Source organism: Danio aesculapii, chromosome 21, assembly GCF_903798145.1.
Source record: "Danio aesculapii chromosome 21, fDanAes4.1, whole genome shotgun sequence".
Classification (NCBI taxonomy): domain Eukaryota; kingdom Metazoa; phylum Chordata; class Actinopteri; order Cypriniformes; family Danionidae; genus Danio; species Danio aesculapii.
Window position 1 is genome coordinate 38,204,957 of NC_079455.1, and position 133,542 is coordinate 38,338,498.

At 36.2% G+C, this 133,542-nt stretch overlaps 6 protein-coding genes, 2 long non-coding RNA genes and 2 other non-coding genes across 12 annotated transcripts in view; 2 read left to right on the top strand and 8 right to left on the bottom strand.

Moving 5' to 3' along the window:
• The window catches only part of agpat2 (1-acylglycerol-3-phosphate O-acyltransferase 2 (lysophosphatidic acid acyltransferase, beta)), a 35,833-nt gene extending 26,904 nt beyond the window's left edge, over positions 1-8,929 (bottom strand). Inside the window, exon 1 of the mRNA XM_056446240.1 lies at positions 8,486-8,929. Within this exon, the coding sequence (XP_056302215.1) occupies positions 8,486-8,664 (179 nt within the window). The 5' untranslated portion in view covers positions 8,665-8,929. The remainder of the gene's footprint in view (positions 1-8,485) is intronic.
• Positions 8,930-19,847: 10,918 nt separating this feature from the next.
• On the top strand, positions 19,848-38,428 carry dipk1b (divergent protein kinase domain 1B). Its single transcript, XM_056446390.1, has 5 exons — positions 19,848-20,335; positions 28,338-28,472; positions 32,691-32,798; positions 34,808-34,984; positions 37,358-38,428. The coding sequence occupies exons 1-5, from the start codon at positions 20,270-20,272 to the stop codon at positions 38,168-38,170; spliced, it is 1,299 nt and encodes a 432-aa protein (XP_056302365.1). The 5' UTR covers positions 19,848-20,269; the 3' UTR covers positions 38,171-38,428.
• Positions 26,556-32,722, bottom strand: LOC130214163 (uncharacterized). Its single transcript, XR_008835604.1, has 3 exons — positions 32,650-32,722; positions 28,368-28,558; positions 26,556-26,632 (listed from the first exon to the last, which is right to left on the bottom strand). It is a non-coding gene; the product is annotated as an uncharacterized LOC130214163 (long non-coding RNA).
• A 7,272-nt stretch (positions 38,429-45,700) lies between the features above and the next one.
• LOC130215134 (uncharacterized) lies at positions 45,701-54,545 on the bottom strand. Its single transcript, XR_008835666.1, has 4 exons — positions 54,514-54,545; positions 53,895-53,953; positions 47,885-48,033; positions 45,701-46,074 (listed from the first exon to the last, which is right to left on the bottom strand). It is a non-coding gene; the product is annotated as an uncharacterized LOC130215134 (long non-coding RNA).
• On the bottom strand, positions 47,696-47,833 carry LOC130215311 (small nucleolar RNA SNORA17). The gene has a single exon (XR_008835696.1). It is a non-coding gene; the product is annotated as a small nucleolar RNA SNORA17 (small nucleolar RNA).
• On the bottom strand, positions 50,313-50,442 carry LOC130215312 (small nucleolar RNA SNORA17). Its single transcript, XR_008835697.1, has one exon. It is a non-coding gene; the product is annotated as a small nucleolar RNA SNORA17 (small nucleolar RNA).
• Positions 54,546-57,980: 3,435 nt separating the features above from the next.
• Positions 57,981-64,144, bottom strand: zgc:113019 (uncharacterized protein LOC550590 homolog). The gene is made up of 2 exons (XM_056447088.1): positions 63,825-64,144; positions 57,981-59,340 (listed from the first exon to the last, which is right to left on the bottom strand). Exons 1-2 carry the CDS (start codon positions 64,048-64,050, stop codon positions 58,061-58,063), a joined length of 1,506 nt encoding a protein of 501 aa, XP_056303063.1. The 5' UTR covers positions 64,051-64,144; the 3' UTR covers positions 57,981-58,060.
• A 1,381-nt stretch (positions 64,145-65,525) lies between these two features.
• Positions 65,526-73,565, bottom strand: mrps2 (mitochondrial ribosomal protein S2). Of its 2 annotated transcripts, XM_056446167.1 has the most exons (5): positions 73,508-73,565; positions 72,749-72,865; positions 70,356-70,485; positions 66,480-67,009; positions 65,526-65,991 (listed from the first exon to the last, which is right to left on the bottom strand). In XM_056446167.1, the coding sequence occupies exons 1-4, from the start codon at positions 73,530-73,532 to the stop codon at positions 66,487-66,489; spliced, it is 795 nt and encodes a 264-aa protein (XP_056302142.1). In that variant the 5' UTR covers positions 73,533-73,565; the 3' UTR covers positions 65,526-65,991; positions 66,480-66,486. The 2 variants fall into 2 exon arrangements, with proteins under 2 accessions (XP_056302142.1, XP_056302141.1); XM_056446166.1 differs by lacking the exon at positions 65,526-65,991 and having other exon boundaries at positions 66,025-67,009.
• Positions 73,566-73,728: 163 nt separating this feature from the next.
• ppp1r26 (protein phosphatase 1, regulatory subunit 26) lies at positions 73,729-90,852 on the bottom strand. 2 transcript variants are annotated; one of them, XM_056446035.1, is made up of 5 exons: positions 90,723-90,852; positions 83,386-86,802; positions 75,795-75,912; positions 75,567-75,616; positions 73,729-73,861 (listed from the first exon to the last, which is right to left on the bottom strand). In XM_056446035.1, the coding sequence occupies exons 2-5, from the start codon at positions 86,733-86,735 to the stop codon at positions 73,858-73,860; spliced, it is 3,522 nt and encodes a 1,173-aa protein (XP_056302010.1). In that variant the 5' UTR covers positions 86,736-86,802; positions 90,723-90,852; the 3' UTR covers positions 73,729-73,857. The 2 variants fall into 2 exon arrangements, with proteins under 2 accessions (XP_056302010.1, XP_056302011.1); XM_056446036.1 differs by lacking the exons at positions 73,729-73,861; positions 75,567-75,616; positions 75,795-75,912 and having other exon boundaries at positions 78,522-86,802.
• A 34,210-nt stretch (positions 90,853-125,062) lies between these two features.
• LOC130214271 (uncharacterized) lies at positions 125,063-132,324 on the top strand. The gene is made up of 6 exons (XM_056445868.1): positions 125,063-125,201; positions 128,839-129,174; positions 129,816-129,848; positions 130,038-130,106; positions 130,336-130,452; positions 132,032-132,324. Exons 1-6 carry the CDS (start codon positions 125,165-125,167, stop codon positions 132,322-132,324), a joined length of 885 nt encoding a protein of 294 aa, XP_056301843.1. The 5' UTR covers positions 125,063-125,164.
• The last annotated feature ends 1,218 nt before the right edge of the window (positions 132,325-133,542 follow it).

The following is a 133,542-nucleotide window of genomic DNA, read 5'->3' on the forward strand; positions in this document are numbered from 1 at the left end:
ATCTCTCGCACGCCCACATACTGAATGTAACCCCAAACCATGATTTTTCCTTCACCAAACTTGACTGATTTCTATGAAAATCTTGGGTCTATGTGGGTTACAATAGATCTTCTGTCGTATTTGTGATGATTGAGATGCAATTAAACAGATGATTCATCAGAAAAATCGACCTTCTGCCACTTTTCCAAATGATCAACTAGAAGACAAGTTATTATTTGTTGCTCTTACAACTGGGATCGATGACAAGACTTTTGTCAGGCAGTGTACTTGTTCTGCTGCTTGCGTTACTGTGCTGTCATGGAAACGCTGCTAAAAATGACTACTATCAACTCATTTACTGTCAATAAAATTTTACTTTCTTTTTATCAGTCTAATTTAAGTTATTGGAGTATTAAGTCTTACAAAATTATTTTATAATATTTAGTAAACTAATATATAAACTACTACAAAGCATTGTCTGTTTCAGTTTTCAGCCAAGTGCATCCACAATTAGTAGTTTTGGCAAAGAACTTTCATTTCAGTGCATCTCTAACAAATTAATTAACTAATTGTCTGTCATATTTAGAACAATAATCAATTCATAACATTAAAATAATAAATGACAAGCATAGCAAAAAATAACAGGGCTCGACAATAAGGACTGCACAATGGACAGTAGACCGCATCATCGCTGGCCTGATCTGCCTTGCCACTAAAGTATAATTTGGTTGCGACTGTTTGTCAATTGTGTGCAAGTAAGTCTTAGGGTGCTTTCACACCTAGACATTTGTTTCAGAAGCTGTCTCGTTTGTCCAGTTAGCGTGGTTCGTTTGGCATATGTTAATCTCGCAATCACGCTTAGATCCGCGCCAAATTAATTGGTCCAAGATAGCCTGAATGAGGTGGTCTCGGCTCGATTGTAACGAACTCTGGAGCCAATCAATTGTATTGAGAAAGCAAAATGATCCAATGAACTGATGAACCAGGATAGCCTAGATATATGTAGAGAGAATTATGAATAGGGCGGGATGTCATTCTTACTGGTAAATGTACATTTCATGTCAAATACGAAAGTAAAAGCATGTTGAAATATCACCAAGAGCTGTTTATCAGTTAGGAAAATTGACTGATATTACCGTCTGATCATTTTTCCATATTTTAATCTTTTGGTTTGTATATTTCTGCACTGAAACCTCGAAAGAAAGATCAACATCGATCTGCTTCATGATCTGACTGCACTCTTGGATCCTCTGTTATTTCACTCTATAATTTAAGCCTATAATGCACAATTCGGGTCAATGTTCTTTTAATAGATAGATTAATTCAATAGATAGATTTTTACTAAACTTGACAACTGAAATGAACCTATAAATGAGAAAAGTCTTACCTCTCTGATTTTTATTTGGTGTCAATGTCTGTGGGTGTCAAAATTAAAGTGCACCAATTCACTTTTTTGTCACATTTTGAAATTGTCAGTTGTATTTAAAGAAAGGTTATGCTGAATAATAAGTGTATTTATACAATTATGTTCAGCTTTTGACACATCATTTTAAATGAATGTTGATGAAAGTGAATGTTTGTACTAACCATGCTGCACATTTTCATTAACTTAACAATAACTCCCTATTTCCGCTGGGCAGTTTGAAAGATGTTTTTTCAGCTCGAAACTAGATAAAATATTGAACAAGAAGCTGGCTAGGCATGTCCACAACTGAAGAAAGGAAGCGTCAAGCTAGGGCTGCACGATTAATCGAAAAATGATCACGATCTTGATTTGACCCTACACACCATCCTAATTCAGCCTTTTCTACGATTCAGCCAATTATATTTTCAAGGTCAGGAGAGAAGAAAAGGCGAGTCTTCACGGTAACATTGACACCTTCAAATGGCGTTCAAAGTGTCATGTACTGTATTCACAAGGCATAATTCACCCAAAATGTCAATTCTGTCATAATGTAATGATGCATTAACTGTCGCGAAGTCGCACGTGAGCTGACGCACTGTTTGTTTACTGCCGAGAACGCGCGCACGTGCACGCAAATGACGCCTACTTTAATGAACACAACCTGCATATGCTGTGAATAACAGGTAATAAAGTTGTAAATAACGTTCAGTTTGTTGCACAGAGTGATCGTTTGAGGGCCGTGCGGGAGGTTTGATTTGCATTGATTTTTTCTCACACAGACAGTAGCCATGAGCCGCACTCGGAAGTGAAAGTGAAACCTGTGCGCACATCATTTAAATGATCATATGGCATTTTAGGGTTATGATTACGACAAGCATCTGATATGTTTTTTCTTCCATAGCGAACACAAAGTGTTGTGCATGAAAATAAATGTTTACTCTGTCAGTATAACAACCCTAGCCTATATATAATGTTGAATATAATGGTCTAATAATGTTGTCAATGATAGATGACAAGCACATGTCTTAAAGGGCACATAGTTTACCTCTTTTTTTATGATTTAATATTAATATTATGGTTCTTCTGAGTGTGCCAGTTTAGGTTCAGTTTAAAACACAATTCAGATTTTTTTATTATAATGTGTTAAAAAGTGTCATGTTGGGGGCGTGTCCACACTGATTTATGGGTGTGTTGCTTCACATGTAAATTAGTTTCGGCTTCCCGCCAACGTAACAAGGGGCCGGGGCCATGAGCTCACCCGCTCTGCGTTTGCAACAGAGTCTGACAGGCAGACTGCGAGAACGAGCTGGAGTGAGAGGTTTAGCATTCAGTCGTACATGTACGACTCTGACACAGACCAAGCAGAGAGTACAAAATCATACGTGTCTTTGTATAGTTTTACAGCCAACTATGTGCTAGTTTCAAGTGCCGAGCTTGTACACAGAAACTAATAACCACGCACACTGAATTAACTTTGACTGAGGCACCGGATGCGCCGCTCGAAGCCGCGACACGGCACACCAGACACTCTCTGTAGCGCGGCAGAAACATATAGTGTCCCGAATCGTCGCGCCACGCATTTTTGAATTCTAAACATAGATTTCTGCAGCGGTCTGCGCCGCCCAGCCGTCGACTTGAGTGTACCCTGATAGAAACCTATGTTTAGAATTCTAAAACGCATGCTAGTTAAGATCACAGGGAGCTTCTGTGATCGCGAGAAATGCAAACGGCTGAAGTATAAGGTAGACTCAATGAGAAGTACACATGTTTGCAAACCTAAAGATACAACCAATAATTCCGATTAGAGCGATAATGTGGAGAATATTGATCTTGTGTTGAGCCCATTGAGCCTTGCATCTAAAAATAGAGCTAGGGTGTTCCTTTAGTGATATCGCTTCGACTCACGCTGAAAATGGCGGACGTGAATCAACAAACTGAGGATATGATGCGCCTGTCAATCAATATTGGTGGGCGGGGGGACCACTCTCCTATGTAAAGTTGCGGTCGGTTTGAAAACTGCTCCAATTGGTCCACTGTTTTTTATGTTGTTAAATTGAAAAAAAAAACACTGGGTGTGCTTATATCACCCCAATATGACAGTCTATACACCATACATGGACATATGCCTGTCCAAACAGCTTGAAAAGTAGATTTTTTTTTACCATAGGTGCCCTTTAAAGATAATAAATCAACTTCTGAATTATGAATAGTTGTATTCTGATGTCATCATTTTACTGTGAATTAACAAACAGGACATATTGAAAGTCTGTTCAAGTCCACCATAATACAAAATTGAGCATTTTAAGCAACAGTAGACCTACAAATAGGCCTAATAATATTATTGTTGTTTTACCATATGTTTGAGAATTAACAATAATAATAGGCTACTCATAATTAACCTTTATTTTACTTTTGGACAATCATGAGAAAGAATCGTGATCTTGATTTTAAACAAAAAAAAATTGTGATTCATTTTTGCCAGAATCGTGCAGCCCTACGACCAGCCCTGGCAATATATCAAAACAATCCAAATTTTTTTTGCAATTGTGCTTATTGCATTATTTTTATCACAACAGTCTGCAATAAATTAGTGATTTAATGCAAAAGTTTCTTTGTGAGCCTCTGAAAAAGATCAGCACATCATGCTGTGTAGTTACATGTCAATGTCATCTCCGAAAAAAAACAAAGTAGGCATTAGTCATGCTACTATTTTTTATTACATATTATATATTGCATTATCTGGCATTTATATTGTATATTATATATTGTTTTAACATCACACAGCCTGGAAAAATATTTAAAAAATTCAACTTGGGAGGGATGAATGTCTTATTAGATGCAACAAATGGGTGTTTATTATTCCGTGGTGTTGTCCAGTGTGTTCATTGTACCCTTGTATGAATAAATCAAGTTATGAAGAGTAGAAATTGTCTATTTTTTTTGGTGAGCATAACAAAGCCTCTTTCAAAGTTGTCTGAAAGCAGATGAACACTGGGACAGGCTCTGACGGGCACTTTTGTGCATGTGCATTTAGACATCAGCTCTTCAATTTTCATACCATATGCACACTATTAGTGAAGACCACAACACTGCTGCTTTTCATAACAGGTGGCGCACAACACAATGTACACACACTAATATGTAGGGCTGTGCAATTAGGGGAAAATATCTAATTGGGATTTTTTTAAAGATATTGCGATTTCGATTTGATTTGCGGTTTAATTTTGTAGTCAAGCTTCAGCTCAATATTCTGTATCGTAGCTTCTTACTGCTTAAAATGCAGTGAGGTTAGTTAAACGAGGAACTGAAAAGATATTAACCCCAGCTTTTATTCAAATTTTTTAATAAATATTCAGAAATTAACACTCATTTTTCTCAAGAGCAAACAGTAAAGCTGCACAATTCTGGCTAAAATGAGAATCCAGATTGTTTTGCTTAAAATAAAGATCACGATTTTCTCACGATTCTGTAGATGTAAAATAAAGCTTAATATGAGTCGGCAATTATTATTGTTTTTTTCCTCAAACATATGGTAAAACAACAACAATAATGTTATGTGTAGGTCTACTGGTTTCTATAAACAATTCTATTCTACTTATAATAATTCGGATGTTGAATTATGTTTGAGATATATGCTTATCTTTGCAATCTGTCATTGACAACATCATTAGACCATTTAATTCACTGGTAAAATCAACATTATATAGGCTAGAGTAGTTATACTGACACTGTAAACATTTATTTTCATGCACAACTGTGTGTTCGCTATGAAAGTAAAACATATCAAACGCTTGTCGCAATCATAACTCTAAAATGCGATAGGATGATTTAAATGATGTACAGGCTTTCGGTTTCATTTTCACTGCTAAGTGCTGTTCATACTTCGCTCGTGGCTCTCAAACAACCACTCTGTGCCACAAACTGAATATTATTTACAACTATATTACCTGTTACTCACAGCCTATGCAGGTTCTGTTCACTAAAGTAGACGTGCGCGCGTCTATCATTAAGTAGGGCGCGAATACAGCATTATAAGACAAAAATTACATTTTTAGGTGAATTATACCTTATAAATACAGTATGTGACTCTTTTAACGTCATTTGGAGGTGTTCATGTCGCTGAGCAATGTATGTGAAACATTGAAAATATGATTGGCAGAATCGTAGAAATGCTGGATTAAGATCGTCTAGGGGGTCGAATCGAGATCGTGATCTTTTTTCCGATTAATTGTGCAGCTCTAGCAAACAGTAGTGAGTTATGGCGTTAGTTATCTCCTAGTGCCTTTGTGATGTTTTTTCATATGGTGTAACAGCTGCAAACAACTCTGAAATTGTATTGTCCTGTTGCTAGCTACTATATTGAGTGTCACTGGCAATACTTTTAGTTTATTTTTTAGCAAGACGCTCCTCATAGAGCCACCTGTGGTGCTTTTTTAGGTGCTGGTTGTTGTACTTCCTCGTGCTGAGGCAACAATTCTGCGACAGCTCTTACAAATGATCTGTTTTTGTTCAGTGTCTATGACTTTAAAACCAAAATACTCCCATATTACAGACATGCTGTTTTTCTTTGATATGAATGTCTATAAATGCTTCTGAAGCGGCAGACGCCATCATCCCACTTGTCCGTGGTTTCCTGCATGTTTGTTTTTATTGTGGGCTTTCCGCATAGTTGCACAAATATGATAGGGCAGAACAAAAGTGTGCTCACTCAATTGGCTAGTAAGACTGTCACACACAGACAGCAGTCACACATTTGCTCTGGGTGGGGGAAATTATATAATCTATATATATTTCATAATTGCAGCCTCTTGCGATTAACTAACTGCAACTGTTTCAAATCGAGATTGCGATTCATTTTCGATTAAAAAAAAAAATCACACTGCCCTACTAATATGTGTACATTACAAACTTGACCAGACCTTAAGTTTGTCAAAAACTCTTAGCATTAGATTAGTGTCATCAACTTAGCATTTAGCTATTTTACACAAGCAGATTGCATTACCCTTAACTAAAAAAATTAATAAATCACACTCGTGCAAGTTGATTTAAACTTTTTGTGACAGCCAAACTGCTACAAAATCCTTACAAACACAGCAAAGTCAGTCAGAAAAACCCACTTGTGAAATATTTCATAAAAAGGCTAAATGTGCTTTGTAAAGGATTGTTTTAGATTCATTTTAAAATGTTCTCCCAAAATTGAAAATTCTGTCATCGTGTAACTGTTTGGGTTTCTTTTTTTGCCCCACAGGGAACCCTTTTTAGAACCAGTTGGAACCCAACGTCAGGTCAATGTCCAACGTGGGACAGATGTTACATTTTGGTTACTTTCCAACACAACCTAAAAACAACAAAATATCAAAGTCTAATGATGTTACACTTTGACGTTGTGCAGACATTACCAATATGAAATCTATCAGATGTCGGATTTTGGTTGCCATACCTGATGAAAAATTGTCATTATTTGACGTCAATATGATGTTAGTTTAAAATGCTGGCTCGACATTAAGATTTTGTGCACTTTCTAAAACAACCTAATATCAACAAAATATCAATGCCATTATTGCACGTCAAAATAACATTGTCCTTAGATGCTGGCGACCTAAATCTAACCTAATATTAATGTCTTATGACGTTGTCTGCTGGGATCAGTGACATGCAGCCTAAACAGTCTCTCTGTCATTGTGTGTATAGTTTTTGGACGTCTTCTTGGACATTTTTAATGCTTTCAAACGGTTTGCAGCAATTATAAACTGCCCATGTCTTGGAAATGTTCAGTATTATGCGATTTACTATCTATGTGATTTGATAGGACAGGAATCCCAGGACTGATTATTCCCCTGAGCCATTCTCCACAGACAAGAAAAAAATAAAGTAGTGACTGCAGGTTGAAGGAAAATGGTAGAGTAAAAGTACTGATACGGTACAAAATATTTACTCAAGGGAAAGTAGAAGTACACTTTTTTAAAACTACTTACAATTCCTGAGAAAAACGACTCAATTACAGTAATATGGGTATTTGTAAATTTACTTTACACCACTGGATTAACTATTTAGAATTTAAAAAGAATACTTTTCTGAAATGACATTATTAAGAAGAAATTACGAATGTGTGAATATAAAACGAACTTTACCTTAATAACAGACTTCCACTTTTCTCAAAACACCACAAACTAACGTTACTTCATCACAGTGAATTACTCTAATGTACTGACAGCCCTGTTAACTGGCGGTTATTGGAGTCCTCAATTTTAAGTTGGAAGACCTTAAAGTTCTAGAACGTCTGTTACCACGTCAACGACATTCTAAACATTTACAGTACGTTTCGAACTGATTTTCAGCGCGAACACGGATTCTAAACCGATGACCTGGAATCCGAAATTCAATCGATCATCTGTCCAATATGTGAAACGTGTGTGACTGTTGGTTTTAATCAAGCACCATCGACCAGGATGAACCCTGCACCAGCTGAGCCATGAAACCAATCCATCACGGCCTCATTAATAAAACTATCTGACAAACCAGAGCATGTGTAACTCGCAGCACACATCCCTTTCACACCTCCAGTACATTACCCGAAAAACAAACACACGCTTTGGTCGCCATATCTAGCTAGCAGCTAGCACTGTGCTTATGCACACAACTGTTAAATGCGCGCGTGCTAGCTCAGCTGCCTTGTTAATGTGATTAAAATAATAATTATTATTATGATTTAGTTATGAATCACTCTGAGTCCATGTCAAATACATGAACCAGGGGCCTACTGTAAATGTGTTCACGCGTACTTAGCGAGCTGGCTAAAGACTCATAGCCATGATCCGAACATCTGTCCAGGGAAAACAGATGCGATGCATTCCGTTACAAATGCATAAGGTTAATTATGTAAGCCATGTCCATACACAGTTTGCTCCATGCATTCGTATATGTTGTTATGCATGTTGTACATCACGTGCAACATGTTTCACTGTAAAAATACACATAATAAATGCATGTTATGATATTTATGCCTGTGTTTTTTATGTAACGTTAGCACCAAAAAATAATAGCATAAAATCACATCACATAGTGACAAATAAATCAATGCACGCGTTGTTGACAACTCACCTCATATTCTCAATGTCTCTACCGCCGCTTTTCAGAATGCAAATCGGTATGGCGATGACGGCCAGCAGCATCATGTATGCCACATAAAAGCACTTTTTGAAATAGAAAACAAAAGTGCTGCTGGTCCATAATAGGAGCGGGAGCACCAGCAGCGCAGGCAGCATCCACACGGCATCCATACCCGCGACCAGCGCCTCTTTCCCGGCTGTGGAGAAATGCTAGAAGGCCAGCGGTGTGTGGAGCGGAGAGAAGGGGGGACCGTAGGCTCTGAGCCGAGTCTACATCCGACACCACGGCCAGGTCGCTCTCTCGAGAAAGTCCAGAGCTTGTCGTTTGCGTTATATCACGCGAATGAGGCGGAGAACAGCGGGAAACGGAGGTTTATCCAGGCACGGGTGAGAGGAGCGCTGCGTGTGTAACCTTTGGCCGTCTGCCGCGGCTCGATTCGCGAGCCGATTCTTTGAGATGATTCATTCGAAGCTTATGTGAATGACTCCTTTGTAACTGCGAGTTGTTCTTTTAATATAGTTATTGGTGCTTCAATAAAAGTGTTATATTCATTCATTTTCATTTCTTTACATACATTATTGTCAATGTTTGTGTGTTTATCCTGGCATTATTTTGAGATGGCAATATTGTATATAAAACAATAAATTACAAGATATTAACAGATAAAAAAGGTACACATAGTCATATTTTGAATCAAATAAAATGTGGGCTGCAAAACTTGTAAAATATTGTTTATGACACTGAAATAAATGTGTATTTCGAACTTTTTAAAAAGCATGTTAGCTCATGATTGTGTATTAACATTTTGGGAGTGTATTGCTAACAAAACAATAAGTAGCAAAATACATACAAATATAGGAATATATACTGTATATACAAATAATAACACAACATTTGCATTAATAAATGTTGCAATAAATATTTACAAAGAAAGTATATACCTTTAAAGCACATTTTATGACACTGATGTAAAAAGTGTATATTGCAACTGTTATGTTTTTAACATTACTATTTTTGTGTGTCTTCTTTCTTTAAAAATGCTTTATTAACATATATTTAAAAATACATGAAAATACAATCCTAATAATAATAATAATAATAATAATAATAATAACGTTATAATGAAATAATAATAAAAATAAATAAATATTTATTTTTTAAATATTTATTTTTAATAAATACATAAATAAATATTTATTTTTGCATGAATAAATATTGCAAAACGTATTTAAATGTATGCAATTGTATTTTTAAATTGTATAAATAATAATTGTATAATGCTTGTAAAACATCTTGTATATGATATTGTAATATGCAAAAAAAATGACAAAAGATATTGATAACTAAATGGCAAAAAACAAACAAATAAACAAACAAACAAACTAACAGTAACGAAACATTTGATTGAACTAATCGAAACAGTGAACCGTTTTCTTTGAATCAGTTCACTAAAACGCATCGACTCGCACAGATGATTCGAACTCCTTCACGCTCTAAAAAAAGAGCTTGCTGTAAGTTTGAATCTTTCTCCGTGCGTGTATGTGTGTGTGTTTCCGGGTACTGTTTGCTTGTGTTTCCCTGTCAAAATTCATTTGATGCAACACATTTAATAGCTCGACTCTACAGTTTACCGTTTGAGCAGATTAGAATGTTGCATATGAATTATGTAAATAATTCTAGAAACGCTTGGAATGTTCTGGAACCATTCAGTGTTTACTGTCTTATGAAAATTCTTCAGCGCTGTTAACAGGACGATCCAGTGACTAGTCTTAAACACTAATCCCATCGACCTAAAGTATTTACATCTGTTTTGATTATGTAAATTACGTTTGGAAAACACAATGGAGTGATACTGTGCATACCTTTTGTTCAGTTTTTGTAGCTATTATAATAAAAATAGAAGATTAGATGCTACTATAAAGTAGACTACTATGCAGTCTACTTATAAAGTAGACTTTAAATAGGGCAAAATACTGTGTATAAATTAAAATAGATGATTAGATGCTACTATAAAGTAGACTATTATGCGGTCTACTTATAAAGTAGACTTTAAATAGGGCAAAATACTGTCTATAAATTAAAATAGAAGTTTAGATGCTACTATAAAGTAGACTACTATAAAGTCCACTATAATGTAAACTATAAATAGGGCAAAATCTACAGTATAAGAGTAAATGCTACCATAAACTAGACTACTATACAGTCTACTACAAAGTAGACTATAAATAGGGCAACATCTACAGTCTATAAACTAAAAAAGAGATGCTTCTATAAAGTAGACTACTAGTCTACTATAGACTATAAATATGGCAAAATCTAGTCTATAAATTGAGATAGAAGATTAGATGCTACTATAAGCTACTTAAAAGTAGACTACAATTGTCTACTATAAAGTAGACTATAAATAGGGCAAAATCTACAATATATAAATTAAAATAGAAGATTAGACGCTACTATAAAGTAGACTACTATACCGTCCACTATAAAGTAGACTACAAATAGGGCAACATCTACAGTCTATAAACTAAAAAAGAAAAGATGCTTCTATTAAGTAGACTACTATGCAGTCTACTATAAAGTAGACTATAAATAGGGCAAAATCTACAATCTGTAAATTAAAATAAAAGATTAGACGCTACTATAAAGTATACTATTATGAAGTCTACTATAAAGTAGACTATAAATAAGGGCAAAATCTACAGTCTATAAATTGAGATAGAAGATTAGATGCTACTATAAAGTAGACTACTATACAGTCTACTATAAAGTGGACTATAAATAGGGCAAAATCTACAGTCTTTAAATTACTGTTATTGATATAAAGCAAAAGCAAAACTTTCCAATTGTCCTGTTTGTGGATTAAAGGAATAGTTCACCCAAAACCTGAAGTCGTCATGCATTCAACCTTGAGTTTTTTTTTCTTCTGTTGAACACAGAATATGAAAAAATATTTCAAAAAGTTTGACACTAGTAACCATTGACTTCCATAGTATTTGTTTTTCCTATTATAGAAGTTACCGGTTTCTACCTTCTTCGAAATATCTTCTTTTGTTTAACAGGGAAAAAAACTATTTAGAAAGAACCACTTGAGGGTGAGTAAATAGTAATTAAATATTCATTATTTGGTGAACTATCCCTTTAACACAATGTATTTGCTTTTATTTTTGAATCTATGTAGTAATTTTAGACATTTTTAAAGGTTGGTTTAGGAAAAATCATGCTGCCAAGTGTTTAGACGTCTATAGCCAGATTAGCAATTATAGAGGTGCAGTTAACAAGATTAAACGGCTAATCAGGATGTGTAATCTGATATAGACTGCGGTGACAGAGAGGTGTTTAAATGTGACCTGACCACACTTACAGCTCTGTGCCAATGTGTGTTAAAGGGATACTTTATACCAAAATTAAAATATGACAGTAACTTATTTCATTTAAGGCCATTTAAGAATTTATAGAGTTGATCAAATATTTTTAGTAAGTAAGTAAGATTTTTTTCATGTATATAGCACCTTTCACAGACATTAAATCACAAAGTGCTTTACAATAAAAGACCAGAAATCAGGTCAAAGAACATTAAAACTATTTAAATATCTGTTACGTTCCCCTCAACTCTGTCTAGGGGGACACAGGAACGCAACAATATTAGTGGAGTTTCGTGTGTGTGCGTCAGCCAATGAGGCCACATGAGCAACTTCTCAAAGGACTAAACAAAGAAAATGCAACTGGAATAAAGATTAACAATAGTTATTAAAGGATTAAGGGAGGGTTCCAAAAGAAAAAGGCTTCAAGAGGGGGTTCAAGCCAAAACAACAAACAAATGTTCTCTAACAGAGAGAGAGAGAGAGAGAGAGAGAGAGAGAGAGAGAGAGATGAATAATCTATCAAAGAAAAGAAAAATACATCAAAAATACTCTCACTCCCTTACTAACTTAAACAGGAGAAAATGGTTACAAAAAGAAAAATGGCACCCCCTCCCTACTAACCCAATCCCAAATTAAGAGAATAAAGAGTGGATAACAAAGTAGTATTGAAAACAAAAAATAACTTACAATCAAAAAGAGTTCGAGGAAAAAGCTATTTCAGATGATCAACAGCATCAACAGAATTTAAACAAATTAAAGCTCCTAACCAACGAATGATGCTTAAAGAATCAAACTAAATATAGATTTATAAAGCCTCACAAAAACAAAGCCTCCACACACACACACACACAAAAACACACTGTTCTAGTGGAGAACTGCTGTTTAAATGCCCACTGCTTTTCTCGTCCTCCAATCACGGAGTGGTTCATAAGTGGCAGCAGGTGATGGTCATTAGCTCCTACTAGGGTGTAGCAGAGAAAGGAAGAAAAAAAAAAAAAACAACAGAAACAAATACGTCCTGGAACGTAACAAATCCAAAAACAGAAACACCAGTGTAAAACCAGCTCACCATACTGTTAAATAAAAGTTTGACCAAAAAGATCTGGATGCAATAGTATCTGGATGCAACCTTTATGATGCAAGCTGAGACTGCATCTCTAGTGATGCAATGTCAGACACAATGGAGCTAGTGACGTCACTTTGAGGAGTAGGGTTAGGTGAGCGCATTAAAAAAGCACTGCATGCAGCTCAGATTGCATTGCACCAGGTCTGCATCCAGACCCCTCTCAGCCACAGCGGCAAAACCAGACACAGGCGCCATGCCGTAACTGGAAGTTTGAGTTTTAAATTAGACTAAATTTGATTTGATTTGATTTGATTTATTTTTGAACAAAATATCGTACATAAAATATCATTAACAAAAAATACATTTCAACATGGTCGAAAATGGAGTGGGATGAAGCACAAGCTTATTATTTTCCCACCCCTTGCAGTCCTTGGTAATTCATGAAATGTAAGTTAATAGCTGAAGGCACTTTGGGTGTCATAAACACATATATTTACAGCAAAAATAATTGCTGTTGCTCCTAACAACACACTGAGGTGTTATGAAAGTAAACAATAGGGCTGTGCAAGAAAGGTAATGTTAATTACAGCGTTATCGTCAGGAGCAACAGGTCGAGTATTAATTGTATTTTGCCTGTAATTTAATTTATTTATTTATTTGTGTTTTGACTCTCAAAATGTTGGTAGCTGCTGACTTCTACTTTATGAATCATAAAAGACCACAGTTTCTGCTAAAAAAAAAAACAATTTACTGAAAAAAGGGTTAATAAACAATGCGGCGACTTTCTGCATGGAAGTCAGTTGCTCTACCAAGGAGGCTAAAGACCATGGCCTCTAGCATCTGTCACTAGAGCACCTTTAGAGGTCAGAGGAGAGAGGTTTACCTTCATAGCACTTACTAGCCGGCCTCCGATACACTCACCCCCCTAAACCCTAAACCTCACTCCCATCTGGGTCACGGCACCAATGTAACCCCGCCAATCCTACACAACCGAACCCGCTTCGAGCTGGTATCGAACCGACGACCTTCTGCATGGGAGTCGGTTGCTCTACCAAGAAGGCTAAAGACCATGGCCTCTTACTAGCTGGCCTCCATTACACACAGCTTGTGTTTTTAGGCCAATGGTAAACTTCCAGTCAAAGGTTAGCGTGACTATTTTCAATTTGATAAGGAGCCTTTTACAGCATTGAGGTTGTAATGTAATTACAATACATTCAGTTAAATAGATTTTAGCATTAATTAAATTGTTCAAGCATAAAATGCGATGATAGACCGTGTAAACTCAAGCAGTATCAGTGGCAGCAGGCAAGCGCAGAAACTCCATTGAAAATACTGGGGTAAAACAAACTGTCTTATTTTAAAGAGATGGCTGGAAAAATGTTATGTAATGCAGTGCTTCTTGTCTGGTCGGATACCCACTTTATATCGTATATGTATCAGGCAGTGAAGATCACTGATTTTTAAAGAAAACCGATCTTAAACGTGGCCATTTTTGTAATGCAAAGACAGTTCACCGGAAGCCCTGAGGCAGGCTGGCCGAAAATTTAAAGTCTGTGTGCATGACTTAATTCATACAAAATAAAAGTTTACATTTACATAATTTTTGTGTGTACTGTCCATATTTATTATATATATTGAAATACATACATGGATATATGTATATACATGCATAGAAAATATGTATTTATTTTGAATAAAATAATCTATATATAACATGTTGTATATATAAATATTTACATATATCTAAATGCTTTTAAAGCATACAGTGCTCAGCATAAATGAGTACACAGCTATCAGATCTCTCATTTAAATTAATACTTTCTATAGGATGTTTCATAATATTATATTTGTGCATGGACATTAGATAAGTCAATACTAAAGCCAAATCTGAAAGTAATCTAACAAAAAAAAAACTTAAGAAAACTTAAAAAAAAATTGTACACCCAAATTAATATGCTGAGAAAAAAATATATATATATTTATATATTAAATATGTAATATGTATATATATATTGCAAATGTTTAATAAGCAGTAAAAATGAGGAAACCAATAAAAAGTTATCAGTTTTTTATTATTGTTATTATTTTTTACAATAATTCACTTGACTTTAAATGTGCTTTCTTTCTATTGCTAAAGATGTTAGGTGACTAAACTATTATTTTAATGGATATAACAGTTTAATTAACCTAATTTTGTTCAAATGCACTAACATATAATGGCTATATTCTCCGAGAGATGGATAAAATGTTCACTTTTAAAAGGGGGTGTACTCATTTATGCTGAGCACTGTAGGTTATACGTCTATGTATAACACACAGAAACACAGTCCACACACAAATCTTATGTAAATACAAACTTTTATTTTGTACACGATTAGTTCTGCTTAATTATTATACAGCATTAAAATATAGGCTATATTAAATTCAATTGCTTTTAACATACCTGGTTAAATGGAAGATAAAAAAATAATGTGGCATAAGCTTTTTCAGCATATTCCCTTCTCTAAAATAAGAACCTAAAAATGTGACTACACTGACTTGTTTTAATGGGAAAAAGTCTTCTGATGGATAAGAAGCTTCATAAAAGTGACGTTTCCTCGGCTGAGTTCAACAGCCAATCACAAGCGCCGCTAACTGTTATGACGTCAGAGAGTAATGTTCAAGGGAGCTCGTCTTGTCATCTGCTGCAGTGACAGTTCTGAGCTAAACTTTGGCCCAGAATAGATGTTGTCAGACCGATGAGACACTGCGTGACCTTTTAATAGGGAGGTCATCCAGAAAATATTACAAGAAATTGTGTTTCTTTATTAAAGTTTAATCAAATAAAACAATAGTAAAACAATAGTGCAATTTTGGTATTCCTCGTTGTTTTTAACACTTACTAGAACACTAATAAGTCTCAGTGAACCAATATCGCCCTCTGTTGTCTGTAACATGAATGGCAAGAATTTATTACACAATAATATGAAAAAATGATGATAAAATATTCTTACAGACTAATATTTCTGAAACGAGACTGCCTACAATATCTTTCATAGTGTTTTATTTTCAGCCACTTTTAAGTTTAGCACTTTATCAATTTGTGCAGTTTTCAGTTACATTACATATTTTATACTATTTTTTTATATTAAAATGAGTTTTTTTTTCTTCTGCATGGAGGCAAAAATCTGCACTTCAGCAGTATACTTGTACACAGATTTATGGGCCAGTTGGCATTTCTGTGTGGAGTTTGCATGTTCTCCCCATGTTCATATGGGTTGTCTCCAGGTGCTCCGGTTTCCCCCACAAGTCCAAAGACATGTGGTATAGGTGAATTGGCTATTGTGAATAAGCTAAATTGTCCATAGTGTATGTGTGTGAATGAGAGCGTATGGATGTTTCCCAGTGATGGGTTGCATCTGGAAGGGCATCCGCTGTGTAAAACATATGCTGTATAAGTTGACAGTTCATTCTGCTATGGAGACCGCTGATCAATAAAGGGACTAAGCTGAAGGAAAATGAATGAATGAATGAATGAATGAAGGATTTTTTAAAGGCCAATTTCTTAATATCTCCTGCACTTGTACACAGATTTATTTATATCTCTACAGGATGATATGTTCATAAATAACTTTTATATGATTATGGGCCTATACACAATATTTTCTTGTACAAAAATTCCTGAAAGTGATTCTTGCTGTTTGCAGTATTTTCTGAATAATGGAATCAAGGTTATTATTGTTTTTATTGTGATCCTGCTTTTAATTTTGGTGTTAATTGCAGTCTAGTTTTAGAATGTTCCTTTAATGATTTTTTTAGTTTTAGTTTAGTTTTAGTTTTTATATATTTAGTTTGTGTAGTTCTAGTTTATCACCGTTAACAGAACTAATTCTACTAATTGCTAAATTAGTGTTCATTTATTCATTTTCCTTCGACTTAGTCCCTTTATTCACCTGGGGTCACCACAGTGGAATGAATCGCCAACTATTCTAGCATATGTTTTACACAGCGAATGTCCTTCAACCCAGTTCTGAGAAACACCCATACACTCTCATTCACACACATACACTACGGCCAATTTAGCTTACCCAATTCACCTATACCTCATGTCTTTGGACTGTGAGGGAAACCAAAGCACCCAAAGGAAACCCACAGCAACACAGGGAGAACATGCAAACTCCACACAGAAATGCCAACTGGCCCAGTAGGGACTCGAACCAATGACTTTCTTGCTGTGAGGTGACAGTGCTAACCACTAAGCCACCGCGCCGCCAAGTTTACATTTACTCTTGTGCAAACCTCTTAATGATAGTGAAAATACTATTATTGTTTGAAGAGACGCTGAACCCAAAACCACAAAAATAAAACTAATAAAATATAAAAATTGTCAAGAATTTAGACAAACTTCTTCGTATTAAAGATCACACAGTATAGGTACTGTTGTTGAATATACATAGTTAACTTTTTGGGGGAACAGAAGAAAAGATAGAGCACATTTTTTGTTGATATAGAAATTACGTTGTTACATATAATACTGGCGCCATCTACAGGTGTTTCTGTAAACAGCTGCAGGTCAGACTTTCCGTCAAAGTACAGTGCTAATTAATTAATTAATTCATTCATTCATTTTCTTTTCGACTTAGTCCCTTATTAATCAGGGATCGCCACAGTGGAATAAACCGCCCATTAATTCAGAAAACGATTATAAGTTTTTTTGCTAATTATTCTTTTATTTCAGTTTGTTTTCAGTGACTGCTGTTAGTTTAATTTCGTTTTAGTTTCTCATTAATTGTGATTTTTTTTCCATTGTATTTCAGTTAACAAAAATGTTTTTTGACTAATAGTTTTTGTTTACTTTAAATAAAATAACCTTCAATGGAATATCAACTATATAACTATAAAATATCAATATCATAAAACTCTTGACTCAAATACATAAATGAATAAATAATTTCCCAGTACTAGGTTGCGGCTGGAAGGGCATCCGCTGTGTAAAATAAATGCTGGAATAGTTGGCGGTTCATTCCACTGTGGCGACCTCTGAAATAGAGACTAAGCTGAAGGAAAATAATGAATATTTATAATATTAATGAAATATTAATGAATAAATAAATAATAATAATAATAAAAAATAAATAGAAGATTTTGAACTTGGGCGACGTAGTGGCGCAGTAGGTAGTGCTGTCGCATCACAGCAAGAAAGTCGCTGGTTCAAACCTTTTCTGTGTGGAATTAGCATGTTCTCCCTGCGTTCGCGTGTGTTTCCTCCGATTTCCCCCACTGTCCACAGACATGCGGTTCAGGTGAATTGGGTAGGCTAAATTGTCTGTAGTGTATGAACGTGAATGAGTGTGTATGGATGTTTCCCAGAGATGAGTTGCAGCTGGAAGGGCATCCGCTACATAAAACGTGCTGGATAAGTTGGTGGTTCATTCTGCTGTGGCGACCCCGGATTAATAAAAGGACTAAGCTGAAAAGAAAATGAATGAATGAATGAATTTTGAACTTGACTTTAGTCTTAAATACAGATTGCATAGGCCTGTATGTCACCTTCATACGGTATTTGTGCTTGTTGTGAATGTTTTGCATTGCAGAAGGTTTGACTCTCTATGTGCTAAATCCTGCGGAGTGAAAGTCTATCTGAGGGAATGTGAAAGCTTGACATCAAGGCTAGATGATACACCAGAGGAACTCAAACAACAACAACAACAACATCAGCCCACAGTGGATAAGACTCGACTTCATAAACATTTACAAACAGTCACTTCATATCAGAATAAATGAAAAAGCTCATTTCCTCACTGAGTTGATGTATATTGAACAGTGAATAGATTTATATAATTCATAGATGGTCCAGACAATAAATATCAGATATTCTATAATATCCACTGATGTTCCAGAATTCATGAGTTAATGTGACACTTTCACTTTCTTATTTTTCTATTCTGCCACATTCAAAGTAAATGGAGATTCTTTATTGTTTTTATTTCTATATAATATTGCAGATTATTTCAGGCCATTTCAGCGAGTTTTCATGACTTATTTTCCTGTTTTTTCCTTGTATGTATTTGTCTGTAAACATATTTAAGGTATATTCCTATTTTGCCTGTATCTAATTTTATTCATTTTATTCTTTCTTAACATTTAAATTGATCTTTTGGGGTTTATTATTATTTATTACTGCCAATAGTCATTATTTTATTATATATTTACTTAAAGATACTACAATAATTTACATAAAAGTTATATTTTTTATTATATAATTCAATGATTCAACGATCCATCTTAAGTGTCCATTAATCTGTGGGATTTAGGCTTGGTTATATCTTTTGTCAGAGGTCAAATATAAATATTCTTGTTTTTTTTAATATATTTGATGTAATTATTTAACATTTTTACTGATTAATTTCTGTTATTATATGATACTGTTGATTCTGCACCTATGATTTTATTATTAATTATTATAATTTTTATTCAGCCCTGATGGACTCTGTATAGTATCCTTTACATGTCTAAATAAAGGGATAGTTCACACATTTTCAAAGAAGACATTTTGAAGAATGTTGAAAACCTGTAACCATTAACTTCCACAATATTGGCTTTTCCTATGAAAGTCAATGGTTTTGTGGTTTCTTTGAAATATCTTCTGTGTTGAACAGAAAAAAAAACTCAACTAGGGCTATATCTTCTGTGTTGAACAAGAAACAAATTCATCTCGATAATGTCTCATATTCTCTTCTAAAATAAAAATAACAACAAAACAGAGAACTATACCTTACTTAAATCTCATTTAAATAGATTTTTGTATCTTAATCAAAATTTTAGTCAAATTGAATCGATTTTATTTATTTAAAGAGACAGTACATTTTGTTTTCTAACGCACTCTTAAATCAGGCGCTCTTCCCCTTTAAGAGGCTTTTGTGGAGTCGCAGTGAGGCCGAATCTCCAGCTGATCTCCAGTCATTCTCTCACCGTCTGAATTCGCACAGTTCGCCGGAAAAAACAAGTCCTGTGGGATCAGGATTAAACTCCAGTCTTTTCAAATGTCGGATCAGCTCTTTAAATTATTATCATCATCATTATCATCATCATCCAAATCGCATGTGGTCGCGCGCGGATGATGCCCGGATCGCGTGTCCTTGAGTTGAGCATCATCATCATCCTCATCGTCATCAGCTCGGAATGTTTCTCCATCTCACGACCGACTGCATACGAAAAAACCAGGATAAATGTGTGTTTTTCCTGCTGGAGGAGAGCGCAGGCGTGTCGTCTGTAATGGAGGAGAGCAGATGAGAAAGTGACGGCGTGTTTTATTTTGGAGAGGATCTTCATTTGGTGTCGAGCATCAGCATCGGGGTTTGCGTGAAGATGCCGAGGAGTTTACGCAGACTGGTGCACCTGGTGCTCTTCTGCCCCTTATCTAAGGGTTTACAGGTAAATTTCTGCACTTCAGTGATGGTCATTGGTCATATGTTTCTGTCAGAAAGCTGATTCGGTCGTTAGATACTTGAACATGGAAGTCATTCAGCACAATAAAAAGGGAAACCGACCATAATTGTAACACACTAATACTCAAATATCCTTGGTATAAGGTTTAATTTGAGGTTTTTTTTTCCGAGTTAAAGTTCATTTCACATTGTGACGACATATGCCACCGTTTTATTTTGGGAGAATAAACAACTATTTTACATAAAACGATATGAGGCTTATTTTCAGAAACTTTTTCAATTAAATGATGAGGTTTGGTAAAAGAAATGTCTGTCAGAAAGCGTTTAGAGGTGTTAAAATAGCACATTGTCATGGTTGTAAAAGTAATATGTCAATATTTTTCTTGGATTCATGTGTTTTGTAGCCTCACATATGTTGACATCGTCACAGTTTCATGTACTGCACAAAATATTAATACAACCAAACAAATTAGGCTCTTTTAAGCTAAATATAAAGACCATAGCATTTTTGAAGCTCTTCTATATATTATCTAAGAGTTTACAGGTAATTTCTACACTTCAGTGATAGTCATATGTTTCTGTCACAATGCTAATTTCCTCATATGATAATATTTAGCGTAATATTGCAATGAATAATCGCTATTCCGTGAATATGGAAGTCATTCAGCACAATAAGGAAAGAAACAAACGATAATTACACACTAGTACTCAAATATCTGTGGGATTAATTTTAGAAAGTTAGAGTACATATTGTGAGGATGTACCTCAGTTTTATTTAGGGAGAAAAAATAATAAAGGTATGAAGCTCATTTTCAGAAACTTTTTCAATTAAACGATGTGGTTTGGTTAAAAATGTCTGTCAGAAAGTGTTTAGAGGTGTTGAAATAGCACACGTTCATGGTTGTAAAAGTTGTATATTAATATTTTTTTAATAGATTCATGTGATTTGTTATCTAGGGCCACAAATGTTGACATTGTAATAACATGGCATAGTTTTCTGTAGGTATAACCTGCACAAAATTAAAAAAAACAAAATGATTTAAGCTCTTTTCAGCTAAATATAAAGACCATAGCATTTTTAAAAGCTTCTTCTATCCGTTATCTACACTTCAGTGATGGTCATATGTTTCTGTCAGAAGGCTAATTTCATCATATGATATTTAGCGTAATATTACAATAAATAATTGCTGTACCTGAATTTGAAAGTCATTCAGCACAATAATAAGGAAAGCTGACGATAATTGTAACAGACTAGTACTCAAATACCTGTGGTAATAGATTAAATTTTAGTGTTAGAGTACACATTGCAAGGACGTACCTCAGTTTTATTTTGGGAGAAAAAAATAATTAAGATATAAAGCTCTTTTACAGAAACTTTTTCAATTAAATGATGAGGTTTGGCAAAGAAATGTCTGTCAGAAAGCATTTAGAGGTGTTGAAATACCACATAGTCATGGTTGTAAAAGTAATATATTAATATTTTTCATGGATTCATGTGATTTGTAGCCCAGGCTCACATATGTTGACATTGTAATAACATGGCACAGTTTCGTGTAGGTATAACCTGCACAAAATATTAATAAAATTAAACAAATTAAGCTCTTTTAAGCTAAATATATAGACCATATAGCATTTTTGAAGCTCTTCTATCAATTATCTAAGGGTTTACAGGTAATTTCCATACTTCAGTGATAGTCGTATGTTTCTGTCAGAAGGCTAATTTCGTCATATGATACTTAGCACAATATTACAATGAGTAAATGCTATGATACGTGAATATGGAAGACATTTAGCACAATAATAAGGTAAACAGAGGATAATTGTACTCAAATATCTGTGGTAATAGATTTAATCTTAGTGTTAGAGTACATATTACAAGGACGTACTTCAATTTTATTCTGGGAGAAAAAAAAATGAAGCTTTTACAGAAACTTTTTCCAATTAAATGATGAGGTTTGGTAAAGGAAATGTCTGTCAGAAAGCATTTAGAGGTGCTGAAATAGCACATTGTCATGGTTGTAAAAGTAATATGTCAATATCTTTCAGGGATTAATGCGTTTTGTAACCCTGGCTTACATATGTTGACAATGTAATAACATGGCACAGTTTCATTAAGGTATAACCTGCACAAAATATTAATAAAAAACAAAACAAGTTAAGCTTTTTTAAGCTAAATATATTGACCATAGCATTTTTTAAAGCTCTTCTATCAGTTACCTAAGGGTTTACACGTAATTTCTACACTTCAATGATAGTCATATGTTTCTGTCAGAAGGCTAATTTTGTCATATGATACTTAGTAAATGCTATGATTCGTGAATATAGAAGTCATTCAGCACTATGATGAGGAAAACTGATGATAATTGTAACACACTAGTACTCAAATATCTGTGGCAATAGGTTTAATTTGAGTTAATTTTAGAGTTAGAGTTTATTTTACATATTGTGAGGACATGCAATAGTTTTATTTTGGGAGAATGAACAACTATTTTACACAACTCAATTCAATTTTAAAGTTTGGTAAAGGAAATGTCTGTCAGAAAGCGTTTAGAGGTGTTGAAATAGCACATTGTCATGGTTGTAAAATTAATATGTCAATATTTTTCATGTGAGTTGTAGTCCAGGGTCACAAATGATGACATTGTAATAACATGGCACAGTTTTATTTGGGTATAACCTGCAAAACATTAACAAAACAAAACGAATTAAGCTTGTTGAAGCTAAATATATAGACCATAACATTTTTTAAGCTCTCCTATTGGTTATCCATGGCTTTACAGGTAATTTCTGCACTTCATTGTTAATAAGAGATTTAGAGGTGTACTGTGATCCTTCAATATTTTATTATTTCATCAAATGTCTCTTTAAAAGATTGGATTAAAATAAATGTCTACCAGTTTATTCTCTAAAACAGGCTAAAAATGTGTTATAGTTGTTTTTTGCTTGGAAAAAATGAAATAAACAGTATATTCCAATGTACAAAATAATTAGGCTGTATTGCAAATTTATTTTTTTTGATGCTTGAAAACTTGATTTCAGTCACCCTATACTCTGTTATTGTGTGGACAAACAGCTAAATCGTGTGCAAAAAAAGTGTGGCTTTGAAAACATCCGTTCATGTGGACAGCGACTAAGTTGATTGTCAGGCATGCTCTATCCTGTTTTCTGTCCTCAATCTGGCAACCTGCATGTGCATCGTCAATGTGAAAAAAAGTCTCCAATATTTTGAATTTGGACTGCAATTCCTAGTTTAACCACTAGATGACCACTAGAGACCTTACCTTTAAATTTACATTTTATGACTCACCAAAGACCACAGTTTCATCTAAAACTCTAATGACAAAATATATCGACATCTTAGAAATGGGGTGTCCAAACTCGTTCCTGGAAGGCTGGTATCCTGCTGACTTTAGCTCTAACTTACTTCAACACACCTGCCAGGAAGTTTTTAGTATATCTAGTAAGAGCTTCTTTAGCTGGTTCAGGTGTGTTTGATTAGGGTTGGAGCTAAACTCTCCAGGACACCGGCCCTCCAGAACCGAGTTTCGACACCCCTGTCATGGACGAACATTGTAAATTAACAGCAAATGTTCATTTTTCAGTGACTCGTTTCCTTTAATATACTATTTTTCCATCTTCAGCTAATCACACAGACACACTGTTCTGAGTGTGTTTCTGCAGATCCGCACTAAGAGCCCTCTTTCTTAAGTGCACTCACTGTAAGTGCGCAGTGAGACCGCTTGAGACTCTGTAGGTCAACTCTGTCAGATTCATCGCTGAACATGCCACAGATGACAAACGCATCTTTCTTTTCTCTTGTGCAAGACAAAATCAACACAGCAGGGAACCTAAACAAAAGCACAACTCCTCCGGTTAAACAGATCAGTGTTAAATGAATGAAAAATTTCCTCAGTTGAAGACAAAATATTCAAATTTGCTGTTGATTTACTCATCCTGGGGCTGTAAGATGTGCTTTATTTCCCCAGTAGTACATCAACCTTTGTATATTGTTCAAAGTTTCTACCCTTTCATTATGTTGGTGGCTGTTTTTGCCCCATTGACTTCCATTATAATGACATTTTTTGATTGCAAAGCCATGACAGCAAATAATCATGCTTTCTTGATTGTTGGTAGTTTCCCCAGGTGGGTTTGTCACCAAAAATAATCATATTTGCTGAAACACAGAGAAATTTGTGGCCAAATTAAGACTCAAAATCAATTCAGAGTGGATGAAAACATCCCCAACAGCACACAAGGGTTAAAGAGGACTTTTAGCTAAAATTGGTGATTTATTAAAATGCAAGTTATTGGCACTTTGAGAGTCTAAAAGCAAAACAAACATTCATTCATTCATTTTCCTTCAGCTTAGTCCCTTATTTATCAGGGGTCGCCACAGCGGAATGAACCACCAACTTATCCAGCATATGTTTTACACAGTGGATGCCCTTCCAGCAGCAACCCAGTACTGAAAAACACCCGTACTCTCTCACATTCACACATACTCATACACTATGGTCAATTTTGTTTACCTAATTCACCTATAGCACATGTCTTTGGACTGTGAGGGAAACCGGAGGACCCAGAGGAAACCCACGGCAACACGGGGAGAACATGCAAACTCCACACAGAAATGCCAACTGGCCTAGCCAGGACACAAACCAGCGATCTTCTTGCTGTGAGGCGACAGTGCTAACCACTGAGCCACCGTAAGAAATAAGAAATGAGAAATAAAACAAAAAAGCATTTAAAAATGATACAAAAGAAAATTAAGGAAAGAATAAACAATAACAAAAAGCAAAAGTTGCGTTTCTTTGGATTGTGTGTTCAGGACTTTTTCTTGAAAGAACACACTCACACACCTACACACTGACTGAATTTAAGGATCTAATAACAGTTGTCTTTATCAGCATGCAGTAATCAGATACATGTGTCTTCACAGAGTGACGCACACACACACACACACACACACACTGAACATTTGCAACCTTTGGCATTCACTGGCCTTTTACATGTGAAAACTGTCTAAGAGGGGAGTTTAATGGAGTTTAATCTAGTTTGTGCACATGTTGATGACCACTAAAATCTCTCTCTCTCTGTGGGTTTCTTTATGTACCTCTCAGAGTTGCAGAAACTGTTCACATTAAAAGCCAATTTTAAGCACAAGTCCATTTTCTTTCAGATGACCTTTTGATGTGGCACAGATACTACATGCATCAATGAAACACTCCACCGCAGCATAATTTTAATCGTGACATCAAGTTTCATATGATGTCATTTTTTTTAAGATTGACAAAAAAATATAAATATTGCATTTTATTATAAATAGATCGCTTCTATTGAGCATTGTAACATATAAAAATAACCCATTATTGGCTGTAAATGTTTTTTTAAGGTCAGTATGTAAGTTTGAAACCCAGTGGTTGAACTAGGTATTGCATTCGTGGATCAAAACAAACGCAAGCGCAGGTTGCCAGATTGAGGACCAACAGGAGTGAGTCTGACTATCGAGCCTAAAGGCTGATTTAAATCATGTTATAAATCAGCGGTCACCAAACTTGTTCCTGGAGGGCCGGTGTCCTGCAGATTTTAGCTCCAACCCTAATCAAACACACCTGAATGAGCTAATCAAGGTCTTACTAGGTATACTTGAAACACCCAGCCAAGTGTGTTGAGGCAAGATGAAACTAAACCCTGCAGGGACACCGGCCCTCTAGGACAGAGATTGGTGACCCCTGTTCTAAATAAAAGCAACGGCACATGATAGAAGGAATGTTTTCCATAATAAGAGTTTTTGTCCTAACCAACACCTCGAATTGATATATTATAAACGGCTTTTATTTCTTGCAGCTGAAGAACATGATAAACTGACAATGATCACCTCAGGTACGCCTCATGTGCTTTATTCAGTGTTAAATGCTAGTAATGTGAGTTTGACATTTTATTGCCATACTACTGAAAGCAGCAGCAGATAGTTCACCATCTTAAAAAATAACCCGTTTGAACTGTGACTCAGTGCAAGCCAACACATATCAGTGGTTCAGCATCTAAATTAAGAGGTTTAATATGTTTTAATTAGATTATAAACATTGCCGTTTTGTGAGTGAGTTAGGACACGGGGTTACAATGTAACCTGTTCACCTAATGTTTGCTTTCGTTATATTTATGTTATTTGAAAATTCATAACTACCCCATGTGGAACTCTGAATCTTCGTCTCATTTTGCAGTCTGCTACTGTCCACCGGAGGTTGCTTTGCTATCATGTGCACATGCTTTGAGAGCCTTCCTGAATGAATGAATGAATGATTGAAGTACGCAGTTTTCCACCAAGGCAACCCCCGGGTGCTGAAATATAATTGGCTAAAGTGGCAGTGGGCGGGTTAAATGACCAAAACAAAGACAGTCAATTTTCAAAGCAGAATATCTGAGTTTAGCATTGATTTTCAGATGAACAAGAATGTTCACTTAGCATGTTTCTTAAATATCTGCAAACATATTATGGTATTTTTATGCTTTAGAAGAGTCAAAAACGTGTGTCATGTGACACATATGCCATATATACATTAAACACCTCACATATCGTAATTTAATACGACAACATAAAAATCCTATTGTAGTTTTTTACACTTCAGCTGTATATGTGGAAATAAATTGGATACACTTTTTCAGTCTAAACGATTAGCCTCCTCTGAATTTTGTTTACTTTTTTGAATATTTTCCAAATGATGAGCAAGGAAATTTTCACAGTATTTCTGATAATATTTTTTCTTCTAGAGAAAGTCCTATTTGTTTTATTTCAGCTAGAATAAAAGCAGTTTTTAATTTTTTTAAAAACCATTTCAAAGTCAAAATTATTAGCCCCCTTAAGCAATATTTGTTTTCGATTGTATACAACAGGGGTTCCCAAACTTTTCAGCCTGCGATCCCCAAAATATCAATGCCAGTGACTCGCGACCCCCAATTTTCTCTGAGGTAGTTAGAAATATATAAACCTTGCACACATACCAATAGACCCAAGTCTATTCATCGTTTAATTTTGGAGGACGCAGACACAATCCTCCATGTTCAGTTGTGGCCTGTATTTATTTTTAATGTACATGATAGCCATAAAGGTGTCAGAAAGTTTAACAGTGCCATAAAATCAATGTGCTGCCTCTGACATTATTGCTGTGCCTTAAATATAACGTAATCACCCCAGGGATTGTAAAAATAATTAAAATGCTGATGGCTTTTTATTTGCATGTTGTTTTTTAATGTTTATTATTACCATGTTAACAATGTTACTATTTACTTCTATTGTGTTCTTCAGTATGTTATGGATAAAATATGGCAATTCTAATAGTTTAATAAAATGAATTTTATTTTTGAAAATTGCCAAGCGACCCCCCCCCTTCATTGTTTCACGAACATCCCGGGGCAATAACATCTGGATGCAACTTTTATGATGCAAGCTGAGATTGCATCACTCAGCTATGCAATGTCAGACACAATGCACTCAGTGGAGAGAGTGACGTCACTGTGACGGGTAGGGTTAGGTGAGTGCATTATAAAGCATTGGACTGCACCAGGTCTGCATCCAGACCCCTCTCTCCTGGGGGGGTCCCGACCCCCACTTTGGGAACCACTGGTCTACTGACCAAACCATCGTTTTACGCAATTATCCTAACCTGCCTAATTAACTTAGTTAAGCTTTTAATTGTCATTTTAGGCTGAATTCTTGTATCTTAAAAAATATCTAGTCAAATATTATTTACTGTCATCATGGCAAATCTAAAATAAATCAGTTAATAGAAATGAGTTATTAAAACTATTATGTTTAGAAATGTGATGGAAAGAAAATCTTCTCTCTATTAAACAGAAATTGGGGAATAAAATATACAGGGGGTTAATAATTCTGACTTCAACTGTATAAATTTAACATCTAAACGTTTGCTTCTGTTTGTCATTCTATGTGAATTATCATTGAGAGTGTTTGTTTGTGTCTCTTTAAGGCCCGTTTGCCTGCAGTGAAGGTGAAGTACCTGTTGGTGGCGTGGTTTGGGATTCTGGTGGCCAGCTGGGTGATTTACATGCAGTATTCCTCCTATTCAGAGCTCTGCAGAGGACACGTCTGCACCATGCTTATCGTAAGTCACGGCATCTTCCATAATGCATGACAAGACGTCCCATGAGTGCCAGTGCTTGCCACTTTACAGTCAGCACAGAAAAGACACTGCAGGTTCAGAGAGAGAGAGAGAGAGAGAGAGAGAGAGAGAGAGAGAGAGAAGATGATTCATGGTGATTGACAAAAACAACTTTGTGTGATCTTGTCAGTGGTGGAAAGAGTACTGAAAAATCATACTTAAGTAAAAGTATCATTACTTGCCAAACAAATGTAGTGCAAGTACCCTCAAATTACTTTTGCTGCTTGATTAAACTACTTTTTTTTTAAATAAGTTAAAACAACAAAATTCTTAAGTTGTTTTGGGAAAACGTAATTGTTTTATGTTCAATCTACTTAAATAAAAAAAAAAAATAAAATAAGTTAACTTATACTCACAGGCCACTTTATTATGTACACCTTACTAGTACTGAGTTGGACCCCCATTTGACTTCAGAACTGTCTTAATCCTTCGTGGCAAGGTTTCAACAAGGTACTGGAAATATTCCTCAGAGATGTTGGTCCATATTGACATTGTAGCATAACGCAGTTACTGCAGATTTGTCAGCTGCACATCCATGATGCGAATCTAACGTTCCACCACATCCCAAAGGTGCTTTATTGGATTGAGAACTGGTGACTGTGGAGGCCGTTGGAGTACAGTGAACTCATTGTCATGTTCAAGAAACCAGTCTGAGATGATTCACACTTGATGACATGGAGCATTATCCTGCTTGGATACACTGGGGTACACTGTGGTCATAAAGGGATGGACATGGTCAGCAACAATACTTAGGTTGGCTGTGGCATTGACATGATGGTCAATTGGAACTAATGGGTCCAAAGTGTGCCAAGAAAATATCCCTCACACCATTACACCACCACCACCAGCCTAAACCGTTGATATAAGGCAGGATGGATCCATGCTTTCATGTAGTTGATGGCAAATTCTTTTCTCTTTTTCAGACCATTCTCTGTAAACCCTAGAGATGGTTGTGTTTGAAAATCCCAGTAGATCAGCAGTTTCTGAAATACTCAATCCAGCCCATCTGGAACCAACAACCATGCCACGTTCAAAGTCACTTAAATCACCTTTCTTCCTCATTCTGATGCTCGGTTTAAACTGCATCACATCATCTTGACCATGTCTACATGCATTGAGTTGCTGCCATATGATTGGCTAATTACAAATTTGCCTTAACGAGCAATTGGACAGGTGTACCAAATAAAGTGGCCGGTGAGTGTAACTCCTTTATGTTGACCCAACACAAATCAATTGTGTGGAACGCAGCTTTTTTTTTTTTTTTTACAATGTAGACTCAAATGACTTTTGCTGCTTGTTTAAACTACTTATTTAAAATGAGTTGAAACAACAAGATTCTTAAGGAATTTTTGGGGACAACATAATAGTTTTATGTTCAATCTACTTAAATTTTTAAAAACTATTATTAAGTTAACTTAATATATTTGTGTTGTGTCAACATAAAGAAATTGTTTGAAACCCAGCATTCTTTACAGTTCAGAGTACTAAATAGTACTCAAAGTATGAGTAAATAGTAGCCCTTCTAAGTACTCAATAGTGAAAAATATGAAAAATTGTGCAAATTATTTCTTGTACCCTCCGAAATTAAAAATCAGTTATCTATCTATCTATCTATCTATCTATCTATCTATCTATCTATCTATCTATCTATCTATCTATCTATCTATCTATCTATCATAAATCAGTGCTATTCTTTTAAAGGGATAGTTCACTCAAAAAGAAAATGTACTCATTATTTACTCTCTCAAGTGTTTCCAGACCTATAAATATGAGGAAACACAAAAGCCACACTCACTCAGTCATTCATCACAATGGGGAAAACCAAAGAACACAACTGTGATTTGTGGAGAAATGTTGTTGAGCTTCACAAATTGAGATGTGGCTTTAAGAAAATGGCAAAAACACAGCAATTCACACTGTAATAAGCTCGTTTTCATCAGGGCAATAATAAATAAGTGTTATAAATCAGCCTAGAAGATGACTTTATGTCCAAAAAATAAAATCATCACAGAAGTTAGTTGTTTTGGGGGGTCCAAAAGTCTCTGAATCTACAGTTTAGCCTCACCTACATCAGGGGTTCCCAAATTTTCAACTTGCAACCCCCAAAATAACAATGCCAGTATCTTATGACCCCCAATGTCCTCGGAGATGTTTATAAATATACAAATGTTGCACACACACCAATTTAACTGTAAACACAACCATACTGACAACAATATGCAACAATGTAAGAATCATATCATCTTTATAGTCATTTATTAATTTGTTTAATTTCAGCATTAACCTCACCTAATGGGATGAGTGGGCACAATGTTCGAAGCACATCAAGTCATTAAATTTTGGAGGCTGACACTTGGAGAAAATCCTCCACATTCAGTCGTGACCTGTATTTATTTTGTAATGAGTGCCAAAAAGGTGTCAAAGTTTACAATGGTGCCATAATATCAATCTGCTGCAACTGTTGCTATTGATGTGTCGTTAATCTAACTTTACCCAGGGGTTGCAATCCAATGAAAAAATAGATAAATAAAAATAAATATAAAAAGCTGATGGGTTTTATTTGCATTTGTTTTCCCTTTTAAATCTAACCATTAGCTACTTTATCTTTGGTTAGTTATGGATAAAACATGGAAGTTCTAATAGTTTATTAAAATTTATTTGATTTTTGGAAATCCCCAAATGACCCACATTTCAGAATCTTCTGACTTTCATCACCACAAATAGTTTGGAAGTGTTTCAAGAAAAAGCCTGTACTATTTAGACCGAACGATCAAACTGCTAAAGACATTTTTTCATAGCCTTCTTTTCTCATATTTACCAATGTTGTAAAAAAGCGTAGGGCACTGTATGCTTTGTGTATGTGTGTATACACGTATATTGTGTCACTGTCAGGAAGTTATTGCACATCCGTCCTGAGAGAATGGAGGAACTTGAAGATTTAAAAGAAGAAGCGAGAGAGCTGGAAGTTCATAATCATGCTCTTATAGAAACCAGATTTGAATACACGCAATACTCTGTATTGTAACAGTAGGCTAATTATGCAGTGTGATTTGATTGTAATCATGATCTGTTCATCTCTGGGATGTAATCAGGAACTTCGTCTTAGTGAGAGGTTTACATTGTCAGTCAGATATTCTTTCTTAAAGGGATAGTTCAGCCAAAAATTAAATCTCTGTCATCATTTACTCAATTTTTATTTGAGTTTCTTCTGTTGAAGAATGCTGGTGATGGCACCCATTGACTTACATAGTATTTTTTTTTTTAGCTATAGAGGCCAATGGGTGCCGTCAACCAGCCTTTTAAAAAAATTCTCCTATTGTGTTCAAAGGAAAAAAACTCAGAGGTTTAAAGCCATTTTTGGGTGAACTATCCCTTTAACAAGTTCAAAAAAGAAGAAATAGATGGTGTTTTATTAGAACACTCAAAGCTGTAAAATCTATTTTCACACCGAAAGCCAAAGTTCCTCATTTCGATTTTTTCCTCCATTTTTTTTTTCAAAATGTCTTTTTAAATGTGGCACATATAAAATATGCATGAAACACTTCTTTTCTTTCTTCTTTTTCTTCCATTTTTAGTGAAGTTTATTTATAAACTAATTTCGAGAGGTTCCGTGCTTATGATTGTTCATGGCTGGTCCCTCATTAGCCAACACATGATTCACCAATCAGATGAGTCCTAATTCACTATAAATAACCAGAGTTTTTTTTTTTAAATCTCAGGCCCTGTTTACACTAATACGTTTTAGTTTTAAAATGCATAAGCTTTGCTACGGTTACACCTTCCGTCCACACTACGCCAGAGTTTTCAAGCACCGAAACTGAGCTTTTTGAAATGCTGCTGCTCCAGCTCAGTGTGAATGGGGGAAAACGGAGACAACTGAAAACAGAGGCGTGGCTGCAGACATTCGCCTAGCTGATTGGGCTCAGTGAGATTTCATCTCTCGTTTTGCAACATGCAAATTAACACTTTTATAGAAAGCAGAAATGAAAGAGAAAAAAAAGGGGGAACACAGGTGTGAAGGAGAATTTATCTGCTCAAGCATCAATCCATCATGAAACAGGCTGCCCTTTAACTGACCTGTTTGCTTGATCAATTGAGAAAAGATTCAGTATATATTTACCTTTTGTTGTAAATGCCAGTCTTTTCTTGCTTGTGTTACAGTGCGATCATTACCGCAGAGGGATCATCTCCGGGTCAGCGTGTAAATCTCTGTGCGAGGAGAAAACCCTGTCTCTTCATCACTGTCTTTCAACGTCACCAACACACCAGGTAAACAATCGAAAACAATGAAGAAAGAAAATAATAAATTAATAGAATAATGAGTCTCATTCACTAAACATGTCTGTGCATTTCAAAAATCTCAAAACACAAGAACGAATCACTTCTGCGGAAAGCCCTTATATGGAGCTGATTTGGGCGTGTATTATGCAAATTACTAACAAATAAAAAGGAGATTAAAGTTGGTATGAAATTTTAAGAACAAGCATATGTACGTGATGTATGAAAAAAAAAATGTACGCACTTATTAGTGTCGGTTTAGAGCAGGGGTGCCCAAACATTTTCTTATGAAGGGCCAAAAAACCAACCTTGATTGAGGGCTAGTGGGCCGAAGTGAGATATAGCTGCCATGGGTAATTTCCTAATTTATCTAATAATATTTCAAAACAACTAGAAAACATTGCATTATGTGAACTAATACAGCATCATTCTTTAACATTTAATAATGAAACATTTAAACATCTCATTTACAGCAGAATGGAGTTACATTAGTTTTTGACTTGATTTGTTCACCGATGTCTTCTGCATAGTTCTCCATCCGTCGAGTGACATGGTTTACATAAAAAAAAAAAAATCTGATTCATTTACAACTTTTAATTCAAACATTTCATTTCAGAGTGCTTTTTTTGTAGCTCTGCAATAAAACAAACAAAATAGGTTACGTCAAATTAGAAATGACGATCTTTATGTTAATTCGCCCAGACCCTCTCCATCCTTCACACTGTTTTCTCAGATGGGATGGTGGGCCAAATCAAAGGTTACAATGGGCCAACTTTGGCCTCAGGGCCCTACTTTTTGGCATCCCTGGTTTAGAGTGATGAACAGCTGTTTAATACCTTTAGGTTGCCCTGAGAGTCCTTATTAATTTATGCAACTTTTTTTAAATGGTATATTTATTTTTTCTGACTTCCATCTCTGAATTTCATTATCGATTAGGTTATTTTTCTTTGTCTTTGTTTATGGGTAGGGCCAGACAATATTTTTTGCTATTTCTGCAGAGAATTTTGCTAAAAATCTGCGGATTTCTGCGTAATTATTTTGGCTGTATCATAACTAAAACCTTAATATGTGAAATAAAAAATAATATCTTTTTAACTTTTATTTTAATGTTTAAAATGCAAATCCAATTAGATTCACTTTATTTGGTAAACAAAGCAAGTCACTCATATAATATCTCTACTAAAAGACAATGTACATAAATCAGATGAAAATTTTCCTATTAGTCAATAATATTACTGTAATTAATTTAAAAACTGAATAAATATAGATTTACACACATTTATTCAAGTAAATAAACAGAATGAATGATGGGCTAAAAATCTGCGGAAATCAGATTCTGTGTGGGCCTTGTTATAGATTCCAGAATTGTCTTTCTCTGGACGAGTGCCAATTTACGAAAAGTCCTTATATGGTACTGGATTGGACATGTATTATGCCAATTTACTAACAGACAAAGGAGTTTAAAGTTAGCATGAACGATACTTAAGATTGTCCTCTTTTACCCATTTGATGACGTACATCCAGTTTCTGACGTACAACAGTTTGAATTGAATTGTGTAAAAAAGTTATAGGACATCATTCTTTGGGAACCGATTGGATCATTACGTTCATGGAGGACCACCAGCTCTGCACAAATTTTCCATGTCTCCTTAACCAAACACACCTGATTCAGACCATCAGCTCATTAGCAAAGACTGAGAGACCTTCAATGGGTGTGACAGACAAATGTGACATCCAAAACATGCAGTGCTGGTGGGACTCAAGGAAAGTGGTTGAGAAACACTGATTCATAACAAGCACTACTATATATACACACACATATGAAAATAAGAAGGGTCACGCCAACTTTACGAACAAACTTATGTGAATTAAGCAGAAATATTTTTGTGTGAAAATATTAGTCCAAATATGCATTTAAATATTTAAATGTACGCACTTATTAGTGAATTAGAGCCTTTTAGGCAATTATATAAAACAATTATGATGTGTTTGTGCTGCAGGTGTACAGTGCTGTATGGAAGGAGAAGGCTGTATTGGTAAAGTGTGGGATTGAGGAAAGCATCAGAGGAGAAAATGGTCTTGATTCTCCATTACGACATGACAACAACCTCTACGACAAACCCACTCGCGGGACGTCCATGGATGAATTCAGAGCGATGCTACATGCCTTCCTCAAGGTATCTAAATCTATTAGAATTCAGGATATATTAGCATGCTCGTTCCTGGAATAATACTCAGGACTACATTTAAGGCATTTGCATTCATTGAAAAAGAGTCTTGAAAAGGCCTTGGTATACTTCAAACTGTTATTTTTTTATTTGAGGCCAAAAAGAAGTTGGCTGAGTGACGATATACTGTTTTCAAACCATCTAACACTCCTGTGCTGCAGTAGGGGTTGTAAATGTGTCACACCGCTCAAGAGGACGCCTAAACACAACAACAATGGTAATACTATGATGGTGTGTTCACACCAGATGCAGATGAACCGTCAAGCACAAGTGATTTACATGTTAAGTCAATGCAGAGATGCTATTAGACATCCTGAGGAGCGACTGACGCGATTCGCATGAATTTACCTTTGAGTGTTTGACATGCAAATCACTCTAGCTGAAAAATCTAAACTTTGATGGATATTCATGCCTATTTAACCAATTAGAAGCTTGCTCAAGTAGGGGCGTGATTATGATGTAGCGTCTGCAGTGTCCTGAAGGGAAATCCCCCTGCCGATACGGGACAACAGGTCATCAAATTGGGACTGGCGCAGTCAGAAGTACCACTGAAAGTGTCCGTCATCCAGGTGCAGCTTCTGGAGGAGTTGATGAACTCACAGAGCTAGGTGCACCTCTGAAGGATCTGATGTACCAGCGCCGAATGAATGCATGTTGTTTTTCAGCTTTCCTAAAGCACTATTAATCTCTTGATAAAATCCATGGTAGCCTTTAGCAATGGAACTGGAGGAACGCTCCTCCCATGGCGCAAAGCCTCATCTGTCTTGAAGTGAATTTCACACCCAGATTTAGCGAGTAAACACAAAAAGTTCATGTATCTAATTACATGTGCATAGCACGACGTATTTGTGCAAGCCACTTCGAGAGAACTCAGCTGAGGTGGCTTGGGTTTCGGATGCCTTCTGGCCGCCTACCTAGGGAGGATATGTCACACCAGGAAGAGGCCTTGGGGAAGACTCAGGACACGCTGGAGGGACAATGTCTCTCGGCTGGCCTGGGAACGCCTTGGGATCCCTCCAGAGGAGCTGGAGGAAGTGGGGAGAGTTGAGTCTGGAGTTCTCTCCTAAGACTGCTGCCCCCACGACTCGGCTCCGGAAAAGCGGTTGAAAATAAGATGAGATTTGTGCAAGCCATGTCTGGTATGAACACCTCATGAGAGAATAAGTTTCAAATAAAGCAAACAGCCCTCTCCAGTGAAAAGCGCCCCCATTACACACCACATTAGATCCTATATGCCGTGGACAGATGCTGAATGTAATAATGTTTTTAAAAAAAAATTCAGATGTGGCATGATGCGTTTATTGTCTGGTGTGTAATTCAGTCTTAAAAATCTCCAATTAAGTGATAGTACAGGTGCAGATATATCTGTACCAGCTTTTAGACTTGACTCTCCAGTTTATTCATGTTGCTGACTTAGTTTTGTTGCGCTGGATGTTTTTCTTCTGTCTGACTCTGAGCTACTATTGGACGTGTTTCGCATCCACGCAGTTCAAAGGTGTTTAAGACCTAAACAAACTCCCCCAAAACTCTAGTTTGCTTTGGTGGTCTGTTTTGAACTGCTGTAATGAACTTCGTTTTGGCTGGTTTTTGTTCGAAATGACGTAATTTCTGTTAATTTTTTCAATTTCGTTTGAAGTACACCAGGGCCTTGAGTGAAATAGAGAATAACTCTTTCTGGAGTGTCTCCAGTTGCAGTGTTCATAACACTCAGTCCTATAGTTGTGACTGTTATTAGAGATGCTTATTTCCTGCACAGCAAAGCTAATGAAAGTGTAACCCTCTCTCAGCTTTCGGCTGTTCCTAAAGGTCCCCTGTAGGAGGGTGAAAATGAGAGAGAGAGAACAGGGGAGGGAGTGGGGTAACAGGGAAGAGAAGCCAAAAATAACTGAAGGAGCTTGAAAAGGTCACAGCCAGAACAATACACTCACTTCCAGTGTCACTGGGGAGAAAAGACAAACACACACTTAAACACAACCCACACAAAATGCTGTAAATGGCTATTCATGTGTAATGCTGAAAGATTATGTAATGCTGTATTTTAAACGTCTCAAGGACTTTTTTTGTCAGTCAGTACTCCTACAATTGACCATTTTTTTGTACATCTCCCAAGAAAAGATCCTAAAATTATAGACCATTATAATGTATAAGACATGATATTTCTTCATTGAAAAATCTGGATATGATTTTCCCCTAGTCTTAACATCTAAATAACAAGAAAGTGAACGTACTAGACAGTGGGAAGTCAATTCATGACTATTACATTACATTTTGTATTTTAAAACATTAAGTTCTTAATTCTCTTTCATTCCCATTTTTTTACAGGACAGTGTTGGAGAGCAGTCGTCTCTTAGCACGCTTGTAACTCGTGTGATTTCTTTAGCGGATGTCAACAGTGATGGCAAAGTTTCATTAGCGGAGGCGAAATCAGTGTGGGCTTTGCTTCAGATCAATGAATTTGTGTTAATGGTGGCACTGCAGGATAAAGAGCATGCTCCCCGCCTGCTGGGATTCTGTGGAGACCTTTATGTGACTGAACACGTGGCACACAGCGCACTCTTCAGGCTGGAGGTGCCCGGCTGGCTGGAGCCAGTGTTTCCGGAAGCGCTGGGCATTGCTCTTAACCAGTGGCTTGCTCCTGCATGGCCCCGCAGGGCTAGAATAACCATTGGCCTGCTAGAGTTTGTAGAGGAGGTGTTTCATGGCGTGTATGGAAGCTTCTACATATGTGACGCAAGCCCGAGACGGGTTGGCTACAACGCGAAATATGACTTCAAGATGGCAGATCTTCAAAGCTTAGCATCAGAGGCAACAGTAAAAGGTTTTCTACGAGGAAGAACTTGCGAGGCAAATGCAGATTGCACTTATGGACGTGATTGCACTGCAACGTGTGACCGATTAGCAAGGCAATGCAACGTGGAGGTGGTGCAACCCAACCTGGCCAAGGTGTGCGCACTATTGCAAGACTTTCTGCTCTTTGGAGCACCATCCGATCTGAGGGAAGACCTGGAGAAACAGCTGCGCACATGTGTCACACTCAGTGGACTTGCTTCACAGATGGAGGTGCATCACTCCCTTGTTCTGAACAACCTCAAAACACTACTATGGAAGAAGATCTCTGATACCAAGTACTCTTGAGACCAAAATAAGGTAGTTTAAGAGAAAGGTAATGAAGAGCTAGAGAACTGGAGGCTTCTAGAGAATGAAGGTGAGAATAGCAGAGCAGCCTCTGGAGGACCAAGAGAATAGCTGAACTCTGCCACCTATGGACTTAAAAAATGTTTAACATCAGTTGCTTTTAACAGCAAAGAGGGGAAGTTGTGTATGAAGGCTCAGAAAGGGCATACACTACATCCACTGTTACTTGAAGAGCCTTTAACCCTATAGAAATACCTTAAGTTTATATTTTTCCTTTTCCTGAAAGATTTCAGTTGAAGACTATCCAAGACCTTTCCATTACCGTGAAACCCCTCCCCAAACAGTACCTTGAGTCTTGCTTGGTGGAGATCATTTTAGGTATTGGATATTGGGTTCAAGCACACAAATATATTGCTCAATGCCAAGTAGAAGCAATCCAAGGTAAGGGTTTAGAAGATTTGGTCTCCATTCCCTTCATCAGTTTGACTTGTGCAACAATCTGAAGTTGCTTTAACTTTAAAGGAACCCCTTTCTGAAAAAACAAACAACAATCTCCTTTATTTGTAATGTCCAAGGTGAAAGTAAGAGCCGAATTAGGAACAAAAACAACTGAAGGAGATATCTTTTCATACATTGAGTCCTCCTTTAGTGAATATAAATGTAAGGATATTGGGAATGAGCATAAAAATAGAAAGGTCAAGGCCAAATAGAAGTAAGCCAAGGGAGGAGTTTACAAGATGAGCTTTGCTCAATATTTGCTCAATATATATATAATATTGCTCAATATTATTTGGGTAACATTTAAGAAGAAAAACGTATCTTTATTTGACATGCTATTAGGAACAAAGACAACAGAAGAACATTGTTCGACCATCCACCCCCCTCCCAAACAATACATTGAGTGCTCCTTGGTGAATGTAAAGGTAAGGATACTGGGTTTAAGAACAAGGATACATGGGTCAAGGCCAAGGAATGAGTTTGCAAGATGACATTTCTGCTCTACACCCTCTCTCCCTTATTTTTGGAACTCAACTGAAGCCATTTAACCCTTACAACTTCTCCATTGAATGTCCAATTAGGAGCAATCACAACTTTACTTTGTTTCTTAGACCATGCAATCTATTCCCAGACAAAACATTAAGTACTGCTTAGTGAACGTAAGGGTAGGAATATTAAGTTCAAGTACAGGGCTAGTAGGGTCAGTGCCAGGTAAGAGTTTATAACAGGTCTCAAAATCAGTTCCTGAAGGGCCACAGCTCTACACAGATTAGCCTTAACCCTAATTAAAAACACATGATAAAACAGAGTCCTTCAGGCTTGTTTGAAACCTCCAGGTAAGTGCATTGAAACAGGGTTGGAACTAAACTGTGTAGGGCTGCAGCCCTCTAGGAACAGAGTTTGACACACCTGATTTACAAAATGTTAGTTTTTAGGACTTCCTTTTGAAAACAGTGTCCTGTGGTTGAAAGATCGAATGTAAAGGTGAAAGTACAATTAGAAACAAAAGGCAACTGCAAGACCATACAAACCCGTTCCCTAAGGATCTTGGCTGCAAACCCAAGAATAGTAGTATCAATTGCAAGACGTAACCAAAGTAAAGAGTTTCTAAAATGATGGTCTTACTCCTAAACCCTCAGTTTCTTCTTAAAGTATATACTAAAAAAAAAAAAAAAAAAACACAGCATGAAACAAGAGGTATGGTTTGGAAGCTACTTTCTTGTTGAAACCTGCAACACAACTCAACACCGAATTCACAAAATGGAAATAAGTAGAAGTATACATGTCTTTTTACAGAGTGTATGTTGTGCTAGTTGTGTGTGTGCTTGGTTGTTTCACAGGAAGGATACTCATTTTCTAAGCGGTCTGGAGTGTTTGTGATGGCATTTGTTATGCTGGAACTGTGACATTACTTACTGTGTTTCTCAGGGTCAGTGTGTTTGTATGAATGTGCTTGAGAAAGGGTTGGTATTGTCATTTAATATAGATGAAACAAAATTATGGAGCCACATTAAAGGTTTAGTTCACCCAAAAATGAAAATTTGTTGTTAATTACTCACCCTCATGATGTTCCAATCCCCGGAGACTCCTCGTCTATCAAAGACCTCGTTTTCCATAGTCAGCAACGGTCCCATTTCATGCGAGCTCATTGGTTGCACAAGTGTTCTTGGTGCTTCGTATGATTACAGAAGCACCACCGAAGTCAATGTAATGTTTTGACAAGGGATTTGGTTAGTTTTCTAGACTTCAAACAGCTCATGAAAATGAACAAATGTCTTAGGGCATAGGTTTCAAACTCAATTCCTGGAGGGCCGCAGCTCTGCACAGTTTTGCTGCAACCCTATTCAAACATACCTGATCCAACTAATTAAGGTGTCGAGAGTAGTCTTGAGCACCTTGATTAGATGGATGAGGTGTGTTTGAATAGGGTTGGAGCAAAACCGTACAGAGCTGTGGCCCTCCAGGAATTGAGTTTGAGACCTATGTCTTGAGCAGGGCTGCCCAAACTCGGTCCTGGAGGGCCGGTGTCCTGCATATTTTAGTTTCAACCCCAATTAAACACACCTGAACCAGCTAATCAAGCTCTTTCTAGGTATACTAGAAAGCTCCAGGCAGGTGTGTTGAAGGAAGTTGGAGCTAAACTATGCAGGACACCGGCCCTCCAGGACCAAGTTTGGACACCTGTCTTAGAGGATTCAAACAACATGAGGTGGAGAAATTGTTCATTAATTTTCCTTCAGCTTAGTCCCTTATTTATCAGGGGTCACCACAGCGAATTGAACTGGCAACTATTCCGGCATATGTTTAATGAAGCGGATGCCTTTCCTGCTGCAATCCAGTACTGGGAAACACCAGCTCATCCAGTTCACCTAAACCATATGTCTTTGGACTGAGGGGGAAAACGGAGCATCCGAAGTAATACCACGGCAACACTGGGAAAACATGCAAACTCCACACAGAAATGCCCAGTTGGGACTCAAACCAGCGACCTTCTTGCTGTGGGCCAGTGCTAACCACTAAGCCACTGTGTCGCGCGAAGAAATTAATAACAGAACTTATTTTTGGCTGAATTAATCCCTTAAACCGACAGTAAACGGTTTGAGAAATTGCGGTTCTAGTGACTACATCTTGCAGGTATGTTCAACAAGTGTGTAAATGAAGCTGAAAGGATGTGTGCTTACTGTAAACACTATTCACTCACAGTAGATCTTTTATAAACTCACACTACAGTAACAGATCACATCTCATATCTACTAATCAACATGCGCATACCACAGTGAAGCAAAATATTCACCATAGAACCATGATCAAGCGCACATTTACAAACTCTTGATTTCTTCTATTTTACTTTCAAGCTCATTCTCCCTGACTGTATGGGATTCATGCATATGCGAGAGTTAAATTCACTGACATAGGGCATAAAAGGACAATGAGCTTCTGTCTTCTTGTGTGTTCTAGGCTTTAGTATAATTTACGTTGTTGAATGAAGTGGATTTATGTGCATTTAAGTCATGTTTGTCGGTTTAATTCTTTGTCTCTGTACAGAGAGCAGCTCAGTTAGTGTGTGTGGCCTCGTTCGGGCTTCGAAATACTAATTTACCGCCATCATTTTGTTCAGCTGTTCTTCAAGGATTAGTAAATGTTTGGAAGTCAAATTGTGCGTTTGTGTGTTTTATTTAAATGTATGTTTCTTAGGGAGAAGTACAGGCACACAAAGTACGGCACTCGATGAAAGGACACACACGGATCCTTTTACCTGACCTTCAGAAGAAACAAGGAATCAGCATATATTAGTGCCTCCCAAAACCAACCCCATATAAGGCAGTATTCAAACTAGACAATGTTGCCTTGAACCGTGCCAAATCGCGCTTGTCCCTCATCCCCTCTCCCCCGACGGCCTGCACTAAAAATGCATTATTTACCTTCTGAGCCGGGCACGCTTACATCAATGACGTGACTGTTCAGTTTAACAGAAGAGAAACAGAAGTTGCTTTCAAGAGTTCACACTTAGCTGATAATCAATAAAGCATATTTGGCATGCTGTCCCGGGAGAGAGCCCTGAGCTCGTAATATCCTCGAGCCCGGAGCTCCCTCCTGTTAGAAGGGCGAGAGCGAATTTCGAGCTCAGGTAGGTCTCGAGAACTCCCCTGCTTGTCGCCGCGTGAGAAGTGTAAACTAGGGTTGTTTTCTGTGATAATTTGGTTTAGTCGATTGGCTATTGTTTATGTTTTTGGACGGTGGGAGGAAACTGGGGGACCCGGAGGAAACCCACGCGAACACGGGGAGAACATGTAAACTCCGCACAGAAACACCAACCAGCCCAATAGGAGGGTGGACCAGCGGTGTTCTTGCTGTGAGGCAACAGTGCTAGCCACTGGGCCACCGTGTTGTCCTATCAGAAAAAGGGGGAGGAAGTAGGGGTGGAAGGGGGGGAAGTTTCAAGACGAAGATAATGGAGTAAAAAACTTATTTATATTGCTTCCGTAATCATCTAATGGGGCAGATTACAGAGCTAATGAGGAGCCAGCCGTGTTGATCATAAGCACGTGATCCTCTCCAAATTAGTTTCTAAATAAACCACACTTAGTTATATCATTTTGTATTATTTTTAGTGGTTTGGGACACGCAGCCAAATATTTAGCGAAACAGATCCACCGCTTTTGACGCTCATAAATGATCATAAAAGTCCTCGTGCTACACATATTAGGAGATTTGCTGAAGATGCAGCTGACCTGCAGTGGGAGATTTGCATCTTTAATAAACTATGACAGTTCGCTATTATTGAGAAGTAAGAATGATTCATGAATCCATATGAAACAGTCCCTTAAAAGTGACATCATGTCTTCAGTTTTGAGCTCAGGCATGCTTTGCACTCACACCACAAGCGTACTGTGCCAAAGCCCAACTGTACTGCGCCATGGCACACCTCTTCCAACAGGGCCGGACAACTGAACTATGCCTGAGCCTGATTCAGAGCACTCACACTTGTCAAATGAACCACGAATTGAGCCCGAGCATGGTTCGGATAGCCTAGCGTGAGTGCACCCTAAAAGGACACAGTAACAGCACCAAAAAATAAATTTAATTGACACAAAAATATTCAAACAAACCTCAGACAAGCCATTATTTATTGAAATACATTTTATACATTTTTAGATTTAAATGTTTCTGATGATAACTGAGACTGTCATGACATCCTATTTTATTAGTTTTACAAAATGTACTAAAAATCTGATTTTGATTTACAGTAATTTTATTTATTTATTTAAATTTACATCAGCAACTTATAGCTATTTCATGGCAAGATAAATATACATAAAAACATTGCATGAGAAGAACAACTTTATACTTCAATAAGAAATGATAAAAAATTAGATAGAAATAAGCTAAATAGTAATTCACAAAAACTGTATATTAAAATTTAAACATGATTTTTCAATATTTGATAAATAACTTTCAATTCGTCCTGAGCCCAGTTTTCCAAAAGTCATCCAGTGGGATTTTGAATCATGGATTGGATCAAATCTTGGAAATGGGCTTTCCCAAAGTAACAGATTTTGAATTAAGATCAGACCATGTAATCCAATCTTACATTTGGCTTGGATCAAACTCTCCCTTTGGGTTATTCAAAACTTTGAACTCAGATTGGGATATTTGATCTAAAAAAAAATAATAATAAAACAGGATTATCCTGATCCCATCAGAAGGGTGGATTCAGTTGTGATTATTTTGTGTTGTTTTTAAGTCAATGATCACGAATGGTTACTGATGATATATGAATTCCTTCATATTTGAAGCTTATATGATGTCACATCTAATGAGATATGGTAAACAACAACAAAATAATATCAAAGCAGTATTGTATTAGAACAAACTAATGAAAAATGTTTGTTGATTACAATATTTCTGTTTCTTACCATTAAAACAAACAATGACCGTTTGTGACCACTGATATTTTGCCGACCATTTGCTAAGACTGTAGGCTACACTGTTGGTTCTATTTAAGGCTCTGGTAAACAGGATTTTGTAATCCTGAAATTTGGTATTTGGATCACAGTGATCCAACCCAATGTTCCTCTAAAAAACGTCATGAAAGTAAAATAGATCAGTTAATCCTGTATAGTAAAACATGGGCTTTCCAAATCCAGATTAATATTTTGAAAAATGGCCCGGGTCATACCTTATTAGAAACATCCAAAGTGTTTTCATTATAAGAATTGTGTCTAATGGTACTCAAAAGTTTCACCTTCTAATTCAATTTAATTTACCTTTATTTGTATAGCGCATTTGCAATGTAAATAGTCTCAAAGCAGCTTCACATAAAGATCATAGTAAATTGAAGCAGTGTTATAATATGTTTATGGTTAAAGCAGCTTGACAGTAATTACATGTTGGTGGTGCATCATTACTCAATAAATACAAATGAGTCAACCTAGAGTGACCAATTTGGCATCTAGTATAAACCGTCTGTTCATGCCTCAAAAATAAAATTTGAAAAGTCTTTCATGTAGGGCTGCACGATATTGGAAAAATTGGAGATTGCGATATTTGATTTTTCTGCAATATATATTGCGATATACTGTATCTAAACAATTTGACCAAATGTTTGCATAGCACTATTTGGAAAGGATTTATAGTCACGCTTTATTTTAAAGTTCAATTCTCGCTATTAGCAAACCATTACCTATGACTAGGGCCAGACGGAATCTGCGGATGTTTTTTGCTATTTCTGCTGAGAATTTTGCTAAAAATCTGCGGATTTCTGCTGAATTATTTTGGGGGTATCATAACTAAAACCTTAATATGTGAAATAAAAAATAATATCTTATTAACTTTTATTTATTGTTTAAAATGCAAATCCAATTAGATTCACTTTATTTGGTAAACAAAGCGAGTCACTCATATAATATCTCTACTAAAAGACAGAAAATATTACAGTACAAACTGCATTGTACATAAATGAGATGAACATTTTCATATTAATCAATAATATTACTGTAATTAATTTAAAAACTGAATAAATATAGATTTACACACATTTACTCAAGTAAATAAACAGAATTAATGATGGGCTAATAATCTGCGGAAAATCTGCAGAATTCTGTGCGTGCAGACTCCGCGTGGGCCTACCTATGACTTTTGCCTCAATAAACTCATTATAAAGGTAGTTTAGGTATTGGGTTAGGGATGTAAAATAAGATCATGCAGATTATGTATGTATCGATAACATGCATGTAATAAGCAATAATGAGAATTGGTGCCTAAAGCGTTATCAAAAGTGTTCATTTTGATTGATTGCGATGATTCGGTAGGGCAGTGAATGCATAAAATGTAATAAACTACAAGCATAAATTAATACAATAAAGCAAAGTTAAAGTTAAATAAACAGTGCATACTTTATAGTTTTGTATATAAATATAAAAATTACATGCATATTGCATATATATGCGATGTGACCATTGCGGATGTGCACATTGCAATATCGATGCTGAAACGTCATAATGTGCAGCCCTACTTTCATGCATTTTCAGGTTGATTTTATGTAGTTTATTGTGTTACACACTGATTTGTCACAAATTTTTTTTTGTTGTTAAAATGACCAGTTTACTGTAGATTATCTATCTTGGCTTTCACAATAATGCACATTAGATTAATGATTTGAGTGAAACAATTGCTAATTTGATGGAATGTAAAACAACAACAAAGAAATTGTCAAATGAAAAAAAAAATCAGGTATGTTTTGTGTGATGGTCAGGTGACCTTTTTAATCTGGTCTACTCCGCCATGGTCCAAAAATAAAAAAATAGGTGAAGATAGAAAAAAGTTGAGTGAAATACAGGTATATGATACACACCAGTTGTAAACACTGCAGTGAGTCGACTTGTTCCATGGGATTTGCCAAGCTTCTGAAATTATTAAAGCACAAAAAACAAAATATATACATGTATTGAGCGATACTCAAATTAAAACACACTTCGTTTTAAGCATGCACTGAAGAAATATGTTCAGATGTTATTTGAGAGACAAATTTAGCGTTGTAATTTAAATAAATTGTTAAAAGTATAAAAATGAACAGGATTATAAGCAGGGTGCTAATTGCAGGGTTTTTTTATGGGGGGGGGGGGGGGGGTGGGGGGGATTGACCCTCCTAATTAAGGCTTGATCCCCCCTGAAGGACATCAAAACAAGATGTGTGGGGGGAGGTCAGCCCTTTGAAACTCTGATCTGTATTTTAAATAATAATGTTAATATTTAAAATAATAGACATCCATTTGACCATCCCTATAACGGTTCATACCATTGTCAATGCATAATCAGTCCATGCCAGAAAAAGGTCGTTCAGCAGTCTGAAACCGGCTGATTTAGAGCCCTAATAGACACAGTAAGAGTTCACAAGACATCAAGAAAACCTCGTTTTGGTGTTTGTTTCTACATATTGCCTAAAAGTAACATCAAATTAGATGCATTGTTTGCATGGTTTGTCTTAAAGTAAGTCGAAATAGCTAATCAGGACAGAATACCCTAAATAGCCTATCCCACAAAACACTGAAATACATTTTATGAATAAATTAGATGTAATATAAATAAGCACATACATTCCATTCACTGAAGCATGTATTACACAAATCAGTGGAAAAAAAATCCCCCCGATCGTCACTTGCTATGTTTCTATCCAAAAATGCGAATGAACTTTATGCGCAAAACTGGATTATCGCATGAAAGACGCACGAATAAAGAAGCGTTTCCATCCAACTACTCAAAGCGAACAAAATCATCACTTCCTGATTAACTGGGGCCAAATATCAACAGTAATAACTGAATTTGCTGCAGTAGGAGAAGCTGCGCCAATCTTTTCTTCATCTAATAAATGATTTGCTCCTCAGAAGGCAATCCTGACGTTTAAAGGTGTCAGACGCGGAGTACAGACGCTCTTGATTCTGGAGGTCATTATTAATATAATAACACAAATACTAAGACTGGTTAAGGCGTTTTAGAATGACCAAAACAACATTTCAGACGTTTTACAATGTGCTCAGCCTGCTGCTTTGTCCATTTAAACACATTTTCATCATCACATGATCTCTTATCACAAAATCACATGACCTTTTTTAATCCGCATACTGAAATTAGTGCGGTAAAAGTGTTTCCATCGTAGTTTATGCGCATCTTTTCTTATCGAATAAAACGTTTACTCAGTTATACTCATAAGCTTTTTATGCGCATTTTCAAAGTGTATGTGCATCTTGCTGTTTCCATCAACCTTTTTTTTATATGCATATACAAAATGCGCAATAAAAATAAGTGGATGGAAACATAGCTACTGTATAATTAGCACCCTGATTATAAGCAATGTTACAGGTGCATCTATACACTTGTTTATACATCTATTCTCTTATACTCAAAATCTTAGTTTGTATCTTTAAGCTCAGCATGCTTTAATTTCTGCTTTTAGTCCAGAACAAATTAACTAAGAAGAGTGTGCACACCCAGGACTCACGTCATCCCTGAATCCAGATCTGTTTCTGGTTTGTTGGGGCTGTCATTCATTCTTTGCACTGTGGAATTATGGGTACAAAGTGTAGTTTCTAGCGCCCTGCTGCTCTGTGCTGCCTCATGACACAGACACAGCACGCTCAGCTGTGCTGCAACGCCTCGAGGAGCAACAACTACTGTGTGTGTGTGTGTGTGTGTGTTTACTGGAGGAGGAATACTTACTTGTCCAGCTTGCAGTGCAGTCAATCTGTTCAGGATTGGACTGGCTTAAAGAGACAGTTCACCCAAAAATTCTAAATTGCGTCATCATTTACTCATCTTCTTTTTGTTTGTGTTTTTCTTCTTCTGATATTTAGAAAAATGCTGGAAACCTGCGAACACAAAATATATTTTGATGTAAACATGCAACCATCCAAAAACTGGATCTCTGCTTCATTTGTGTCTGCCTCTGTGCTGTTTATCTGTATGATGCAGTAGAAGAGGGCGCACATGTTGGAATGGTGGGTGTGGAGAAGCAGCTCATTTGCATTTAAACGCACAGGCTACAAAAACCGCTACAATTTCCTCTGACCCCAAAATTGACATTTTCAGCAGGATATAATAAATGATCTGATGGGTATTATGAGCTGAAACTTTTCAGACATATTCTAGAGACGCCTAAGACTTATTTTACATCTCAGAAAAGGGGTCAATTAGGAGCCCATTAAGGTAGCATTACAAAAATTAAACATTTGGAAAGGATCATATATCATATTATTCATTCATTCATTTTCCTTCGGCTTAAGGCTGGTTTATATTTCTGCGTCGAGCGATCGCAGTGCCCCATGGTGCCTACCTTGTGCATAGTGGTACATTTATACTCGTGTGTGCATGTTTGTGTTGCTCTGCAATTACACTTCCGTAAAGCTAGCTAGCAGTAGGTTATGTTCTTCTGTGTCGAGTTTCTTCGCAGGTGTTTTGTTTTTTCTGAACATTATCTTAATGTACAAAAAGCTAAAGCTCGTTCATTCAGAGGTGGGAGCCGGCAGATGTGCAACCACTTTAATCATAAGGTAAACACCGACAAGTTCCAGGAGTCTCCCTCTAATGCATAAAGATTCCCGGATGCCTGCAAGTGAACGATAATCTCCCCGAAATCGTGCGTCTCCCATCCGGTCCTTAAATACGTTGCGCCCCCCCCCACCCCCAATCTCCAGATGTGTTGTGCGCACATTCCCCCACCGCTCTTCAGAAACGTCGAGCACACCCCCAACCCCCGCACTCTTCAGATACATTGCGCACCCATGCCCCACACTCTTCAGACACCTCCAAACACCCCCCCCTTCAGCTATGTCATGCGCACCCCCCCCAAACCTCCCACAAATCATCTCTGTCTCCACCGGAAATTACTTTTTCCAACTTGGGATGTCCGTAAACACAAAACAAAAGTTTCCATCTAGAGCTCCTTCGCAGGACTCAACACTTGTAAGCAATTGCTCCATCGGGCTCACGGCTCTCTGCACCGCCCACACTCGTCACCGATACCAAACCGACCAATCACAGAGCTTGCGCTACATGTCGTTGCGACGTGTAGTTACATTTTTCCAGAGTTGCGTACCAGCGTCGGCATCAGCCACGGCGAGTGCTATGCAACCATGCAAAGGCTGTGCCGGAGCATACACGTGCGCTTGACGCAGAAGTATAAACCAGCCTTAAGTCTCTATTCAGAGGTTGCCACAGCGAAGTGAACCGCCAACCATTCCAGCATATGTTTTACACAGCGGATGCCCTTCCAGTTGCATCCCAGTATTGGGAAACACCCATACACTCATTCACACATACACTACGGCCAATTTAGTTAATCCAATTCACCTATAGCGCAACTTTGGACTGTGGGGGAAACTGGAGCACTGAGGAAACCCACTCCAACACGGGGAGAACATGCAAACTCCACACAGAAATGTCAACTGGTCACTCTAGGACTCAAACCAGCGATCATCTTGCTATAAGGTGACATTGCTACTAACCACTGAGCCATCATGCCACCTGTATCATATTATATATCTTTTTTTTCAAATGCCATGTCAGCAACAAAGGATATTTTCATGACAAAACCATTTCATGAATAAACATACAATTAAAAACAAAAAACAAATGAATATATAAAGTGGATAACTTTTTTTACGGTAATACATGAAAAAAAATGCTCAAATTTTTCTTGACACGTTCCTGAATATCTCCTTTAAGCGAGTTCATTTCATGTAGACTTGTGGAATCATTAAAAGCAGGACAGTCCTGAAGAACGTATTTTACTGTAAGAGTAATTGCGCAGAACAAATCTTGTAGGTCCAATATGACATTTGGTAAAAAACACCTCAAATCTAGTCTTAAAATATATATAAAATCAAATTTGGGAAGGGTTTATTAACAGTGTTTCCCAACCCTATTCCTGGAGGCACACCATCAGTACATACTTTGGATGTCTCCCTTATCTGACCCATTCGTTTGAAGTTTTGGAGTGTCTTCTAATGTCCTGATGAGCTGATTCAGGTGTGTTTGATTAGGAAGAGGGTGAAAATGTATACTATCGGTGTGCCTTCAGGAACAGAGTTGGGAAACACTATTTGCTGACTGACACGAGGACACACACACACACACAGGTCTGAGTTTGGATATTCGGCCTCGTTCCAAGCCCCTAGTCCACAGTGCAGGACAGCAGGGTCGATCACAAGCCAGTTTCTTTCTGCCCACTTTTGGCACAACAGTGGCATCGAGGCCAGAGTTACGTCTCACGGGGCAAAACCTAGAGAAATCACGCAACTACACACACTAACGGACAGCTAAAATGACTTCATTATAAAAACACATTTCAATTTTTGTATATTATCCAAATTATGAATATGTAAGGGTGACACGGTGGCTTAGTGGTTAGCACTGTCACCACACAGCAAGAAGGTATCTGATTCGATTCCCGACTGGCTCAGTTGGCGTTTCTCTGTGAAGTTTGCATGTTCTTCCCATGTTGGCTTGGGTTTCCACCAGGTGCTCCGGTTTCCCCCACAGTCCAAACACATGCGCTATATGCATTGAATAATCTAAAATGGCAATAGTGTATGAGTTTGTATGTGAGAGTGTATGGCTGTTTCCCAGTGCTGGGTTGCGGCTGGAAGGGCATCCGCTGTGTAAAACATACGCTGGATAAGTTGGCAGTTCATTCCGCTGTGGTGACCCCTGATAAATAAAGGGACTAAGCTGAAGAAAAATGAATGTAACATACTTTTCACCATACATATAACTAATTTATGCTACTTGTTCTTATCCAGTATTATTCATATACTTCATTCTCCTCTTTTGTATCTACATTCCACAGACGCGATCTATTCTTCTTTAGTTTGACCTTTGAAATGTGTTATATGTCAGGCTTTGAACTTGTTCTAGCTCCTCTTTGCATGAGCTGGTATTTGCACTGTGCTTACTCTGCTGTTTTTGCTCAGAGGGTGTGAAAACCACAACACTCCTCTCTTCTCTAAATTTGTACCAATTGTGCTTCATGCTGGTTTATGTCACCATCACCCATGCATGAACCCTGACTTCAGATAGCTTGAGGAAACATCTGGTAACCTTTAGTAATATCATGGACAAGTTAAACTGATATTCACTGATCAGCATGAACATCTGCTGTTGCCATAGGAACATTTAAATTTTCATGCATTTATGAGCTTGTTAAGTGTGACTTCACGCGAACCGGCCTCTGGGTCCAATCGCTGTCTCAAACTGTATGGGAAGACTCAACAAATGGTAATAAATGTTTACAAAGAGCTGTATTATTTTCGAAAATCATGATCGCAATATATATGTTCATGCCTAATATCAGATGGCCAGAATGTGATACATTTTATTAATTGGTCAAATCAGAATCAGTTTTATTGCCAAGTGTGCTTCACACACAGGAATTTGTTTTGGCTACAGAAACTTCAGTGTACATAAAGTGACAAGTGACAACACAAAATAGATATATATATAAAATAGACGATGCACATTAAACAGAGATGCAGTTAGTTAGTCAAAAAGATCTAAATGCTGAGTTGTGTGTACAGATTTGTTATAAATATACAGGTTATAAGGTGCTGTGTACAAGTGCGAATGAGAAGGTATTGCACATGTTTATTGCAGTGGGGAATAGTTAACTGTTCTTGAGGTAGACAGCCTGAGGAAAGAAACTTTTCCTGTGTCTGGCTGTTTTTGTGTTTGGTGCTCTGAAGCGCCGACCAGACGGTAACAGTTCGAACAGAGTGTGTGCTGGGTGCGAGGTGTCCAGAGTGATTTTGCGAGCCCTTTTACTCACTCTGGAAGAAATATTTACGTCTGTGATGCAGCAAGTCCAGAGACTGTTGTCTACACCATGATTTTATATAAAACTCACTTTAATGTATATGACTAAAAAGCCATACATTTTCTCAATTCAAACGAGTAGAGTAATAATCATGAGAGCTTCTCTGGCAGCTCTTGCATTTCAGCAGATTTCAGAATACTTTTATTGTTATTTATTTGTTAGATTACATAAAATTTCTGAGACTCATTTGAATATTACAATGTGTAATTGCAATTATTGATTTATCTTTTTTTATCAAATAAAACTTTAAACAAGTCTCATCAATTTTTTTTTACAGGTTTTACAAAATTGCTCAAATTATTCTGACAGAAACAAGTTTTTTTTATTACAGAAAATAAAGTTTATAATTAAAATAGCATTTTTCTATATCATTTTTTCAAACTTGTCTGTCAAAATAATTTGTGAGCAAATTTGCAAAACTTGTCAAATCTCTGACTGGATCTCTCATTAAATATTTGACACCATAAGCCTTGTATTCATTCATTCATTTTCCTTCGGCTTAATCCGTTTATTTATCAGGGCCACAGCGGAATGAACCGCCAACTTATCCAGCATATGTTTTACACAGCGGAGGCCCTTCCAGCTGCAACCAACCATGCATTCAATGAAACATCCATATACACACACACTCTCTCTCTCTCTCTCTCTCTCTCTCTTACACACACACAAACAATATGGCCAATTTAGTTTATTCAACTGACCTATAGCGCATGTGTTTGGATTGTGTTGGAAACTGAAGCACCCGGAGGAAACCCACACCAACACAGGGAGAACACACAAACACAGAGATGCCACACAAACACAGAAATGCCAACTGGCCCAGCTGGGACTAGAACCAGCAACCTTCTGGCTGTGAGGCGACAGTGCTAACCACTGAGCCACCATGTCATCAGTGAAATAATTAAAAAAAATAAAACATTGAAACTTGACTCATTAAAAATAACAACTGAAAGGTTTTTAAATTGCTCAAATTTTTTTAATTACAAAAAAATAAACAACTTTATTAACAATGATGAATATAAACTAATTAAACCTAATTAAAATGCAATTTTTTTTCTGTTCATTCATGGATTCATTTTAGTCCTCTTTTCTGGGGCTGCGTCACAAGGGCAGCAATCTTACAAGAGAACCCCAGACTTTCCTCTCCCCAGACACTTCCTCCGGAGGGATCCCGAGGCGTTACTAGGCCAGCCAAGAGACATAGTCCCTCCAGCGTGTCCTGGGTCTTCCCCGAAGCCTCCTCCTAGTGGTTCATGCCTGGAACACCTCCCTAGGTAGGTGTCCAAGAGGCATCCGAAACAGATGCCTGAGCCGTCTCAGCTGACTTCTCTCGATGTGGAAGAGCAGCGGCTCTACTCTGAGCTTCTCTCAGGTGACAGAGCACCTCACCCTATCTATAAGGGTGCGCCCTGCCACCCTGCGAAGGAAACTCATTTCGGCCGCTTGTATCAGAGCAACCTTTTTAAACTAGTCTCAGTCAATATAATCTTTGGACTGTGGGGGAAAGCGGAGCACCTTGAGAAAACCCACGCCAACACGGAGAGAACATGCAAACGCCATACATAAATGCCAACTGGCCCAGCGACCTTCTTTCTGTGAGATGACAGAGCTAACCACTAAGACACCCCAAAGTAAAATCAGCAGTATTTAAACATTATTCCAGCCTAAAACATTATTAGTATTTACTTATTTAATTTCTCTAATCTTTTAAAAATGTCCTGACTTTTGAGAATTTGGAAGAAACGTCAAGTTAAAATCAGCTTAAACTTATCAAGGCTGCACATAATATCTACGTTGTCCTTTAGAAATATACTACTCTATATATGTACTCAAAATATTGCTGACAAAGTACATATTTACCTGAAAGTGGAATATCATGGTGGTTTCCAAAGAGAGAAAAGAAGTCCGTCATTCAGGGTCTGTAGTGGAGTTAAAAAAAAGCATACAAGTTAAAACATTCGCGCCATCTGTCGACAGAAGCCCGGTACTGCAGTCCGTGCTGCATCGCCTCAAAAGGTAAAGTGCTGCTTATTCGAGTGTAAAAATAACCCAGTAACAAAACCCGACAACACGGTTACAATATTACAATTTGAAGTGCACATATCAAGCTTTTTCTCTGAAAAGCGTCGTTTTCGCAGTATAGGTTTAAAAACCGACATGTTTGCATGCAACACGTGGGCGGTTTCATCCAGTATTAAGCAGGAAGATAACACCATTATTCTGTAAACACTGCATTTATAATATTCGAGTGGATTCACGCGTGATATCACATTGTAAATGCTATTACCACTACATATACGCAAGCACCAGTGACACTACCGTTATTAGCTTTATTTACAAAGAATTATAATCTAACAATATTCCATTATAATAATAACTGTCAATAAAAGCCTTTGTGTAGCAGAAAATCGCATGCATTCAATAATTTTGCTTCGTCAAATAGAGATATTTGAATAAAATACTCTGTAGCTGTTCTCACCTTCATTGCAGAAGCATGAATAAACCCACACAAGGAGAGCTGCTGGAGATATTTATAGAGTAGAACTACGGCAACCTATTGGACCATAAAAGACGGATATACACAGAGACCCACAGAGTCTTTAATTAGGTTGAATTCGATTATATTTATTATTGTTATGAAACTGTTTACATTTTTTCTGTAATGACAAATGTTAGATTACAAATTAGAAACAGGAATGTTTTTAAGTTGTGTTTTTTTTCCCCATTACGCTTCACTTATTGGCTTTTTATGTTCATTTCTTTCCAGTTAGAGATGAATATAAACAAACATGTTCAGGAGAACAATCATTCATTTTCCTTCAGCTTAATTCCTTTATTCAGCAGGGGTCGCCACAGCGGAATGAACCACCAACTTATCCAGCATTTGTTTTACGCAGCGTATGCCCTTCCAGCTGAAACCAAGTACTGGGAAACACCCATACACTCTCATATTCTACGGCCAATTTAGTTCATCCAATTCACCTATAGCACATAACTTTGGACTGTTGGAGAAACCGGAGTACCTGGAGAAAACGTACGTTCAGGAGAACATTATACAAGAAAATAATATACAATTTACATTAACTGTGTGCTTACAAAGAGAAAAATAAGACAAAAATGTTAGTTAACTTACATTATTATAGAAATGTATAAAAACTTTTTTGTTGTTAGACAAGGTCAAGGTCACCTTTATTTTTATAGCACCTTAAAACAACATGAATGTTGACCGGTGCTCCACAAACATGGCAATAATGATAAACAGTTAGAGAGAGGACAATATATGCTATAATAAAATTTAAAAACTAATATAAATTGTAAAAATCTCTATAATCATGTGTCCTAAAAAAAAAAAAAAAAAAAAAAAAAAAAACTAATGTATATCAATAGGCCAGGGAAAAGAGGTAGGTTTTTACAGATTTTTTTAAAAACACAAAGTAGATGAAGCTCTAACTTCTAGAGGTAATGTGTTCCAAAGTTTTAGCGCATAGACTAAGAAGGCTCTGTCTCCTTTTGTTTTCAAACGGGATTTAAAAACAACTAGCAGGAGCTGAAGCTGAAGGATCTTTGGGGAAAGATTAAGTAGTGACTCAAGTCAGAAACTCATCTGTTAATACTTACAGGTCGCACTGCCATTTTACATCATTAGTATTATAGAAATATAAATATGTATGTATTAGGTATGGGACGATAACTGGTTTCAAGGTTTACCGCGGTCTGGAAAAGTCAAGGCTTTAAAACTGCAAAAATTTTCTTTTATACCGTTCCTAAGGTATATATATATATAAGTTTTTTAAATGTGTTTTGAAAGTAATGAAAAGAGCAGAAGTCAAAGATTTATTTTAATTATTCAGCCTGACATGTTTACTGGTCCAAAATATTATAAATGTTTTCTAAAATCAAATGTATTTTGTTTGATGGGGAAAAAGTTGGGGGTTTTTTTACACAGAAAATTTAAAAAAAAGAATATATTTTAGAGCAGTAATCACAATTACGTGATACCGTGAAGTTTTTGTCCAAGGTTATCATATTGTCAGAAACTTATACCGGCCCATGCCTAGCATGTATGTGGCTGTGTACAGTAGTCAACATTTGAAGTGGATCAAAACATTTTCAAAATCAAAAAAGTCAACAATGGGTGTTGCTGATTAGTTTTAGGACAACTTTGGTGAAAAGTTTTGAACCACTTTAAATGTTGACTACTGTATATTAAAATGCAACTCACTGACAAATTAAGCGGATCAATAACTATTTATGACAGAAAATACAGTTCAAAAGGTTAAAATAGATTCTTATGCTCACCAACACTGATTTATATGCTTAAAAACTGTTTTAATTTCAATGTTTTAAAAACAAATGTTATTCCTGTGATGCAAAGCTGTATTCTTATCAATGTTGAAAAGCCTGTGCTGCTTAATACTTTTATGATTTTTTTAAACAACATACAATGTAGACAATGCAAAAGAACACAGCTGCTTTACCTGTTATCACGTTATCTATTCGCTTGTTAAGTCGTGACGTATGAAATACCAACAAAATCTCACGACAATTCGTAAGTTTTTGATTAAGTGGTATTAGTATGATTTACTCATCCCCCAATGATGGTTGGGTTCAGTGGTGTAGACCTAAAAAAAAAAGGTGGTGTACTATTACCCACCCAATCCAAATTTTAAAGGTTGTCAAATAAACGACAAAAGTATATATATATATATATATATATATATATATATATATATATATATATATATATATATATATATATATATATAAATATTTTAGTTTTTTTTTAATCTAGAAAACAGAAGCAAAGCACACTTTTTCAAAAACCCAAATACTAGCCTATACTCAAGTACATTTTGAATGGAATGGAAATAATGGAAATGAATGGCTGAATGTAAATATAGGAGGGCAAAAGCGACTGTGCTGTTTTATAATTTTACTTGAACGTTCCAGTAAGACATCATTCAGCTGATTTGTTGTGATCTTCGAAAAACTCACGAAATGTTCTCACAGCTGCTGCGGTCGTCAGGGGGTGGGGAATGACGCAAATGAACCAAAATGGCCCAATAGCAAACAATTAAGATGAGAGTTAAAAAACATTTGGCATAAAGTTAAAGAAGATGCAAATACACATAAATTAGGGAAGTTTAATCACCAAAACAAGTGAGTATACCGAGGGTATAATCCTCAAAAGTTGTAATACCCAAACAGCTTGTGGAAAAAAGCAGGAATACTGAGTATACGTGAGTATAGCAAGGACTACACCACTGATTGGGTTTAGGGGTGGGGTTAGGTGCCACGTCTCCTTTTTAAAATCGTACAATTTCCTACGACTGAACTCTCTGTTTCCGGGTTCAAGTCGCTACTCATTTGAATTGAGAAAATATTTGCTTGTGACCACTTAGTCATATCTCACATTAACGTGAATTTATTCTAAAATCATGGTGTACGCCAGTTTTTCCCAACCCTGTTCCTGGAGGCACACCAACAGTAAATTTTTTGGATGTCTCCCTTTTCTGACCCATTAACTTCAGGTGTGTCTCTTCTGATGTTATGATAAGTTGATTCAGGTGTGTTTGATTAGGGAGAGGTTGAAAATGTGTACTGTTGGTGTGCCTTCAGGAACAGGGTTGGGAAACACTGGTGTACACAACAGTCTCTAGACTTGCTGCATCACAGACACCAATATTTCAACAATTAATCACTTTCTGGCCATCTGATATTAGGCATGGATATATATTGCGATCGTGATTTTCAAAAGTATTACAGCTCTTTATAAACGATTATTATCACATGTTGAGTCTCCCCATACAGTTTGACATAGCACTTGGACCCAGAAGCTGCTTCGCTTGATGTCACACTTAACAAGCAGATTATTAAACTGTACCCATTTCCAAAACATTTTCCAATCCCAAACATGTTACGACTCACAAATGAAACCATACAGAATTAAAAAAGAATCCATTTATTATAGCTGCAGGTGTTACGCTATGCATTTCACACATAACAAATATCTCTTATATCCTTTTTCACGGTTTCATAACAACACTGGGGCACATATTAGTCAATGCACAGCACACAGTCACGATCTTATCAAGGAACGTGATGTCCTCTCCGACATCTGGTACCGTCATGCTCACAAGTACAGGTCCATTGAGGAAAGTGTATTTGGTGCGAACACACGCGGTCACCCTCTTGACATGTAACCTGAGGTTTGAGATCTGCCTGGTCTCCTCCACATCTCGAACTTTGAGCTGTCCTTCAGCGACTTCAGCACATGTTAATCCAACACCGTCCCTGATGTCAAACCCACAGCTCGACAAAACCAAATCGCCACTTTGGATTTTCTCCAAAAGGCCGCTGCTTTCAATCAAACTCTTTTCATCGACTTGACTTTCCCGAGGTTTGGAAATAAAAGTGACGGCTCCGCGTGGTATGAAGCAGATGAGGTACTTTAAAGTCTTCTTGTTTTGGGAAATCATTTGTCCTTTAGGTTTGACATTCGACACTCTATCAATGTCGATTTCAATGGAATCCACGATAAACGCAACATGGCTGCCAAACGTCTCAATGAATTGTTGTGGCATTATAGTCTGCAGGCAAGGTCTTTCAGGCCAGACGACCAAAGGGTTGAGGCGTTTATACATCATACTGACGGTCTCTTTAAATATGCTGGATGCAGTCTTGCGTCCTACTGAAAAGAGATGCGTAAACAGCTGATCCGGCAGATTGAGCTTCAAGCGCATCAGAGTTAAGAGGAGCATCTGGAAAGGGGCGAGCTTCCGATTGTTTTGCTGCAAAGAAGGAAAAATTTGATCCAAAATACCCATCAGAACGGCGAAGCTTGGAAGCCCGGTGTAGAATCTGACCTTAGCGTCGTCATCTTTAAAAAAATCCTCGTCCATTGTCTTCTGCGCGAGTTCTTTTTTAAGTCTGCGGTTCTCCTCAAGCAATCTGTTGATTTCCGCACGCCTGCAAACACAAAAACTACACTCGTCCTGCTCCAGGAGAGTAGATACATCAATCATGGATGCCTGTGAAGTTTGATCCTGAGGTGGAGTGTCATCTGGAGGTGGAATTTCATCTATTGGTGGAGATTCATCCGGCTCTGTTTTGAGGACTGGGTGTATTGGTATAGGTGTAGGTTCTTGTTTTGGTTCTGGAGCAGAGTTTTTCTTTTTCAGAGTCTGCTGTCGCTTTTTCCTCCGTTCAAAGCGGCTAGGCTTTGTTGCTTTAACTTCTGAGTGACCGAGATGTAATGATGGAGCCCAATCAGGATCACACTCCAGCATTTCATAGGCTGGTTTGCCTAAAATGTACATTTTTTTGTAATTAGTTTTGTAATTATGCAGTAATACAGGATATATCATCTGTTTTATTCAGTCATGGCAAGGCTCTTTAGTATTTAATTGATGAAACGTACAGTTGAAGTCGATATTATTAGCCTTCCTGTAATTTTTTTTATTCTTTTTTTTTAATATTTCCTAAGAGATGCTTAACAGATCGAGGATATTTATTGCTATAATATTAGTTTTTCTGAAGAAGAAAGCCTTATTTCTTTTAGTTTTGAACAAATGAATTTAAACCTATTTTAAGGACAATATTATTAGCCCCCTAAAGAAATACAGTGCTCAGCATAATTGAGTACACCCCACTTTGGAAATGAATATTTTTATCCATTTCTCAGTGAATATTAAACAGAAGATTTATTAAACAGATATAATTATTAAAATTATATTTTTGGTAACAGAACATATTTAGAAAAAGAATACAAAAATTCATGCAAAAAATTACAAACTACATTTCAACTAAATTTTATATATATTTTCTTATGATTTTTGCTAATTTTGAACATTTTATTTCATATTTTTCCCTGACATATAAATGTGGGCTACAAATTTTTTAACCATTATTGTAAACTATTTTGTTAGATAAGCTCCAGATTTGACTTTAGTACTGACAAAACAATGGCATATGCACAAATATAATATTGTAAAGCATCCTATTGGAAATATTTATTTAAATAAGAGATTTGTGGGTGGTGTACTCCTGTGCTGAGCACTGTATATCATCTGAAAAGCTGAATTAATCTTTTCGCTGACAACTATTTAAAAATCTGGAATCAGAGGGTTAATATAGAGAAATATCTAAGTTAAAATGTCATTTTGATTTTTTTATATATATTTTGACCATTAATCCCTTTCCTAACAGTAACATATTTGTGACCCTAGACAACAAATATTAAAATGGAGACTCATATATCATCTGAAAAGCTGAATTAATAATCTTTTCACTGAAACCATTTCAAAATCTGGACAACTGAGGGTTAAAAAATATTTAGAAAAGTCACAGTTAAATAGTTATTTAGATTTTTTTTTTTATATTTTGACCATTAATCCCTTTCCTGACAATAACATATTTGTGACCCTGGACATCAAATATTAAAATTGAGATTAATACAGTGCTCAGCATATACGAGTACACCACATTTTGAAAATGAATATTTTTATCCATTTCTCAATGAATATGGGTAATATGTATTGGTGCAGTTGAAAAAAACAGATATATAATTATTAAAATAATAGTTTAGTCACAACATCTTAAAAAAATTGAAAGATAATACATTTAAATTCATGCAAAATATTGCAAAAAAAAAAATTACAAACTACATTAACTAAATTTTATTTCATTTTTTTTTCATGATTTTTGCTAATTTTGAAAATTTTTGTTAAATATTTTTCCTTAACATATAAATTTGGGCTACTCATTTTTGAACCATTGTAAGTTATTTTGTTAGATTAGCTCCAGATTTGGCTTCAGTACTGACTAAACTAATACATGCACACATATAATACTGTAAAGCATCCTATAGGAAATATTAATTTATATGAGAGATTTGTGGGGGGGGTGTACTCATATATGCTGAGCACTGTATATCTTCTGAAAAGCTGAATTAATCTTTTCGCTGACAACTATTTCAAAATCTGGAATCAGTGGGTTAATATAGAGAAAAATCAGTTAAAATGTCATTTTTTATATATATTTTGACCATTAATCCCTTTCCTTACAATAACATATTTGTGATCCTGGACATCAAATATTAAAATTGAGACTCATATCATCTGAAAAGCTGAATTAATGATGTTTTATTACTAAAACAATTTCAAAATCCGGACATCTGAGGGTTAAAATATATTTTAAAAATCACAGTAAAATGTCAATTCGATTTTTAAAAATATTTGACCACTAATACCTTTCCTGACAATAACATATTTGTGACCCAGGACATCAAATATTAAAATTGAGATTAATACAGTGCTCAGCATATACGAGTACACCCCATTTTGAAAATGAATATTTTTATCCATTTCTCCATGAATATGGGTAATATATTTCGGTGCATTTGAACAAAACAGATATATTAAAAAGATTTATTTATTAAAATAATATTTTAGTCACAGAACATCTTTAGAAATGGCAAGATAATACAATTAAATTCATGCAAAAAAAATACAAACTACAACATTTTAACATTTAAAATTGTATATTTTTTGTTTCTCTTGATTTTTGCTATTTCTTTTATTTATTAGATTTTTTTCCTGGCATACAAATTTGGGCTAGTAATTTTTTAACCATTATTGTAAGTTATTTTGTTAGATTAGCTCCAGATTTGGCTTCAATACTGACTAATCTAATCTATTTGCACAAATATTGTAAAGCATCCTATAGGAAATACTCATTTAAATGAGAGATTTGTGGGGGTGTACTCATATATGCTGAGCACTATATATATATATTAACGATTGGCTACAGAACAAGTTACTGTTATCCAATAGCTTGCCTGTTGAAAAAACGCATAACTCTGTTGAGCACTTGGGAAATATTTTTAAAGAGGGAAAAAAAAAATCATCAAAGTTCTAATAATTTTGACTTCAACTGTACCTGTATCTATCCTCATGCTACTTGTTTTTAGATACCATTATATTTTCATTAAAGAAATAGTTCAGCTAAAAATGAAAATTGGCCCATTATTAACTCACTCTCAATATTGCTTTAGTGTATATAACTTTCTTCATGCTTCATTAAGACAAACACAGTCACATGGTTTTCAATTGTATTCTTTAATTTATTGAAATGTATGTTTTTTTATACTGTGTTTTTGATCATTTCATGTGATTTGCCTGTCGTTAGTAGCAAGTAAATAATGGTGTAATTTTCATTTTTCAGTGAACCCGAAGTATTTACTTTTTAAAAGATTTAACAAGAGTTTTAACCAAATACTATAATAGTATTTATTTTCAACACTTGTTAATAAATGCTACAGCATACTGTAGTGTTGGCTATAGTAAAATTCTACAGCAAATATAATCGATAAACAGTAAGAAATGCTGTAGCATCCATTAATTTTTACGGAAGTAAACTGTAGTGTATTGTAATATACAATTAATACGGCATTGAGTAATTTGTTTGTATCACAATAGTTGTTGTATAGTACAGTGTAACACTTCACTGTAGTACGGTTGAAAAGCACTCTGAATTATTTAAGTAAATGTGATTTTATATTCACACATTTGAACTTTCACCTTCTAAATATATTTTCAAAAAAGTATTATTCGGAAATTCTGAACAGTGAAATCATATTAGCAGCCAATGACTATTAAAGTACAACATTAGCACCGTTTAATCAACTGTGAACAAATATTTTTAAGTCATACATGCGATTTTCAGACTCAGTATGTTTGTGGTTTGCCAAACTGAAGGATTTCCAGAGCAAAAATCTTGACAACATTCATGTTGGTTTCACGAATAATTTCCAGTCAAGTAGTTGAAATGTAATAGATACTATATTTTCATTGAAGGAATAGGCCAATAATAAAAATTGGACCATTATTTACTCACTCTCAAGTCAGCCTTAGTGTATATAACTTTCTTCATGCTTCATTTGAATTGTATTCTTTAATTTTACTTGCCATTTATCAAAATTTTATACTTCTAAAATCAAAGTTTTATACGGTGCTTTTTAATTCAAAAGCACTCTGAATTATTAAAGTAAACGTGGTTTTATAGTCACATATTTGGACTTTATCCATACAAATATAATTTCAGAAAAGTATTATTTGCAAATTCTGAACAGTGAAATCATATTAGCAGCCAATGACTATTAAAGTACAACATTAGCACCGTTTAATTGACTGTGAACAATATTTTTAAGCCATACACGCCATTTTTAGACTCAACATTCAAAGTAGCGTGTCACAGTTCAAAAATGAACAATGTGCAAATATGAAACCACCTTTACCCCAATCTATGGATTTACTACTATAGCAAATTAAGCAGAGAAAATAAACACAAGGAACAAAATGTCTGTGGTTGGCCAAACTTGAGGATTTCCAGGGCAAATATCTTGGCAACATTAGTGTTAGTTTCTCAAATAATTTCCAGTCAAGTAGCTGAAACATTAGGTTATTTCTTAATTAATACCGCTTATACGTCTCTTTTACCACCCATTAAATTCAGTTTGTCAAAACATTGCACCCTTTCCAGCTTACTAAGTCATACTCCATATTATTTAGCAGCTTTGACGCGGTTTTCAAGTGGTTTAGAGAGCATAAATACCCAGATTACCATACTGACTAGTACATTAACCGTGTAAAGTAGCATATGCTGTTGTTTACATCAGTATATCGCCAGTATGGCCGCGCATACGGGAACTGAGCAAATTTGACGTAAGCACAAAACCCCATGTTAGCATTGCAACAACGGAGTAGCTAACGTGTTTTCATTAATTCCCACCTTTGTGAAAGTGCCGTGAACAAACCACCATGTGTCGGGGAATGTTGTTAAATGAGATGTGTTTCAGTCGCACTGCTGCTATCCACGCCATGCGGCGCCGTTTGCTCAGCTCAGAGACCTGAGAACCGAAGGTTTGCTTCCAAGTTGGAAAATGGAAGAATCGCACTCCGTTGCGGCGCTCGTGAGTGCGGTGGCGGCAGTTAAGAACGCAGCAAGAGTTCACCATTTTTACACTTTCTAGATGTGTAAAACACAAACTTCAACATCCACTGCTAATAAACTCAGCATCATTCGGAAATTCCGTATCCTTTATACCCAAAATGCACCGCGTTTTGGTGACGTCACGTTTCCATTGTTTAAGCGTTGATATTTTTGAAAGGAAAAATATATCCAGTGAATAGTACTTTGACAAAGTATTTGGAGGTTGATAGTTCATGCACATTTTGTAGAACTGAAGACGAAACGCTAATTCACTTATTTTTCCAATGTGAAAACACAAAAGCTTTTGGAATAGCTTATATCTCCATATAGGTAATTGCATTGCTTCTTCAATGGCCCGTTTCCACTGAGTGGTACGGTACGGTTCGGTACGCGTTATTATTTGTTACTATAAAGGTAAAACTGATATATCAGAGAACTACATTATTAACTTTTTTTTATTTTGTAAGGAAAATATTTTATTCACAAACAAAAATTCTCGAATTTGCAGCCTTTTTTCATATTTTTTTAATTGAAATTGATGTTTTTATTAAATCTCTTAGACTGTTAATAACAAGAAAAGTGATAGATTCTTGGATTATTATGATAAATATTTTGGAAATATCAGATACATAAGTCACTCTTTCCTCTTGCTGTATCTGTGTTAAGTATGTATCTCAGTTTAAGTTTATTTATTTATTTTTACTTTTTCTTTCTTTTGTCTCTCATTTTATTTTTATGTGTTCGTGTTATCTGATCTGATGTTCTGTTATTGTCATTGTTACTATCATGTTGTTTTTTTGTGTGTAAAATTGGATTTTGTATGTTTGTTACTGAAGTCAATAAAAAAAAAAATATATATATATATGTATATATATATATATATATATGTATATATATATATATATATATATATATATATATATATATATATATATATATATATATATATATATATATATATATATATTTATATATATTTTTTTTTTGGAAAGGACAAAACTTAGTTATTACTTTACATTAAAAGATATTACTTTTTATTGTGAAAACAAATCCAACAAATGTCTTGAATATATTGTTAATGTTTGTGTATGTAAAGTTTTACATACACAAACCGAAACTTGCTAAATCATCTCCCACATCAACAGTTTTTTGTATCGAGTTTGACTTCTTTATTTCTGCTGTGAAATTGTTGAAAAGCAAAAAAATCTAAGATTTGCATCAATTATTATGACACTTTTTTGATTCCCCCTGTCAATTCTTAAAATCATTGGATGTAGAAATGCTGTACACTTTATGTAATTAAATTAATTTATTTTAATTTATCTTTTTACCAGTGTTATTTTAGTTTTTTGTGTGCGTTTCATATTTTGTATTGTGTTGTGTGTTTGTTCCTGATGGTTATGCAATAATAATAAAAATCATATTTAATTTCTAAAGTAGAGGTCTTTCACGTCTAGCTTATTCTGCTGCATCACTCTATGTGGATACTAGGACTTCGGAGACAATTGATCAATCCTTGTTTAATTTATATGGAAAAACAAGAGACACTATATTAGAAACTCTGTAATTTTGTCCTAATTTCATCAGTTTTCATTCATTCATTCATTTTCTTTTCGGCTTAGTCCCTTTATTAATCCAGGGTCACCACAGCGGAATGAACCACCCGATATTGTGAACACCACACCCACCGGGCGAAACCAATCCCTATAGATTTACTTTGTATTTGGGACCCGTCTCCTTGTCATTTCTGAGTTATAATAACAACAACAACTAAAACTGTCTAAAACTACTCTGAATCAAGGTGAGCAGTAAACCCTGAACAAAATTACTTTTTATAAGTGTATACATATCCTTGCAAGTACAACTTTAGCAGTATTGTTTGTGTCCCCTTCATAAACTGCTCTTTTTTTGGGAGGTTTGTTGTCCTCCCAAATGCTGGTGAAAATTACACCTCTCGTCACCCCTCCTGAAAATATACATGAAGCAAATAAACATTGCATTATGGAATTGTGAAACTTTATTACAGTCATATAACAGGCGACCAATGGTAATCAATAAACTACCAATAAATACCTGGTATTAAGTTTAGTTTGTTGAATATTTCCATTCAGGGATGGCCCATTTATACATACATTTACAAGGGATAGTTCAAGCAAAAATGTAAATTTGCTTTTAATTTCATCACCTTGGGCTAACCAAGATTTAGGTGACTTTATCTGCAGTAGAACATTAAAGTCTTTAGTTGAAGCTGTGCTACTTGGTAATTCAGAAAATACAAGTCAAGAGCAACCAGCACTTTGAGAATAAAAAACAACCCCAACAACAACACATACAAGTAAAACAAAGTTAATTCTGAACAAATGAAATATCAGTAAATGATGACAGAATTTAATTTTTTTTGGGTGAACTATCCCTTTAAGTTGAATATTCTCTTTCACTCACACACATCCTGACCTCTCTCTCAAATCCCCTTGAGAAGCTCCATCTGCCTCCTCTTGTCCTTCGCCCTTTTAATGGTCATTTTGAACAATCGGCAGTACATCTCCATCGCCGCAGGAGTGTCATCATTACCTGGAACCGGGTATGTGATCAGACTGGGGTTGCAATTGGAGTCTACGATCCCCACTGTGGGAATATTCATCTTGGCCGCGTCCCGAATCCCGACGTGCTCCTGGAAGACGTTATTGAGGGTGGAGAGGAACACGATGAGGTCTGGGAGCCGGACGCCGGGACTGTACTGGACGGGAGCGTTGGTGAGGAGTCCGCCTTTCCAGTAGCGTGTGTGAGCGTATTCCCCGCAGTCACGCGCCGTCGTCTCCACCAGATGAGCGAACTGCCGTCTGCGGCTCACGAACAGGACGACGCCACCTCGAAACGCCACGTGGGCTGTGAAGTTGAGCGCCTGCTGGAGATGATCCACTGTTTGCTCCAGGTCAATGATGTCCATGTCCAGACGACAGCCAAAGAGATACGGCTCCATCAGACTGTTAAGACATACAGCACTTAGCATGTTTATAGATAGTTGTTTTATTATTGATATCATTATTACTATCATTACAATACTATCATTGTTGTCATTCCCCACCACTGATTGGTTCTATCTATCTATCCATCCATCAATCCATCCGTCTGTCTGTCTGTCTAACTATCCATCCATCCATTAATCTATCTATCCATCAATCCATCCATCCATCCGTCCGTCCATCTAACTATCCATCCATCAATCCATCAATCCATCCGTCCGTCTGTCTGTCTGTTTAACTATCCATCCATCCATTAATCCATCTATACATCTATCAATACATCTATCCACGCATCCATCCATTCATTCTATCTATCTAACCATCCATCTATCTGTCCGTCTATCTAACTATCCATCCATCCATTAATCCATCTATCCATCCATCAATACATCTATCCATCTATCTATCCATCATCCATCTATCTATCTGTCCATCTATCTAACTATCCATCCATCCATTATTCCATCCATCCATTAATTAATCCATCTATACATCTATCCATCCATCTATACATCCATCCATCCATCTATACATCCATCCATCCATCCATCTATCTATCTATCCATCTATCTGTCCGTCTATCTAACTATCCATCCATCCATCCATCCATCCATCAATACATCCATCCATTATTCCATCCATCTATCCATCCATCAATCCATACATCCATCTATGCATCTATCCATCCATCCATCTATCTATCCATCAATCCATCTATTTATCCATCCATCCATCCATCCATCCGTCCGTCCATCTACCTAACTATCCATCCATCAATCTACCTATACATCTTTCCATCTCTCTATACATCCATCTATGCATCTATCCATCCATCCATCTACATATCTGTCTGTCTGTCCGTCCGTCCGTCGGTCCATCCATCCATCTATCTATCTATCTATCTATCTATCTATCTATCTATCTATCTATCTATCTATCCATACTAGGGATGCAACAATTAACTGATTTCACTATTAACCACGATTTCATTTGTCAAGGTTAACTAATCGTAAAGACTTCTCATTACCGTGGCACGGAACAAAACAGCTGCAACTAAAAGTTATGCCAGCTATGCACTAGTTTAAAGTTCCAAGCTTGTACACCGAGGCTAACACACACTGGTTTAACTATGGCTGACGCTATTACCCAAGGGCCGTTCACATATTGCATCTTTTGCAAGTGCAAGTTTGTTATTTCCAGAGGTGGCGCACAGCTTGTGTTCGCATATTACCCACCCTGGCCATAGCCTGCTCAGGCTCATGCCATCAGGCAGGAGTTACAGAAGCCTGTGAAGCAAATCATTGCAGTTTCGTGATAATTTTTATCCTGTCATTATAAGACTTCTAAATAATACCATTTCTTAAACACTATTGATAGCTAGTATGAAATAATAAACAGTTAAACTAGCATATATTGTTAATATTATAAGTATTATAATAAATGGTGAAATAGGTATTTAAGTATTAAGTTACTCTCTTCAGAGATTTTTTTAGATTGGGTTATATTTTATCCAACTATATTTTTATATATTTATGAAATTATAAAAGCTTATTTATTATGCAAGCTTATTTATGATTTTTTTTATGTTCTTGTTGGGTCTGATGCAACTTAATTTCGTTCTGCATTACAATATTATTGTAATGTATTGAATGACAAAATAAAGCACACACTCGTGCTTTCTAGGCGTATCTAGTTGAAAACATCTAAACTTTTCAGAATGACGTGAGCGCATCACGAGTCATGTGACAAGAACTGATCGATCAGCTTCAGATTTTGCATGGAATATGCACATTCTTCTCTGGTCCAAAAAGAAAAAAAAATACAAAATTAAAATACAAAACATTTTTGTAATATGGTTGATCAAAAGTGCCTTTTAGACAGCCTTAAATTACATTTGTTCTCTTTAAAAGGGAAATTCTTACATTTACATAATTAAATACTTAAAATAGATTTACATTAGACAAATACTATTTATTTGTTTATTTTTCTTTCATTTATTTTCAGTTTAAAATTATTACTTTCTTTATTTTTCCACTTATTTTTAAGTCCAAGGAGAAATGGACTATTGTTTGTTTTTTATTATTTTGTGTTGTATTATCTATCTATCCATCTATCCATCTATCCATCATATCTATCTATACATCTATCTATCCATTCATTCATTCATTCATCCATCTATATATATATATATATATATATATATGTATGTATGTATGTATATAAATTCCCATCTATATTATTCGCTTTATGTTTTATATTTTCGACCTATAGTAATATGCTTTCTACTGTTACGCATGTTTTTTTTCTGTTCTCTTATTTATGTACTTTGACCGGTCCACTGATAATCTACACCTACATTTACCTTAAAAAAACATTTAAAGCAACATAACCCCAGAGCTCTACAAGCTGTATATACACATTATTAAAAGTTTAAAGCAATTTGTGTTTGCTACTTTTGTACTATTTGTCTTAAGAAAAATCACCGTCCATTTAGACAATCCACTTTTCCTTTTCTTAAATGCGTTCAAAAATACTGAACACATTCTCTCATTGACTGCGTGATCCATTGTGATTTTACTTTAATTGTAATTCAGCAATTTATTTTTTAAAAGCTAATTAATTAAACTAAAAGCAACTCACGTTACATTTTCAAAGTAACTCAAATATTATTACTTTTTTCCCAAAAGTAATGAGTTACTTTACTCGTTACTTAGAAAAGTTTACAAAATATTATTATGTAACTCGCGTTACTTGTAATGAGTTACTGCCAACACTGTTTACCTTAACATGCACACCTGACTTTTTTATGATTTGTTTTTTCTCTTTTCCATTTGAATGTGATTCCATGTAATTTGTGTACCCCTTTGCATTATAATAACAAAAAAGTTTTGCAACCCGTTTGGATGTTTACAAGGTGGTATTACGAAGTAGAATATATGTGTCATATACTGTAAATTATGGGTCTCAAACTGGATTCCTGGAGGGCAGCAGCTCTGCACAGTTTTGCTCCAACTCTATTCAAACGCAGCTGATCCAACTAATCAAGGTGTTCAAGACTACTAGAGACTATTAAGCAGGTGTGAGCTGGAGGTGGTTGGAGCTAAACTATGCAGAGCTGCGTCCCTCCAGAAATTGAGTTTGAGGCCATTGTTGTAAATTATTATTTATTTTTTATTTTATTACATATTTTCTTTCTTGCATAACACTTTGATTTTAATCAAGATCTGCTACTCAACTGATTGTGAACACCTGATATGACGGAGTATATAAGCAGCGAGAGAGTATGTAATTATACAGAATTACTCACGCATGTCGGCAGCCTTTCTTGTGTCCAAGATGAACACGGGCATCAAACAAGTCCTTTATGCTGAAGAGCTCAGACAAGCGGAAATAATCCGGCTGAGTGAGTGGAAAGTTGAGGATTTTATCTGTAGCATCTGCACATGTAAAACAAACGTACGACAACAATTATGAGTTAATAATAAATATTGCTGACCTTACATTCTCACTGAAAGAATAAAGGGTTTTGTACAGTGATGTTCGCAAAACCTTTTTATAACTTGGTACACATACAAGACACATTTATATTTATTTGACATTAAAATTTAGGCTAAAAGTCATCTTTATTACTGTATTGAAAAAAGATAAATGACTCAAACATGCTAAGTAAATTAAGACTACATATGCAATTTATTTATTTGTTTTAACTCCATATCAGCAAGATTTTTCATGATAACATTAGTAACATACACTCACCGGCCACATTATTAGGTACACCTGTCCAACTGCTCGTTAATGCAATTTTTTAATCAGCCAATCACATGGCAGCAACAACACATTTAGGCATTTAGACATGGTCAAAACAATCTGCTGCAGTTCAAACTGAGTATCAGAATCGGGAAGAAAGGTGATTTAGGTGACTTTGAACGTGGCATGGTTGTTGGTGCCAAACGAGCTGGTCTGAGTATTTCAGAAACTGCTGATCTACTGGGATTTTCACGCACAACCAGAATGATCAGAAAAGATGCAGTAAGCGACAGTTCTATGGGCCAAAATACCTTGTTGATGCCAGAGGTCATAAGAGAATGGCCAGACTGGGTCGAGCTGATAGAAAGGCAACAGTAACTTAAATAAGCACCTGATAGAACTGAGGTCTGCAGAAGAGCATCTCTGAACACACAACACATCAAACCTTGAGGTTTGGCTACAGCAGCAGAAGACCACACTGGGTGCCACTCCTGTCAGCTAAGAACAGGAAACTGAGGCTACAATTCGCCCAGGCTCACCAAAATTGGACAATAGAAGATTGGAAAAACGTTGCCTGGTCTGATGAGTCTCGATTTCTGCTGCGACATTCGGCTGGTAGGGTCAGAATTTGGCGTCAACACCATGAAAGCATAGATCCATTCTGCCTTGTATCAATGTTTCAGGCTGGTGGTGGTGATGTAATGGTGTGGGGGATATTTTCTTGGCACACTTTGGGCTCATTAGTACCAATTGAGCATCGTGTCAACACCACAGCCTACCTCATTATTGTTGCTGACCATGTCTATCCATTTATGACCACAGTGTACCCATCTTCTGATGGCTAACGTTACTTCCAGCAGGATAATGCGCCATGTCATAAAGCCTAAATCATCTCAGACTGGTTTCTTGAACATGACAATGAGTTCACTGTACTCAACTGGCCTCCACAGTCACCAGCTCTCAATCTGATAGAACACCTTTAGGATAAGGTGGAGAAAGAGATTCGCATCATGGATTTGCAGATGACAAATCTGCAGCAACTTTGTGATGCTATCATGTCAATATGGACCAAAATCTCTGAGGAATATTTCCAGTACCTTGAATCTATGCCACGAAGGATTAAAGCAGTTCTGAAGGCAAAAGGAGATCCAAGCCGGTACTAGTAAAGTGTACCTAATAAAGTGGCCAGTGAGTGATCATAACGGTTTCTTAATAAACAAGCATTCATTCATGCATTCGTTCATTTTCTTCTCGGCATAGTCCCTTTATTAATCTGGGGTTGCCACAGTGGAAAGAACCACCAACTTATCCAGTATATGTTTTTTTTGGAGTGGATGTCCTTCCAGCTGCAACCCATCACTGGGAAACATCCATACACACTCATTTACAACGGACAATTTAGCCTACCCAATTCACCTATAGCGCATATCTTTGGACATGTCACCCGGAGGAAACCCACGCCACCACGGGGAGAACATGCAAATTCCACACAGAAATGCCAACTGACCCAACTGAGGCTCGAACCAGCGACCTTCTTGCTGTGAGGCGACAGTGCTACCCACTGCGCCACCGTGACACCATAAACAAGCATTATACAAAAAACAACAACGCTGACAGAAGTACATCTGCAATTTATGTTAATGTATAACTACTTTAAAGTCAATATTAAATATTTAAGACATATATTCACCAATACAGTGCAGCTATAATCTACAATAATATGCACTCAATTGATAATTTAATATTACATATTTTTATTATTATATTATAAACTATTAATGTCGTATTTAAAAAATTGACTTGTAATGACTTTGCACCAAATATTTGCATTGCACATGTATAGTTTACAAATGCATTATAAACAGGAATAGTATGTCTATACCTCAGGATTTCAGCTATGGTGTAAATATGAATCATAACCAGTTTATTATCGGGTGCCAGTCAAAGACTCACCGGTTTCTATAGTCGGTGCTGCCGGTGAATGAACAGCAGCGGCCGCGGAGCTCAAAGTCTGTCCATGACACGAGAACACAGCAGCGGCCAAGCGAGGGCCACGGAGAGCCTGCTTTACTAAAATATCAGTCATATAAATACATCATTTTAAGTATTGCATACGGTTTCCACAAAGTGCCTTGCAAAACTACTACTAATATATATATATATATATATATATATATATATATATATATATATATATATATATATATATATATATATATATGCTTTAAACAATAGGTCGATGACAACATAATGAACAATAACGTTATAATGCCAGGGTGATAGAAGGTAAACCATAACAATAATACAAAAATTAAATACATAAATAAAATAAACAGACACAAACATAAAACATGTGTACAAATAATTAAATTCTTACAATTAACGTTACAAACAAGCAGGCCTTTCTATTAGCATTGTTGAATAGTACAGAATTTTCAGTTGCTTATAAAACAAAGTAAAACAGGGTATTTTGTTGGAAAACTTTAGTATGAATATGAAACAATCAACAAAATAAATAGATTAATATTAGCGAGACTACTAATACACTTGATGGTCACGTCATTTCATGTAGTGTTTGGTGTCATTCAAAAGTACGGGTTATATTTTCGGTCTTTACGCAGTATTAACCCCTATTAAAATATGGTCTACCTGACAAGATGCATTATAATGTACAATAACATATAATACAAATAAAAGCACGTTGTATTTCACCTCTAGTTAAGACGCCCGCTGCCATGTTTCCGTCGAGCTCCGCCCAATGATGCTGAGTACAAAGGATTGTGGGCAATGATGTTCCATACGGTGCTTAGTCGCTGCATTTCACACAACTCAAACTACAAGTACCACAATGACCCAGTAATTTGAACTTATAAAACACTTTATTTAAAAAACCCCAGTGTTAATTATTAGAGTACAGCGAACGACTTACGATGGAAACGAGAAACAGTTGATAAAAAATAGGTAAAAACAAGAACAATTCATCATACATATAACAAAGTATGGATGACAATATTATGTTGAACTCAAGAACCTCCGTCATTGTACTTTCTAGTGGCTTCAGGTTATCTGTAACAAAACAAAACATTAGACAAGTTTAGCTTAAATTACAAATTACACTTCAGTTCTTAAGCCAAAAACCAACATCATAATATATTATTATCACCAGTTCACCGAATTAGCCATTAGGCCTTTAAGTGTGTATTGAGTAAAATGTTCATTTGTGTTTTATTTTGTAAACTATTGACAATAAGAATATAATTTTCGAGCATTTATTTGCAGAAAATGACAACAAGCTGTGGAGAAATATGTATACAATTCCCAAAATGCCTTTGTACTCATTTAAACCCAGTCAACAACTGTGTATTGCTTTGTCATCTTCAGTCTTATTTAGTAAACTATTGATAACACGAATATCATCATTCTCGAGCCTTTATTTGCAGAAAATGACAACAAGCTGTGGAAAATATTGATATAATTCCTATTATAATTCAGAGTATTGTTTTGGCGTCTTCAGTAGTTCGTTGTTTTTATTCAGTCTCCATTAATTTCTGACTGTGAAACAATGGATTGTTTCAGTGTTGACACCTTGTGAACAAACTAAGCAGTGTATTTGTGTCATACATAGGCCCAATCCCAATTTTTTTTTTACCCCTACCTTGGCTCTTGAAAAAGAGTGTGAAAGGAAAGAGCTTCAAATTTTACCCCTAAGAAATGGGACAGCACTTCAACACCAGCACACGTCATCATATGTCATAGCAAGCTCTTACTTCATATGGGATCGATGATGGCGACTGCTGTAGTTAGTCCAGTTGCGTTATTTTTTTATATTTATCTTGAGGAAATAACCGAAAGCAACGATATCATGTTATCATAACGTGTTGGGCAGTAGCGTGACGGTAGTGTTGCTACTTTATAAATCCAATAGCTTTTCAGTAGCGAAGCATTTTTTTTTTACTCAAGTAGCGCAGTATCATTCATAACTTAGTAATCACTAAAACTGTCAATATTTAAATCACATTTTCTGTGTTATATTTCATCTGCAACAACAACACTGAACTTATATAAAAGACGTGTTTGGACACCAACATCTGAATGCATAATTATCCAAATAGCTGAGGAGATTGCTCTGCATGAAAGACTCGTGAATGGGAGATTAACCTGCTGCTGCTTCTCCAAGAAGGTAGGAAATTAAATATGACAGAAATGTGGATGATGTGTGGATGATTGACAGGGCTCATATAAGCAACATAAAGATCTGCTAATGAGGAAGTAGTATGTCCCAAAGCTTGCATACTGTTCTGTACACACTCAAAAGTATGTATTTTTCCTTCACAAAAAGTACATACTTTTGGGGGCGTAGTATAAGTACATGAATTGGGATGCAGCACTACGAAATATAAGATGATCAGAAAAATAAAATGTAAGATTGTGGATAAAAAATGAAAAGTTCCTTTGGCATAATCATAACAAATTCTCTCGTTTTGTCAAAAATGTTGCATTTTTAATGAAACCTACATGCATTTGAGAATAAAACATGACCACATAAAGACACAATACTTTTTTTTTAAGCAGAGGCTTGGTTTTTTGATATATATATATACTTTAGTCCTAGCAGAACATTTTCTGATGGCCGTCAAATTTAGGTGAAAATAATCAAAATTGGCCGGCAACAAAAAAACAAACGCTGACAGGGAAAGAGTTAACAAACAAAGTATCTAAAGATGTTTTGTATGAACACCTATTACATGTGTAAATGGAGTAAGGTGTTTACCTTAACACACTGACCACAAACTGCAGCCTTCGTTTGACTGTCTGCTTTGCCTACAACACGAACACACACACACACACACATACAGACACACACACAGAATCAAGATGTCAATAATTCGGTAGACTACATATATATTCCCTTTCACTCAAGTGAATCAAATCTGTTAAATGATTGTGTGTAAAAGTAAAACCCTCCATGTTTAACACAATCTTTCAGCATTTTTCATACCTGTAGCTGCTTTTGAATTCGCATGCGTCTGGTTTTGAATTTCAGACACCTTTCCGCAGTGTTCAGGGCGATATATGGACTTAACAAGATCCCTGGGTCTATTGATGTGGACAAAGACCTGAAGCACACAGAAGAGAGATTTACACATACAGTGTCTGCATCCGTGTGCTGTATAAAGGTGAACTTAATCTGATTACTGATATTATAAATGCAAAGCGTGTTTATTTTCTTGAAACACTGTGCAGTCAGAATAATAATGCACATTAATGAGATTGGCAGATGTATGAATATATATATATATATATATATATATATATATATATATATATATATATATATATATATATATATATATATATATATATATAATGTATGCTGCAATTTATTAGGATGCATGGGAATTTACTTTCACCTTACAGCTTAAATAAAACTGAATTTGCACATTCAAGTGAAATCCAAAAATGTATCTTGCACTGTCTAAAGCACAGATGTCAAACTCAGTTTCTGGAGGGCTGCAGCTCTGTACAGTTTAGTTCCAACCGTAATTAAGCACACCAGATTAAACTAATTGAGTCCTTCAAGCTTTTTTAAAAACCTACAGGTAAGTGTGTTGAAGCAGGGTTGGAACTAAAATGTGCAGAGCTGTGGAAATGTCCAGGAACTGAGTTTGACACCGCTGGTGTAAAGTATATGACAGAAAGTGACAAGATGTCTCAAATTTTGGTGTCTCTATGCATATATAGGCATTTTATATACATATTAATCTTATTAAATGCAGATTTCCAAAATTCACTTTGAGAAGACAAAAAATGTGGCTGAAAAAATGCCCCATCGACATTCAGCTTAACCGCTATATTTGTTTTTAAAAGTAAATCAACTTATTCTGATTAATAAATGCAAACAAATAATTGAACACACTAAACTGTACACGTGTTATTGTGTTTTTATTATTACAATTAGGGCTCCACGAAACTGGAAAAATCTGACATCGCGATTATAACAAATAAGAAGAAAAAATATTATCAGACATACTGTGAAAATTTCCTTGCTCTGTTAAACATAATTTGGGATATATTAAATAAATAAATAAAAGGGGGCCTAATAATTCTGACTAATAATTGTCATTAATAACTGTTTGTGTGTATATATATATATATATATAACGATATGAATACAAATTCACAAGATGACTTGAATAGCTTTATTTGAAAGCAATTTGTTAATTTAGATTGATTAAAATGTTCTACAAGCAAGTACACATTTAACAGAGCAAAAATAAACGTGAAACAAACAGTGCTTTAGGGTTTCCTGGGGAGTCTGTGTTACAGTGTACAGAAACAAGAAACTTAAATGTAAAATGACACAGTCTTCATAATATTTGTCATTCAAAAAATGTATTTAAATTAAAGTTACAAACTGTACTAATTGTTTGTGTTTACATTTTTATTTTTATATATATAGGAAAGGCGCTATATAAAATAAACTTAATATCATTATTGGTATTAATATTATTTAATGCTTTAAAATTCTGAAATTTAAATGAGAAACAAATACATATAATAAATTTAACTATAATCCAGACTCAACATTGCAGATCCTGTGATGGGACTTTTGCGGATGCATACATATATATAATGCTGAAATTATATATTGTGCAGTCGTAATTACAGTCTCCTTGCTAACAAATGGGTAACAATTCAGTTTCAAGGATTTGCAAAAGATAATTAATTAGTGACTTTTATTATGCCACCAAATGAATCTGAATGATATTTTTGATGTATGAACTAATGAATATAAATTTTGATGTATCATTACACTAAATGACATGTTAGTGGATGCATTCTGTAAATCACTTTAAAAATGTATGATATTCAGTATTTTTCCCTTTAAAAATAACATTAAACATCACACATGCTAAAAATAAATATTAAATATTAGATTAAAAAAACTCTTTTCAACTTTAACCACTAAAGAAATGTTATGCGTCATTAATTTCAACACTGCTTAATTAGTCAACAATACATTATGAAATCACATTGAGTCAACAAAATTAATAAACACATTTAATAAAATTATATATTTACTTTACATTGCATTCATAAGAAATCACAGAAGCTGCGACATCGCGATGGCACACTACACACTATGTACTTATGCAATTACACACTCAACAGTATATGTAGTGTCATCCTAAATGCAACACTGACAAGTTTTATTACTAAGAGGAAATTCAAACCGTTTTCCAAATGACGTTTGACGGTTGCCAAATTAACTAAATAAATGACCAAAGTAACAAATAATCCCTACCATATAACCGCATTCACCATCAGGAGGCAGTAAAACCACTCTCGTAGGAGAGTTTTGCATTCACAAATTTAAACTAAATAAAGTAATCCAACATGAGTGCATGATAGCTCCGCCCCTTCCGCTACATGAGCAAAGTAGCGGCTGATGAGTGTGTGAAGTCATCACACACTTCATTATACCGGCTGAATAAGTGCATCATCACAGCGTAATTAAACTGCACTTTTATTTTTAGAATTGTAAATGCACTATTTACCCTATTTATACTAAAAAATGGCATAGAGCAGTGCATAATTATGCGATTTGCGATGAACCTTAAGTCTTTTTTTTTGACATGCTGAAACACATTCAAACGGACATATTCATGCATGCTAACATATAAAGATATTCATCCAAACATTCATTTAAGAAACATCGAGCCTCGTGTGTCAAAGTCAATTTTTATTATACATCTTCAGAGATACAGTTTGAGTTTTTCTCTGTGCAGAACAGGGGACCAAAAAACTTCTTTACTTTTATTTTTGCAAAATATTTATGAAAACTGGCAATGCCCAGCATAGTCAGCATGAGTCTGTACTTTCTTCTCTTCTATAAACAAAAATAAATAACATTCTTTTCACATTGGAAACACTTACATATAATAAGCAACTGAAACAGGAACTGAGAAACAGGTGCAGAGAAAGAGAGAGATGAGCGAGGTGTGACTTTTGATAAGTATGCAAATATGTGCAAAAAGACACAGAGAGAGCTTTCTTATATGTACAGTCTGATATAAACGTCTTGTAAGTCCAGTGGTATAAAAATAAAAGCCTAATTATGAAAAAGAAAAACTAACTAATTACGTAACAAATGTTAAAAGGGCACATCAGGGGCAGAAAATGCATTTGTTGAGGGCACGTTAGTAATTCAAAGGTTAAAAAAGTTAAGGTTATAATAGTTGCTAATGGCATTATTTTTGTATAATATTTTGGTGACACTTTACAATAAGATTTTATTAGTAAATGTATTTACTAACATGAACAAACAATACATTTATTTATTCATCTTTATTAATGTTAATGACAATAATAAATTAACAAGCACTTCGGTTTTAATAACGCATTATTAAAGGTTGAACTGTGATTAATAAATACTGTACAAGTATTGTTCATTCTTAGTTTGTGTTGGTAAATACATCAACTAAAACTAACTCATTCATTCATTTTACTTCAGCTTAGTCCCTTATTTATCAGAGGTTGACACAGCGGAATGAACCGTCAACTATTCTGGCATAGGTTGCCCTTCCAGCTGCAACCCAGTACGTGGAAACACCCATACACACACACTCATACACTACGGCCAATTTTGTTTACCCAATAGGGTATATGCAGAAGCATGTAAAAGGACTTTTAATTTGTCAGTAACCTGGGCCATAGCTTCCGGTGAACTGTATGTCGTTACAAAATTGGCGTAAAAAAAAAATCAACAATCTTCACTGACTAAATGATATATGATATAAAGTGGGTCTCAGAACGTAGAAGAAGCACTGCATTAAATACATTGTTCCGCGCTATGTCTTTAAAATATAAAAATTTCTTTGTATTTCCAATGGCGTTTCTGCGCTCGCCTGCTGATTCTGACGGGCGCGTGCAAGTAAATGGCTTTCCATCTCGGTTTACACAACTAAATGAATGCCAAAGTCTATTTAACTGATTATATTTTAATCATATTACAACATCGACGCTGTAAAAGGAATCGTATAAAATTGAAAAAAGTCACATTAATTGTTCACCGGAAGTTTATCAGCATGGGAAGAAACACTAGCTCTGCATATACCCTATTCACCTATAGTGCATGTCTTTGGACTGTGGGGGAAACCGCAGCACGAATATGGGGAGAACAAGCAAACTCCACACAGAAATGCCAACTGGCCCAGCCCAGCCTCGAACCATCGACCTTCTTGCTGAGGCGACAGTGCTAACCACTTTGCCACCGTGCTGCCCCTTTAACTAACTAATGGAACCTTATTGTAAAAAGTGACCAAAGTATAATAGCAAGTTAATGGCTGTTTATTATACACCACACCATTTAATAGAACAATTTGCAGAAGAACAGCTCATTCTGCATGAGTTGCAGTGAGCAGATTTTCTAGATTTAAAAATCTCATTTAACATTACTCAGAAGTAAGTATAAATATCGTTCCGGAGGTTGTGATGTTAGGCAAGGTAAGATTTTTTACCATAAAGGTGGTTCTTAAGAACCATTCGTCATCTGAAAATAAGCTGTTGCACATAAAAAAATAGCTTAATTCTCTTGGGCATTACATTCTGCAGTCCTTCAGTTTAACACAAGATGCAAATTGCATTTAACTGTTAGCTAGGATGTGAAGTAGGGTTATCACGAATCATAATACTGGAATTCGGTACCAGTCGATACTGAAATTTAAAAAACGCCAAAATGGCAAAAATGCGATCTCGATTAATTCTTTTCCATATTGAATAATAATGATGTACAGTGCATCTGGAAAGTTTTCATAGAGCTTAATAACTTTTTCATGTGACAGCCTTAATTAAAATTGACTAAATTCATTTGTTTCCTCAAAATTCTACACACAATCCCCCATAATGACAATGTGAAAAAAAGAGTTTTTGAAATTGTTGCAAATTTATTAAAAATAAAAACCTGAAAAATCACATGTACATCAGTATTCACAGCCTTTGTTGTGAAGCTCTAAATCGAGCTCAGGTACATTCTGCTTCCACTGATCATTCTTGAGATGTTTCAGCAGCTTAATCGGAGTTCACCTGTGGTAAATTCAATTGATTGGACATGATTTGAAAAGGTATACACCTGTCTATATAAAGTTCCCAGGGTTGACAGTGCATGTCAAAGCACAAACCAAGCATGAAGACAAATTAATTGTCTGTAGACTTCAGAGACAAAATTGTCTCGAGGCACAAGGCTGTGGAAGGTTACAGAAAAACTTCTGCTGCTCTGAAAGTTCCAATGATCACGGTGACCTCCATCATCCGTTAGTGGAAGATGTTTGGAACCACCACTACAAGCGTACCGCGCCTGAGCCCGAAACTGAAGACAAGATGTGACTTTTAAGGGACTGTTTCATTTGGATTTATACATCATTCTTAATGTTCAATGATCGCAAACTGTCGTAGATTATTAAAGACGCAAACCCCTCACAACACAACAGCTGCACCTTTAGCAAACCTCCAAATTCCTAATTTATGGTTGTTTATGAGCGTCAAAAGTGGCTAATCTGTTCGGTGAAATATTTGACTGCGTATCACTGTATCCCAAACGACTAAAACAATATAACTAAAGAAATATCCACTGTGCTGAGCGAAAGCGCTAACTGAACAACGCATCATTGATGACGAAAGCGTGCCCAGGCCTGAATGTAATGTGAGTTCGGACCGTCGGGGAGACGGGAGAGGGACACGCATGCTTCAGCCTGGTTCAAGGCAACTGTAGATAGTGTGAGTACGCCCTTAGTCAGGGAGGTGATCAATTACCCGATGGTCACTTTGTCTGAGCTCCAGCGTTCTTCTGTGGTGAGAGGAGAACCTTACAGTAGAACAACCATCTGTGCAGCAATCCACCAATCAGGCCTGTATGGTATGGTAGAGTGGCCAGAAGGAAGGTACTGCCCTCCTGGAACGCCTTCACATCCAACCTTATAGAGTTTGAGAGGTTCCCAAAGACAGGTGTGCCAATCTTGTGGCATCATATTCAAAAAGACTTGAGGCTGTAATCGCTGTCAAAGGTGCATCAACAAAGTATTGAGCAAAGGCTGTGAATACTTATGTACTTGTGATTTTTCAGGTTTTTTATTTTTAATAAATTTGCATCAATTTCAAAAACAATTTTTCTACATTGTCATTATGGGGTATTGTGTGTAGAATTTTGAGGAAATAAATGAATTTAATCCATTTTGGAATAAGGCTGTAACCAGTGCTTAATTTGTGAATTACGAGGTCCAGGAACAGATCGGGATTATGGATCTGGCATGTTGAAGCCACAAAAATTAGAGGGTCCATTAAATAACATAACATTTTCAGTGGACGATAACTTTTGGCAGCCTAAAATTCGGTGCATCTGTAATATCAACACACTTCTATATTCCCATTGTTACACCTTTCTGCTGTGTGATTGGCTCTTAGATCAATATGGAGTAAAAAAAGTCCAGAGCTTATTATTGTTATTGACATAAATTAAATTGCGATTCGTTATAATATTGTCTATTGGCCATTGACACTGCTGTTTACTGAGTGTAATCACAAATACAGGGACACTGGAGTGCTTTAATGTCACGATTCATCAGCGGATTACTCATATGCCAGTTTATAGCCTAACCAGCTGATCGACGTGACTTTGAAATGCTCCAGTGTCCCTGTATCTATACACCAAGTAAACATCGATAAGTTCGGTGAACTGATGACCTTCACAGCCAATCACAGTTATTTCTGTTGAGCACATGAACACAATAGCAAATCAGCGCCGCTTAAGAATGTGCTCAACAGCGCTCAAATGTTAGCGGGAGATAGACATTTTTAATATTTCAGTATGATGGGTGGCAAATTCCAGTGTCATGACAACCCTAATGTGCAGAAAAACAAAATCTGATTAATCTATATTTTTTAAACCTGGAAAACTATTCAATATGTAAACTCAGCAATGACATGGTCATAAATCTTTTTAGAAACCGTCATTTACTTTTCATAGTCTTGAATATGACAATCTAAAAACGATACGAATCTGAAAAAGTTGTCAAGCAAAGTTTGTAAAGCAGAATCCATTCAGAAATGCTGCAGAGAAAATACAAGACGAAAACAATAAACAAGTTTAATCTCTTTTTATGACATCGCGTCTGCTTTTAAATATATTTATAAATGTACAAACATAAAAAAAAAAAAGAGAGAGGATGTGGTACACTTAAAGACTCCTACGTGATGTCCCTTGGAACCTAAACAATACAGTACAAAAAAGACAGAAATGATGATAATGCAGGATGAACTCCAGCGCCGCAGTCCGTCAGGCTAATGCTAAAATAATCAGCTAATGTTTTACACCGAAGGAAAATTTCGGCTGAATGTTTGGAAAGATCTTTCAAAATACTTGTGGGTCATCCATCTGAACTAATGACCAACACACTCATTAAATCACTTCAATTAAAGACAATTTGTTCAAGATTTTGCATCTTAGATGGATAAATAGCTTGGATATGCATTGGGATTTCTCCTCGATCACTGATATGTGTGTGTATTCGGAAAGAACAAATATAGGTACTCACTGATTATTGGTCTGCTTGCTCGTGTCTTTTGTCTTCTGATCTTTCCTTTCCTCATCTGACTCTACATCTGTCTCATCAATACATTTCTCTTCCTCATCTTCCTGCTCTTTTTCCTCCTTGCTAACACTTCCTCCCTCCCTTTGTATTTCTGCTAAACTTGCAGTGGCCTCAGTTTGGCTGACCTGCAGGCGGTTCGTCGACTGAAATAACACTGCCTGGTCCCGTTGAACCTGAATTACACTAATGCCCTGGCGGGACTGCAGTTCTGGCGAGGGCTGGCACAGATGTGAGGTGCTGAAGGATATGTGTGGCCTATCAGAGAAATGTCGGTCCCTTTTCAGGCGGTTATGCATGTAAACACCCTCTCTCCTGCTCAATGGAGGTACAGAGGTTGAAAGGTCAACAGCAGGGGAATTAATCTGAGTTTTTGAGAGAGGCGAGGGACAAAGGGAAGTAATGACTTCCCTCAAAGGTATCCTTGGGGCTGATCTACTCTGGTGGCTGATGGGAATGTCATTACTGTTTCTTGAGGAAGTTTCACTCATTCTGTTGTTAACAGGCCTCATCAGGAACAGGTTCTGGTGCTGGTGACCCAATGGCCGAGCAGTTTCTGAGTTCAAACATGGTGGTGTGAAGGAATTAGATTTGATGGCATGACTTGTCGGAGTGTCCTTGCCTGTCTGGGAGCTGCCATTGATTGGATCTCTTGGAGCAGAGTTCTCAAGTTTTTGACTTTCAGTCCTCCTGAAACCCATAATGCAAGAGCTGCCTGGCGTCAGGACTGGTCCCTTGTTGAGTTCTGCAGGTGTTTCTGTAGATTTTGTGGACATGCCTGTGAGTTCAGTCTTCCAGAGTCTACTGGAGGTTGATGTCGAAGCAGATACTGAAGTTTCAATTTGAGTCTTTTGAAGATCTGTTTTTTTCTCAGTCTCTGCAGAGGAGGAGTTTGTGCCCTTCTCCTCATGTTTGATGTTTGTGGTTATAGGTGTAGACACCTTAGCTCTTTCAGCTAGAAATCTTCTGATCTCTCGCTCAATGCTATCATCGCTGTCCACATCACTGTTGTCATCTGCATGCAGACTGGGTGAAAGTGTGTCTCCACCTGGGGCTGAGGAAATCCCTCCATTCCCGGTCACCTTGTCAGTTTGTGAAAGGCTTTTAGAAAGCTTGAAGTTTTGAACTTCACATTTGCCTTTAACTGGTTTGGTTTTAGGCCCCTTGTCATTTTTAGCCTGAATGTTCAGGGATTCTTTGCCACCTTTCAAGATGCTAGATTTAACAAGCTTGTTAAGTGGGATACTCTTCTGCTCTGTTAAAGACTTCTGCTTTTTCATGGCATCCAAAGATAACACCTCAAAAGGTTTGTCACTTTTTCTTGCCTTCAAGTCCCGTACCTTCTTCTTGACTTTTTTCTTCGTCTTAAGTAAGTCTTTAATTGCTGCATCTAAATCCTCATCACTGTCCAAGGAGCTGCTTTTGTCACTGCTGTCATTTCTCTCAGAGCCAATACCAGCCTTTGGGCTGGATGCACTACAAGAGGAAACTTTGTCTTTAGTTACATCATCTGCACCCTTGCGAGGAGGAGAGTTCTGCTTCAGTTTGTTATTTTTCACACTGCTTGAATGTGACATCGCAGTGGGAGTGGTAGAAAGCTCAGGTCTGGTGGAGTCACTGTGGATCAGAGGTGTCCCAGGAGGCTCCTCTTTAACATTCAAAACCATGTCTTGATCTCTGGAAAGTTTGCATTGTTCCTCTTTGAACTTGCGCTTTTTTGACAAGGAGAGCCTGACTGTTTTTTTCGCTTGGGTTTCTTTCAGCTTCTTCTTTGGCTCTTTACTTGCTGAGGGATCTTCTGAAGCTGGTGGAGGTGCACCTGCTGTTGCTGGAAGCTCTTTGTTCATCATTGCTTTATGCTCCAAAAATTTCCTTATCTCTTGTTCAATGCCGTCCTCACTGTCAATGGAGCTGTCATCGCTTTTATCTTCGGGAGGTGCGACAGAGGTGAACGCTGGTGTCGGAAGCAAATTTCTATTAGCAATAGTTAAGCTTGACTCAAACACTTCAGGCATGACGGTTTTGGAGATGTCCAGAATGGCCTCTGCACACATTAGTTCAGCAGTGTTGACCTTCAGACTGGAGTGGATCTGATGTTCTGTCTGGGCTTGTTTTGGGTTTGTTGGAGAAGCTGTAATGGTTTTTGCTTTAGTGGGCTGGGATGTACACTTGTTCAGAAAGTGGCTTACGGACAGTGGTGTTGGGAGATTTGACTTATTGGTTGACAATTTCTTTATGTTGTTCTTCTTGGACAGCACTTTGAGTGGTTGAGTGCTCATGCGTTCTGGAGAAGCAACGGCTGGTTTGCTACGTTGTGCAGGCACAAGTTGGGCAGGTTTGAGAAGACTTTTATTTTTCTTCTGCTTGTGTTTTTCTTCCTTGAAGCGACGGATGGCTTCCTCGATACCTTCATCACTGCTTGAATCGGAGTCCTTCATTTTTTGTGGAGATCTCTGAACATCTCTATCACCTTCCTGCTTTTCTTTTTTCTCCTGCTGAAATCTCTGAATCTCTTCTTCAATGCCATCGTCGCTGCTTGAATCAAGCCATTCCTCTTCCTCTTTAATGACAAGACGCGGTGGAGACTTGTCCATCTCAGAAGACGAGGAGGATCCTTTTTTAGCTCTGGGTGGAGGAAGACTTTTTACGGGCAAAACTTTACTCGCATCTGCTTTCTTAAAGGGATTTTCTTTGCTCAGCTGCTTCTTTTTGACTTTCTTTTTTAAGGCCACCATCCCACTTGAGAGTCTCTGGATATGATTGCTAGCAGTCAGCACCTTAGCACTGCTGGAATGTGTCTGTTGCTTCGGAGCATCTGGTTCCCTCCGCTGAAGTTTGGGCGCTGGGGGCGAACTTGTCACTGGATCCCCTTTGCGTTTGTGGTCCACCTTCTCTTTTAAATACTCTTGAATGGCCTCCTCAATGCTCCTGTCCACAGAGTCATCACTATCAGAATCATCACCAGCATCAGACCTGTTGTTCTGCAGCTTAGTGTCTGACCCTGATCGCCGGGTTCTCGCCGACATGTCCATGAGTCGCATCTGACCCTTGTAGCCAGCCTCGTGACTGGAATGAGCAGCCTTTTCAGCCTGCTCGTTTTCATTCATGCCCGAAGACTGGGTACTGTGAAGGCTCTCAATTATCATCTGGATCTTCTGTGGGAATGGGGTGCCACTAACTGAGGCAAGGTCGCTGTCGGAGGCACTGTCATTGAAATAGAGAGGCAGGCTGCAGCTCTTACTGGACCTCCATTCTGAATGAATAGCCACAGCCGGAGGAACCGTCTTCAGGAACATTCTAGACAATCAGAATGGAAGGGATGTAGGTGCATGGGGAAGCTCCACCGGTGATCTTGTTTACATCCTAAAAGGAAGAAGCAGAAATATTCATTTAAGAACATGTAATTGTAAAACATTTAGAGATTGGCAGAGTAAATAAACATATATATTTAAAATATTAATGGCTTTAAAACATTAAAAGAATGAGGTACTGCATGGTTTCTGCTACATTCATTCTTCGATGGCTGGGCGCTACACCAAAATTCATTCCCACCACAACTACATTACAGCTTCTCATTCAAACCTTCAGCTGTTGCCGTTTTTTTCTTTTATAGTAGGCTATAATCGCACCAAAATGTATTAAAATTTAAGTGAATTATAATAGAGATAATTTTTCTGTAATCGTAGTAGTGCTGTGTGTTTTTTGTTTAACCCTTTAAGGTTACGTGCTGACTGACTGACAGGGCTGCGCGATGTGTGAGGCCAGCAAACACAACGTAGCGTTCAGTTATGATGAACAGAGTTTCCATAATTATACTTTATTTATAGATAAAGGTCTATGGCTCTGCATACAATGACTTTATCTTGCTGGAGTTTACAGCAGTTTCGCTTTAATTCAAGACGCATCAATGCTATTCTGTAGGTCTATTGGAGACATTCATAAATATTCCTAGCAAATCTAATAAATGTTGGAGACTCATTACATAAGCGCACTAAATCACACTTCAGCAGCGTTTATTTGAGAGCGCACAAGAAAATCTGCGCTTGAGCAGCGTATATTTGAGGGAGTGCAAGAAGTTGTGTACGAACAGAGGAAATCGGTGTGCAAGCAAAGAGATTTGCATGCTCATATTACATGAATGCGATCTCAACTTGTAATGCTGCGCTCACGACAATTGAAAAAGGCCGTAGGTTGTTGGATGATCTGTGTAAAAGGCCTGCTGCCACAGCTGGAAAAATAGATGACTGGAATGACTGTAAAATAGGAAAGACTGTAGTGTTTTCAAATTGTCAACTTATTCAATGCGCTATAAGATTTTTAGGAGCATTATAGTTTTTTAAACTTGTATAAAGTAGGCCTGTCACAATACCTATTTTTTGTCGTACGACATACATTGCACCACAATATATTGCGATAAACAATATTATTGTCATTTTAAGACCATTTAATACCAGAATAACAATATAATATCATCACAATGCAAGTACACTCTTCCAAAAAACACTAAATATTTCAATTATAGTCATTTAAACAATTTAATAATGAGGCATTGGAATCAGAATGTAAAATTGCACATCCTAAATAAATATTACCAAAAAAGTGCAAGGTGAAAAGTAACAGAGGCTGTGATATCTGCTACCAGATATATATGCTAATGCATCACCAAAAATGATTGAGATTATGTCCATGTGATGTCGATATACTAATTATTGTGACAGGCCTAATATGAAGTTTTAAAAACAAATTTCTGTTTTTCCCATTTTTAATTAAAAGGCTGAAGTTGGGGAATATGGTTTAAATGGAGTTAACTGGGGGGGATGTATGAAATCATGCTAAATAACTTTCTCAATATGAATATAAATGAATCTACAAATTTTAAACTGATGTTTATTTATATATATATTAATGTTACATTACAACCCACTTCCACAAAATGCTACAATTTAACCTAGTGTTATATTATTTACACAATTCAGTTTGAGGTTTGTAATTTAAATGGAAGATAAATGTATCAAATAATATTTTAAAAAGTTATTGACATTAAAGCAAACAGATGTTACAACATTCCCCATTGCACGCTAGGCATGGGCCGGTAAAAGATTCTGACGGTATGATAACCTTGGATAAAAATATCACGGTTTCACGGGATTGTGATTACTGCTCTAAAATATGCACTTTTTAAATGTCTGGGTAAAAAAAAAAAAACTTTTCCCCTTTAAACACAATATATTTTATTTTGAGAAACTTTTACATTTTTTGGAGCAGTAAACATGTCAGGCTAAATAATTCAAATGAATTATTGACTTCTGCTGCCTTCATTAGTTACAAAAACACAGAATTCATTACAATTTAAAGTGGCATCTTTGGATATCTTTTCTGCTCAAGATACTGTTGTCCTAAAAATCTAACTAAACAAACAAACAAAAAAAAAACAAACTTACATATACTGTAGGAACGCTGCAGCAAAAAATGTTAAAACCCTGACTTTTCCAAACCACCGTATACCTTGAAAACAGCTAAAAACGGCTGGGTCAGTTGGCATTTCTGTGTAGAGTTTGCACGTTCTCGCATGGGTTCCTCCGGGTGCTCTGGTTTCCCCCACAGTCCAAAGACACGTGGTACAGGTGAATTGGGTAGGCTAAATTGTCCGTAGTGTATGAGTGTGAATGAGTGTGTGTGGATGTTTCCCAGAGATGGGTTGCAGCTGGAAGGGCATCCGCTGCGTAAAAACGTGCTGGATAAGTTGGCGGTTCATTCTGCTGTGGCGACCCCGGATTAATAAAAGGGATTAAGCCGAAATGAAAATGAATGAATGAATGAATGTCCAACCTCCAGGGCGAATAAGTAGGCCTACAACTCAAATATGGTGAACAACATGACAGGTAACACAGTAGAAAAAAAAAGTGCTAAATGCAACTAATCTTGTATTCCTGTATTGTATTTTTAATCACACAATTGGTTACTTGGTTCAATGGCTATAACACGAATACTAACCTTAAATAACCTATAGTGGGTGGGCAGGGGTATCTAACAAAGTTTCAAAATTGGCAGCTTTGTTGCTAGGTTAGTGACTGCACCCAGACAGAAGCAGCCCATCTAGTGTAATATGAGTGCTGAATGAATGGCTCTTATAAACTGATTATTTTAGAGAATCAACACTTATGCATCTGTTAGAATGCTTACTAAATCAATCTGAATCACTGAACCATAAATTATTAATTTTATTACTTAATAAGCAAAGGTCTGTCTGTGTTTTGTTTCACTTTAGTGCATTTGGTGGCTAGCTGTTCACTTGGCAACGTGTACAGAATAAAAGATGTATTTTCAGATTTTCAGAAACCAACTAATTAAATTATATACGTTCAATATTTTTACGTAATAGTTAAAGTCAAATGACCGTAATTATTGCATTTACACCGCCCTGTTTGTAGTGCGTGACATTTTTAAAATCATCATCTCTTCACATGTTAACCGATGAGAGAAATGAATACGATAATACTCCTCTTTTCTCTCTCACCTAAAATGCTACAACGATCACTGATGTGTGAATATTAATAAACCAAAATCGTAATCAGAACGGCTGCAGTACGTTACGTTAATTAAGACTCCAAATTCTAATTTGTAAGTGTGCACGGCTAGGCTACATGCATCAATGCCGGAGCGGTGCAGCAGCCGAGGCCCCTCCGCTGCCTTCAACCCCTTCATCCCTTTAGACAATAAACTCCCGTAAGTTGTTACAAAATATCTCCATGCAGAATGAAGCCACAGTGAAACTGCCACCAAATGGAGACATTGCATCTTCTTTGCAATTCAATTGCTGAAAGTTATAGTGTTTTTCCAGCTTGTGAGAGCCGCCGACAGAGCTCCGTCTCGCCGGGCTGTCCCTACACGCAGCTCGCGGCTCTGCCTGCACTCGCGACCGGGGCGCGGAGCTAAGAGACACCGTAGAGGAAACCAGCGTCTCCCGCCGGCCGGCCACGGTGTCTTCGGCCGTGTTTACACCAGTCAGTCGTCCAAAAAGATTTGTTAAAGGGAACTTCAGTGGTCTTGTTTATATTTACGAAAGCAGACCCCCTAAAATGCATCACAGAAAGGAAAGGAGGAAAGCTAAAGTTCGCCTCGAGACGAACATCTAGCGCTCGCGGGGCCTCGCCACTTCTCGCCGGTTCATTCCGCAAAACCTTCTTTGTATTGTGTGTCTGTTTACCGGAAAAAAAATAGCTAATGATCACAGAAGTAACTGCCCTATGCATGCACGCCACAGGAAACATGATGAGACTCACCTTACAACTGATGAACAGCTGTTGCGTTTAATTTCCAGCCTAAGAGATCCGGCTTTTGTGATTCTTAGCACATTTTTGGAGAGTCCACACACGGGAGCGGACGGACGGGCGCGCGCACCCCTTCTGCCTTCCGACTCTTACCTCCAGAAATCACTTAAAGACACAGTACTGCGGAGCACACTGGATTTGGGATGGAGAGTTAATGATGGAGTCAGAGATGGTGAGTATTGATATTATACATGGGTTTACAAAACGACACTGTAAAACACTTTTAAAAAATTGAGGCAACTATTTGCATGCGCCATATTTCAAACTTATTTCTTTTTAGTTTGTCCTATTAGAATTTGCATGTTCTTAACTTTAACTTTCAAGTAACATGAACTCATTGTTTCTTGAAATTTCAAATTTTATAAATTTTCAACTTGTAGGTTTAAGTTCGTCAAACCTTTTTTAAATAAAATGTATTTGTCCTAATAATTTACACAGTACTATTATCCACACAGCTACTATTATTCAGTGGACCATGCTTTTAAGTATTGCTAACATAATTCTGTTAATTTTCTACACATATTAAGTTTGTAAAATCCTTAAAAAATCACATTTAAAATATTTTTTTACATTAATCATTTTTGTACAAGCATTATTCTTTCTTTCTTTTTTTATATTTTCTTTATTTATTTTTCTTATATTTTCTTTAAAAGTGTCAAACAATAAACACAAAAACAGTCAAATGCACTTATTCAATTCAAAACTTTTTTTGTGAATGTATGGGTTTTTTGTCATAAGTGTACATTTGGAAATTTAGACTTATGTATTATCTAAATAAATAAGATTTTCATAGATGCATTTGTAAGGACAGGATAATATATGGCCAAGTCCTGAGGGTTTAAAAATAAAAATGATGAGAAATCTGTGTGTAAAGTGATCAAAAGTAAGCTCTTGGCTATTACAAAACAAAACTGAGGATCACACTTTATTTTGATGGTCTGTTTGTTGAATTTAAGTTACATTGTATCTACATGCTTTCAGTTTTCTATTGTCCAGTTTTACCCCATTCCAGTCTTTTATTGTCCAGTTGTAGCCCTTTACAGTCTTCTACTGTCCAATTTTAGCCCTTTACAGTCTTTTACTGTCCAGTTTTAGCCCTTTTCAGTCTTCTACTGTCCAGTTTTAGCCCTTTTCAGTCTTCTACTGTCCAGTTACCCCTTTCAAGTCTTCTATTGTCCAGTTTTAGCCCTTTTCAGTCTTCTTTTTTTCCAGTTTTAGCCCTTTTCAGTCTTCTTTTGTCCAGTTTTACCCCATTGCAGTCTTCTATTGTCCAGTTTTAGCCCTTTTCAGTGTTCTACTGTCCAGTTTTAGCCCTTTTCAGTCTTCTATTGTCCAGTTTTAGCCCTTTTCAGTGTTCTACTGTCCAGTTTTAGCCCTTTTCAGTCTTCTATTGTCCAGTTTTAGCCCTTTTCAGTCTTCCATTGTCCAGTTTTAGCCCTTTTCAGTCTTATACTGTCCAGTTTTGGTCCTTTTTAGTCTTCTACTGTCCAGTTTTAGCCCTTTTCAGTCTTCTATTGTCCAGTTTTAGCCCTTTTCAGTCTTCCATTGTCCAGTTTTAGCCCTTTTCAGTCTTATACTGTCCAGTTTTAGCCCTTTTCAGTCTTCTACTGCCCAGTTTTAGCCCTTTTCAGTCTTCTTTTGTCCACTTTTACCCTTTTCAGTATTCTACTGTCCAGTTTTAGCCCTTTTCAGTGTTCTACTGTCCAGTTTTAGCCCTTTTCAGTCTTCTACTGTCCAGTTTTAGCCCTTTTCAGTCTTCTGTTGTCCAGTTTTAGCCATTTTCAGTCTTATACTGTCCAATTTTAGTCCTTTTTAGTCTTCTACTGTCCAGTTTTAGCCCTTTTCAGTCTTCAACTGTCCAGTTTTAGCCCTTTTCAGTCTTCAACTGCCCAGTTTTAGCCCTTTTCAGTCTTCTTTTGTCCAGTTTTAGCCCTTTTCAGTCTTCTTTTGTCCAGTTTTAGCCCTTTTCAGTCTTCTACTGCCCAGTTTTAGCCCTTTTCAGTCTTCTTTTGACCAGTTTTAGCCCTTTTCAGCCTTCTACTGTCCAGTTGTAGCCCTTTTCAGTCTTCTATTGTCCAGTTTTACCCCATTCCAGTCTTCTATTCTCCAGTTTTAGCCATTTTCAGTCTTCTTTTGACCAGTTTTAGCCCTTTTCAGTCTTCTACTGCCCAGTTGTACACATTTCCAGTCTTCTACTGTCCAGGTTTAGCCCTTTTCAGTCTTCTACTGTCCAGTTTTAGCCCTTTTCAGTCTTCTACTGTCCAGTTTTAGCCCTTTTCAGTCTTCTTTTGTCCAGTTTGAGCCCTTTTCAGTCTTCTTTTTTCCAGTTTGAGCCCTTTTCAGTCTTCTACTGCCCAGTTTTAGCCCTTTTCAGTCTTCTTTTGACCAGTTTTAGCCCTTTTCAGTCTTCTACTGCCCAGTTTTAGCCCTTTTCAGTCTTCTACTGCCCAGTTTTAGCCCTTTTCAGTCTTCTTTTGACCAGTTTTCTTCTTTTGACCAGTTTTACTCCTTTTCAGTATTCTACTGTCCAGTTTTACCCCTTTTCAGTCCTCTACTGTCCAGTTTTACCCAATTCCAGTCTTCTATTGTCCAGTTTTAGCCATTTTCACTCCTCTACTGTCCAGTTTTTCCCTTTTCAGTCTTCTATTGTCCAGTTTTACCCCTTTCAGTGTTCTACTGTCCAGTTTTACACATTGCCAGTCATCTACTGTACAGCTAGCCATTTTCAGTCTTCTTTTGTCCAGTTTTAGCACTTTTCCAGTCTTCTATTATCCAGTTTTAGCCCTTTCCAGTCATCTACTGTACAGTTAGCCCTTTTCTGTCTTCTACTGTCCAGTTTTAGCCCTTTTCAGTCCTCTACATTCCAGTTTTCCCCTTTCCAGTCATCTACTGTCCAGTTTTACCCCTTTTCAGTCCTCTACATTCCAGTTTTCCCCTTTCCAGTCATCTACTGTCCAGTTTTACCCCATTCCACTCTTCTACTGTCCAGTTTTACTCATTTTCAGTCTCCTATTGTCCAGTTTTAGCCCTTTCAGTCATCAACTGTCCAGTTTTAGCCCTTTCTAGTCGTCTATTGTCAAGTTTTACCCCTTTTTAGTCTTCTACTGTCCAGTTTTACCCCTTTTCAGTCTTCTATTGTAAAGTTTTGAAGAAAGTTTTGAGAGCCAACATTTTGTTTTACTACATAAACTTATTATTCTTCTGTCTTCTCCTGAGACTAATTTCTATATGCATGTCCTCCAAGACAGTTGATAATTCAACCACCAAGCTAACTCCAAACCTCCAAACTGGTCTGACTCGAGTTGCTATATCTTTTCCAGCTGATCCGACTTACAGTTTTCCAAAAACCTTCCGTAAAGTTCCATTAACTTAACATCGGACCAAACTTTGTGACCTCATAACTTTGCGCCAGATTATCATACAGACTTAAGATTACGCTTATTTAACTCCGACTACCAATCTCCGACAACCAATCCTAGAAACCACTAACGGCACCTTAGCAACTGTCCCAAAGACTTGCATTGTAAAAAACTGCCATTGACTTTACATTGGACAAACTAACAACATATCAGTTCATGCTACTATTCATGCTAACAATGTTAGCATTAGTACTATTAGCATTAGTACCTAACATTAGCATTAGCCACAATTCATGCTACTAATCCATACTAAAACATACTAATTATACTAACAACATACTAGTTCATACTAGATTCATACTAACAACATGCTTATTTATGCTAGAAACATGTTAGTGACATGTTAATTCATACTAGAACCATGCTAACAACATGATAATTTATGCAAGATACATGCTAGCATTCTAATTCATACTACAACCATGCTAACAACATGCTAGTATTCTAATTCATACTAGAACCATGCTACTTTGTGTTAGCAACTGCCAAGTTAACTGCATATTCAACACCTTAGCAACCACTCAGCACACCTTAGCAACCGCCTAGCAACGCCTTAGCAACCACCTAGAACACCCGAGCAACCACTCAGAAAACCTTAGCAACGGCCTAGCAACGGCCTAGCAACTCCTTAGTAACCACTTAGAACACCCTTGCAATGCCTTAGCCAGAAACATGGCAAATCCATACTAGAAACATGCCAACTGTTTCAAATTTCTTAAAAACTTCTTCAATTATTTAAACTGTAAAACTACTTCAAACTTTCAGACGAGGCTTTCTCAAGACACCATAAAGTTTGTCTGCAAACTTTTATTCCTGTTATGAATGAGGTTCAGTGGTTAGCACTGTTGCCTCACAGCAAGAAGGTCACTGGTTTGAGTCCCGGCTGGGTCAGTTGGCATTTCTGTGTGGAGTTTGCATGTTCTCCCCGTCTTGACATGGGTTTCCTCCGGGTGCTACAGTTTCTCCCACAGTCCAAAGACATGCGGTATAGGTGAATTGAATAAACTAAATCGGCTGTAGTGTATATGTGTGAATGTATGGGTGTTTCCCAACTAGTTTGCAGCTGGAAGGGCATCCGCTGCGTAAAATATATGCTGGATAAGTTGGCGGTTCATTCCACCGTGGTGACCCCTGATGAATAAAGGGACTAAGCCGAAGGCGAATGAATGCATGAGGTTCAGCAATGCATTTGTTTTAAAAAAAAATATTGTTTGAAAAGAGTTTCAGTCTTTGGACACGTGATGGCGCTGTTTACTAATGTGAGATTAAAAACAGACCGACCGCATTGTCTGGATATCCAATTCTGTTATAGGTTTTATTCTATGTTTGGAGTAACTGAATGCTGTGCTTGATCCTTCAATTAGAATGACTTTCACGTCTCATCATAATTTTAATTCACACAACTAAATAAACAACTGTAATTAATTAATTAATCACATTTTTGCTTTCTATTGTTCTGTAAGGAGTTTTGTGTTTCATTGTGAAGTGTCATCTTAGCATTTGCATCATTGTGAAGAAAGCATTTTGCATGTGCCTGTGGGAGGAAGAGAGATGGGTGTGATTTTTCAGATTGATTTGGCGGATGATTCAGATGCGTTTCTCTGTCATTATAATTTTTTACCTGCTATCGCTCCTCGTCTGTAACACCTACACACTCCCAGACACACTGTCTCTCGTCTCCTCATTGCTCTCTGATCATTTTGACTGAGTTATTTAGAGCTGGATGTTGCTTTATTCTTTTGCAGCATCTGCACGTTCAAGCTTTCCTGCTGGATGACTGACATTTGCACTGCATTTATTAGGAATGCATACAAAAACGCCCTATACACAAATCTGATCTAATAAAATTCATTGCAAGTAATTAAAGTAAAATTGTATCTTAATCACAGAGATATAGTAATCAGGCTGTCAAAACGGACATTGCATTTTATATAGAAGATAAACATTCCATCAGGTGCTCTGGTTTCCCCCACAGTCCAAAGACATGCGGTGTAAGTTAATTGGATGAAATAAGTTGGCTGTGGTGTATGAATGTGTGAATGTGAGCGTGTATGAGTGTTTCCCAGAACTGGATTGCATCTGGAAGGGTGTCCGCTGTGTGAAGCATATGCTGGAATAGTTGGCGGTTCATTCTGCTGTGGCTACCCCTGATAAATAAGGGACTAAGCCGAAGAAAAATGAATGAATAAATGAATGAATTTTGCATGATGACACTATTTACCTGGACCAAAACAGAATAAATAAAAATGGTGGCAAATGGTTGGACAATAAGAATGAAATGCCTGGTTTTAAACCACAATAATTCATTCGTATAGTGCAGGGCCTCCTTTTGTGGCCAGTGCAGAAACCATTTGTCTTGGGAATGACAGATACAAATCCTCCACAGTGGACAGAGGGATTTTGAGCCATTCGTCTAGCAGAATAGTCACCAGGTCACTTTGAGATGATGGTGGAGGGAAAACTTTCCTGACTCGCTCCTCCAAATCACTCCAAAGTGTCTGAATAATATTTAGATCTGGTAACTGTGCAGGACATGGGAGATGTTCAACTTCACTTTCATGTTCATGTTCAAACCACTCATTCACCATTCTTGCTGTGTGTGTTGGTGCATTATCATCTTTCAGGATACAATGTTTGAACCACTGGGTGCACATGGTCCTCTAGAACGGTTTGGTAGTACTTGGCAGTGACCCATCTAAAAATACATTTCTGTCTTACGGTTGTGGTTCATCATTTTTATTATATAGGAAAACAACAGTTTGGACAGTCTGTATCCTTTGAAACACCAAAAAAAGAAAGCCACACAGATTTGCAAAAGCATCATGGTGAGTGAATGATGAATATTCATGGTTTATATCACAATTTTAGATAAGAAATATTTATTGGCCTTAATGGTTCCATGAATAACACCTTTCCAATCCAGAAAAGCTTACTTCTCAAAAAGCTAGCTCTGTAGGTCAGTCAAATCATCATCCCTAAAAGACTAAAATGGTATTCCTATTCCTGTGGCTCAGTGGTTAGCACTGTCGCCTCACAGCAAGAGGGTTTCTGGTTTGAGTTCCGGCTGAGCTGTTGGCATTTCTGTGTGGAGTTTGCATGTTCTCCCTGTGTTCACATGGGTTTCCTCCGGGTGCTCCGGTTTCCTTCACAGTCCAAACACATGCACTATATGTGAACTATATGTGCATTATATCATTCGACATGTGAATGCGAGTGTGTATGGGTGTTTCCCAGTACTGGCTTGGAATGGCATTTGCTGTGTAAAACATATGCTGGAATAGATGGTGGTTCATTCCGCTGTGGCAACTGCTGATAAACAAGGGACTAAGCTGAAGGAAAATGAATAATAAATTAGATGTAATTAAATTTAATATACACTGTAAAACCTAACAGTGAAAATCACTAAATGAAATAAGTTGGTTTAACTTAATATTTAAAAAAAAAGTTAACTTAATGAAAAAGAGTTATGGCAACTCATAAATGGATTATATCAAGCAGAACTCATACCGAATGAGTTGCAGTATGAAAGAATTGATTCATTTTTGTGTTCATGCTAGAAGCAATACCAAACCACCTGAGCAGCTACAGTATATAGTTGTTTGGACTCAATTTATTCTATTAACTGAATATTGGTTTGATAACTGAACTTAAAATGTTTAAGTTAATAATACTCTAAATGTTTGACGATATAAACCCAAATAATGTGTCCAAGTAAAAGACCCTTTCCAATTTGTATTTTAAAGTGCGATTAGAAGAATAGTTATTTACAACAGACTCACTTTCATTGTCTGACTGCGGCTCTCATAAATTGTCAATTGCAGCTTTACTGAGCTCAATAGAGAGCCTTTAGGCCACGCCCCCACCGGGATTGGGTGCCTCCTTGACATTTCCTACGGTGGCTGAGAGACCTTAACGCGCTGCAATTTAAGAAAGCACATGCAATTATAAAACACCAGCAAATAAAGAAATGATCTTCATCAATTAAATCCAAAACCATGATGGACCCTGCTTAGATATGGATGTGTTATGTCGTGTAATCAAGATATTAAAATAAACAACTCTCCTTTCAAAGACCACCAATCATTTCACTGAGCAACAGCCACGGCATAATAAAAAAATTCTGTTGTGTTACGTGGATTGTTGTAACCAATTTGTTGCACGTTTCTTCAGTTGTTTATATTGTGACCAATTTGTTGCGCGTTTCTTCAGTTGTTTGTGTTGTGACCAATTTGTTGCGCGTTTCTTCAGTTGTTTATATTGTGACCAATTTGTTGCGCGTTTCTTCAGTTGTTTGTGTTGTGACCAATTTGTTGCGCGTTTCTTCAGTTGTTTGTATTGTGACCAATTTGTTGCGCGTTTCTTCAGTTGTTTGTATTGTGACCAATTTGTTGCGCGTTTCTTCAGTTGTTTGTGTAGTGACCAATTTGTTGCGCGTTTCTTCAGTTATTTTTGTTGTGACCAATTTGTTGCGCGTTTCTTCAGTTGTTTGTGTTGTGACCAATTTGTTGCGCGTTTCTTCGGTTGTTTGTGCTGTGACCAATTTGTTGCGCGTTTCTTCGGTTGTTTGTATTGTGACCAATTTGTTGCGCGTTTCTTCGGTTGTTTGTATTGTGACCAATTTGTTGCGCGTTTCTTCGGTTGTTTGTATTGTGACCAATTTGTTGCGCGTTTCTTCGGTTGTTTGTGTTGTGACCAATTTGTTGCGCGTTTCTTCAGTTATTTTTGTTGTGACCAATTTGTTGCACGTTTCTTCAGTTGTTTGTATTGTGACCAATTTGTTGCACGTTTCTTCAGTTGTTTGTATTGTGACCAATTTGTTGCGCGTTTCTTCGGTTGTTTGTGTTGTGACCAATTTGTTGCGCGTTTCTTCGGTTGTTTGTATTGTGACCAATTTGTTGCACGTTTCTTCAGTTGTTTTTGTTGTGACCAATTTGTTGCGCGTTTCTTCAGTTATTTGTGTTGTGACCAATTTGTAGCGCGTTTCTTCAGTTGTTTGTGTTGTGACCAATTTGTTGCGCGTTTCTTCAGTTGTTTGTGTTGTGACCAATTTGTTGCGCGTTTCTTCAGTTGTTTGTGTTGTGACCAATTTGTTGCGCGTTTCTTCAGTTGTTTGTGTTGTGACCAATTTGTTGCGCGTTTCTTCAGTTGTTTGTGTTGTGACCAATTTGTTGCGCGTTTCTTCGGTTGTTTGTGTTGTGACCAATTTGTTGCGCGTTTCTTCGGTTGTTTGTGTTGTGACCAATTTGTTGCGCGTTTCTTCGGTTGTTTGTGTTGTGACCAATTTGTTGCGCGTTTCTTCGGTTGTTTGTGTTGTGACCAATTTGTTGCGCGTTTCTTCGGTTGTTTGTGTTGTGACCAATTTGTTGCGCGTTTCTTCAGTTGTTTGTGTTGTGACCAATTTGTTGTGCGTTTCTTCAGTTATTTTTGTTGTGACCAATTTGTTGCGCGTTTCTTCGGTTGTTTGTATTGTGACCAATTTGTTGCACGTTTCTTCAGTTGTTTGTATTGTGACCAATTTGTTGCGTGTTTCTTCAGTTGTTTGTGTTGTGACCAATTTGTTGCGCGTTTCTTCAGTTGTTTTTGTTGTGACCAATTTGTTGCGCGTTTCTTCAGTTGTTTGTGTTGTGACCAATTTGTTGCACGTTTCTTCAGTTGTTTTTGTTGTGACCAATTTGTTGCGCGTTTCTTCAGTTGTTTGTGTTGTGACCAATTTGTTGCGCGTTTCTTCAGTTGTTTGTGTTGTGACCAATTTGTTGCGCGTTTCTTCAGTTGTTTGTGTTGTGACCAATTTGTTGCGCGTTTCTTCAGTTGTTTGTGTTGTGACCAATTTGTTGCGCGTTTCTTCAGTTGTTTGTGTTGTGACCAATTTGTTGCGCGTTTCTTCAGTTGTTTGTGTTGTGACCAATTTGTTGCGCGTTTCTTCGGTTGTTTGTGTTGTGACCAATTTGTTGCGCGTTTCTTCGGTTGTTTGTATTGTGACCAATTTGTTGCGCGTTTCTTCGGTTGTTTGTGTTGTGACCAATTTGTTGCGCGTTTCTTCAGTTATTTTTGTTGTGACCAATTTGTTGCGCGTTTCTTCAGTTGTTTGTGTTGTGACCAATTTGTTGCACGTTTCTTCAGTTGTTTTTGTTGTGACCAATTTGTTGCGCGTTTCTTCAGTTGTTTGTGTTGTGACCAATTTGTTGCGCGTTTCTTCAGTTGTTTGTGTTGTGACCAATTTGTTGCACGTTTCTTCAGTTGTTTGTGTTGTGACCAATTTGTTGCGCGTTTCTTCAGTTGTTTGTGTTGTGACCAATTTGTTGCGCGTTTCTTCAGTTGTTTGTGTTGTGACCAATTTGTTGCGCGTTTCTTTGGTTGTTTGTATTGTGACCAATTTGTTGCACGTTTCTTCGGTTGTTTGTATTGTGACCAATTTGTTGCGCGTTTCTTCGGTTGTTTGTATTGTGACCAATTTGTTGCGCGTTTCTTCGGTTGTTTGTATTGTGACCAATTTGTTGCGCGTTTCTTCGGTTGTTTGTATTGTGACCAATTTGTTGCGCGTTTCTTCGGTTGTTTGTATTGTGACCAATTTGTTGCGCGTTTCTTCAGTTGTTTGTGTTGTGACCAATTTTTACGCGTTTCTTCAGTTGTTTGTGTTGTGACCAATTTGCAACACGTGTGCTGTCAAATTGATGAAGATCGTTTCTTTATTTGCTGGTGTTTTTTGTAATTGCATGTGCTTTCTTAAATTGCGGCGTGTTAAGCTCTCTTGGCCACCGCACATTTCCGACTAATAATAAAAAAAAAAACAAGGCATAAAAGTTACTATGCAACAAAATGTAAAGTAGACGAGCAAAAAATCCAGAACCAAGTATTTATAATTCATTCATTCAATTCATTTTCTTTCATTTTCTTTTCGGCTTTCATTTTCTTTCAAAGAATTCATTTTCTTTTCGGCTTAGTCCCTTTATCAATCCGGGGTCCCCACAGCGGAATGAACCGCCAACTTATCCAACACGTTTTACGCAGCGGATGCCCTTCCAGCTGCAACTCATCTCTGGGAAACATCCAAACACACTCATTCGCTATGGACAATTTAGCCTACCCAATTCACCTGTACCGCATGTCTTTGGACTGTGGGGAAAACCGAAGCACCCGGAGGAAACCCACGCGAACGCAGGGAGAACATGCAAACTCCACACAGAAACGGCAACTGACCCAGCCGAGGCTCGAACCAGCAACCTTCTTGCTGTGAGGCGACAGCACTACCTACTGCGCCACTGAGTCGCCCCAAGTTTTTATAATGTCGACCCCAAAAAACCCTGAGTGTTTAAGGACACAAAAGTACAGGACACGCAATGTTTCACATTAGAGAGCTAAGGTTCCACCCACTGGGGCGAAACATAAACAGGAACATTTATCACCATGCCTAAAAGCTGTTATGTAACAGGGTGTGCAACAAACTAAATAAAAAATCCACAACTAGGTTTTTTCAAGCTTCCGAATAGTAAAAGGCATCATTTTAAGGATACAGAAGTGGATACGTAATGTTTCCTGTCACCACTGATGTTTCCCTCTAATGAGCGGAACCTTAGATTTCTAATGTGAGACGTTACGCTCTACCTTTATGTATTTAAACACTCGTTTTTTGGGGGTTGACAGGTTATTAAAACTTGGTTCTGGATTTTTTAGCTTGTCTACCTTACATTTTGTCACATAGCGACTTTGTTTTATTTATTTTTTATTCGTCAGAAATGACAAGGATTCACCCACAAATGAGGAAGTCAAATGAAGTGGTTTGTATTGTTTTCCCCCCAGGTGGGCGTGGCCTCCTGATTATGATGCGTTGGGGTCTGTCTTTATGGCTTTGGCTGAGATGCAATATCAATTAAACACTGTTGTATATTTTCAAAAAGGGGGAGGAGCTGCTCAATAAGCCCACCCTTTCTGTCTGTTTCAGCGGAACACATTACATAAAGTCGCAAGATAAGGCACATTAAGCAGGTAGTTCACCCAAAACTTCACATTTACTCATCCTCCACTTGTTCCAAACCTGTTTGAGTTTCTTTCTTCTGTCGAACACAAAAGAAGATATTTTAAAGAATGTTGGAAAGCAGCAGCCATTGACTTCCAAAGCATTTTTTTCTTACTAGAATAACCTTTCCAGCATTCTTCAGAATATCTTCTTTTGTGTTCAAAAGAAATTCATAAACGTTTCGAATCACTTGACAGTGAGTAAATGGTGAGGAATTTTTCAGTTTTTGGGTGAACTATCCCTTTAAGAGTGTAACTATTACATTTTTTTTATTGAAAAACAAATTTAACAACATATGAAAGTATATCAGCTTGTCCTGCTCTTGTAAATTGTATATGAATGTCAATCAGTGAAATGAGGGAAGATAGAAGTGACGAGTATTTAAATGAACATTTTAATATTCAGGTGAGGTCTATATACAAGCAAGGGGAATTCTAGGAAATTGCACAGGAGCAACATTACTAATGATTTACTGAAGATTGAAAGGGAGAGGAAAATAAGGAATGTCTGATGAACAAAATCAGATATGTACCACTAAACAGGTTTGTTTCCCAGAGGTTTTGAGCTGACAATTTTCTTCTGATGAAATATGGCCCAAAGTTTTCAACTGAGGCAGATTTGTCTTGCTGATAATTGTCTTTAGATTATGGACATTTTTGGAGTGATTTATTGCCCGCAGAGCGTCCCTGTAAACCCGGTTACAAGGGCACCTTTAACTCAGCAGAGATTTTGTTAATATGGCTTTTGAATAAATTAATCTATGTGTGTCTGACCCTGCGGTAGGGCATAGGGGACACACACACACACTGACAGCTTAATCAAAGACAACCTTGTAATGATGTTTGTCTTTGTCGCACAAGTTTGTTTTACTAACTTTGAAACTCACACACAGAACGTTTACTTTTTCCCCTTGAACAAACCTAAAAATATACAGATGTCTATATCTGTCATGAGTCTGGTGTGTCTATGTGTTGTGTTCATGTAATTGTTAACATGTGTTTGTCCCATGTACTTCTGTTTGTGACTCCTGTGTTTGTTGATGTTTATTAGTTCCACCTGTGTCGCACCCCAGTATGTATTAAGTTTAATCTTGTCTATTTATTATTATTATTATTATTTATTCATTCATTCATTCATTCATTCATTCATTCATTCATTCATTCATTCATTCATTCATTCATTCATTTTCTTTTCAGCTTAGTCCCTTTATTAATCTGGGGTTGCCACAGCAGAATGAACCACTGTAAGGATGGCTATATCTCTCCATAATATTAAACCCTGAGAACTGTTATGGAACTCCACACGAGACAAGACCACGAGAATGGTCAGGCACTAAAACAATAAACTTTCTAATCTGAGAAGAAGATCAGCTAGGAAACCAGTTCAGATAGTCTCGATCATGCATCCTGAGCCCCCCTCTTTGCCCTGGACTTTACCTTCTCCATCAGACCAGTTCCACACAGAATGTCTAAGTTTTAATATGGTGTATCTTGTGGCTCTATATTCATGTTTGGTGTCATTTTAAATGTCTCTGTGTGATTGGTAAAGTGGTTTTAATTTCACTGAAATATTTTACAATCTCCCTTATATCAATTAATTTGGGTTTTGACTTTGATGAGATCTTTGCCAGATGCTCCACTCCAGGGAAAATGGTTTTCACATCAACTCATGACCAGGCAAGAGTCTTGTTAAAGCTTTTATTCTCTTGAATTCATAGTAATTTGAGTATTTAAGGGGAAACGTGCAGAAGTGTCTGTGGGATTCTGTAGCCAGGATACCCCGTTGCAGTGTATAAGTCTTGAGCTCTGCATCAGGACTTGTATGCTGCAATGTATTTCTACATGGTCAGGTATTAATCCCTAACTCATAAACGTATCTTTGAGTAATTGATGTTGTACAATCTTGATTGGCTTATTTTGTTTAGTTATGTGAATTGGAATGGAAAATCTTTGCCTGACAAATAAATGTAAAATTCTTGTTTAACTCTAATATCTCCTGAAATCATTTAAATCTTGTAGATTGTTTAGGCTGATGTTTCCGCAGCCTACGACCAGGATTAGTCATACATTCAGGCTCAATGGATGGAGCATGGGCACAGCATTACAGACCTGTTGATTTCTGACAATCACTAACTTGGTATGATATAATCTAGTGGCTAAATCAAACTTTCTCTATGTATGAGCAAGCATGGGGCCTAATATTAATTAAAGGAAATTAGTGTACAGTTGTATCCTCTATCTATGAACCAGAGCTGGTGAGGATGTGTCTGTGAGCAGATGTAGCAGGCCAGCACACTGACTTTTAGCGACATCGGGTAAACAATAAACCATTAACTGAAAATAAGGATTTATTAGGTTAATCGATCTAAATTAGACCAAATAACAACTTATAAGGTAATCAGCTTGAATTGGATGAAACTAAATTTAAATTATTATAAATTGGAGTCAGATTAAATTCGGAGTTGGAAACAAATACTAAAATAAATTTTAACTAATAAAAATATTTTTTTTCGCATGTGCTAAAATGGCTTACACGCATTGAACCTTCACCCACACTGTTAGTTCCGTCATAGTACTAATAGATGGACCCTTACACCACCAACTTATCCAGCATATCTTTTACACAGCGGATGCCCTTCCAGCCGCAACCCAGTACTGGGAAACACCCATACATGAATCTCCCTCTCTTTTCAGATGGAATGGTGGGCCAAATTAAAGGTTACCATTGGCCAACTTTGGCCCGCGGGCCCTACTTTGGGCATCTCTGCTCTATACTTTTTTCTCAAAATGAAGAAAACATACAATAATGCAGTTTTTTTTTCTATCTGTCTTCTATCTATTATTTTTTAAGGAAACTTGCAGCTGCTCTTTAGTGGCTCACACCTTGGCAAAGGCCAGTAGTATCATTGATTTTTTTTCTTCTTCTTCCTTGTTACTAACAAAAGGTACCGTTCAATAATATTTTCTAGTTCTGTCTCAAATCTGAGAATAAAGCTGACACGCGCGGTAGGGAGTGTTGAGGAAAAGTGTTTTTGACAGGGCTGGTCAGTGTGCATTGCAGCGGCGCAGCGGGATGGAGCTTTAGCCAGCATGTCGCTCACACACACACTCACACAAATCCATTCATTACACCCTGAGCTTCAGCAGGAGGGATTGGAGATGTGACGCAGAAACAACTGTCATTATTTTTAGTGTCTGTTACACATCGATGAAGAACCCTTGGTTAGTGCTGGGAAATGTGATTCATTTCAGTGAATCGGCTTGTTTGGACAGTTCATTTCTCTGAACTCTCAAAAAAAAGAGTGAAAGACAATTCAATGATTTGTTTGAGGCCTCATGTACAGTAAGTGCTCAGAAGCATATTTTATAGTATGGTGAAGGCTGCTGTTTGGGCTGTGATTGTCTGATAAAGATCCCTGCATCCTATAATGCAATGCGCACAAGTTGAACTTTCATTTAGGTTTTGATGAACTGGAAGTAATATTAATGTATAATAAAAGTTTCTTTAATAGCAAGTCATCATACACTGCAAATTCTGGGTTCCACAGAATTGATTTGCGTTGGGTCAGCATGAAGGAATTAGGTTAACTTATTAGTTTTAACAAATTTAAGTGGCGGCGTCATGGTGGGGCAGTGGGTAGCACGATTGCGTCACAGCAGGAAGGTCGCTGGTTCAAGCCTCGGCAGGGTCAGTTGGCATTTCTGTGTGGCATTTCTGTGTTTGCATGTTCTCCCCGTGTTTGCCTTTCCTCTGGATGCTCAGGTTTCCCCCACAGTCTATGTGGTACAGGTGAACTGGGAAGGCTAAATTGTCTGTAGTGTATGTGTGTGTGAATGACAGTGTAAAGGTGTTTCCCAGTGATGGGTTGCAGCTGGAAGAGCATCTGCTGCATAAAACATAAGCTGGATAAGTTGGTGATTCATTCCGCTGTGGCGACCCCAGATTAATAAAGGGACTAACCCGAAAAGAAAATCAATGAATGAATGAATTTAAGTGGACTGAGCATAAAACAGTTTATTTATCCCCCCAAAACCAAAGAATTGTGTTGTCATTTTAAACAATAGTTTGAGCAAACAACGAACATCATTTTTTGAGTTTATGTTAGAATAATTTCTGGATGATGAGAAGTATATATCGTTTCAGCATCGATAACGCAATGTGTATTCGCAATAGTCACATCTGCAATAGTCACATCGGGAATATATGCAATGTTAAGCCTGAATTTTAATTGATCATTTCTGGATTTTTTTGAGGCCTGTAAGTGTGTGAGGGTTTTAAAAGCATTCAGGCCTTTGAGCCCTTTCACTTTGAGCTAGACTTTATTGTAGGGATGAAGGGGATGGTAAGAGAACAGTGGGATGAATGGCAAGGGAAGTAAGAGGTAAAACAGTGAACTGGTAGATACATTGATCGGGTGTCCTACGATGATGCCCAGAGACTCAGAGTGGGGGTACTGTCTCTGTAATATTTTGGTAGAGTGCTTGGACCCCCCAATTCAACCTAGGAGTGAGGAGAGGGCTATGGGATTGTTAATGGGAAGCGAGGAAATAGTGGGAGGGAGAGTGGGTACGAAAGAATGAGAAGAACAGTGCTAGAGGACTGGTCTGCCTTAAATAAGTTTTAGGGAGTAGATGATTGGTTAAGGAGACAAAGTGAGGCGTGGCTCCGTCGCCTTTTTTAACTATGACAAATTAATAAGGATCAATTCTATTGAATTGCGTATAAAATTAAGACTATGCAATATTATTTAACATTTGCTTATTCAATTACTGTACAACAATAAAAATTACTGTTTAACAATAAAAACAATAAAATGCTGTTTATATAATTTGTGCCTTTTCTGTGTTGAGTTTGTCTATGCTTTTAGATTTGTGCCTTATATTTTATGCACTCCATTACAATCATCCCAATCACTCTAAAATGATAAATTCTTTCCAAATAGTTATTCAACACATTTAGTGAAATTGTATTCATATCACAATATTCTGTATATTGCAGCATAAAAATATTTTGCAATGTTAGATTTTTTCAATATCGTGCAGCCTTCATGAAATCAGCTTCATGTCACATGAATCAAAGACATTTTAAAATATAATGGAAAACAGGTATTTTAGATTATAAAAATGTCTCTTTTTTTACTGTAGTTTGGATCAAATTAATTGGAGCATCAAATAAATGTAAGCACGAGACTGTTATTATAGTAAACTTGTACTAAACCATAAAAATGCTGTAAGCATAATTATTCTATTCAAATTATTTTATTCATTCATTGATTTTCTTTTCGGCTTAGTCCCTTTATTAATCAGGGGTCACCACAGTGGAATGAACCACCAACTTATCCAGCATATGTTTTGCATAGCGGATGCTTCTTTTGATTTTATTAACTAATTAAAATATTTAAAATCTTAAAGATATCTTATTTCATCTAGTTGAGGCAACATTTCCCATGTTCATTCAGTTTAACTTTTAGTACAAAAAATAAACTTTTAAAAATAATAAAAATTAAATAATAAAAAGTTAAAACTTGAATGAATTGAAAACAGAACATATAAAAGTAAGCACTGGTGTAACTATTTTAAACTAATTAATAACTATTTTGATATGACCATAAATGACTTATTGCAAAAAAAATGTTTTTATATTTTGTTAAATGGCATCATAATATGATCACTTCCATGCATGCACGTGTAATCTTGGACACAACTGCTAAATACTGTTATTTTGCATTCATAACCATTTTGTTTTTGTCAAAATTCTGGCAAGATCAAAGCTAAAAATGAGATAAACTAAAAATATGCTGAAATCACTTCTGAGCCATTTATCTTACTGGAAATGGAAAGTCAAGCGCATTGCATTGTGGGAGAAATTGTTCTCCATGCACAGTGTTTTGCTGTATGTTGCAAATTTGTAACAAATATATCCTGTCATTGATTGATTTTTCGCATATACACACACGACAGTACATAGCTGCAGAACAATGCTGTAACAAACAGTTGAACAAAAGGGTTGTTGCATTAAAAAAATAAATTAAGTAAATGTATAATTAAAAGAGATTTAACAGAAAAAGATAGAACAGTAAACAAACTGTTTCAACTAAAGAATGTGCGGTCAGCTATGAATTACGCTATATAAACATAACCACTGGGTTACTACCTCCCCCCACCAAAAAAAAAAACCCATACAACATAATTTTTGTAGTTAAATCATGATATCACAAATTAACTATGACTTTGACACTTTGTTTTTGTAAAATACAAATGGTAAGCTACTTTATGGACCTATACAAACACACAAACAAACAAACAGTAACACGATTAATATGCCTACATGTTATAATTAACCCAACAACATAATTTTAATCATATTATCACAAATTAACCATGGCTTTTACACTTTTACGACTTTGTTTTTGTAAAATGTGGTTATAGATAGAAATGGTAGGCTATTTTATAGGCTATACAAACACAAAAACAAACAAAAAATAGGATTAATAGGCCTACACATTATACCTAAACATTAAGTTTTGTAACATGAATCACCTACACGATTCTTTCAAAAACTTTAATTCTTAATTTAAATGCCAGACATTTAGTTAGTTTTACACTTTCTCCTCTAAATTTGGTGGTTGTGAATGTGAATTACCCCATACAAAAATTAACCACGTTTTTACTAGCCCCCTAAACCCCAACAGCATAATTTTAATCATGATATCACAAATTAACCATGGCTTTTACACTTTTACGGCTTTGTTTTCGTAAAATGTGGTTATAGATACAAAATGGTAGGCTACTTTTATAGGCTATATAAACAAACAAAAACACGAGGAATTCAATTTATAAAGTTAATTTCGCGATTCTTTCAAAAGCTTTAATTCTAAATTTAGATATCGGACATTGTGTTAGTTTTACATTTTCTATTCTAAATTTGGTGGTTAAATATAAAAAGTTTAGCAGGACTTACATCTTACCTCAAACTCTTTATCCATTAAAAAGCGTTGCGCTGGATAGTTCGTTATTTTTAAACAGCAAATTCCCGCCTTTTTGTTTGACTGGCATTTAAGTCAAATTGACACTGATAAGGGCTAATAGACCGCAAATTGAACATAACTTTAATTCTTTACTTTTCTTAAACGTTATAATTGATCATATTGTGCTTGTTGCCAGCAGGGGTCACTGTTCGCCTGTCTTTTCTTTATGTGAGAATAATTTACACATGAAAACCACCTTCCAGCTGCAAGACAGAACAAGCCCCCTTTTGTTTCAGTGATCATATTTCACATTAAATTCACGTTTCCATATAAAACTCCACATTACTGGGAATCGATATATGGTTTCATGGTCCTATCCTCATGCAGACCCCCTGGAGGAAATGGAAATTTGATCAGTAATAGAAGAAGGTAAAGAAAGTGAGCATCTTAAAGCCCATATCAGGCTCATTCATATGTAATGATAGCCATGTTTCTGTGCTAATAATTGTTTAATGAGCCCTTCTCTTGGTTAAAATGACTCCATGTTAGTGAACGTGCAGATAAAAATCAAACCCCTGAAGGACCAAATCCCTCAAGACGTTGCACCTGTGTGAATGTGTTTATTAATAGTTTAAATAGGGTGTGTGCGCCTCTTAAACAGTGAGGTTACATGATGAACAGGGTAAATCTGATTCAGTTCTCATATAGAGGGCCTCAGGATGGCTTAAATTGATTAAGACATTTTAAAAAATGCTCGGTCAAGATAAGCGGATGATGTGTTTATTATTTAAAATTAGTTGCTCAACATTAGTAGTTTATAATTAAGAACCAGGATTTCTATTCTTCTTGGAGAACCCGGATACATGAGAAATTGTAAAACATTGAGTGATATATAATATAAAGTAAAACATAAGCATTGCTATTATGAAAATAATAATTTTAATTTCATTAAGAATTACTTAAACTTTGAACATTTTACCTTTTAATTAAAAAATAACTTAAACTTGAAGATTCTTATTTTAAGCACTAGAAATATATTAGGGTTCTTTATAGACCCTTTTACAGACTTTGATGATTAGTTATTAATTTATTGTATCATAAATCCATAGAAGTGTTTTATATTTTCATATATTTTTGAAAATATAAAATTTTACTTTTTAACATTTTAATGCACATTAATAACACTGTTCTATACTTTATTACTTTATATTACCTTGCCATTAAATCATAGAAAATGAATCCCTAAATTGAAAGTTAAGTTATATATATTTTAGCATATTATTTCCTATTTGAATCAATTATATAATGCTATATGAATTTGTCTGTTTCAACTGTGACAACTGTGAGCACATACATTACAACTATCTTTATTTCTATTTACTACAGCATAAATTTACAGAGCTAGTCGTTCCCTTAAAGTCTAATATAAGTCCTGAGAACAGCAGAAATGATTTAATCCTACATCTTACACTGTAAACTGCACTATTGTCATTACTAAAGATATTAAGTTAATACAACTTGACTACTTAAAACTTTACTTTCTCCACCCTGTTCCTGGAGGACCACCAACACTGCAAGTTTTGGATGTCTCCTTTGTCTGTAACACCTACAGGTCTTTTAGTCTCTGCTAATGATCTGACGATCTGAATCAGGTGTGTTTGGTTAAGGAAACATGCAAAATGTGCAGAGCTGGTGGTCCTCCAGGAATGTGGTTAAGAAACACTGACTTAAAATACCAAGCTTTGGCATCAAAATTTAAACAGGTGTGTTTAACTTACCCATAAGACAGCATAAAACTTTTAATTAATATTTTAAGTTCTCTAAATTTAACCTTTTTAATTTCTTTAAACAATTCACCATGCATGTTTCTGTTTAAAATGATGGGTTGCGCTTGAAATTCTGCCTTGACCACTGTACTGATTGGTCGATATATGTTATATGACGCAAGGTGGTCATTTTGTTTGCGATGCTGAATTTTGCTGAAGCGCAGCAGGACAGAAGCACTATACCTGAACCCATCTGACAAAAGAGAAGAGTTATATTAGTAAGTAGATATTTAAATGCTTATATACATTTTTCTTAATTGATATACACACAGGGGTGACACAGTGGTGCAGTGGTTAGCACTGTCACCTTACAGCAAGAAGGTCACTGGTTCAAGTCCCAGTTGGGTCAGTTGGCTTTTCTGTGTGGATTTTGCAAGTTCTTCCTGTGTTGGTGTGGGTTTCCTCTGGGTGCTCCGGTTTCCCCCACAAGTCCAAAGACATGTGCTGTAGGTGAATTGGGTAAGCTAAATTGTCCGCAGTGCATGTGTGCACGTCCTGGTCCTCCAGGTTGAGCGTTGAGCTAACAACCCACCTCGTAAAAATGAGATGTTACGAAACACCATCATGGTGCGGCCAAATATCAACTTTGATATAAACAGCCCTGGGAGTATTTAAGTAAAGAATAATTATTCATTCATTCATTTTAATTTCAGCTTAGTCCCTTTATTAATCTGGGGTCGCCGCAGCGGAATGAACCGCCAACTTATCCAGCATATGTTTTACGCAGCGGATGCCTTTCCAGCCACAACCCAACACTGGGAAACATCCATTCATCCATCCACACACATACACAGACAATTTAGCTTACCCAATTCACCTATAGTGCATGTCTTTAGACTTGTGGGGGAAACCGGAGCACCCGGAGGAAACCCACGCCAACACAGAGAGAACATGCAGACTCCACACAGAAATGCCAACTGACCCATTCGAGACTCGAACGGGTGACCTTCTTGCTGTGAGGCAATTGTGCTACCAACTGCGCCACTGCGTCACCCAGTAAAGAATATAAAAGCTGAAAATTTTGGAAGTTTAAGCTATTAGCCATTTTAAGTTAACTGTAATTAAAAATTGAAGTTAGCTGTACTTAAACATTTAAGTTATCTGTACCCAAACTTTTGAGTTATCTGTAATTAAACATTTAAGTCATCTGAACTTAAACATTTGAGTTATCTGAACTTAAACATTTAAGTTAATTCAATAAATAGACTACATTTGGTCAACTCAATTAATTCAGTCGTCGGTTTTCCATTACTCAAACGAACTAAGGAAATCATTCATTCATTCATTCATTTTCTTTTCAACCTAGTCCCTTTATTAATCTCGGGTCGCCACAGTAGAATGAACCGCCAACTTATCCAGCATATGTTTTTATGCAACGGATGCCCTTCCAGCCGCAACCCGTCACTGGGAAACATCCATACACACTCATTCATACACATACACTATGGACAATTTAGCTTACCCAAGTCACCTATAGCGCATGTCTTTGGACTTGTGGGGGAAACCGGAGCGCCCAGAGAAATCCCACGCGAACACGGGGAGAAATCACCTACTGAGGAAATCACTTTCCTCAAATCATTTGAGTAGTCTCAACTTATTAGGGTTAACAGTGTAGTACATATTTATTCCTTTGAAGTAAAGTTAATAGTGAATATATACTGTTAGCTGTTGCTGAAAATCCTATAGTGTCCATGGCTACGGGAAGAAGAGAGTCATGTGTTGCTTTGCAGTGCAACAGTGATTGATGTTGTGACACTAAAAGCAGTACTTAGTGTGAATCTAAATCACCTCATGCGGGAACATCTGTGTGTTTGTGTGTGCTTAATGATATTTGTTAGTATCTTACATCATTTTACATTACTTTGCCCTGTAGCGCTGGTACTGGGCGAGAGAGGAAATGAAAGTCAATCTGTCTGTTTTAGAGAGTTCATCATCTCACAGGTGCAAATGTAGAGAAGGGAAGTTCATTCAGAGGGCAACATCAATCCTGGGTTGTGAAAGAACTCTGCAATGACCCATATGTTTACATGCTCATAGCAACACTGTGGGGACCACCCATATGGTTACATGTTCCCTAACAACACCTTAGCAACCACCCATAGGTTTACACAATCCAAAGCAATACCTTGGCAACCAGCCATATTTTTAAGATCCTTATTAACACCTTGGGAACCACTCATGTGTTTACATGTTTCTTAGCAACACCACCCACATAGTTACATACATGCTCCTTTACAACAACATAGCAACACTATGGCAAACAACGTGTTAACATACTCTTTAGCACCACCATGGCAACCACCTATATGTTTACATGCTCTTAAGCAACACCATGGCAAGCACTGATATGTTAACATGCTCCATAGCAAGACCTTAGCAACCACTTTTACACACACTGTAGGAATACTATAGCAATACCTTGGCAACAACCCATGTTTTCATGCTCCGTATATTTACATTGGCAACCATATGTTTACATGTTCCTTAGCAACACCATTAATACCACTCATATAGTTACAGTGCTCCTTAACCACAACATAGCCTTTAGCAACACCATGGCAACTGCTTATATGTTTACATGCTCCTTAGCAACATCTCCGCTAGCACTGATATGTTTACATGATCCTTAGCAACCACCCGTAAGTTTACACACTCCATAGGAATACTATAGCAATGCCATGGCAACCACCCATGTTTACATGCTCCTTATCAACACCTTGTCAACCACTCATATGTTTACATGTTCCTTAGCAACACCATTAATACAACCCATATAGTTGCATGCTCATTAACAACAACATAGCAACACTGGCAAACAATAATGTTTACATACTCTTTAGCAACACCATGGCAACCGCTTATGTTTACATGCTCTTTAGCAACACCATAACTAGTATTACAATAGCAATACCTTAGCAACCACCCATAATTTTACACACTTCATAGAAATACTATAACAATACGTTGGCAACCAACCACCCATCTTTACATGCTCCCATATGAACACATTGGGAACTACTCCGATGTTTACATATGTTTACACATTCTTAGCAACACCATCAATACCACCCATATAGTTTCATGTTCCTTAACAACAAAATAGCAACACTATGGCAAACAATAATATATTAACATACTTATTAGGAACACCATGGTGACCACCTATATATTTACATGCTATTAAGCAACACAATATCAAGCATTGCTATGTTTACATGCTCCATATCAACACCTTAGCAACCACCCATTTTTACACACTCTTTAGCAATACTATATCAATCCCATGTCAACCACCCATGTTTACATGCTCCTTAGCAACACAATAGCAACACATTGACAACCACCCATATGGTTATATGCCCCTTAGCAACAACATGTCTACCACACATATGCTTACATTTTCCTTAGCAACAACTTAGATACCACTAATATGTTTACATGCTTCTTAACCAACATGGCAACCAACAATATGTTAAAATGCTCCTTTGCATCACCACGGTAACCACTTATATGATAACATGCTGCATAGCAACACCTTAGCAACCACTCGCATATTAAAACACTCAAAAGCAATACTTTATCAACAACATGACAATGATACATGCTCCCTGGCAACACCATAGCAACACATTGGTAACCACCCATATTGTTACTTGGCCCTTGGATACTACCTATATGTTATACCTACCTATAACCACCAATGTTTGAACACACTCAATAACAACACCATGGCAACCACCTATACATTTACATGCTTTTTAGCAACAGCCTGGCAACCACTGATATATTTACATGCTCGTAGCAGCACCTTAGCAACCAGTTTACACTCTCCTTTGCAACCTCCCATGTTAACACACTTCTTAGCAACACCTGGTAACCACCCACAAATATGTTCGCACATTACTCAGCAACACCATGGCAACAACCCTCATCACCATAGTATCAGTATGCATATGCTCTTGTTTTCCTCACAGAATGAGATTTGTCTGCAGCAGTGAGTCTAATGCTGCCCAAATAATTGAAGTTTGATGTTGACACAACATCTCTATGGAGTTTCACATCAGGGATTAAGGACAAATTCACATCCTTCTCCTATGTTGATTTTCTATTTCACAAAATGTCCTTCAAGGGAGACGTTCCCCCCATACAGATCAGTAAATAATTTATGAGAAAGTTTTCAGACAGCGGGACAGGAAAACAGTGATATCAGGTGAAGAGACATGTGCAGTTGACCTTACAGCAACCTTTAGCCTGCTTTGACTTATCACTTAATGAGCCCTATCATACACTCAGTGCAATAAGGTGCAAGACGTGTTTGCCGCGATGTGTTGCTATTTTCAGACCAGCGCAACCCTAATTTTCCCAAATCCATTTGCGCTACTTTGTGAACTCATGGGTGTTGCGGTCTAGAAAAGAGGTGTGTTGAGGCACATTGTTGGTGCGTTGCTATTTTGAGAAACTAAAATACATGATGTACAGTAATACACAAATATCTTTACAAATGAAAAAGAATTAAAGGAATAAAATATTACAAAAATGATTGGCTTTTTCAGTTTATTCACAACATCTTGCTTTTGTTTACTATTATTGTTGTTATTATTATTAGCAGTATTATTAATTATATGCATATTTATATTTTTTTTATTAAAAAGAAGTTTAGATTTGTCCAGCTGTCGGGTTTTGGACCAAATGGAGCATAGGACGTTTGTTTGGATATAACTTCGTTATTATTGTTCATTTATTCATTTGCTGGAAATTTGAGCTGAATTTAGAAATAGTTTTATAACAAATCTTTGATCTTAACAAATTAAATTAATTATGTGGGCCTATGGATGTCTTCAGTGGACTTCAGTTTCCTTATCCACAAAAGAGAGAAAGAGAAAGTAAAGAGGCTGACTGGAGGAGGCTCATTCTTTATCCTCGCGCTGCAGATGGTCTGTTTAACTGTTTTCTCGCTAGTGACGCATTCAGTTTTTCCATTTACAAAGTCTGCCATGTAAATAGCAAATACACCATGGCATTATGCAACTCACTCTTAAAAGGAATGGGAGATGAGACTCTGATTGGTTTAATGCACGTTATGCTCAAAACACACCCATAACTCATTAAAAGAATAAGCACAACCCTGTTAGACCATGCGCCGCGGTGTAAAATAAAGCGTATTTTTCCGTTCCGCAAAAGTGGATTCGGACACACCTTTAATACTTTTGCACTATCCGCTTTCGACTTTGCGCCTAGAACATTAAAATAGAGTACTATATATTTTTTAGTGTAAGGTATTTCCTACATTTTGACTTCCACATGATTTTAAAGTACCTTGATTCTGTTTCACTGAATTGACCTCTAAAAACTGGATATTTGGCACAAAAATCCCTGGGGTATTTCAATACTTAAGAGAAACAATAGACATAATCTATTTAAATGACACAGTCAGCACTTATTTGAACATACCAAGGATACAAATATGATTAGTGAAGTTTATTTATAAACTAATTTCGAGAGCAGCATGTGCTTATGATCGACAGCAGCTGGACCTGCATTAGCTAATGCATGATCCACCAATCAGACGATTCCTAAATCACCATAAATAACCAGAGTATCTTAGCTTAGCCATCTTCCATCCCTACTCTTCTCCATTCCTTGTCAGGGCAGCACGGAGGCTCAATGGTTAGCATCATTGCCTCACAGCAAGAATGCCACTGGCTCAGATCTCTACCTGGCCAAGTCGGCCTTTGTGTGTGGAGTTTGCATGTTCTCCCCATGTTTGTGTGGGTTTTCCCCGGGCTCTCCTCTTTCCTACATTCACCATTATTAAGCAGGGGAGTTCTCGAGACCCACTTGAGCTCAAACTCCCCACTCGCCCTGCAATGGGAAGGAGCCCCGGGCTCGGGGATCTCCTGAGCTTAGGGCTCTCTCCCAGGACAGCATGCAAAACATGCTTTATAATCAATCATCAGCTAAGGGCAAACTCTTGAAATTATGATTTTAAGTCTAATTTAATGTGAACCAGAATTGCTACGACTTTTATTTCAGTATGTTAATGCGATTGCAACTGAAGCAGAATATTGTGAAGGGAGAGGGGCTTGATTTTAAGGGGGTGGGGCTTGAAAGGTTATAGGGGTGTGGTTAAGAATATTGTGGCTAAAGCCGTCAAACCAATGTCAACAGAAGGAATGGTCAGATTTTGATTGAAGATTACCAAAAGAAACTTGTTTTTTCAATGGATTAATTGTTCTTGCACCGATTAATTGATCACCTAAAGAATAACAATGTAAGCAAAATTAAATGTACATTTTGATTTCACATGGACTTTAAAGATTATAAATTACTTGAGTTGTTGATATGTGCACTCAAAAAGCATGTTTGCTGTATGTACAAACTACAATTCTTCAGTTTTTTTGCGACCATTTAATTGTTTTATGTTCGATCAACTTAAATTTGTAAAAAAAAATTATAAGTTAACTTTATTTCTTCATGTCGTCCCAACACAAATCGATTGTGTGGAACCCAGCATTTTGTACAGTGTATTTTCTTCTAATTTAGAGATTTTACTATGGAAACAAGCATTGTTTCCATATAAACAAAACTGAAAGTGGGAAAAAAAGATGAATTGTGTGAAATAAGACCAGGTAGACAAAAAGGGTAAAATGAGGTCGGAAGCTGCTCTAAAGGGATGGGACTTGAGCTCCAAGTGGTCTGTACAAACCTGGAGTTTTCATTTTATTAATGTCTACACCCACCCCAAACCTATACCCAACCTCACAGTAACCTATTGTGTATTATTAATGTCAACTACACCTACCCCAACCCTAAACCCAACCTTACAGTAACCTATTGTGTTTTATTAATGTCAACTACACCTACAACAACCCTAAACCCAGGCCACTTGCGGCATAAATCCCTCCCACTTGGAGGTCATCCAGCCTACTTGCAGTAAAATCCGTCCCACTTGGAGGTCTCCAGGCTGCAGTGAGACCTACTTGAGGTAAACAGGGGTTACTTTGATTTTATGTTGACTTGAATACAGGAATATCAAAGCAGTCTGTTTACTGCAAGGTTTTACTTATTTAGCTTGCTCGCTATACATTTAAAGTACAGCTTTGTTGCAGCTCTAAACTGCATTATCCTGAAAGAAAGTGTGTGCGTATCATATTAACACATAATCATTTGTCACATCGATAAGGCCTCTCAGAATGCAACTGAATTGAATTAAGCGGTCTTGGCTAAAGTGCTCGTGAGGATGTTTTTGGGAGTGTTCAAGCTGTGAGACGGGAGCTTAAATGTGGCGTCAGCCTTGGAAGTGCTCAGCAAAAGAAAAAACAACCCACAATTCAATTAACCATTTACCTGCCATGATTAGACACTGAATACTAGTCGAACTGCTCAACACTCAGTCTCTCTATCACTCTCTCTCTCTCTCTCTCTCTCTCTCTCTCTCTTTCTCTCTCTCTCTGGTTGCTAGGATACAGAGCGAGTAAGAGCAGGTGCACAAGGCTGTGTGGAGGTTCTGGACTTTCAGATGAGATCATCTTTTCTCTTGTGCTGTCAGGAATTTGACGTTAAACCACTGTGTGCTGCTGCATTGATTATTTCATGCTAAGGTGATGTTGTCACATTCTTATAAACACATGGAAAGGTCAAAGAATTCTCCATCAATCCAAACTCTATACTGAAATTCCATATAAACCACAGCTTGATGGGGATTATTGCTTTTATAAAATGGTTGTGTCATATTAGTACACTGAAAAAAGATTAATTGCATTTAGGTAGGTGGTTGCAAACAATTTATATGGGCTGAATTTAAACAAACAAATAAAATTTAGTGTAAGAGCCATATTCATTCATTAATTTCTTTTCGGCTCAGTCCCTTTATTAATCTGGGGTCGCCACAGCGGAATGAACCGCCAACTTATCCAGCATATGTTTTACACAGCGTATGCCCTTCCAGCTCCAATCCAGTACTGGGAAACACCCATACACTCTTGCATTCACACACATACACTATGGCCAATTTAGTTTATTCAATTCACCTGTACCACGTTCACAGGACCTTCTTGCTGTGCTAACCACTAAACCACTGTGCTCACCTCATTACACAACATTAATAGTAGCTTCCCATTAAAACTCACCAAATCAGTTGCACAAGTGACAAATGAAAATTTTATCTGTTGGTCCTTTCTAAGGAGACTCTATACCGCATAGCTCTCAAACTCAATTCCTGGAGGGCTGCAGCTCTGTACAGTTTTGCTCCAACCCTAATGAAACAGCTGATCCAACTAATCGAGGTGTTCTTGAACATCTTGATTAGTTGGATCACCTTAATTAGTTGGATTTAACTTTCTGGTTAGGGTTAGAGCAAAACCACTGAGCCATTGTGCCACATTTGTGTTCAACAGAAGAAAGAAAGTCAATCAGATTTGGAACAAGTGGAGGACAGGCAAACGATGACTTAACTTTTAGGTTTGGGTGAACTATTTCTTTATGTATAGGAGGATATAATGGTTTAAACCAGAGATGCCCAAAGTAGGGTCCATGGGCCAAAGATGGCCCCTGGTAACTTTTGATTTGGCCCGCCATCCCATCTGAATAGAGAGGGAGAATGATGGAGAGGTGGTTTGGATGAATGCCTTTGATGGAGGTTGTCATTTAAAATTTAACGTAACCTTTTTTTTGTTTGTTTTATTGCTGAGCTACAAAACGCCACCTGAAATTAAATGATTCAATTAAATATTGTAAATGAATCAGAATTTTAAAATGTAAATACTGTCACTTGACAGATAGAGGACAATGCACAAGTCATCTGTGAGCAAATCAAGGTGAAGACAGGAGCAGCTTCACTAGAGTATTCAGCATTGAACTCCTTTGTGTTTTAAATGGGATTGTTCATGTTTTAACTGTAATAAGTTCAGTATAAAATATAAAAAATTATACTACATCAGTTAGTATGATGGGGCGAAGCAGTGGTGCAGTAGGTAGTGCTGTCGCCTTACAGCAAGAAGGTCACTGGTTCGAGCCTCGGCTGGGTCAGTTGGCGTTACTGTGTGGAGTTTGCATGTTCTCCCTGCGTTCGCGTTGGTTTCCTCTGGGTGCTCCGGTTTCCCCCACAAGTCCAAAGACATGCGGTACAGGTGAATTGGGTAGGCTAAATTGTCCGTAGTGTATGTGTGTGAATGAGTGTGCATGGATGTTTTCCAGAGATGAGTTGCAGCTGGAAGGGCATACGCTGCATAAAACATGTGCTGGATAAGTTGGCGGTTCATTCCGCTGTGATGACCCCGGATTAATAAAGGGACTCAGCCAAAAAGTAAATGAATGAATGAATAGTTAATATGATTTAAAGCAACATTTTTAGGAAATGCCCCTTTGGGAAATTTATTGTAATACAGTTTGGTATTTATTTAGCCCACAGCCCTCAATCCAGTTTGGTTTTAGGCCCTTGATAGGAAAAACTTTGGGCACACCTGGTTTAAACATCTGCAGATTGACTTCAATCCATTGTCATGTTGATGGGGCCTGAGACTGAGTAAAAGTCAGTAATAGACATCATTTACATTATATTTAACCATAGTTCCTTTTTACAGAAAGTTTGTAAAAGACATAGTAGATATCTTAAAAACCACAAGCCCACTCATGCAGACTCTTCTCTGTTCATAGGCCTTGATGGACGTCCTGTTTCTCAAGATGTTGTTTGACCACTTCCTGACAAAACACCCTGTGAAAAAAAACCCTTTAAGATCAGATGGCTTAAGCGGAGGTACAACACTTTAAACTATCTTAGTAACCTTTAAAGTCATTTAGAGCTCAACATTAACTCAAAACACACTGTAAAAAATGCTGGGTTTAACACTATCGATTTGTGTTGGGGCAACATGAAGGAGTTATGTTAACTTATTAGTTTTTACAAATTTAAGTGGATTGAACATAAAACAATTGTGCTGTTGCAATAAATCCTCAAGTATTGTGTTGTTTTAGCTCATTTTAAATAAGCAGTTTGAACATACAGCAAATTATTTGGGCGCATGAAGATTTTGGGGGAGTAATATCAGTTCGAAGTTTATAATGAGACTCAAAACATGCATTTAAGCTAGAGTTCACCCTGAAAATGATGTATTTACGAATTTCTTTCATCTGCTGAACACCTAACAAGATATTCTGGGGGGAAAGCAGCCATTGATGTCAATAGTATATGAATAAAAATATATATAATACTATAGACGTCAATGGCTGTACTTTACCACATTCTTCAGTATATCTTCTTTTGAGTTCAACAAATGAAAGAAACTCAAACAGGTTTCGAACAAGCGTGGAATGAGTAAATGGCTTAGTTTTTGGGGGGTAAACTATCCCTTAAATGTGATACAGATGTAAAATCATATCTTAAATTGGTCAAAGAGCTTGTTTAAATGCACTGAAAAATGTTATTTATTGGATTTATTAGTAATTTAAGGTGTAGGGATAATTTACAGTTTGAACCCAAAGAATGACCAGTCTGACAGATGAAGAAGAGCCGCAGTCAGAGATTCAAATAAATAAAGTTTACTGAAGATTTGCAGTTCCATCAGCAGAAGCCAGCTTCAACACTCGCAATGAGTTCCTAGACTGCTCTGCTTACAAATCACAAATCAATAACAATTATACTCTCTACGCAAGACCAGAAAGGGTGTGATTCAGGTAACAGCTTCCGATTGGTTAAAACAAAGATAGACAATTCTAAATATTTCAATGCGGGGTCGTATCTGAATCCAGATAGGGATGGTGACAGGAGGCTTGGGTCAGGTCACTCATAGACAATTAAGAGCTGGTCTCAGACCTGTAAAACTGACCCATTGGATGCATATATAGATGCAAGAGACAATCTGTCATAACCCAAGGTTGTTTCTTCCTACGCTCAGCTGTCTTATCAAACTAGTTCAAAACTGGTATAAACAGCATTCAGGCTGCTATATTCTTACTACACAATGTCTATCTGAAATAAAACTGAAAATCACTTTAAACAGAATAGACACATAATAATAATAATAATAATAATAATAATAATAATAATAATAATAATAATAATAATAATAATAATAATAATAACAATAATAATAATAATAATAATAATAATAATACTTTAGACAGTGTTAACACATAATTATACAAATAGGAACAGTTGTTTTTAGTCATCAAGCCCTTCAGTTCCACTCAAGGTTTCCATAACCTCTGACCTAGTTTGGTGGCTGCTGAAAATAGAGTTAAAATAGACAAACAATAAGAGGAGTAAGGACACTGAACATTCTTACATAAAGCAGTGTGTTAACTTATTCGTTAGTCAAAATCATTTCAAAATTAAATTCTTAGGCTAGACTGAAGACTGTCTGCTTAATATCTGTTGATGCTGCTCCTTCAACAGACATTTAACTGAATATTAGAGACTTTGCAAGTATGTCAACTTACACTAATCCCAACCCCAACCTAACAGTCTACTTCTAATCAAATGAGTATTGGTGGATATGTAGATTCAATGTAACCTAAATTCAACAAACGGACCATCAAAATAATGTGTGATCAGTACTTATTTAAATAATCATATTAATGAAGTAATAAGAAAAAGGATAAACGTTGATCCATGCTGGAACGGATTGGCAGGCAGAAATCCGAATCTATTAAAGATAAGTGGTAGCAAATCATTTATATGGGTTGAATTTAAACAAACAAATTAAATGTATTTGTTTGTTTAAATTCAGCCCAAATAAATTGTTTGCAACAACTCACCTTAAAAACATTTAGTAAATCCAGCGAATCATTTTTTCAGTGTGCAGTCTGCAGCTTTGCTCTCAGCATATCTGTATCTGAATGGCTGTATAGTGAGCAGCCATATCTTAACAACATCAGTGCGTTAAACTACAAAAAACAGAAACATTCATGGGCATCACAGATGCATCAGTGAAAACAGCAGAGCTGAAGAGGCCAAACCAAACCAAATCAACCACAGCAGCTAAATTAACTTCACATGCAAAGTCTGCAGAATGTTAACAAAGAGATATGTCCAGCACACTGTAATAAATTACATAATAAAAAAGACATGACAACATATGTGTTTATGTCAACGCAAGTTACAAAGTCAATCAGGTGTCAACTTAAGTGTTATCTTGATGTTAACTGATGCAAGTTAAAATGACTTGTAAAGTTAAATGGATTCAACTTAAACATTTAAGTGAGCAACATATTTCTTTACAGTGCATGCCTACCAATATTAATATCTTTCTGGAGGTCATGTTTGAGAATGTTGGTTAGTACAACTGACATGAAGAACTTTACAGATGAAAATATGAAAGAAATGCATGTTGATTTAACCAAACTGAAAACTAAAACATTGGTTAATAAGGCTCTATGATTTCCAACATGTGGAAAATGCAGACAGACTCATGATTCAGTCCTAAAAAGGACATTTCCTGTATAATTTGCAATGTCATGGAAGTAAATAAATCAGAAGTAGTGCTGTACTGTGGATTATAGTGGCTGAATATTGAACCGAACAAAATATTTAAATATGTCTGCATGTGTGAATGAATGAATGGGGTGTTTCACACATTATAACAACATATGAAGACATGAATACAAGAAATCTCAGGAACTCATTTTGCTATTATATTATATTATATTATATTATATTATATTATATTATATTATATTATATTATATTATATTATATTATATTATATTATATTATATTATATTATATTATATTATATTATATTACTTTATATTATATTACTTTATATTATATTATATTATATTATATTATATTATATTACTTTATATTATATTACTTTATACTATATTATATTATATTATATTATATTACTTTATATTATATTATATTATATTATATTATATTACTTTATATTATATTATATTACTTTATATTATATTATATTATATTATATTATATTATATTATATTATATTATATTACTTTATATTATATTATATTATATTATATTATATTATATTATATTATATTATATTATATTATATTATATTATATTATATTATATTATATTATATTATATTATATTATATTATATTATATTATATTATATTATATTACTAGTCCTGGGTTGTGGCTGGAAGGTCATTCTCTGCGTAAAACGTATGCTGGATAAGTTGGCAGTTCATTCCGCAGTGGCGACCTCTGATAACGGGACTAAGCTGAGGGAAAATGAATAAATGAGTTTATATTATATTATATTATATTATATTATATTATATTATATTATATTATATTATATTATATTATATTAAACCTTTATTCATCACTCAGTAAGGGAAATTTCTCCAATTAAATGATTGATATGAAAAAAAAACTATTGTTATATCACATACAAATAGAAACTCGAGCATGTCATTTTTGTCAATTTCTTAACAAATTGATGTTAAATGTTATATATTTTAAATTAATACGTCTCAGTTAGTTATTAATACAATAATGAATATCTAAGCTTTGAATATATTTGAAAGCATCAATTGAAAACATTTCACACATAATTTCATTATTGAAAAGTAGGCAATCATGGATAGTACTTTTTTTGGATGATAATGATTTTAATAAACAACCTTTCCCCAATTTTAACACTGGTATTTGTACTTGCTCACTTATTTGAACATTTGTAATAAAAACAGATGTTTTAGCATGTAAATTAACAAAGAAGCATGAGTTAAGGTCTCATTACTTTTTTATCAAACACAAATTAGAGGCTTTTACCATTGAACAGACCAACATTGACATTATTTATGATTATGAAATCATTATTGTTCTCTTGCACAATGGGAATGGTGTTTTTTTTAATTGGTTTAATTTGTTTTATTTATCTTTATTGACTTATTTAATGTCATAGTTTACAGAGCATTGATTTTTTGAATTTTAATTTTAAATGTTTGGTCCATTATTAGAATATTCAAATCAGTGAAAGGTGTGGTTGGGAAACTTTACTAGTGTGTAACAGCCACACTTTTACTTCAACTTGACCGAAGACAGAAGTGAAAGAGTAGATTTGATCACATGATGAAGACGGCGACACCCAAGGATGACTCTCTGTGTGTTTTAATGTGAGCGGCTCTCTCTCTCTGTGTTAATGTTAGTTTTGGAGGTCTAATTGCGTAGAAATTAGATTTTCCTGCACTTTGATGTGTGGCTTCATATTGTCCTGCATTTGCTTCAAAGGTAAGAACAACATGCAGTCTGAACAGCTGATTATTTTTTGGAGGTTTAAGAAAAATGTAGGATTTATCATATGGGAAAATTGAAGTCAAAATTATAAGCCATTTCTATTTCGGCTAGAATAAAAGCAGTTAAAAAAAAAAAACATTTTAAAGTCAATATTATTAGCCCCTTTACGCAATTTTTTTTTCCAATTGTCTACAGAACAAACTACACAATGGTTATAGTTATACAATGACTTCCCTAATTACTCTAACCTAGTTAAGCCTTTAAATGACACTTTAAAATGGCTCTTTTTAAATGTTTTTAGAAATTAGTTATTAAAACTATGTTTAGAAATGTGCTGAAAAAAAAAAAGAATCTCTCCGTTAAACAGAGGAAAAAAAAATATACAGGGCTGATAATTTAGGAGGGCTAATAATTCTGACTTCTACTGTACATATATTATTTTATCACACACAGACATTTATTAAAACATGACATTTAGATAGACTGAAATATTATTTTCTTGAAATTGAGAATTCTTAATGACTTTAGGGGGAAAACACTGTGAAAAGGTTATAATTAATATGAACAAATCAGCAAACGGCAACTTAAATATTTTATGCAAATAATCTCTGAATTTGGAAGAAATGTCATAAAAAAAGCTTTACTTAAACATAACTGCAAATAGTAATTTAATTTACAAGTTCTGATACTACACTAATCTTAACCATAACCCCAACCCTAACCTAACAGTCTAGGATTAGTCTGCATGTAGATGCAATGTAACTTAAATTCAACAAACAGACCATCAAAATAAAGTGTGACCAAAGTTCTGATATTAGTTTATCTCAATATCATTTATTTCAAACATCTTGCAGTATGTTTTTAATGTTTGCATATTAGTTCATGCATTATTTTGGTATTAGCTTAGGTATAGGTATTGGCTTAAATGGTATTAGCTTTAGGTATAATAGGTATTAGCTTTAATGCACTTTAGTCTCTGTGTGCCTTTCAGTGGGGCTTGTTGACTGTTTAAGTGTTTTACACTCCATTATTAGGATTTTATTGATTGTTCACTCTCTGAATGAACTATTATAATATATTTGTCTGTTTGTTTTTAAAAGCACCATACACACACAATATACACACAAAAAACACTCCTTTCCTAATCTCAACTAATAGTTTTTCAAAAGAAAACTAGATGAGAAAAACAAATTTTTTCCATAAACTGATAAATTGATCACTTTCTGAACATTCATTCATTTATTTTCTTTTCGGCTTAGTCCCTTTATTATTCCGGGGTCGCCACAGTGGAATGAACCGCCAACTTATCCAGCACATGTTTTACGCATCGGATGTCTTTCCAGCCGCAACCCATTTCTGGGAAACATCCATACACACTCATACACTACAAACAATTTTGCCTACCCAATTTACCTGTACTGCATTTCTTTGGACTATGGGGGAAACCGGAGCACCCGGAAGAAACCCTACCTGTAAATGCAAACATGCAAACTCCACACAGAAATGCCAACTGAGCCAGCCGAGGCTCGAACCAGCGACCTTCTTGCTGTGACAGCACTACCTACTGCGCCACTTCGTTGCCTACTTTCTGAACAGACTATTATAATATATTTGTCTGTTTGTTTTTAAAAACACACACACAAAACGTACACACACACCACACATACAAAAAACACACAAAAAAAAACACTCCTTCCCTAAACCCAAGCGATACTATTAGACTTTGCTGCAATTATACGATTATTTACTGTAAAATGACCAGTAAAATACCACATACTGTACATTCTTTACAGTTCACTATGGTAATATGCACTTCATTATGGATCATTTTACAGTAACTAAATGTTTACAGTAACTTACGGCATATTAAGGATTACTGTAGTCTACTGTAATCAAAGTAATCTACTTCTAAGTATTTTAATGCTAATTAAATAGTCAATACAAAAGGTTGTGTGCGGCTAGTGTAAAATGTAAATATATTACAGTAAAACTACTTTAAAATTGTCATAATGTGAAATTAAAATGTGGCAAAGTGCATTTTACCTTAATAAGAAGTAAGGCTATTTTACTGTAAAGAAATTAAGGTGAAGGACAACAGGGGCAAGGATCCAATTGCAGTATAATAATAATAATAAGATATTCGTGCAGGCAAACAAGATCAAAAACAGGTGAGGCTAGTACAAAAAGGACAGTCCAGGTACGTAGTCAAAAGCAGGCAACGGTCAAAATAGGCGACTAAGCAGGCTCAACGACATGACAAGGCTGTGGTCAAAAAATACAAACAGGAAAAAAACAAAGAAACATCAGGACAAGCATACAAACATTACCTCAACACATCACGTCAACATTAACGACTTCCTACTGAACTAGCGTTTGTGTGGTGAATAAGTAGTTCATGTAATCAGTTCATAAAGCGCTACAGCTGTGTGCATGTAATCATCAGAGTTCCGGAAACAGGTGTGTGTGTGGATTTGTAGTTCCTTAACACATCTGTAGTTCACCAGCGATTAGTCAGGAATGGATGACTGGAGATCATGACACTGCTTCTGTAAAACACATCTACAGATAAGTTACTGTAAAGGGGCTGATGCAGTAACTTGCTGGCAACAGTGCTGCCAGTAAGTTACCGCAAAGATATAACAAAATGTCTAACAGTGTAGAAGAGAAAAACTCTCTTGTTTTTACCTGGTCATTTTACCTGGTTTTTACCTGGTTTCTGGAACCGTCCTTTGCCATTCTTACGCAATTCACATTGAGTTACAGAGCAAATCAGTCATGCTGGAAAAGCCATACACTGAAAAAAAGATTAATAATTTTTATATGCTTAATTTAACCAAATTAAATGTAGTAATGTTCAACTGTAAAAAGTGATTAGTTACTTAAAGTGAGTAAACCAATTGCCTTAAAAACAAGTTAACTTTACAAAAATAATGCAAGTAAACTCATTGTAACCTGGAACTGTTCAGTTGACCTAATTTTTATAATTATGCAAATTGTACTTACTTTAATAAAAAATAATAAAAGTAAACTAATCACTTTTTTCTAATACACCTTTATTATATTTTATTTTTGCCACAGCTTTTCTGTATCTTGCAAAATGACATACAGTAAAATAAATCTGCTCTTCCAGTGTGTCTTCTAGATTCAATACAGGCTATAATTGTCGATTTTATAGACTTAATGAAGCACCAAATATGTAATATTGTGATAATTACAGTAATTAGTTGACTTTAAAAAAGTTTAGTACATTTTGCATAATTATAAAAATAAGTCCATTTAACAGTTCCAATGTACAATGATTTTACTTGCATTATTTTTGTAAAGTCAACTTGTTGCTTTTTTAAGCAATTGGTTTACTCGCTTTTAGTAACTAATCACCTAGTTTGTTTAAATTTAGCCCAAATAAATGACTTGCCTTTAAAAAAATTTGTAAATCCAATGAATAATTTTATTTCAGTGTAAATACAGTGGTAATTGTCAGCGGTACCGTCTCGTAGGATTTATTTTTATACACAAAATGCATTCATATATACCCGCAAGAACATATTTCTCAGTTCTCAAAAATATAGCCCTGGGCACATTTTCCCAATGTAACTGTGATGGATGATTTCCTTACTATTACTCCTCACAGGTTCATACGAGGACGTGTCTGTGAATCAGAGTCTGCCCAACATCACTGTAAATGAAGGAGAATCGGCTCAAATCACCTGCTGCTGGAAGAAAACAACAGAGACAAATAAAAGTCTGAAAGTAGTTTGGCTCAAGGACGAGGAACGAATTCCTGAAGAAAAGCGACTCAGTCAGACATCTTTAGAGGAAAACTGTTCTGTGCTAAACATCATCTATACGGTTACAAATGACACGGGAGATTATGTTTGTAAAGCCATTGAAGATATACCAGTTCTGATGGAATATGAAGGAAACAGAATGATGCTGTACGTCAATGAAATTCATACAACAACTGAAGGTCAGATGAAAACTGCATTTAAATTATTGCATATTCAAAGACTTGTGTTGTGATTTCATTAAAGAAAAAGGATATCACGTCACAATATAACTCATTTTAAATAGGTCTGTATTAAAGGGACAGTTTATTCATGTGGTTCCAAACGTTTGAGTTTCTTTCTTCTGTTGAACTCAAAATAAGATATTTTAAAGAAAGCTGAAAACCAGTAATCATTGATCCCAATAGTAGGAAAAATAAATACCATGGAAGTCAATGAATACAGCTTATCAGCATGTTTCAAAATATCTTAATTTGTGTTCAACAAAAGAAATAAGCACGTAATGGGTTGAAACGAGTAAAAAAATGAGTAAATGATGACAGAATTTTTATTTTTGAGTGAAAACATTTTTGTAAATCTCTGTTCATCGCTAATACAACCTGTATATACTGTTCATAGTACATCCATCTGTAAATATCACCATAGTTTTTCTATAGCTGCACTCTATAACTTCTACCTATAACCTGCACTTGCTGCTATTGCACTCCTGGTTAGACCGAAACTGCATTTCGTTGCCTTGTACATGTGTAATGACAATAAAGTTGAATCTAATCTAATCTAACTTTCCCTTTAAGACATGACCCCATTTCTTGATGTTTTGCAGAGTGTGTTTACACGGTTCCCAGCTCAACCTCCAGTGAGTATTTACACCTTGTTATTGGAAAACATGATGTATATTTTCAGTGATTAAATTGGCGATTTGGGTTTGTCCCCGTCTCATTTCATTCATAAATTAATAATATTTGTTAATAAATTCAAAATGGAGTCTTAAACTAGTAGGATAAGTGTCAGAATTAATTGTTGTCATTAATAATTATCACTGAAGAAAAGCCAGATGTATTTCACCACCCCAGTGCAGAAGATAATAAAAATCAACAGGAGCCTCAAACAAAGAGTAAGATATTATTTTATATTTTAACACTTATATTTTAGCCATAAATGTGCACTTGGTAGATTTTGATATATGTTTATTTAAAAACAAATCCGTTTAGCTTTCATTTAAGAAAAGTTACAGCTAAGTCTTAATTTATGCACGTAAAAAGCATGAGATTTCCTATTTAGGTATGTTTCATGATTGTCAAAAGACCAACTGCTAAATAAATAATTATACATATCTTTTACAGGTAGTTCGAGGAATATTGTGATGATTTACATTTTGAGAAGTCTGCCCTTTATCTGTCTGCTGATGGCCTTCTTTTACCTCAACAGAGATGACAAACGCAATACAGTATCAAAACCAGGTAACTCTTTTAAAAAACAGAAAATATCAAATTTATTACTTCTAAATGATGATTATAAGTGGAAGGAGAGGGCTACATATGATTAAGGTGTTTATGATTATCTGTTTGTATTGAGTATTGTATTGCATAAACTTACTATACCTCTCCTGAACTTATATTAGTTAAGTCATAACTATATATGAAGTGTTCAGATGCAAAAACCTCTGAAATATTCTTCTACAATGAACATTTTTCTCAGCCTCCAATATTTTTGTGGAGTTATTTCCCTTTAAAGGCAATGCAAATAACCTATTTTTTGCCATAAAGTGGATTTACTGAAGATACACACAGGAGCTTGTGAAAAAGGCTCATTTTAGAAGAAAATTTCAGATGGCATTTAGAGATTTTCGCATCTGAACACTTCATATATATAAATATACTAAGAGAAATATGGTAACACTTTGCAATAAGGTTTTATTAGTTAACCTTGGTTACTGTATTTACTAACATGAACAAACAAGGAACAAAACATTTATTACAGCATTTGTTAATCTTTGGTAACATTAGTTAATAGAATTACATTTGTACATTGTTAGTCCATGTGAGTAAATACAGTAACCAAGGTTATCTAATAAAACCTTATTGTAAAGTGTTACCATACTATATAGTATATATACATATATTTATATCTATTCATAATATATATATATATATATATATATATATATATATATATATATATATATATATATATATATATATATATATATATATATACACAGTAGTTAATATATAACTATATTAATAAATGCTGTAGAAGTCCTGGCTGTGGTGGAAGAGGATACAGATACTTGATTGGCCTGCCTGCAGTCCTGACCTGTCTCCAATAGAGAATGTGTAGCACATTTTGAAGCTCAAAATGCAACAACAAAAACCCCGTACCGTTGCCCACCTTAAGACTTGTTTGCAGGAAGAATGAAGCAAAATTACACCTGAAACACTTCATCACTTGGTGTCTACAGTCCCTAAACATCTTTTAAGTGTTGTGAAAAGGAACAGCAACATTAAGAAGTGGAAAATGCTTTACCGCTCGTCGTTTTTTTTGGAATGTGTTGTAAGAACCAAGATTAAATTACAAGTTTATTTTGAAAAAAGCTAATAAAATAAATAAAAATAATAAGGAACACATTAAATAATATTTGTTGTATTTTCTGTAATGAAATACAAGTCAAAGTTAAAATAGAAATCACTTCTTTCTTTTTTTATTCGCATTTGCGCAGATAAAAAAAAAAACTTGTTTGGTACAACTTTAAAATATGCAGTTCATGACCACTTGAAAGCTTGTGAAACTCTGACATAACATATTAAGACTTGCAGCATTACTGAGATACTAACATGTGGTTAGAGGTCTAAATATATAGAGTCAGTATCTAACAATTAATCTCTATGGTGTGTTTTTAATGCATGAGCAATACACTTATTTTGCCTCTTAGTAATGACAAAACACGGTAAGTAAATCTAAATGGTAAGATTTGGTGCCACATGCAGTTTAAATACTTCATATAAGCAATTTATCTAATACTATATTCAATATCTAAAGCAGATGATGATGCTGTAGACTCAGGAGGAGGACAGAATGAAGACCTGGAGGTTGGGGAAACACAGATGAACGAAACTGAAGAGGTAAAACAAGGTGATAAAGTTTCTGTACAGGATGAAGAAAGTGGGAACACAGAGAAAGCTGAAGATACTGCTGCGACAGAAGATGAAAAACTGGAAAAAGAGACATTTCTAGTAGTGGACACTGAAAAGCTGAATGAATCTCAATTGAAGACTGAAGAAGACACACATCTAATGTCTGAAGTCGAAGAAGAGAGAGTTACAGTTCTGTGAAACCGACTGGAAATTTGGGGTGTGCTGATCAGATCTGTGATGTCACTTCCTGTAGCATATATAGAGACTCTTAATGGTTTGGCTGTCAGTATATTCTGATAGTAGATTATATCAGTTTTTATTTATAATAAAACATTTTGTTGATGCATTCATTTTTTCAATAAGTTGAATGGAAGGAAGAATTTAAGAGTCCGAGTGTGAAAGATTACGTGTTAAAGTTCAGCAGCCGCTCAGAAATGAAGTTTTCCTCCAGACTCCTGTTCGGGCTCCTCATGTCGTGCCTTTATTTCAGAGGTAAGAAATAACTTCATGACTGGAAAACTAGCTCAGGTACTGTAGGACACTGTTTAGTATTAGTTTACCTTTTAAAATATAACTATATATAAAATAACTCAACAATAATAGAGCTGAGAGATGATGACGCTTCCTTCCTGCACTCAGAAGAAGATATTTATGACACAATTTTTTTAACTGTTTTAATAAATGCTTGTAATAATTGTCTAAAAATAATGATTATGAATGTTATCTTTGATTGCTGTCAAAAATAAAATTAATTAAAATGATTTTCTTATAGCTACTAATATATCAGTTATGTATCAGCAAATTTAATGGAAATAATTTTTTAAAGTGATCATTTTCATTAAGAAATTGTTACATTTCACAAGCAAATAATCAAGAAAATCAAGCAACACATTGAATTAAATGTGAAATGTCAGAGGTAAGAAACAGAAAGTTAATACTTTTCTTATGCATAAGCAATTGGAAAACACTTTTTCATGTGCAGGTGGAAAATTGATACGTTTACCATTAAGCTTTAAAACTATAGTCCAGTATTAGTTGGCATTATTAACAGCATCCTGTAAACATCAGTGTTGGATGAAGAGATTGTGACTAATATTTTTATTTTGCAGTTATCTTCATCTATAAATATATATTCAATGTCATTTTCGGTTTTCTGCTTTGATGTTGCTTTACTTTAAATTCTCACTATTGGTTTCAGTGGTTTGGTAACTATTAAAGAATTATAGCAATGTTTCCTTATAGCTTCCTTATAGCTATAGCAATGCTGTAACCCCACTGGATGCACAATTTTGAGTTACAAATTTATGTGGATTTAACAAAAAAACAATTAAGTTTCCCCCCAAAAATTAAGAATTGTGTTGTTTCAGCTCATTTTAAATAATTAGTTTGAACAAAGCGCAAACATCATTTTTTGAG

What these genes read in the sequence shown, in the direction of transcription:
- zgc:113019 (XM_056447088.1), bottom strand. Translation starts at nt 64,050, where the DNA reads ATGGTGAACTCTTGCTGCGTTCTTAACTGCCGCCACCGCACTCACGAG. An exon ending in TTCACGGCACTTTCACAAAG is followed by an intron (nt 59,341 to 63,824) that starts GTGGGAATTAAT and finishes TGTACATTTTAG; the next exon opens with GCAAACCAGCCTATGAAATG.
- ppp1r26 (XM_056446035.1), bottom strand. Translation starts at nt 86,735, where the DNA reads ATGTTCCTGAAGACGGTTCCTCCGGCTGTGGCTATTCATTCAGAATGG. An exon ending in AGCAAGCAGACCAATAATCA is followed by an intron (nt 75,913 to 83,385) that starts GTGAGTACCTAT and finishes TGTGTGCTTCAG; the next exon opens with GTCTTTGTCCACATCAATAG. An exon ending in GAATTCAAAAGCAGCTACAG is followed by an intron (nt 75,617 to 75,794) that starts GTATGAAAAATG and finishes TTCGTGTTGTAG; the next exon opens with GCAAAGCAGACAGTCAAACG.
- LOC130214271 (XM_056445868.1), top strand. Translation starts at nt 125,165, where the DNA reads ATGTGTGGCTTCATATTGTCCTGCATTTGCTTCAAAG. An exon ending in AATTCATACAACAACTGAAG is followed by an intron (nt 129,175 to 129,815) that starts GTCAGATGAAAA and finishes GATGTTTTGCAG; the next exon opens with AGTGTGTTTACACGGTTCCC. An exon ending in ACAGGAGCCTCAAACAAAGA is followed by an intron (nt 130,107 to 130,335) that starts GTAAGATATTAT and finishes TATCTTTTACAG; the next exon opens with GTAGTTCGAGGAATATTGTG.
- dipk1b (XM_056446390.1), top strand. Translation starts at nt 20,270, where the DNA reads ATGCCGAGGAGTTTACGCAGACTGGTGCACCTGGTGCTCTTCTGCCCC. An exon ending in ACGTCTGCACCATGCTTATC is followed by an intron (nt 28,473 to 32,690) that starts GTAAGTCACGGC and finishes CTTGTGTTACAG; the next exon opens with TGCGATCATTACCGCAGAGG. An exon ending in TGCTACATGCCTTCCTCAAG is followed by an intron (nt 34,985 to 37,357) that starts GTATCTAAATCT and finishes ATTTTTTTACAG; the next exon opens with GACAGTGTTGGAGAGCAGTC.
- mrps2 (XM_056446167.1), bottom strand. Translation starts at nt 73,532, where the DNA reads ATGGCAGCGGGCGTCTTAACTAGAG. An exon ending in AGCGGGCGTCTTAACTAGAG is followed by an intron (nt 72,866 to 73,507) that starts GTGAAATACAAC and finishes CTGATATTTTAG; the next exon opens with TAAAGCAGGCTCTCCGTGGC. An exon ending in AAGAAAGGCTGCCGACATGC is followed by an intron (nt 67,010 to 70,355) that starts GTGAGTAATTCT and finishes ATGTCTTAACAG; the next exon opens with TCTGATGGAGCCGTATCTCT.